The sequence below is a fragment of the Parasteatoda tepidariorum genome, chromosome 12 (genome assembly GCF_982258835.1).
Source record: "Parasteatoda tepidariorum strain Cologne lab strain chromosome 12, Ptep-v5.0, whole genome shotgun sequence".
Classification (NCBI taxonomy): Eukaryota; Metazoa; Arthropoda; class Arachnida; order Araneae; family Theridiidae; genus Parasteatoda; species Parasteatoda tepidariorum.
In genome coordinates this window covers 48,486,809-48,630,987 of record NC_141766.1, presented here as the reverse complement: position 1 = coordinate 48,630,987, position 144,179 = coordinate 48,486,809, and the positions used below count along the sequence as shown (strand labels likewise).

The window sequence follows — 144,179 nt, the reverse complement described above, 5'->3', positions numbered from 1 at the left end:
AAAAGGCTTAGAAAAATGAGAGATATTTTTTTAAAACATGTTCTGCCAAATATTTGACCGATCATTCGATCAACTGAATTTTTGACTAAAGGGCTAAATACTCGTCACATTGCTAATTTAAATGCAATATTATTCAACATGAGAAATTCACAAAGGGGAGGAAAACGTGAATTTTTAAGCTGCTCACTGTTTGTAGTTCAGTTTCAGTTTTTTTTTTTTGCTTAAGTGATCTTTTTCAATAAAAAAAAGAGAAAACGTTTACTATATAAAAAAATAATAATCAATAAAAAGAAATAATAAAGTACTCGGACATTACCAAATAAGTATTGAATTTTATTTTGAACTATAACAGTTTTGTTTTTATTTTAGGCTTTTGTTTAAGACTCATAAGTTATCTTCAATTAAAATATTTAATTTGAATTTATATTACTTAATTATGTACTAAATTTCTTCCATTATTCATTCTGTGAGCATTGCAGTCTTTTTTATTTGAATTTAACTTTAAAATGAATTTTTGTGTGTATTGATTTTGTGCGTGATATGATAAGAAAAAAAAATTCTTTTTTCCAATGTTTATTTATTTACTTATTTTGATAAATCTTTTTTTTTCTTGATATGATATAAATATAAATTTTTTTAAAAAACAGTGTTAGTATTTTTAGTATTAGTTAGCATCTGCATGATAGTCTCACATACCCCCTTGGGTACGTACGATCACTTCAAGTTAAAAATAACAGGTGCCGACTATTATCAGTAACTTTTATATTTGGATTGTAATTAAGCATTTAAATAATGTAAAATTCTATAAAGTACATCTTGCTCAAAATGCATATATAATACCTTTATAAAGATTGAAAATATTAGGAAAACAAGAAGTTTGTTTTATTACAAGAAAATTACCATCGGAATCTTTTAGAATCTGTAAATTTTCAAGCTCTTCACTCTCAAGAAACTTTTGAACTTTTTTAATAGATGCAAGACACTGAAAGGAGTAAAATTTTTTAATGTTTTTTAAAAAGAAAAATATGCAATGTATATAATATGCATTAAGTGCTAAAAACTATGTAAACCATCAAATATCGCGAAAGGTACGCATGGATAAAAAAAAAGGTAAGAGGAAATATTTAAAACATTATATTTCAAAAAAGGTAAAGAAAAAAATTTTCAAAAATGTGTTTAAAGATGCGATCCCCAACTTTGAAATTTTAAGGAGAAACTCCCGTTTTTTCTTTCGTTCTTCTTCTTTTTTTTTTCTTGCAGATTCGGATTTTCCAGAAAAAAGATGACTCCAATTTAATTTTCAAAATATTATAATTTTGTTCAAAGATGGCGCTGTAATCACACAATAAAAATCAGGTACAAATTGTTTGAGATGGAGTTATGTAAAAAATACATTTCGGATCAAAAAATTAAAAGTAGAAGTGATTTATATTTTTAAAAACGTGTCGAGGGAAATCAAATTCGCCTTCTGCCGCACCATTTGGTGCTGGGACGACTGCTAGAGATAAAGGGGACAGTTTGTTATCATTGGATAGTTTTCTAAAAACATCGAACATGTCCTTTTTTATTTTTTCGACTTTGAACTAATTTTTCGAGTCATATTCATTTTAAAAAATCTGTACCCAATTTTTATTTTGTGATTACTGTGCCATATGTGAAACAAAATGCAACAGTTATATTGCAGTTCTTTTTCGTAGAAAATCAAAATATATTAATAAAAACTGGGGTTTCTTTTTAGGATTTTTAAATTACTAATGTCCCCCTCCCTAAGGATGGAGATATGTGGTTGAATTGGGTATCATTGATTTCATGTTTTAAAAATATACCCTTGGTGTATTTTTAGATTTTTAATCCACTGAGTATTTCTCAAATTTCTGACAGTTTCAATGCTTTTGAATATTTTTATGTATATAAAGTAATAGAAAAGAAGTAACATACCTCAACAAAATAAGCGAAAAGATGTAAGAGACTTTGGAAAGGAGATTTTAATAGATAAATTATGAAATAAGAGAGAAATATTGTCTTCACATTAGCATTATCTTCCATCAAAACGTAAGCAGTTATTGTGGCCAGAGACACCTGTAGGTGAAATTCAAAACATTAAATACACATTTTGTATAAATAAAATATAAATTTGTTTGTCGAAACTGTTTGAAATTTAAATGTTTTGAAATATGAAATACACATTTTGTTTTGATAAAATACAAATCCCCTAGTCGAAACTTTGAAATATAATATTTTTTTTCAGCTTTAACACGTTCACGCCGGGTGTTGCGCCTAAAAGCGTGACGGAAAAGAGAAAATACTGGTAGAAGAACTATTTCAATATTAGATAATATTCAGGAGGAGTTAATCTATTCTCAACAATAACAATTCACTGTAAGGAAATTTATCACAGTGAAGAAGCAATTCAATATAAAAATTGCATCTGTTAAAAACAATTGGTAGTTACGGATTTTTATTATTCCCGGAAAAAAACTAAAAAATGAAATTTATTTGTTACCAGCTTTTACTCCGGTGTGCCATCCGATGAGACAATCTAGCGTGACCCACCGGTGGGTCACCTCGGCGTGAACGTGCTAAATTATTTTTTTAGGTAGAAAAAAAAGTATTTTAACCCATTACCCTCCCCCCCCCCATCAAGAAGAATTTTCTCTAAGTCATCATTATTTTTTATTCTAAGAATTTATCTAAGAGGACAATTTCAAGTGGTGTTTTCCACTTTAGTTCCAAAAATATTATAAGCGCATACTTCAAAATCTATAAATGAATTTGTATATTATTAATATATATATTTCAGTTAATACAATTTTTCCCCAGATAAATTTCAGAAAATAAAGTAGTTCAGTTTCAACATGGGATCGCATCTACGTTTTAAAAATAGAATAGTGATAACTTAAGATAATGACTTAATATTTTTTCTTATATTTCAATGAAAGATATATACTAACTACCACGGCATTTTAAATTAAAGTCATAATACTTAGCTTTAAAACTGACACGTTTTCCTTGTTGAAATTACTGGACGAAGTGATTTCCAAAAGATTTTCGGAAAGTGTTTACCTTGATATATGTCAGGGTGCCTCATCGAAAATTTCCGATTCGTTCAAAGTGATCCTGAAAACGATTCTACAGGTATGATTTCTTTCTTAGTGAATTGATAAAGTTATATTTGATCTACAACAACGATTGTTGTGTCCAGATATTGCAGCGACAAAGTTTTGTGCCACAAAATGTGATGCCTATTTGAAAACAGACTTATTTGTTTACTACCGCTATTGGGGCGTATCACGCTAACTTCTACAATTTGTGTTTACGATTTGGATAGCAAATTTCAGTTTCAATAGTGCTTACGTCAACAATTATAGTGGGCGTCTCACGAAAACTTGAAATAAATTAATAGTGTGATTTATGACTACAAAAGCTGATTATTTGTGATTATTTGCAAACATTTGTGCATTCTGAAACTTTTATTTATCCTGGCCACGGCACCAAATAGAGCTTCATAGTGCGAGTTGCACTAAGACAATTTTGTTTTCTTGTCAGCATAAAGTTTATGCTGAACCACAATTTTATTTGCAGGTTATAATTTTTAAGTAAGTGCAGATAAATTTACTTTATAAACTTTATAATTATTTCTGTGCATACAATAACACTATAATGTCTAATACAATCCAAATCAGTGAAAGTGCTGTTCCCAGCTGGGTAATGGACACTATGGATATACTACAGCAACAACTTCAACAACAAACCGAACTCAACAAAACTCTATCTCAGCAAATAAATGACATCAAAACAGTTTTTGAAACTAAGATGACCACACTGCAAGAAAGTATGGATAAGATCCAAGCTGAAAATGATGAATTAAAAAAAGAAAATAGACATCTACAAAAAATCAACAAACTGAATGCAGAGTCAGAAATGATAATCCCAAGCAATCCCACGATATCCATAGCCACTCCAGTAAAGAAAAACAAAAATCGAAGGAAATCATCAACAAAAGCCAATACGAATAACAACCAACAAAAAACAATCAGTGACGAAGGAAAACAACAAGCAGTTACAAAAAGAACCAGATCAACCAGTTCGGAGGAAGATGAACCCACCAACAAAAAATTTCCCAATGCAAAAAATTTTATTCCAATTCAAAAACAACAAGCCAACACCACAGCAGCTCAAGATGGAGCCACCATAGGGCAGACATCAATAGCGACCACCTCTAAGGAATGCCAGCATGGGGAACCGCCCGCTACATCCGAACCTAGGAGAAACCAACTGAACCAGCCTAATGACGTCATTGAAGAAGCAATGGAAGAAACAACAGATTTTCAATACCAGAGAGCAAGCAAACCCAGGATTCCACCGATAATAATAAAAGATAACAGCGTACAATGGCTAAACCTAAAGAAGAAGCTTCAAGACCAGCAAATAACCAGATTTGAAGGTAAACACACAGGAGAATATTTAAAATTACCTTTTTTCGAAATTGATATGAGACGTCGTGCCATAGATATACTAGATGACTTACAGATAAAATACCATACTTTCCAATTAAATGAAGAAAAGCCAATCAGAGTTGTCATTAAAAGTATTCCGGTAGAAATTACAGAAGAACAAGTGAAGCAAAACCTCATATTATATGGATTCACTCCGAAAAAAGTTACGCAGATGACAAAATTTACTGAGCAAGGCAGGACAAAATTACCTCTACATATTATCACATTAGACAAAACGGAACAAAATAAAGATATCTTCGACCTAACCCGATTCATGGATCTTGTTGTCTCAGTAACGAGTTACAAAGGGCGCCGAGGACTCACACAGTGTCATAGATGTCAACAATATAACCACGTCCAGGCCAGCTGCAGACATACACCTAAATGTTTGAAGTGCGGTCAGGAGCACCTAACTCATCTCTGTCAGAAAATCAAAGATACTCCAGCTACATGTGCCAACTGTGGTGGGCCACGTCCGGCCAACTACAAACAGTGCCCAAAATATCCGACTCTCAAGATCAACAGCTTCAACAATCAAAACAACATAATTACTCCTGGCAGCACAAACAGCTATGCAAAAATCGTAAAATCAGCATATCAACCAAATACCAGCAATAATCTACAAACAGACATAACCATCATCAAGGAAGCAAAATCACTACTATCAGAGCTCAAGCTCTTTGTGAACTTTTTACAAAGCAACGAAAGCTTTAACATGTTCAAGAAAATCCAAAAAGCAGTTTACTTAGAAGAACAAGAAGCAATAGATTCAGAATACTAAGATCAACACTGAAACCAACCATCAATATTTATTTTTGGAACGCTAATGGTATAATCGAAAAACAGCATGAACTAAAAAACTTTATAATAGAACACAATCCTGATATATTCATAATAACAGAAACTCATCTAAATGCAACCCAAAATCTTAAAATAGCCAACTATACAATCTACAGATGTGATAGAAGGTACAGAGGGGGCGGCGTAGCACTTCTAGCAAAAACCAACTTATTAACAACAGAATATAACTCAAAAGATGATAATGGATATGAGCAAATTTCTATTTTATTAAGCTACAGAAACAAGAACATCAAAATCACAGGAATTTATAATTCTCCAAAAAATAAATTAACAGATAATGATATGAACCTCCTATTTCCAGCCACCCTAGATACAATAGTAGCAGGTGACTTTAATTCCAAACATCCAATATGGGGCTGCAACAACTTCAATCACAGTGGTTCAAAATTGAAAGATCTTATAAGCAAATATCAATTAACAGTAGTAGCACCAACAACTCAAACTTACATTCCAAATCGGATTAACCATAGTCCGGACATACTAGACTTCGCAATAACAAACATACATGTTCCTATGCTCGCCTGCGCTCATAACCATTTGTCATCAGATCATCTGCCAGTTCAACTGCTCGTTGGGGAAACCATAGAACAATCTGAGAAACCAAATTATAAAACTGACTGGAACCATTTTCAAAATACTCTTACAATCAATGGAACAGACCTACCATCCTTGGAAAATGAAACTGCAATAGAAAACTATATACAGCAAATCCAGAATGAAATAACAGATGCTTTTAAAAACGCTTCCACAGAAACCAAGTATATTGCCCATCATTACAGATTACCACCTGAAATAAAGAATATAATAAGATTAAGGAACTCGCACAGGAAATGGTACCAAAGAACTTACGACCCAGCACACCTGGACGCAATAAAACAACTCAATAACCAGATTAAAAAACACAGTAAAAAATATAAAAAACAACTGTAGCCTCCCTCTGCACTACCGACAACTCTATATGGAAAATGGCCAAGAAACTGAAAACAACTCCTCAAATAGACAGACCAATAAATGGACCATCAGGCACAGCTTACTCAATATCAGAAAAAATCGAAATATTCGCAGATTCACTTCAAAATCAATTTTCACCAAATATCAACTCTGACCAAAATCATCACAATATCATCACAGAAGAAGTTAATAATTTTCAAACTGAACACCTCATCCCAGAAACAATAAATTCAACCAATAATCAAGAAGTTAGCTGCATCATACAAAAACTGAAAAACAATAAAGCTCCAGGTGAGGACGGGATAAAGAATACGATGATAAAACTATTACCAAACAACTACATCTGCAAAATTACGCATATTTTTAATGTCTGCCTTGTTCATAATTACTACCCACAAATCTGGAAAAACGCATCAGTCATTCTATTTCTCAAGAAAAATAAGAACCCAGCTGCTCTGAGAGTTATCGCTTAACATACTTGGAAAAATATACGAAAAAATCATCTACAATAGAATAAAACCACTTCTTACAGCCCTCCCCAACGAACAGTATGGATTCCGACAAAAACTAGATACCACCAAACAGTTACTCCGAATAATAGACTATACTGGCAGAGCAATCATAAATAAAGAAACAATAGCCTTCCTGATGATCGACATATCCAAAGCATTTGATAAAGTATGGCACACTGGTACAATATATAAACTCATACAGCTGAATTTTCCACCCGGCATAATCAAACTCCTATCCTGCTATCTTTGTAATAGAACATTTCAAATCACCATCAAAAACAAAAAATCCACAAAGAGAAACATCACAGCCGGAGTACCACAGGGCAGCATTCTGGGACCGATATTATACATATTATACACTTATGATTTTCCTATAAACAAAGCCGATTATAACAGCATAACAGCCTATTACGCAGACGATACCGGTATTATTATTAAATCCAGAAACCCAAATCATGCTCTTCAAAAACTACAAGACCATATAGACGAAATAGAAGACTGGTGCTCAAAATGGAAAACTGCAGTAAATGCTGGAAAATCACAAATATTAATTATACAAAAAAGAAGAATTAAAATACTTCCACAACTTCAACCAAAAATGTTCAACATACCAATACCAATAGTTAAAAAAGCAAATTATCTTGGCCTTATAATCAATAGCAAACTCACCTGGAATGATCACATCAAAAGCACAATAGATAAAGCAAATGCAGCAATAATAGCCATACAACCATTAATATATAATCAGAATATGTCACTTAAACTGAAGAAGCTACTATATACAGCAATGATCCGCCCAATACTTACCTATGCCTCACCTGCCTGGACAACGATACCTCAACATCTACTGAAGAAATTAAACCAATGCCAAAACAAGATCCTTATAAAAATAACCTGTGCAAGATGGTTCATCCGGAATACCAATATACATGCAGACCTAAAAATACCAACTCTATCACAGCATATATACAAGCTAAACGCAGATTTTTCGATAAAGCCATAAAATGTAAAACAGCAAATTTTAATGAAATCTTTAAATTTGAAAATTATATCAAAGATAAAAACTACAGACCAATAGCTGCACATTTCACCTCCGACGCCTCATATCATAACTATCAAAACAAATAATTTCATCAACCTTTCTGAAAATAACGTTTACTCATGCTGATACAATTCTGAACAACTCCAAAATCAAACAAACACAGTTTAGAGCAAGCTGCTCAATTTATTTTTTATTCCTTTTTAGTTATTCAAGCAAAGAGCTTGAAACATTCATAAAAGCAACTCCATTGCCTGCTTACCTCATTGCTCAACCAAAACTGTTCAAAAATTCCAGATGAATGGGATAGGGGCCGCTTCGCGGCCCAGGTGCCCAGTAAAATCTAAACACTAGGACTAGGACGTTTTCCTTGTAAGGGCAATAAGGCCGCAGACTACCAGTTAGACTACAACGAACGAACGAATACGTTTTCCTTGTTCGATGGATGATATTTTTCCAAATGAGGACAGGATTGCGAGTATATATGCAAAGATCCCAACTTGCTGCAGACAGTAGATAAATATCTCCGTGTGATAGTCTTTCAATGTACGATACTTGGTTTAGTAATTTGTGATCTATAGAATTTTTGCTTTTCACTTTTGAAAAAAATTAAAAAACTTATGAGATACGCCACATTTTTATACCTAAGCCGAATTGAGCCAACGCCTCCTATAACTGAAAGCTTTTCCACACGGTTTCTTACAAGTAGTCCAATCTGACCCCAATGAAAATAAACTATTTAACAAAAGAGAATTAGAAAAGAGAGAATTAGAAAATCTAGTAAAAATAAGAAAGTGGTAGCAAATATATGTCCGAAGATTTGTTTAATTTATGAATATGATTGGTTTGCTTCAATTACTCGACAATCACTACAGATTCTTCAATTCTCAAATGTATATGATAAATTTCTCTGACGTTATTAACTTCCTCACTTCACTTTGATTGATCTGAATTTTACATGGGGAAAAATGGCAGTATTTCTATAAGAATTATCTTTCAAATTAGGCCAACAGTTTTGCCATGTAAAATATTGCAAAACATTTGGCACTAAAAGAAAAATTGCTCACAAGGAGTTGGTATAGAAGTACTTCCATTTACCAACTCTTCTGTTTACTTACCATTGACGTTGAAGAGAGAAAGAGAAACTTAAACGCAAGTCTTAAGCCAGTTGTTTTCCGAAGCTTTCCAATTTCCTCTCTTCGAAGTTTAATGATTTTTTCAAGAAAGAATTCTTCCCAAGCATACATTTTTAGAATCTGAAAGTATATTTTTTCTTTGTAAGAAAAGGAAGTGTATCATTAATTTATTCAAAAAAATTGAAATCTTACTTTCATTCCTCGAATGCATTCGGACAACACTTCAATCATTTCATGTTTTTTATCATTTGCTTTTTTCTGAAACATAAATATGAGAAAAAATTTTTAATTTTTTTAACACTAGGTTTATGGACATTTCTTATATACCTATCTCTACGAACACACGTCAATTTGACGTATGAAAGAATTGTGATTCTTAATTTAATAAATTCAATTTAGCAGATTTTTATCCACCACTATTTCTAAATAATTCGTAGGCCTATATAATTCACCACTTCATATTTTCAAAATTTAATTTGTTGTTATTTACCATTTTTTTAATTATTTTCGCTTGTCTGGAGCAGTTGGCATCTCTGCACAGGGGTGAAAGCGAGACGGAAAAGAGGAAAGGCTGGTAGTAAAACCATTTCAGTTATAGCTAGTTTTGGGGAGGAGTTTACTTATTCTTTTTTTAAATTTTTCAACAATACCTACTTTATCTTGGAAAAGAAGCAGTTTTATATATATGCCAGAATTATAAAAGAAATCTTGATAGTTACAGATATTTCATTTTTTTCGAAAAAAATGCTGGAATGAAATGTTTTACGGACCAGGTTTTTCTCTTTTCCGTCTTGCTATATAAGGGCTTTCACCCATGTCTCTGCACTTAGAAACCAATGTATATATATATTATAAGAAAAAAAATGAAGATATCAGATATATATTTATGATATATTCCAGTATTTTATGTTTCAATACTCGAACTAAGCAACTGAAACCTTCAAAATCTGACACGCTGACATCAATTGACATTCTGCGTTTGTTCTTTCTATTACTGCTTATCGGCAACAGTTGTTTATCACTTGTTTTATTTGAGATAACGAATCGAAGTATTGTCGGTACATTCCTATTTATTATTGATGTGATAATTGCTTGTTTACTTAAACTTTTGTCTAAATTATGATCTCGTCAAATTGACGCATATCCGTGGAAATAGGTATACCACATAGAGAATTTCAATGTCTCAACGCTTTTGAGGTAAATAGCATTTAATATATAATTACTTCGATCAATGGTTAAAAGTCATTACAAGAGATAAAATAAAAATTCAAACGGGTTTTATAATTTTCCTTACAAAAGTCGAAATCCGTCAAAATGACATGTCCCGTAAACCTAGTGTTAAAATTAATCATTAATTTTTTCTTGTCTAATTTAACTGATCATGTATCCATGGGCCGTACAAAGTTTGATGACTTAATACTTTTGTGACCAAAACTGCGTATTCTTTTTTGAAGGTAATAAATCAGTTCGAGAATTCTCTGAGAATCTATGAGGGCAGAGATACCAATTTTTCTGGTTTTGACGAAATATATTAAAGAATTGTAGGGAACTACAAACTAAATTTTACAAACTTTTGGTTATTTTTGCCCACTTTTTATACAAATCTGTACGTCTTAATTGGATAACTGCCAACTTGTACGGCTGTTGAGAATAGTAGCAACACAAGCGTTTTGGCATATTAAATCTTGAAGTTAAAGGTTTAAAGAAAACATTACATGCGGTAGCCATGGAATCTTATGAGAATTTGCAAGAAAATTATCATCATCATAGCTGGCCAGACAGCCCAATGTGGGCAAATGCTTTCCTCTGAAGATTTCCCCATAACGACTTCCGATTTATTTTTGATCTTCAATTAATTTCAAGAAAATCAGATTCCACCTAGTCAGCTCATCTCAACCGCGGCCTTAATATTTCTGTAAAATGTTAATTCAATGAAACCTATGTAAGTTAACCACTAGTTACTTATTCTTTTAGTGCTTGAGTAATAATTTTTTGTCTAGTATTTTTTTTTTTACATTTAGCATCTAATTGATCATTACAAAAACATGCATGAGATTAAAAGCTCAGCTATGTTCCTAATGCCCTTGGAAAAGCAGCTGTGGCTGGTTTTAGACTTTTAACTGAACATGACAGTCTGAAGTCTCGCCTCCTTCGTATTGGCTTAGCCGATTCACGTGACTGCTCTCTTTGTGACCCATAAGATATAGATACCCAAATATTAAATGCATTGGATACGTGATCTATCCCAGAGAGTGGCAATGGAAGAAAGTAAATTTACGTGGCTCGTCCATTAAGTGTTAAGAATAAGAAATATTTTGGGGCAAAATGGTTTCCATTTTGGTTTTTATTCTGCTGTTTGTTTTTCTGCTTGAAATATCAGTCTTATGGTAAGATTTTAAAAATAAGTATAATAAATGTAAACACAGAATATTACCTGATAAATTAAACTACAATGTTCAACAATGATGTTTATGGGTATCAGACAGAAAGCTGTTAAAACACCTATAAAACACGAAGCTCCAACGAAAACCCATAAAATATAGATACCCAATACTAAACGTATTGGAGAGCCCCACAAGTCACTCATAATGAAGATGCCCTGAAAAATGTTATCTGCATCTACTGTAATTAGATTCTTGATCTTTTGAGGCATTTCAGAAACTTTGAGAGCCTGGAAAAATAAAATTAAAGTATTTCGTTACTCAATTATCTACAGGTTTTTTAAATTGCATAAATGAAGGGGGGGAAAACATTGCAGTGGATAATTATTGTACCATTGTTCAAATTTGTCCATTAACTCAAAGTTTGAACTTAAAATAAAAATAGTTATATTGGACTGGGGAACAACATTTTTGCTGCATTTATGCAAGCACTTGATCTTGCATAATTCGGGTACATATGCACATAAAGCTACATCTGCACATATTTCTTAAAATATTATGTTTAAATCAGTCTGAGCGTGCAAGTTTATGAAGAACATATAGTTTTTATAGTTTTATATACACGCGGCGTGCACACACACACACACTTTATATATATATATATATATATATATATATATATATATATATATATATATATATATATATATATATATATATATATATATATATATATATATATATATATATATATATATATATATATATATATATATATATATATATATATATATATATATATATATATATACATACATATATACATATATACATACACATGCATATATATATACTTGTCAGCTCCTTTGAAAATAACACTAAAGAGAAGAAACCTGACTTTAACGCATCATATCATAAAGTGTTATGTATTATTGCCTTCTTCGTAGCACGCCTTGCGTAACAGAGAAGTGAGGACACTTAGTATTCACTCGGGTGAATTTAAAAAAATCCTGTTTAGGACTACATTATTAAACTGCTTTAAAATTGCAACTTTCAGAGCGAAACCAACTGCAGCATTGAAATCAGTGGCGCAAAAGTATCCAAGATTCATTTATAAATTTTATGCAGTTGATAAATCTTTTTTTCCCAGTATTAATTTTAGAGATGTCAATTCGGAAGTTCTTAATACTCTTTAGTATTTTTAGTAGTAGTGAATTAAACGTTAAGCAAATGTTTTTTCCTGAAACTCAGACCAGCAGATGCCTAGTCCTAGTGTTTTATTTTATTGGGCTCCTGGGCCGTGAAGCGACCCCTATCCCATTAATCTGGAATTTTAACACTGTTTTGGCTGAGCATTGAGGTAAGCAGGCAGTGGAGTTGCTTTTATGAATGTTTCAAGCCCTTTGCTTGAATAACTAAAAGGAATCAAGAAATAAAATGAGTAGATTGCTCTAAACTGTGTTTGTTTGATTTTGGAGTTGTTCAGAATTGTTTCAGCATGAGGAAACGTTATTTTCAGAAAGGTTGATGAAATTATTTGTTTTGATAGTTATGATATGAGGCGTCGGAGGTGAAATGCGCAGCTATTGGTCTGTAGTTTTTATCTTTGATATAATTTTCAAATTTAAAGATTTCATTAAAATTTGCTGTTATACATTCTATGGCTTTATCGAAAAAATCTGCGTTGTATATATGCTGTGATAGAGTTGGTATTTTGAGGTCTGCATGTATATTGGTATTCCGGATGAACCATCTTGTACAGGTTATTTTTCTAAGGATCTTGTATTGACATTAGTTTAATTTCTTCAGTAGATGTTGAGGTATCGTTGTCCAGGCAGGTGAGGCATAGATAAGTATTGGGCGGATTATTGCTGTATACAGTAGCTTCTTTAGTTTAAGTGACATATTCTGGTTATATATTAATGGTTGTATGGCTATTATTGCTGCATTTGCTTCGCCTATTGTACTTTTGATATGATCATTCCAGGTGAGTTTGCTATTGATTATAAGGTCAAGATAATTTGCTTTTTTAACTATTGGTATTGGTATATTGCACATTTTTGGCTGAAGTTGTGTAAGTATTTTAATTGATCAGCATATGCAGCCGCTACCAACTTGCTCCACTTTGAAGGAAAAAAAATTCTGTTGGTACCGAAATTTAAGTAATTTTAAGTTCAGTATTTTTCATTTCAAGTCATTTTTCCACCACTGAACATTTTTTTTCCAATTCCCACCTGGAGAAGGACCTACGTCATACAGGCATCTGAAGGGCAGATTTGTTGGCCACTTTTTCAGGGGCACCATATAAGGTGAGCCAACGTTACTCCCATAGTAAGGACAGATAGTACACACAGGAAAGTACATCCATGCCTTGCCCGGGATTCGAACCCAGAACCTTTCTGATGCAAGGGCAGTTCCCTAACACCTACACAGGCCGGTCGGTTACCACTGAACATTAAAAATGCCATATAAAATGCAACTTTCAGCAGTTATCTCTTGGTTACTCTATTAAAGAGTATGCGTAAATATCCTTATTCTACAAGTTTCACTATTTAATTTGCTACCAATTTATTCAAAACTTTTCAAAAAGCGGAACAATTGCCATCCCTGCACCTCATGGTTATCTAAATCTTTTTTTTAAATCAGATCACAAGAAAAAAAATTTCGCATCATATTTAAGAATATCAATTGTCATTAATATTCTGCGTTAAATGCCTTGTTTCGTCAAAATACTTCAAGATGGAACTAACCCACATTTGCGTTACATGGAGAGGAAAACAGCGAAAACCTCCCATGGTTAGCCTCACGCAAAGGTTCCTTACCCAATGAGGATATTTTAGGTTAGTGCAAGCCGGGTGCGGAATTCGAATCCAGCAGTCATCGCTGGGATTCGAACCCGGTTTACCGCAATGGGAGGCGGGCTCCCAATCCCCTAAGTCAACATGGTTCGCTATACAATCATTATACCATATAATTATTTTGAGACCGATAAACTTCTACTAAAGACAAATATTTTGTCCTCAATCTTGTCAACAATACAAATAACAGTCTTTATTAACTGAGTCCTTAAAGTAACTTTTCTTTGTTACCCAAAGTTTCGTTTAGAGAATGGGTTAAGTTACCTCGGAGGGCAAAATTACCCCAGCCGATGGTGCAAAAAACCTACTTAATGCGTAAAGTTTGAAAAAAAATATTTTAGTTTTGTTCTAGAATTTTAGTTTCATATCCATAATTAACAATTAAATATGTATTTCGCTCCTTAGGTGCATTCAGAGTGAAGAATTTGTCACCCAATCTTTCTTTTAAAGAATGGGTAAAGTTACCCCGGTGAGCAAAGTAACCCCAGATGACTGTACAAAAATCTACTTAATGCGCATACAGTAAAGCTTGTTTTTGTGCCGTCCTTTTATATGCGATTTTGTTTTTACAATTTCTTTAGGTCTAATGAATTATTTAATTTAATTGAAAGCATTCTTTCATCTATTTCATAAATCATTGATGTATCTTCTAAGTCCGACTTTTTTTATGCGGTCCCTATCCACCGCATAACAAATTTTTTAGGTAGTACATCGTACAAAGTTGTTTATTATACGTAAGTTTTTATAAAATTTTCGAATATTTTTTTGTACGATTTCGTTCATGCGGTCCCTATCCACCTCACAAAAACAGGTTTTACTGTAGTTTGAAAAAAAATTATTTTAGTTTTGTTTTAGGAACTTTGATTCATATCCATAATTAACACTGAAATATGTATTTTGTTCCTTAGGCCCATTCAGAATTTGTCACCCAATCTTTCTTTTAAAGAATGGGTAAAGTTACTTCGGTGGGTAAAGTAACCCCAGATGACGGTACAAAAACCTACTTTATACGTATAGTTTGAAAAAAAAATTATTTTAGTTTTGTTCTAGAAACTTTGATTCATATCCGCAATTAACTGTAAAATATTATGTTTTTCAGGCTCATTCAGAATTATGAATTTAACTTTAGTTTACTGTGTAACTAAATATTTTCTGGATAACACTACTATAAAATAAATATTTAAAGAAAATGAATTTTTCCATACCTTTGCGAAAACCGCATTTACAACAGTAGTTTTAATTCGCAATGCTCCTGTAAGTCCAAAATATTTTCTTTGAGAATTACTGAGAGAAGAGAATAATATGGCAAGAAAAAGACCTATGGAATATACGTAGTTGTGCCATTTCTTTTCCTTAGAATTTTCATCTAAAATGACACTTTTTTCAAACAAAAAAAAATGCAATTATTAAATAGTTTCACAAATTATACGAATTTTTAAAAAAAAAAATTACCTCAATATAAATACTGGTAGATAATATGTAATAATAAAAATCACTTCCATAATTGATGCGATTATTATATGTTTTTGTGACATTTTTAGTAGGAGGCCAAATAACGATTTTGTATTGAGTTGTTTTATGTTTTCTCCTTGAAATTGGGTTCCTTGCAAGCTGAAAAAAAAATAAAAAATAATAATGAATGTTTCAATATGAACGAAAGTGATAAAGAAACAGTTTGTGAATGACACACGCAAAAAAAATGCATACATGGCTTATTTTTAAATGTAGTTTGATTTGCCTTTCATTAACTGATTAGTGTCTAGTGTTTTTAAAAATGGACAATTTTCAAAACAGAAGAAAATAGTAGCGCAGTTTCAGTATTAGAACTATATTTTGCAGAAACAAGAGAGTTCTGTCAGTTAATAGTACACTAGTAATAAAAATATGTATTAACATTCTGTTTGTAGTAAAATAAAATGGGCTTTTTATATGAAAGAAAGAATTGTACACTTTTTCTCCACTTCGAGGTTTTTCAAATATGACTCTCTTTTGAGGTTTTATTTTTATTATATTTTATTTTATAACAGCCAACCCATAATTTTGGTTGTTGTTGTAGTAGTTCATTTACGTCGCACTAGGCTGCACAGTAGGCTATTGGCGACGGTCTGGGAAGCATCCCTGAGGATAATCCGAAGACATGCCATCACAATTTTAATCCTCTGCAGAGGAGATTGCACCCCCGCTTCGGTAGCCCGACGAACTGCACGTGAAGTCGAGCACTTTACGGTAGAACAGTTTAACGAGGACCAATACCGCACACCCTCGGTCCCTAAGCAGACTGATCCAAGTGGTCACCCGCCCGCACACTGAGCGCAGCCAGTGATGCTTGACTTCGGTAATCTGCTGGGAACCGTGTCTTAACGATCAGTCCACTGCGGGACCCATAATTTTTTCCGTTTACGGCTGCTAATGTTCAACTCCTTAGCCTTGTTTATTTGGACCCAATCCAGAAGACAAGGTAACTCCGGGATCAAGTATTGGGAGAAATGTGATTTCGTGGAGGAGTTTTTGATGGAATGAACCCGCATTTGCGTTGCATGGAGATGAAAACCACGAAAACTTCCCACGGTTAGTCTGGTGACAAGGGGACTCTAATCCATGATCCGTCTACTACTGAGGATATTTTACGTCAGCACTGTAGTCGGTGCGAGCTGGGTGCGGAATTCATGTGGACCACCTATCGCTGTGATTTGAACTTGGTTCACATCATTGGAATGCGAACGCTCGATCTCCCAAGCCAACATGGCTCTTAAAGAAATATAACACTTAAAATGTAATATTTTTTAATTCGATATATTTATATTGAAACTCTTAAAAAACAAAAATGCTGGTACCTTGAGTATGAGCTGTCCATTTTCTTAAACTGCGATGCAACTGATGCACTCTTCTGTTCTGAACATAAGGGTATCAAATGATCTTGGTGTAAAGAGTTTTCTTCGCTTTTTCTTAAAAGGCTGTAAAATATTTGAAGATATATAGAGTTCATATTTTTATACTGAGATTTACTAAATAACTTTTTTTTTTAACGAAATGGAAAATGTTAGGTTTAACTAAAAGTTTTCTTGAAAGTTTTAATGATAGGAGGGTAGCCTTATTAATTTTTTTAAATATTGCGAACATTATAAAGATCTTGTGAGGGCAATGAAAAGAATATTTTTTAATGATTTCTTTAGCAGAGTTATACATACGCTCGTTTGTTGTAATGGAACTGGGAGTCTGAGGCCTTACGGCCCTTTTCTCATTTATCCTGAAATTAGACTAAGAAACATACATGACAAAAATAAAGCTGGTTATATATACGGGCAGGACTGCCAACTTTGAATGCTTTCAGTAAAAATTTATTCTAGTGGTATCTAAGTTAATGTTTTAATGTATTATTTTTCATTTATTTGAATTAATTTTCCACATCACTAGGCATAGATGTTTAAAAAGTTTATACGCAACGTCACATAATTCCAGTTTTTTCTTCTTTTCTTTTTGGAGTGAGGCTTTTAAACTGTTGGCAAAATTATCAAGTCTTTTTCTTTTAAATAACAACCACTCTATGAATTATTTTGCAAAAAGCGTAGTAAGTGGTAGGCCTGCATACTGGACGAGAATTTTTTTTAACAGGTTTTTCACGGTCTGGAAAATTTCTTAAAGTGGTGGCAAAAGTGATATAGATCTAAATGTTTTAAGCGATAAAAAAAATTTTAATTTAAAGAAATTATATAAAGGTTCATAAAAATACATCGGAAATAATTTTATAATTCTCAAATACAAGCGAAACTTAAGCATTTTTCAAAAGTCTTGAAAAATCTTAACTACCACTTATTTATTTTTTCAAAATCGTGAGAACCCTGTTTTATCCTTCCTGGAGCACCAAATTTAGATTAAAACTATAGATAGGCAGCATATTAGCAACTTAGGCCGTAGATCGTGAATTCTAACTAAGGATACATACTTGTACAGGCATCTAATTTTTTACGCTGTTTGGAAAAGTTTCTTTTAGTGGTAGCTAAGTTTATGCTTTAATGTATTATTCCTTCTGTTAAAAATTTGATTTAAAGTTATTTTTCCCACCGCTTCTTGTAAATGATCCTCATGTAACAACACCACAACATCTAATAAAAAAACTAACTCAATGCCAGAACAAGATTCTTAGCGAAATAACTTGTACCAAACGGTTCATTCGGAGTACTAATATCCATGCAGATCTCAAAATTCCAACTCTATCGCAGCACATATACAGGAGAATTTTTCGATAAAGCCATAGAATGCAATACAGCAAATTTTAGCGAAATCTTCAAATTTGAAAACTATATCAAAGATAAAAACTAGAGACCAATAGCTGCATATTTTTCCTACGAAGCCGCATATCATAACTATCAAAACAAATAACTACACCAACCCTTCTGAAAATAACGTTTCCTCATGCTAACACAATTCCGCACATCTTCAACTTAAAACAAATATAGTTTAGAGCAGGCTGTTCATTTCATTTTTAATTCCTCTTTAGTTATCCAATCACAGTGCTTGAAACATTTTAAAAGCAACCCCACTTTGTCGTTAAATAGTTTAGAAGGAATTCTCACGTATAAATACTTTCTTACGCATCGCATAAAACAATTTTTAGTGGTGGTTACACAGAAATTAAATTATCGAAATATTTTAAATTTAAAACACACCATTCTCTATTCTAACTGTTATTGTGCTTGTAGTGTCTACATTGTGAAAAGAAACTTTAATTTATAAACTCATTTAAGTTTAGCTGAAGACAAAAAGTCTTCTTCTTCTTTCAAATCCTCATTTCTAGCCTAGCTCATACCTGCCAACTTTTAATCTCTTCCATTATTATTTTTCCCAGTAGTATTAAAATGGAATTAAAACTTCAATTTTAAGCAAACAAATACGTTGTATTTGAGAAAACTTAAGTTGACAACCATGATAGTAACGCATATTAATATATGTGCTCAATTTTTGTAAGAATAGTGGCGATCATAATCATTTAAAAATTAAGTTTATAAAGGAAAAAAATAGTACATAATTACTACCACTTTAAATATGAAAATAAAATCTTCCGGAAAATCCGGAAGAGTTGGCAGGTATGCTAGCTAGACAAGGTCCATGAGATTGTTCACCTTCACAAAGTCTGAAACAAGTGAGGATCTTTCAATAAGGTCTTGCTTTAAAAGACCGAGGCAGTCCAGTAGATGTTCAGGGGATGCCTGGGCCGAAGAGCACTTGGTACAGAGGGCAAAGCACTTTTCTCCTCCAGAGTACCTCAGTGATTTCAGGTGTCCACAGCGGAGACGTGTGATGGCGGTTTGAGACGGACGGTCTTTGTCAGCTGTCAAACAGCTACCCGGTCTGGTACCCTAGTACCAATTGTGACCGGGTGGAGTGAGCCATGCTGATTTACTTTTGGCTTTAGCAATGGAGAAGAGCTCTGAGGAGGTAAGAGACACTGGAGGCGCAGTGGCCTCAGCTGCACCTGCCTTGGCAAGACTATCTGTCATTTCATTGCCTGATATATCCACGTGTGAGGGTATCCATTGTACATGAATTCGACAATATTTGGAGAGGTGTAAAAGTTTACAAAGGATATTCGTGCTAGTATTGTCCCTCACTCTGTGCCAGCTAGCCAAGTGCTGAACAGCGCTTCTACTGTCGGTAAGGATCCAAATCTCTTTCGTAAATGAAAGAGACAGTATTGAGGCAAGTCCATCATCGATGGCGATAAGCTCGCTCCTAAAAACGGAACAGTGGTCGGGATTCCTTTTCTGGATCTTAATTTCGCTCATCTGAGATTTGATGAAGATCCCACTCCCGGTGTGATTGTCTTCGTCCTTGCCTCCATCCGTATATATTTGAACAGCCTCCGTTGGGATAGTATAGATTCTCTCAAGTGCTGCTTGTCTAAGATCTGCAGGGTGATCATTTTGCTTGTTGACAGCCACCGGGAGATCGGTGTGGAAAAACACCTCCGAAAGACCTTCCATGCTCTGTTTGAGGAAGTGCTGTTCCACGTTTCTAAAAGTTATGTTGGACGAAAAAACTTGGCTGAAAGAGCTGTTTCGCTTGAGTCTTTGACTATGTTGCCACTTGGCTAGTAAATCCGAAGTCCTGTTTTGTGATCCAAAACTATAGAGTTTGCTGTAATATTTTACCATGCATGCCCTTCTTCGGAGGCTCAAAGGTTGCAGGTCAGCCTCAAACAGTACAATATCACCAGGACATGAATTTCGGAGGTCAGTGATGATCCGCGCAGCGCTGAGTTGGATTCTCTCTAGTTTTTGCAAATTTGTATGGGAAGCACAACTGTAGATAGGGAATCCATATTCTAGAATAGGCCGTAAAAGTGTGCTGTAGGTGCTCCTAAGGGTCAAGGCATCAGCATCCCAGTCTCTCCCTGATATATACTTAAGTAAATGAAGACGTTTCCTTGCCTTTAGTACAAGATGGTCGATGTGTTTATTACTTAGGATCTCTGGATCTAAGACAAATCCTAGATATTTCGGTGTCAGACAAAAAGTGAGGATAAACACTCAAAATACGGCAACCATTACATTTTATTTATGTCGTGATATTAATTTCCTTAAATCTATTAATGACTCACGACATTTTTTTATGTATAAAATATTTAAAAAAATCTTTCAAGTTTTAATATTGAGTGCAAATTTAAATATAAATCACTATAATAAAACTTCCAAAAGTATTAAACTTACTCTCGCATTGTCTCGAAAGCATAGCGTAAGCGGAGAAATACACCAAAAGTTTTTAATATTCCGTTCCGGTTTCAGAATCTCGCATTTAGAATTATTTTGCAAAACGTTGCTGGTTTACGCCTAAAGCTGTTTAAGCTTCTCAGCGTATCTCACATTGTTTATTAGATGGAAAATTTGAATTCAGTCCCAATGTTGTGAATAGTTTCATGGAAAAGTTTTCCTTTTACTTTGTGGTTGACTTCTTTCTTGTATCTCAACGTTAACAAAATAAAAATTGTTAGTTTAGTCAAAAGATTGTCTAGTAAGCATTTTTATTGAGAAGCCTTTTTGCTTAGTGGTCAACTTCTTTTTTGTATCTCACATTTTTTACATGATAAAAATTATTAGTTTAGTCAAAAGATTGTCTTGTAAGCATTCTCAATGAGAAGCTTATTTTCTTTGAAGTTGGCTTTTTTCTAGTATCTCGCATAGTTTACAAGATAGAAAAACTGTAGATAATCCTAAGGATATCTGTAAACAATATTATCTAGTAGCTTCCCTTTCGCTTAAGTTAACAGTTCAAGAAGTTCTCAATGACCATAGTGAAGATTCACGCGTACAAATTTTATATCAATTTCACTAAAAAGTAAGAAATTTATTTTTAAAAAAGTATTTTACTCACCCTATGATCCAACTGAAGGATAAACGAGACTGAAGAGGTGAACCTTCCAATGGACAATTATCCTACAATTGAATTAATCATATTGAAAAAATTATTTCTTGTTAGGCTAACTAGCTCATGTCTTACCAAGGGTTATGGAGATAGTTTAAGCGTGCATTTATCTGCGAACTCAAACACAGTAACGGTTTAAAAAATGTGAAAAAAAGACCAATTTTTTTACCTGTGTTTGAATTCTTCCAGTAAAAAAATATTTCAAAATGAAAGAATATATGTTGAAATTGGCCAACTTAATACCTGTAGCTAAAATAAAATTGAATCTATTAAAGCGGATTGAATCCTGATAATAATAATGTAATAATAATATCCTTATTATAATAATTGAATCCCTTAAAGCCTCATGAAAAATTAGCCATCACTGTTTCAACTTTGCCTGGTAGTGGCTACCCTATTTTGTGAGCAAAACTCAGACTCGAACGAGAACTCAAAACTTTCGTCGTTTCTCCATTACGAAGTCGTTATGGAGAAATCCTTACGGGAAGGCATTGGCCCACATTGGGTTGTCTGGCCAACTATGATGAGGATAATGATTCTTCAATTCAAAGAACAATATACCATACTTTGCAATGAGCAAAAGCTTGGTTTTGCAATGACAAAACGTTGTAGGCGTTCGGAAATTCACCTGCCTAGAATGTCCCAAACACGCTCGATTGGGTTCATGTCCGGAGAACAGGCTGGAAAATTCATTCGTATGATTCCTTATTCCAGACAAAAATCATTCACCAAAAGGAAATCATTCAGTTAGCATGATGTGGCCTGCAATTATCATCCATTAACATGAAGTCATCTCCAATTGCTGCAGCGTAAGGCACTACAATAGGTTTCAGGATCTCATCCCTATCTCCGTGTCAATTGATATGGAGATCGATGCGCTCATCAAAGGAGATTCCAGCATAGACCACCACCACTCCCCCACCGTTAAATCTTACCCTTTCGTGCATGAACGCAGGATTGTTTCTAGCGCCCTCCAGATGAAAATACCCTTCACATTCCCTCCAGATGAAAATACATCTATTATCAGGATGAATCGAAAATCGGGACTCGTCAGAGAAAAGAATATTGTGCCATTCATTTTGCCACCTGTTCACATGCTCTGTTGCCACTCCCTGTAGGCGAGATGGTGCCTTGCTATTAACGTAACACACACCATTGGTCTACGAGCATACGGACCTTCAGCGTGAAGGGGGTTTCGGACAGTTTGTGAAGAAACTGTAATGTCAGTAGCCAAGCTAATGTGTTGTTGAAGAGAGGCATTCATATTTCGGTGTCTCCGAGTCGTAAGCATTAAATAAAGGTCTTCATTTGGGTGATGTTGCACATCCACGCCCTTGTTCTGCATTTCCAGTTTCCAAAAAAAAAACGGTTCCAGATCCTAGAAATCACACTTTCTGAAACTCAAATGGCATCTACTACTTTATTGGCTTGCGTTTGGCTCCCCTTTAACCGGCCAACAACTCTCCAAGCTTCTGATTCGATTAAATGACTTCGATGAGACATCGCACTCACCGAAATAGTGCGCTTACTGAAAGCCAATCATTCTTTTCCGATTTGTCTTAAGTTGAAAGCCAATTTTCATACTGCAAAGTATGAAAATTAGAAAAATTTGCACTTGTGACTCTCTTCTGCCATTTTATGCAACAAAAAAAATTGCGTATACCGCATTTTATCCAAGACTTATAATATTCTTTAATTGTTTTGAGCAGTGCATTAAAAAAATAAATAAAAATAGCATTACACCGGTATCAAAGGATTATGTTAGGAAACTTTCAACCATTGTTTGCAAGATTGAAGCTTAATCTATAAAGCTTATCATATTTTCTATCATAAAATTAGCGCATTTTTTTACTTTCTTCGCAATTAAACTACGAGGGCTGTTTTTTTAATTAACGGATGTTTGAAAATAGAAACCAAACAAAAGAGAGTTTTCCTGAAGCAAATTTATTTTCTGATTCTACATACGTTTCCCTTTTTTTTCCTTCAAAATAGTAGCCAAGTTTGCTCTAACACTTATCATACCTTACAACTAGATTTAGAATACCCCCTTCATAGTAACTTGCCACCCGCTCCGATAACCAAGAGGCCGTTTTCACCTCTTCATCATCGTTGTACTGGTTGCCACCACAAAGATATTTGAAGCATTGGAAAAGATGAAAATCACTTAGCTCAAGATCTGGGCTATATTGGGGGTGATCAAAAGCTTCTCGGCGAAAAGAGTCCAATAAGACTCGGGACAGAGCTGTAGAGCGAGTCATTGTCATGGAGTAGCAAAATTTCATGTCAGCATGGCAGTTGAAAGTTTGTAATTTTCACAAATCTGCCGGTGAATGTAAGAATCAGACAGGTTTTTTGCCGACTAAAAATGCATCCCTGATCGTACCTCATATGCGGCGGGTAATTTGTTAAACTTGAGCATTTTAAAGACACAAAACAGACCATATAGGTCACCTTCACAGTTATAACTTAGCACAGTTGTTCCCAAGGAATGCCAAGACACGACGTAAGCACTCGTCCTCTATTAGTGTACACAACGAAACGACCCTTACTTAAAAAACAGCCCTCGTAATACTTTGTGTAACTGAAAAAATAAATAATTACCCTATGTTCTCCTACACGTGGATGAGCTGCTCGATCAGGAATTGTCGATAGAATTAACTGGATTAGAGAAATAGTGAATGATAAACTATCATCGACCAAGCTGACCACAGATGTCCAGATCTCCTAAAAATTTTCATGTATGAAAAATAAGTTTTCCAGCGATAATTTTCATGATTTTTAGAGCTGTTTGTATCCTTAATAAGAGAAAAAAATCTCTTTTTTACGAGATACAAATTGCCCTGGCCCTGTTTACACGGTGGTCCCTGATTGGAAAATTTGAAAAAGTGGTAAAAAAGAGCATGGCAATAAATTGTATTAGTTTATCCATGCATACCAAAAAATATTTTTTTAAATAAATAGGGCTGAAATAATGGAGCTCTTTAAATTATAGTGAAATAAAATTTTTTTAAGAAGACTACTTTATAAAAAAATTTTCATCACTTTTAAAAATTTTACAGAATTTAACCACTTAGTATTGATACAATATAATGATAATAGCAGGGATGCGAACTTGCTCCGGACAGCAAATAAATATTTTCGAGTGGTAGACTTTTAATGGATGTTTTTTGGTTTACTAAATTCAATTTGTAGGGTTTTTACTAACCACTACTTCTAAATAATTTATGTGATACAACACTTTGTTACAGCAGGGCTGCTACGGACAACTAAAAATACAAAAATTACTGACTCATAAAACTCAAAATTTTATTAAAAGAAATTACAATTACAGAGATGTCAACTTGCAAACGAAACGGACCTTAAAAAGTAAAAAAAGTAAACGGACCCCTTGAATAACTTTTGATCTAATTATTGGATCTTTACATTTTAGGACTCGTCTTAATGGTTTGTGGAGATGACTTCAAATATGTTAATTAATTAGTGCGGATGATATTTTAAGTCACAAAACAAGACACAAATATGCACTTCCCTGAATAAACATACCTTTTTTTGACGGATTTGGATTTTTGATCCCTAAAATATAGGATGTTGCCACAATATAGGAAATATGGTTCCGATAGTATGATCAGGAGAGCGGTCTAAAGTTTAAATCCCTTAAGGCAGTGTTTCCCAAAGTGTGGTACGCGTACCCCCAGGGGTACGGGAACAGTTTAGCGGGGATACGCGTTCTTATGCGAAATATCTTGCAACACGCGAAAATTTCAAAATTTTTTATTTAAAAACAAAGCTAGCCATGAAAATTTACGATTACGTATTTTTCTATTGGTTATTTTTTTGCAGAGTTAACAGTTAATAATTAGTGGTGTCAACAGCCAACTGTGATTTTTAACTTTAGTGCAATTTTTTTACAGCAAAAAATATATAATTTTTTTATTAGTGGTACACAGCGTTACAAAAAATTTAGAAAAGGTACACAAAAGTCATCAGTTTGGGAAACACTGCCTTAAGGTAAACTTCACTTTTTGCCTAGTTCGTTTTATCTCGAGAAATTCTTAGGCAGTTCAAAAATTTTTTGCACACAATTATACAATTTATTTATTGAAAGATAATTCCCTGCAAAAAGTATTTTTTAGTAAATTTTTATAATTTTTCATTATTTTATTTACTAATGGTCAAAAAAAATTTTATTGTATGTTATACAATGCATCATTTTAAAAAATTTAATTTTACATGCCAAAATACAAATTTTGAGCTCAATCAAATACACAACTTCTTTAAAATACGACTATTCAACAGATTTTGCTCAAAGTTTGTACTTCGTCATGTGCAAAATTACATTATTTAAAATAATGTACAAAATTCCCTACCTAACATTTAAACATTTTTTTCCGACTATTAAAATATTAAAAAAATGATAAATATTTGACAAAAGTAGTTTTTTGCTTGAAATTGTCTTTGGATAAACTCTTGTTCAGAGAAAATATGTTTTTGTGTCTGATTTCGTAATTTAAAATATCGGCCAGCCTTAATTAATTAGCATATTTGAAGTCACCCCCTAAAACCATTAAGATTGAGTTCTAAATCTCATTATTAGATCAAAAGTTATTCAAGTTGATCCGTTTCTTAATTTGTGCTTTGTGCAACACTCTTCCCACTTTTCTTTCATTAACAATTTATTTAGAAAGTCATTGATTTTTTATATCAAAATTATTTTAAATAAAAAATTTATTTAAATATTAACGTTAAAAAAATTAAGATTATATTATGTTCTAATATTAATTTATAAATGATATTAAAATGTTACTCACGGAATCTAAGACATGTATATCACTATAAATGCTTATTAGAGTTGTGATAGTTGAAATCATCCAAAATGAAGGCAAAGCTAAAGAAACTCGCATCCCTCTGTTTTTACACATCAAAGTAATTATAACAGTTAGCACCTGTATAGGAATTTAAAACATTTTCATAAACTATAATTTTTAAACTAAGTAACATTCACATTTTAATTGTCAATGTTTATAAGTTTTTGAGCTAAAAATAAAACTCTTATTACGAAACAATGATAAATCTAGAAAATGAAGAGAAATATAAAGCATGGAAAATGTGGTAAGAAACTAATGATAATAGTTTTTGGTTTTAGTTTACATAAACATACTCTTCATCTACAAATAAATCAAAAAATATATTTCCGAGTGAAGCAGAGATAGTGTTTTGTAATCCCATTAGAAGGCCTTTTAATTCTAGTTACGCTATTTAAAAATATTCTTCGAGTTAAAATTGATTTATAAAAAGAAATTCAACTTGCTTATTAACTCAATTTAGTTTGATTATTAAGATATTTTTTGTGGGAAGGTGGTTAAGATTTTTAAAAATTTACTTACTGTAAAGAATTAGCCATAAACTTCTAGACGGAGCAACATTGGGCCACCTAATATGGTGCCCCTGAAAGAGGGGCCAACAAATCAGCCCTGTAAATGCCTGAATTGACGAAATGTTAACGCAAGTGGGAAATAAAAAAAAAAGCATATCAGCCCTGTAAATGCCTGAATTGACGAAATGTAAACGCAGGTGGGAAATAATTTTTTTTTCAGTAGGTGAAGTCAGAAATAACTTCCTGTGCAATTTAATAGATCGACACTAGCAAAGTTATAATACGAATGAATTTCATATTCATTAGCTTGAACGTAGTTTAACGTGATAACTGGTGGAAGAGTACTTACAAAATAGGGCACACTTAAGAGCGTACTAGCCCTGGATTTTTGAAGCTAATTTAGGTACTGATTTAAGAAGGGAAGGAGGAAAAACTTTATAAGTAAATGTGATTGATTGATAATAATGATTGAATAATGATTGATAGCAAATCACCATGAAATCTCCGAAAAATTTCCTAACAAAATCATAAAATCATCTTTAATAATCAGTATAGAAGTTAATCAATAATCAGCAAAGAAGTATTCAAATACAGCAATTAATTTGGGATTGAAGGAGTATTAGTTTATTATAAAGCATATTTTTGTGTAAAAATACATATAAGTTCTATGTTTCTAATAATATTTATTTAGTCACATAAATCTATCTCAATTTCAACATGGAGAGTAAATTGTTTATGTTATTAATTTAAGTAGGTATTTTTAATTATTTCATAAATATTCTTCTTTTCTTTCAGATTGAACGAAAGGAAAATTAATGAGAAAAAGAAGAAAATTAAACTAAATGCTTTATTATTTTTTACGAAAAACTATAAATGTGCGAAATCGTAAAGAATTTGAGAGAGAAATGGTAAAAAAAAAGTTCTCTTACTATGGTAATGAAATAGGATGAAGTTCTGATTATGCCATCTAATCCACCTTCAGGGTTATTTATATACAAATAAAGAGCTATAGAGAAGTCCAAAGTGCAAACTAGCAAAAGAGCCACTTTTAGAACCTATTTAAAAAAGAATATTAGTATTATTTTGCATTTTAATTCCTTGCATTCTACATTGTCACAGATAAAAAACTCTTAGTTTTGACGATTCTGCAATCTTCGAGCTATATTTCGTTAGTCTTGATAATTTTTTGCTACGAAATCACGTGCTTTGTGACGAAACGGGAACCGTTAAATACATGACGAAAATGTTTCCTCAACCTGAAACCTCACAGTAGTGCATTAATTTCTTTGCATTCTACATTGTCATTGATGAAACTCTCACTTTTGACAATTCTGCAATCTTCGAGCTATATTTCGGTAATCTTGAGAATTATCTCGTCACGAAATCACGTGATTTGAGACGAAACGGGAACTCTTAAATATATGACAAAAATGCTTCCTCAACGTGAAACCTCAAAGCATTGTTGGAGTTTGTTAATTAGAATGACGAAACTAAGATGGAGACAAGACGATCCGAATTAAAGTGCAATGCAAAGAAATTAATATAGCTCGAAGATTGCAACTAGTGCAAGCCAACTAGTGCAGAAGCCGTGTAATTTATCTCTCAGCTATTTATTATATAGTTACTTTATTTATTATACAGCTATTTATAATATAGTTATTTATCTTTCTCAAATTATTAAGGTGACACTGACCCAGACATATGGTAATTGAGTGAATAACGAAATATTTCTATACTATTGACGAAATAAGTTTTCCCGAAAAAGTGACTATTGTTATTTCACCATTACTTTGTTCAAAATAAAACTATTTAGTAATACTTTGAACTAACATTGATTATATATATGATTAAACTAACAATAATTAAAGTAAAAGCAAAGTAAGTCTGTCAAATTAGCAACGACTACACTTAAGTTACCGTTCTTTATTTAATTACATCCTGATTCTGATTTTGTACGAATGCTTTTCTGAATCACCCGTCCCCAAGGGGTTAATGGTTCGAGGAGGTGACCTTAAATATGCTAATTAATAAGTACAAACAATATTTTTAGTTACGAAATCAGACTCAAAAACTTACTTTCTATGAATAATTTTTTTTTTTTTTTTTTTTTTTTTTTTGACGGATTCGGATTTTTGACCCCAAGATATAAGGACGGGGTAGCAGCAACCTAGAAAGTATGGTCCCGATAGTTCGGTCAGGAGAGCGGTCTAAAGTTTGGACCTTTTAATGTTAATTTGACTTTTTGTGTATTTTGCTATATCTCAAGAGCATTTAAAGCGAATTGAAAGATTTTTACACACAATTATAAAATTTGTTTACACAAAGATAATTGCATACAAAAAATAACTTTTACTAAATATTAATTATTTTTCGTATTTTATTTAATAATGGTCAAAAAATGTTAAAATGTAAGGTGTACAATTTTTTGCATAATTTTAAAGAATATAATTTTAAATGATAAAATACAAAGTTTGAGCAAAATTGGTTGAATAGCTCCTGAGAAATTGAATTTAAAAAAGCAAGATGTTAGGATTTTAAATAAGTTTTTAAAATCATGAAAATACTTACCATCTTGGTTATTGAATGGCATGTCCATGGGGATGGATTAATTCGCGTTTTGCAGATCTTTATAAACTCAAAAGGAGCGACAACCCAAAGAACAGCACAAGAAGCTATAACTAATATCAGATTTTGGAAACATTTGCTGACACTCGGATCTTCTGTGTCCCAGGAAATACTTGAATTCTAAAAATAGATCATTCAATTATCATTCCATCATTTCAAACAATATTGATCATTCCATTGCTTACATCGTAACTTTGATAAAAAGGCATAAAAATAATTAATGCATAGCTACATCATGTATGTCATACACCATACAATGTATTTATAACTATTAAAAGATGCTATATACAAAAATTACCTTGTACTTTCGATACTTTAAATATATTACATTCAACCCCATTTAAAGGAATACCATCGGCTCCAGCCAAATTAATGCAATTAAGCAAGTAATTCGATTAAAAGGGGGTGCAGTATTCAATCTGAAATTCTAAGTTTTTGTGAAATTTTACTTTTTATTAGTATTTAATGGTATTTACAGTTTTTTGATTAAAAACTCAGTTTTATGATCAATAAACAATTATAGTTAAAACTGTCTGAGTTAGTATCATAAAATATAAATGTCATTCAAAGTTACATGAAATTAAACCAATGTTAGTGAAAAGTATAATATAGGTACTAAAATATTATTTGATCCCTTCCAAAAAATATCAATAATTGAAGATTGAAACTGAAGATTGAATTGAAACTGAACGGGAAACCGTTCAGTTTCGTTCATGATTTGCGCATTTCTTTCAAATGCATTCAGAATTTTTTTTTTCGTTTTTACTCTTTTTTTCTTTTCCTTGAAACTTAAGAAATTCCAAAGTAATGAGCTATTTTAGCATGGAATTTTTTGAAATTTATTGTTTCCAAGATTCGTTTTTTTTTTTCACGATTAATTCAAATTATTCCTTTTCGCGCTCAACTTGCAACCAACTCAGAGTTATTCACTAGATTAAGCAGTGATCATTCTATTTAAGAGAAAGACGCACTGTATACTAGTGTGCCAGGTTTTTGAAAGTTTTTCTTATCAAAGCTAATAGAGCCCCAGGAGGGGATTACAAGTCTTGACTGCAAAACAAAACACTCTGTACCTTTTTTTACATTCTAAATGATGTGTGAATGAAGTAAGTCAGAGCAGGGGTGAAAGCGAGACGGAAAAGAGGAAAGGCTGGTAGTAAAACCATTTCAGTTATAGCTAGTTTTGGGCAGGAGTTTACTTATTCTTTTTTTAAATTTTTCAACAATATCTACTTTATCTTGGAAAAGAAGCAGTTTTATATGAAGAATTATGCCAGAATTATAAAAGAAATCTTGATAGTTACAGATATTTCATTTTTTTCGAAAAAAATGCTGGAATGAAATGTTTTACGTACCAGGTTTTTCTCTTTTCCGTCTTGCTATATAAGGGCTTTCACTCATGAGTCAGAGAGGCAAAACCCCCTTCTTTTACTTCTACGTATAAGTGGTATAAGTGGTAGCAAGATTTGATTAAATTTCAGACTTTACCTCAACACCTGTTTAGACCAACTAATGAACAGGAATTCCCTATTAACCCGTTTTGTTCCGAATTTATATATGGAAATGATACAAAAAGTGGTTTAATATATTATCGAAATTAATTAGTTTTTCCACTGTTATGTCATTCAAAAAGTCTTGGATAGATCAAAAAGTATTTGCTCCTTATAATTCTAGATCTAATCAGAAATAACTAAATCATTGTGGTATATGAAAATCTTTTAATTCACCCAGATAAATGAAAATGCTGATAAAAATTTCCCACCACAATGAATGTCTTTGAAAAAAGGAACTGTCCTAAATATATGATGCTGGGCGTTAACCGGTTAAAGTGACCACCTATTGTATCCTTATCTTAACTGAAAAACGGAAATTTCATTTTAGCACGGAAAACATTTCTCAAAAATAATTTCTTTATTTTATTTCAGTACCTCTTCTTTACGCAATTAGGCAGGGACAGAAAGCAATAAATATCTGTTTGAACGGGGAAGTTTAACATTAGTTTCATATAAAATGATTTGATTCCATTTAATTTTATTCGTATAAGAGGGTGAATCAATTATTCGATCTGTAATAAGTGGGAACGACTGTACTTATAAAACAATGCTTATTTTATTATAAGCATTTTTTCATTGTTTTACAATTTTAATTAACGAAAAACAATATGAATCTGTCATTTAAAGTTAAAAATTTATTGAAACATCCCGTCACCAACATCAGGGGGAAAATTTTAGCATAGTATTTTTTCTTCCATAAATAATACAATTGTGTATTGTAGAGTGCTTAGTTACATTAGAGTAGTAGTTACGCTAGATCTTTTTCTTACTCTAGTTTGGTATAGATAGTTTAATATGTGTACCAAATCAATCTATCTTCTAACTAAGATATTTTGGTGTTAACACATTGCTGACCGGCAACTTGCTTGAAAAATATCCCATGTGCCCGGCTATTGTTTTAAAAGCGGATGTGGAAGTAAAACAATGTAAATAAACTTTAAATTTTTTTAATTTTCAATGCCGTATGATAAAGAGTATAACAATCACCTACGTGTAATGGTACACCACAAGTTTTGCAAATATATCAGGTTTCGTAAAGTTATAATAAATTGGTAGAGAATTAAATAGTAAAACTTGAAAAATAAGGAAAATTCAGCCCACCTTTTAAAAAAGTCACCACGAGATCACTGTTAACGAAAACACGAGTTAACTCGTGACCGGTCACCAACGTTTGGCCACGAAAACACGAGTTAACTCGTGACCGGTCAGCAATGTGATAAGGAAGGTTATTGTTTTTTGAACAGAACTTCAGTATGTCAATTTTAGTCTCTTCTTTGACCATCTAGGGATGTCGTCTTTTTGCAGTTAAAGGGGAAAATTTCTTCTAGTGGTAGTTAATTTTATGCTTGAGATTCTTTGTTTTATTAATTTGATTTAAAGCTATTTTAATAAAAATGATTCAAAAGCCCTTTTCTTTTCCGATTTCTTGGGACGAGGCTTTCAAAGTGTTTGCAAAATTACCGAAAATTCTAGAAGATTATTTTTTAACTTTCTAGCACTCTATGAAATATTTTGCATACTTGCTTTCGTTTGCAATTCCTATAAAGGTGGCAGCAAAATATTTTATATTTTTTAAAAATAGATATATTTTTTAATTCTTTCTCAATTTAGCTACCACTTTATACATTAACAAATGAGTAGTGCGTCTTTTATATATTTAAAACTATTTACATACCGTGCTAGCGAGAATTATTTAAATCATATTTGAAAAGGTGAGTGGACGAACGGTGTATGTGATTTCTAATATAGCATTTATATGCAACTTCGAAATTTATTTTCATAAAATCAGGAACACGGTTCACTGATTTTTCTTTCCCACTAGTTAGTAGTAATATTTACCTACTAGACAGAACAGTTTTTTTTATTTTTACCGATGATGCTGTTTCGAAATTAGAGAAATAAAAAAACGTAGATTTCGAGTTTTTTGAAAGTTTGAATGCCTATATCTACTAAAAAAATCAATAACTCATTAAATTGCTGGGTCACAAAGCTTGTTCTTATAGTGAACTTTAATTTTCAGTAAAGAAGTAACTGATGTGTTGTTGTTTAACCACGATTTTCAGAAAAACGCCAAAAACTGAATTTTTCACTAACTTAGACAAAGAAACAATACTGCCTGCTGGAAACGAGTGCATATCCATAACTAAACACTGATATGCTAATAATATAGTAAAACAAAACTTTGGGGTGTTGTTGCTTTCTTTAGACAAGTCTTTTAAAACACACTTATATTTCACTTTTAAATAATTACTTTGAACTTTGAAAGTTCCAACAGAGGAGGGAAATTTTTTTTATATAAGTAATAAAACACATAATAGTAATACGACATATAAGTAATAAAACACATAATAGTAATACGACATATAAGTAATAAGACTCATATAAGTAATTTTTTTAATATATATTGTTTAGTTGAAATATAATGATAAAGACGACCATATTTACATTTAAATAATTTAAATAAACATACAAACGTCCATACAAAATTTTTCTATAAAAGAACTGTTTGCATAGTTAAAAAAATTCTTGTTTGTTGTTGTTTCATCGTTACAACTACAAAGAATTATAACTAGAATTAGTAAATAATGGGAAAATGTGTAAATATATATATAAACACGAATATTTTCAGTTTAGCTGTAAAAGAAGTGAAAGTGAATTAGAGAAAATTATGCTAAATTGCTTTATTGTTTCTTGTTTTAGATATTATTTAATGTTTAACTAGCCAATGTCAGAAGAACATTTTCGAGAAGTTTTCCCCATGGTGCATAAAAACTTTGATTATGAGGCTCACTCAAAATAAGTCTATTATATATAAACATAAACAAAAACAACATTATAACATTAAGTGGAAATTTTCTCAGACATTAGCTTTAAATGAATTAAGTCTGCTTTTAAACACAATATTTCAAACTTTCAAACAATATAAAAATAAATATCAATAAAATTAAGAAACTGAATCCCACAAAGAAAAAGGCTTTTATATAGTTGAAAAACAAATATGTTCATACCCAAAATTGAGTTCTACAAATTTGTTCGAACCCCATGCCTGTTAATCATCGCTTCCAAAGTGAAATAAGGTTCGAATAGTTTTTTTTTATCAGTCAGCAATATTTCTTGTCACGTTGGATAGCTATTCATTAGATAATCAACAGTGATAAATTTAATCATTATCAGGGCATACTGAATCAGATTTAGTTTATTTTTGGTTTTATTTTCGAATTACGTATTAATTGTATGTTAAATAATATGGATTATGCGATTTACTGTTAAAGCCGTGTTTTTAAAAGTTATTATTCTTTTTTTTTATATTCTGTTTATTTTTAGTTTTATTTTCGAATTACGTGTTAATTGTATGTTAAATAATATGGATTATACGATTTTCTATTAAAGCCGTTTTTAAAAGTTATTATTCTTTTTTTTTTATTCTGTTTATTTTTGGTTTTATTTTCGAATTACGTGTTAATTGTATGTTAAATAATATGGATTATACGATTTTCTATTAAAGCCGTTTTTAAAAGTTATTATTCTTTTTTTTTATTCTGTTTATTTTTGGTTTTATTTTCGAATTACGTATTAATTGTATGTTAAATAATATGGATTATACGATTTTCTATGAAAGCCGTGTTATTAAAAGTTATTATTCTTTTTTTATATTCTGTTTATTTTTGGTTTTATTTTCGAATTACGTGTTAATTGTATGTTAAATAATATGGATTATACGATTTTCTATTAAAGCCGTTTTTAAAAGTTATTATTCTTTTTTTTTATTCTGTTTATTTTTGGTTTTATTTTCGAATTACGTGTTAATTGTATGTTAAATAATATGGATTATACGATTTTCTATTAAAGTCGTTTTTAAAAGTTATTATTCTTTTTTTTTATTCTGTTTATTTTTGGTTTTATTTTCGAATTACGTATTAATTGTATGTTAAATAATATGGATTATACGATTTTCTATGAAAGCCGTGTTATTAAAAGTTATTATTCTTTTTTTTTAATATTCTGTTTATTTTTGGTTTTATTTTCGAATTACGTGTTAATTGTATGTTAAATAATATGGATTATACGATTTTCTATTAAAGCCGTGTTTTTAAAAGTTATTATTCTTTTTTTTTATTCTGTTTATTTTTGGTTTTATTTTCGAATTACGTATTAATTGTATGTTAAATAATATGGATTATACGATTTTCTATGAAAGCCGTGTTTTTAAAAGTTATTATTCTTTTTTTTAATTCTGTGAAGTTCTTTTGAACGATAAGTCCTTTTTTTTTTCAAAATTATAATACTGGTGATAAATTATTTCATAAAAGAATTTATTATAGGTGCGCAGCTGCCATCATCAATTTATTTAAATATTTCTAAAATTTATAGTTGGTTCTTATAGGAATTAATTGTTAGATCGTTTTTAAAGTAAATCGGTAGTTACATGTATAGTACACAAAATAAATAAAGCGGAAAACCCTGAATAACTTATGATCTAATTAATAAGATTTTCTTGTACTAGGACTCAATCTTATTGGTTCGAGAGCTTCACGTGATATATTTCATAATAACCCTAAAAATATGCTAATTAATTAGCACAGGCGTTATTTTAAGTTTCGAAATCCGACACAAAAACGCACTAAAAAATTTTTTAAAAAAAACTTTTTTTTTCTAATCTCAAAATATTGGGGGTCATTATCATCGCCATCGGAATTTATCTGGGTGCCTTTTTCCCATCCAATTTAAAAATTCATATTAAAGGTGGCTCTTTCTTGTCATTAGAATGTAAATCGGAGTGAAAAGAAAATTAAATATTTTGTATTTTAAATAAAATTGCGTGACTACAAAAATAAGGTGCCATTAGGCTGAAGTTAATGTTTTCTCTCAAGTTTTCAAAAGTAAAAATTTCCTTAAATCCTTCGTTGTCACAAATATGTGAGCTTTTCAAAAAAATTGCAGTTTAGCTTTGCAATATGATAATCTAAAAAATCTATGTTGAGATCGCGATGCATGTTCTTATTTTGGATAAACCATCTTGCTTGTGTTATTTTTCGGAGTATTTTACTCTGGAATCTTTTGAGTTTCTCTTGGAGTTATGTGGAGATGTTACACCAAGCTGGAGATGCATGAGTTAGAATGGGACTGATCATTGAGATGAAGGGTAAGCGTTTGAGTCTGAATTCCATTTTAGAGTTCTGAAGAAGGATTTGTAAATTGTGGCAGACTGCTTGTGGTTTGTTGATATCTGTTTTTTGACATGATCTTCTAATTAAATTTACTGTTTTTGACCAGAGCAAGATATTTTGCGCTTTTGACAATGGGGATAAAATATTGTGGGTAGCTGCAATTCGGAAAATATGATCCCAGTAGTTGGCTAAGAAGAGTGGTCGACAGTTTGGACCCCATAATGTTAATTTTACTTCCATTATATCATTATATCTTGAGAACTATCATTATTCTATCTATCATTATTATATCTATCATTATTATATCTATCATTATTATATCTATCATTATTATATCTATCATTATTATATCTATCACTATATCTGAGGTCATTATATCATTATATCTAGTAATTCATTATATCTTGAGAACTTTTTAAGCGAATCGAAAACTTCTGCACACAATTATAAAATTTGCTTAATCAAAGATAATTCTATACAAAAAAAAAATATTTTTAATAATTATTAATTATTTTTCATTACTTTACTTAATAATAGTTGAAGGAATTTTAATTAAAAAGGTATAAAAGTTTTACATGGTTTTAGTTAATGTAGTTTTGTATGTTAATTTGGCATAATGCTAATTTTACTTTTTGCGTAATTCATTATATCTTGAGAACTTTTTAAGCGAATTGAAAATTTCTGCTCACAATTATGAAATTTGTTTACTCAAAGATAATTCTATGCAAAAATAATTTTGTAATAATTATTAATTATTTTTTATTACTTTATTTATAGCTGAAAGAATTTTAATTAGAAAGGTGTAAATTTTTTACATGGTTTTAGTTAATGTAGTTTTGTATGGCAAGATACAAAAAGTGGACAAAATCGTTCGAATAATTCCTGAGAAATCAAATTTCAATAAATTCCTATGTTTAAAACTCGTTTCCTTAAGAATTACTCGAACAAAGGTATAAAATTTTTACATGATTTTAGTTAATGTAGTTTTGTATGGCAAAATACAAAAAATGGACAAAATCGGTCGAATAATTCCTGAGAAATCAAATTTTAATAAATTCGTATGTCCAAAACTCGTTTTCCTAAGAATTACTAGAACAAAGGTATAAAATCTTTACAACGGTTTTAGTTAATGTAGTTTTGTATGGCAAAATTCAAAATGTGGACAAAATCGGTCGAATAATTCCTGAGAAATCAAATTTTAATAAATTCGTATCTTTAAAACTCGTTTTCTCGAACCATTTCCTTCAGATTTTGTGTTTTACGATGTAAAATTATATTTAAAATGATGTCAAAATTGGATACCTTACTATTTATGAAGTTGAACATTGGCTACGAAATTGAACAGGTAGTCATAATCTCAAAATTGGGTCGGCTGCTCAACGACGGTTTGGAAAAGTTGATGACTACGGCAATTAATGCTGATTGCATAGCTTTCAAGGGGGGGGGGGATTCAACACATTTCAAACAAAGATTTAGTGTAAGGAATTAAAATTATTTGAGGTGTTTAAACAAAAAAACAAAGAAAATAAGTACAATAAGATCACTAGCAATGTTGAAGGGCATAGAATATTTTGAATAATTTCCAAAAATTCTTAGAAAATTCCCATTTGAAAAAAAAATTGTTAAAAGAGGAACGCTTGATCAAAATTTTTTTTTTTTTTGTCGTTTTAACCTAATAAAAAAATTAATTTTTAAGATAACTATAAAAATTCGGTTATTTTACTAACAATTTATCTTCGGGGGATCACTCCAAATCATCTTGATTATTATAGTTCATTATCGATATAATAAAAATAAAATTTGCTAAATTGATTTTTTTTCTTTTTTTTTTTTGTTGATAAATGTATTCATAAGATTTATGAATTATTTTTCTCCTTTTAGAGAACAAAATCTCTACATTATTTTTGAGCTTAATATACTGTACTTAGTCCCGATTTAAATGGAGTTCTTCTGAGCCGAAGAACTTAGTCTTCTTTTTACTGTTCTATTTTTGAGTTCTCATACTTTTGGAGCGCTTTATCATCATACGACACGACGCCGATCATTTCGGATGACGACGTGACGGAACAATAATTAGATCGTTCTCCAATGGTTCGACAGAAACTTTTTCATTGTCTGTAATCGTTTGCCCGGGAAAATAAAAGTACTACTTCTGACTGAAACGAACTGTGATTTTTTAAAAAAATATTATTATTAAAACTTTATATGAAGAATTCGAGGAAGTGAAAGAAAATAAAATGATTTTCTTAACTATTTTTCAAAGATTTTAAAAACGATTTTTCTAAGCTTGCTGAAAACACAAACCATTGTTTAAAATGGTAAATGAAAGAAGTTTTACTCTGTGGCGAAACTAACACTACAAATATTAAATATACTAATTCCGTAATAGTATATAAAACATGCTAACTTGATTCTAATTTGAGTCCAAATAGATGAAGGTTCATACTAACCTTACTCCTACCCCTCTGACTCAATTTTAATTCGCGTGTGTTGTTCGCTTTTGATTTCTTTTCACTAGCTACCGCATTCATGCTTTAGCATTTATTGCTTTTAATTTCTATCGAATTGGAGCTACAATTTTAACTTTTAACACCTCTTTGTTTTATTTTAATTTTATTGCTCTTATTTCTAACTTTTACTTGAATATATTAAATCAATACAAATCCATTTATGATTGTATTTCCTGGGAATTAGTTTCCTATTTTAAATAACTTTCTTCAAATATTTAAATTATGTAAATTTTGATTTAATTTGATTAGTTTTATGCTTCTTATGATAATGTAGCTAATTCAGCTCAGATAAGAGGTACTGTATTTATACAAGCCACTCCGTATGCTTGTGTTCAAGTTCGTGGAGCACAATATCCGTCTTGGAACAATTCGTTGCGCATATTTCATCGCAACGAAGCAAAGTGAAAAACAGTTTCCTCCAAAGTGAATAGCAGGATCAGCGCCGCTAATAGAACAGAATGCATTGTTTTTTTTTTAAGACTCTTCTTTTCTTTGGGATTTTACGTTTTTGGAAGATTATTTTTAGTGAGACTTTTGCTGTTTTTCGATCTCCGCGCATCATTTCGTAAATATTTTGTCGAGATTTAACAACGTTGATTTAATAGATTATTTTATTTAGGAATCACCGTGCATTATTTCGTTCAAAACTCAATCTGTTCATGAAAAAAATTCATTTTTTTAACATTAGCCATTTTAAGCAGTACAATTTAAAGGATCAATTTTTTATTTAAATAATTTATATTTATATAAAAATTTGCTCTTACTTTTTTTTATTTATTAATTTTTTTAATTCTTTCAATGCAAATAAGTAGAATAATTTGATAGTTTTTATTTTTTAAAAATTAAAACTAAGTTTATATTTATTTTTTGAAAAAATTAAAACTTAGTTTATATTTAGATTTATTTATTGTTTATATTTATTATTCGGTAATTACTCAATCCAACTTTAATGTTTTAAATAAGATTTAATATTTTAAATAAGACTTTAAGATTTTAATTAAGATCGATTTTTCAAATGTCGTTTTTTAAATATTTTATATTATTACATACTTTTTCCAATGTTTAATATTAATTTCAGGTTAATTTAAATGAAAAATATTATATTTAGCATTTTAATTATTAATGGTAATGATATACACCTGTTTCCGTTTATTCGTTAAAAATAAAATCTTCCAAAAATCTTCCATTTCCAAATCATTATTTTTTAAATTTGCAGTTTAGATATAAAAGAAATAATTGTTCATCATTGAATTTTCCTTAGTTTTGTTGAAGGCGACTCATTGGCGTGCCATGATTCTTGCATTTATAATTATTTTGTTTTACATTTTTTTTCCTGTTCTTCGCTTCTTCTCAGACTTTGCGATATGAGATTGTCAAATTTTATTTTTCATGTTTTAAAATAAAATTATGTTTGTTAAACTGCTTTTTAATGGTTTGTTTAAATCACATGCATCGTGTACAAATTTACAAATTATATTATTCATAAATTTTTGAATATGAAGGAAATAATAAAATATAACTGCGTTTTTTTTATTTTATATTTTAGAACAAATATGATTCCGATAACCTAACGGATATTTTTTTTAGTAACTATTAGTCTGATTTTCATAATTAAAAAATACCGAAATGAATTTTTGCTTGTTATTAGAGCGTAAGAAAAAAATATAGAAAAGGGAGACCGATGTCCCATCTGTGTCAAAGGGTTGCATCTTGTCAAGGGGTGTAATTATAACTAAAAAATTTTGTACAAGGGCGCCGCCAGCGGGGTGCAAGAGGGTGCGCTCGCAACACCCTGGCTTTAAAAAAAATAAAAACAGTTATAGAGATACAGAAAAACAATATTGTTATAAAAAAATTTTATTGAAAATATTTTCATTCAAAAACAAATAATTAAGTAATTATTGATACATAACAATTAAAAAATTGTTTAATCAAACAAGAATTGTAATCGTCTTGTTTGCTGTCCAAATCTGTTTATAACTTTTTCAATGAATTCTGAGTCGTCTTTAACTCTTTTCTTATGCACACTGAGCATGCACAAACTTGTCAAATATCTGAGCTTTATTTTTAAATTTCATTTAATAAAATATAAATAACATTATATTTTCTATTAGTTATTTAGTTTAACAAAGGTGTATAACACAAACTGACTTCTCACAACTGTGAAACTTCATCAACACAATAAATATCAATATTAAGCGTGCACAAACACGTTAGTATACGAAACTACTGTTTGTAGTTATTTGTGTTTCAAAGTCAGTAGCTATGCCAGCGCCATCAATACAGTTTATCGTGTCAAAATTTGCAAGCACAAGAAATTCGTACTTTTTTTTTAATATCTTGTTAACAATGAAAAAATGTATCTTAAAAAAATTAACAGATGGAAGTATATGTAATAACAACACAAAATATAATAACAAAATATTTAAAACAAAAACAAAAAATATTTTTTGTTTTTGTTTTAAATATTTTTGTTCGAGGATTGCACCCCCTTTTACATTGTTCTGCCGGCGCCCTTGATTTTCTAACTGAAAATTTTTTAAACTAAGCTTAAGCTTGTTTTTAGAATCCAGTCTTAAGTCAATCCCTTCTCACTGTTTTAATTAAAAGTAATAAGCAATGTTATTGATGTTATAAAAAGCCTTTTTTACAATTTATATTTTTTATATTATATATTTAATTTAGTTTTTTTTTTTTTTTCACTTTATACACATTTAAAATTTCTGATTGTGCAGCTATGATTCAATAGAAACAGTATTCGAGCGTATGTTATATCGCAATATCTGACAAACATATATCACGATATAAAATTTCTTACATATCTCGGTCCTAAGTACAAACAAAACTAAATTTTGATATTTAATTATATAATTTACTCTAATATAGTTACTATGAAAAAACTGTTAGATTATTGTTCTAATAGATAGAATCATTTTAGAACTAAAAGATAAAATCCGAAAAAAAAAATTTTTTTTCTCATTTATATTCAAAACTATAATTTATTTTAAAAATTAGAGAAACTTCAATTATTTATTTCTCATAGATTTAAATAACTGTGGATGCGTGAAAATTTGGACGACTATTGTCTGGGAACAGGCAAATCGTTATCGCCGAAATGTACACTGGGTTAATATGCTGTATTTTATGACCATAAATTATGAAAATGCTAAATATTTTTCTCACTTGTTTTGACCTAATACAAATCAATGAAAAAAGTAAGAAAATATGTTTAATGAAAATTCTGCGCCAAAGGGTTAACAGCTAATGGAATTCTTTTAAAACTATTATTTAAGACATTTAGGAAAAAATAAATAAATCGAGTAACTAATACTGTTTATACAGGGACTGGACAAAATAACGGAAACACTTCGATACTAACACATTTTTTGACATTTCCCAAAAAATACTTGAAAGAAATAGTTTATAAATTTAGATATATTTAGATCGTGCTATTTCTCATATACATCAATGAAGTTTAAAACTTCTTAAGGGGTTTGAGGGACCATCTATAAATTACAAACGGAAAAAAAAATTTTTTTGAACAACCTATGTTAAAAGATGCAGTAATAAATTGTACCCTACAACTGTTATTTTGGTCATTATATTCAATAATTGCCCAAAATTTCGTAAACCTAGCATAAATATTTAAGGACATTTTTATAAAAAACTAATTTTTTTGACCCGGTAAAATTTTTTTTTTTTTTTTTTTTTTGCTTTGACTTCAAAAATATTCAATAAGACTAAACGAAATTTTTGGATGAATTTAAAATTGGTTACAAAATTATTGCTCTAAAATTTGAGAAAAAAATCATTAAAATTGTGCAAGATTTAATAGTTCAACTATACTAGCGTGAGCGGAAAAAATTTAATGATTTTTCTTTCCTAACCTGTTATGAATCGTGTCTGGCAACGTATAAGAAAAGTCAGATTTGAATATCTTAAAAACTAAATAAGTTTTAAGGAATTTTCTAAATAGTTTTTTTTTCTTAATTAAAGAAAGATAAAAATAATTAGGGATTTTTCACAAATATTATTTTGTACTATTAAAGAAGACTTATTAACGAATGATAATATCCTTCTAATGATGATCCGGACAACAAAGTGTGGTATTATTAGAAAATAAAATATGCGAAAGAAAAAAAAAAAACTTTTATGGTGAATGATCCCCAACAATGCCGGTGTCATTTTTGATAAATCTTGTTTAATAGTACAAAATGATATTCGTGGAATACACCTTATTATTTTGAACTTTCTTTTGTAATGGTAAAAAAAAAAAAAAAAAAAAAAAAAAAAAAAAACTTTTTAGAAAATTGCTTGAAATTTTCTAAATTTTTAACATATTCAAATCAGACTTTTATAAGTTGACAAATAGGATTCACTATAAAATTAAAGAATTTTTTTTTTTTTTTTTTTTTTTTTTTTTGATTTTTTTTCCGCGCATGCGCAGTATAGAAGAAGTACTTTAATTACTCATGCGCAGTTTTTAACGATTTTTTCTCAAATTTTAAAGCAATAATTTTGTAATCAATTTTAAATTGATCCAAAAGTTTTGGTTAATTTTATTGATTTTTTTTAGAGTTATAGCGAAAATAATGAGAGACAAAATTATTCGTTTTTTATGAAAAATGTCTTTATCTCCATAAATGTTTGAGCCAGGTTTCCAAAACTTTGTGCAATTATTGAATATAAAAACCAAAATAATAGTTATAAGCTACAAATTCATTATTACATTTTTTGGCACAGCCTGTATGCTTAATAAAAATCATTTTATGTGTTGTGAACAAATTTTTCAAATTATGTTAGGATAATTTTATATTTGCATTTATAAAATATTTGATTAAAACAACCAATATTTTTAAGATCGAAAAAAATTTTCATTCGAGCAGCATTCTTTTTCTTAACAGCCATTAGTTTTAGTTGCTTATCAACAAATGATTTTTGTACTTAATCATGCATTAAATTATTCTTTGATATTTTTTTTATTTATTATTTTGCTTGAAACCTTCTCTCATATAAGGCCATTATCATTTTATTCTTCTTAATTACCTTAAGATAGTAGTTGACTCCGTTCCTGAAATAAATCCTTCTCCAGTTAACCTCCAACCATTTTTTTATTTATTTTTTTTATTTTTCTAAATGCGCAAGGTGCTATGAAACCAAAGCTTCCTGAGTGAAATTTAGTCCTTAATAATGATTACTAGATGGCAGCACTACACTCGAATTGCACCTTTCATTGAGAAAATAGAGAAATGTTCTTAGTTTTACACAGTGCAGGGCTCGAAAAACCACCCGTCTAATACTAGGTTACTATTAGCAACCTAATATTTCTTTTATTACTGTATATTGTAATTCTAGTAATTGTAATCCTAGTAACTACTAATTCATTGTGCAATTTATTTAAATGCTTGTAATAAATAAGAGAAAATTATATTTTTATTTATTTAGAAGCGACGGGTTAGTTTCAAAGGAGGACGGGTACATTGTTGGACAAGCCGTCCTCGGGGACGGGTAAAATTTTTGAGTTTTTTCGAGCCCTGACACAGTGAATATTTTATGATATTAACAACTTAAAAAAAAAAATTTTTTTTCTTTCTGTCTACTACTTTTATTAGGGACAAACTGTTTAGTTTCTACTTAACAACTTTTATTAAAAAAAACCAAAGCCCTTTTTATTTTAAGAATATTAAAATTAGAAATTTCATTAAATATGTATGTATTTTTATAATTATCTAGATGTAAGTTGTTCGAAGTAACTGATATAATTTTTTGTTCCGATTATTTTAAAAAGTTAGTAATTTCAATGTTTTTTTTTAGTTTAGTTTAAACACATTAAAAATCTATACTAAAATACATATATACATATAATCATATATAAGTATTCAGCTCTGAGCTGAAATTATAATAAGCCTCACATTTTTTATCTTAGGAGAAAAAAAGGAGAAAAATTTAAAAATTTGAATCAGAAAAAAGAGACTTAGTTCTGAAAAGAACTGCTTTTGAAGAAACTGAAATAAATAACGACGAAAAAATTTAAACAGAACAAAATAAAAAGCAATGGCTGTGAGCACAGGTGGTGCTCGGGATTAACTTTATTTGCAAGACTACTGCAGGACCTGATTATCGCCTAGGCCCAATAGGCATGGGCCTAAGGCCCTCAACTTCGGGCCTCAAAAATTAGTAAAAAGTCCTCAACATTACTATTTCTTTTAAATACTGAAAAAAAAGTTTTTCTCAAAAAAATACATTTCTTTGTTTCAAATTTTCTTTATTGTATCCTGATACTACCAAACACACGTAAACATTTCACTAATCAAATTCGAAAGTAAGGTGGGCTAGCTTTGTGCTCGTTTAACTAATGAATAATTACATCTTAATAACACAGCAAAATGTGTTAAATGTGTTACATCTAAATAATACAAGACACGAATGAAATAAAAATAAAAATATGACCACCGAAGCCGACGTCTTCAGGGGGTACCGGCCTCGGTAGCCATTAAAAGCAAAACCATTTCTAATTGAGGGAGAAGCAAATGCTTAAAATATCTCCCTCAGTACCCCGATGGTTTTGTAAAGAGGTCCAGGAAAAAGAAGATACATTCAAAATAATTATCAAATTAAGAAAAGAAAATCAATCAAATTCATCAGAAAAATTAAAACTCACTAAGTCACAGGTCAAGCATCAACTTCAAAAGCAAGTAGAGGAAAAGAAAACACTAAAAACTGAAAAAACGTCGCCCCCTATTATAATGCGCAGAAGAAGTTTAAAATGAAATGGAAAAGGTCAGGAGAAAGATCTTTACATTTATTTAGATTATTACATCTAAATAAATGATTATTCAAATGTGTTTTTAATTTTCTATGAGTAGAAATAATTTTGACTTTTGGATACTTTTTACGTGCTGAAATATATTTTTTAATAAAAATTATAATTAATAACCTTCATATTTCAGCACACGTGCTGAACCCATCGTTAAATCTAATGAAAGGTGGGCTAGTTTTGCGTTGGTTTTAAAAAAATTATTACAGCTAAATAAAAAATTATTACAGCTTACAATAAAAAATAATTCAGCTAATCAAAGACTTTAAGCAAAAATCGCTAAAATCAATTGTTTGTGGTCACCAAACTATTTTTATTTTGATATAATATTGTTTTGTTGTTTTATATTTTGATTTAATATATATAGATGGGTAAACTTTATCTTAGAAAAATAATGTTCAGTTGTCTGCTTTTAAAATTTCTTAGAATGTTTTTATTTTATTTTATAACAGTGGTTGAACAGTCGACCCATTTTTTGGGCTTACGACTTCTATAGTTCAACTCCGTAGCCTTGCAATTTTGAACCCAATCCAGAAGACAAGGGAACTCCTGGATCAAATATTGGGAGAAATTTGCCTTCGTGGAGGACTTATTGTTGAAACTAACCCGTTAACATTGGACATGAATTTGAAACTAACATTGTTGAAACTAAAAATGTTGTACGTAAGTAATAATAATGTTTTTAGCGTTAATAGAAAAAAAATTTCAGTTAAATACAAGTATCCAGTTATGATGGAAAAACTTCAAATTAGTATAAAAAATATTAAAAATAAATTTTAAGCATACATTTTAAATCACTTTTATCCAGAATTACAATAATAAAAACATATAATTGTTATTAAACATGTAATTATGTTATTCTTTATCCAAATTTAACTTCATTATGCGATTTGACAATTTTAATGCTCTTATATATTAAAATCTCGAATTTCCACTTACCTTTCCCACAGTATAATACACTGAAAAATGTTCATGTCTGGGGATTTTGATGGCCAACGGAAGTGTCTAAATTCAGAAGAGTGCTCTTGGATCCACTCCCAGACATGAACATTATTGAACATATTTGGGATACCTTGCAACGTGATGTTCAGAAGATATCCCCCCCCCTTTTACTCCCACTGGTTTATGGACAGCCCTGCAGGATTCATGGTGTCAATTATCTCCAGCACTACTTCACACATTGATCGAATTCATGCCACTTCGTGTTGCAGCACTTCTGCTTGCTAGCGGGGCACTACACGATATTAGGCAGGTATACCTTCAGTGTAAATTATATCTGTATAAATTTTATAATTTTTCTTCCACATTAGTAACTCTCTATTTTTATCAACAAAAAAAAAATTTCAAATTTTTAACTTATAAAAAATATTTTTAAACATTGTTACTGAAAGTGTGTAGGAAAAAATAGCCTACAAGTTTTACAAAAGTTTTTAAGTTAAGTTTTTAAGTTAGGTGAGTTTAAGTTTTTACAAAAATTTTCCACATGGGATTGTTGAAATCAATGGTTATTGAACTGAAATGATCTCACTTTTGCTATTCTTGAACCACATCTAGAACATAAAAATAGCTTTCTCTAAGGTGTAAAATCACTTAAGATTTCTTTCAAAGACCCAAAAGTTAAAACAGTGTAAAATAAAAAATTCAAGATTTAGAAAATTGGTCTTTATTTTAACAGTAAAAAAAGTTCCACCAACGTTTATGTACAGGGAATAACCACAATAATGAACTGGAGTTAAATTGATGCAATTGTTCTAATTTACATTTACAAAATACAAGTGTTAAAATTTCCTGAGTTGTTATTGAACTAGAATGATCCCACTTTTGCTATTCTTGAACCAGATCTAGAACATTAATACAGCTTTCTCCAAGGTGTTAAATCACTTAAGATTTCTTTCAAAGAACCTAAAAATTAAAAGAAATAAGTTTTATACTGAAATATGCCTACATTTTCCTAACATATTTCCTAAAATTTTAAAAATCAAATTATTATCTCCTTTAATATTTTTTCAGTAAATAAAAATCATTAATATAATCTGTAATCTTTTTATGCCACAACCTTGAATTGAATGCAGAATAAACTTTAAAGATTCCCTCTATATACCACATTAGAATAGAATTCGAGAACCGTTTATATGATTGCTGATGTTTTGATATCATTAAAATTCTTTAAGTTCTTTATTACTTCTCACGGTTTCTGTTCCGCCAACACATTTGATCCACTTTCCCTATTTCTTAAAAATATTTCAGAACATTTTAAACTTGTTAACACATTATATGGGTGATATGCCCTTGAATTGATTTTTGAAGACGCTTAACTTTTAGAGAAAGCAGTAAAATCCCTTTCCCTTTTTGTTTGTATTTCAAACGAAAAACTTTAACATAACTAAAGGACTTTATCAGTAGCAATTAAGCATAAGAACGCATGTGGTAATGCATGTTTAATATTACTTTCATAATAAATGCAGATATAATTTTATGCTTAAATTTAGCTTTTTTTAGTTGAAAATGTATGTAGCATGATAGTGTAACACTGGATAATGTTTTGCTCTATTCTTGCTTTCCATGCAGATTTCTTTTATGGTTAATATTTGTAAAATAGATACTTTTTTGCAAGATAAAGGTATATTAATTGCTATTTTAATTATCTCTAGTGTTTATGAATTTAAAACCTGTTTTGTCTCTTTTAAGTATTTCAAAAGGTGATTTTCTATTTAACGAATTTTCTATCTAGCGAACTTATTATCGGGATTTAGCGACTTTGTTAAATAGAGGTCCGACTGTATATATATATATATATATATATATATATATATATATATATATATATATATATATATATATATATATATATATATATATATATATATATATATATATATATATATATATCTGGATATATATGTATATATATCCAGATATATCTGGATATATGTGTATATATATGTATATATATCCAGATATATCTGGATATATGTATATATATATATATATATATATATATATATATATATATATATATATATATATATATATATATATATATATATATATATATATATATATATATATATATATACACATATGCAGGATGAGGAAAAGAACTCCTTCTCATCCCTTCCACTGCCGCCATAATTCCAGCGTCACAACTTCCCCGCTCCATCGCCTCTCCTTTTTTTAACCCAAAGACTCACTCTTCGTTTTGTTGCTGAACAATCAACTGCATAGCCCAGACGGGGCTTATGGCCCAATTTCCTGAACATTTCCTAATTTTTTCATAAACTATTCATATCTAATCATATATGTCAAATATATATATATATATATATATATATATATATATATATATATATATATGTCAAATATATATATATATATATATATATATATATATATATATATATATATATATATATATATATATATATATATATATATATATATATATATATATATATATATATATATATATATATATATATATATATATATATATATATATATATATATATATATATATAAGGTATACAGAATATGTAGGAATCGCGAAGTCTTGTGTTCTGATTTATTTTTTAAAAGAAATGCCTTATATAGAATTTTATTTTAGCCACTTTTTACTTATTAAACATACAGAAAAGCGAATTACTTAACAGTGTAAGCATAAAAACATTAAATGATAATTACCTCAAAATACTGAAATTATTCCTTTGAAAGGTATTTGAATTAAATCAAAGACTCAATTAGAGATTTCTTTCTTTCGTCTTAGAAAGAGCTCATTTGTGGCTACACCTTTTAGTAGAAAAAAAAGAAAAACAGAAGATCTAAACAGCAGAAATTGAGCAGGTGGGAATACAGGAAGAGTATTGTCCAGGAACTGAGATTGACATCATTGATTCAACAGCTTTCTTCATGGACGCCATTTCCTAGCTTTCAACAAGAAACAAAAGAAATCGTATTTATTTTATTTTATTCTTTCAATGGATTTCAGAAAGAGCATGATTAATTTATTTCTCTAATTGAGATTCCCTTTTCGGGAAATCACTACTTTTAGGACAAAGCAAAATGTTTAATTTGTAATGAGGATCAAGCTTAATGGAAGAAAAAATAAAAAATGAATATTTTGTGGAAATTAACAGAATTGTTGCCTCAGAAAATGATGCATTAATTATTATTAAATAAATTGTCCCTGGAAACTGGAGCGATAAGACATGACTTGATTAAAAATTTCATTTACTCCTAAAATATAAAAACAGGAGAAAATAGATTTTTAAGAGCACGTATCATCCCATAACTGCCAACTTTTACGCATTTGGCGTAAAATTTTATTTTTATATTTAAAGTGGTAGTAAATATATATTATTTTTTATTTTATAAACTTAATATTTAAGGCATTTTGATCACCACTATTCTTAAAAAAATTAAGCACGTATATATATATATATATATATGCGGTACTGTCGTAGTTCTTCATCAATTATGTTCTTCATTTTTCAAAAATCAATTATTGTACATATCAAATCATGTTATATCTTTATTTTAAATTAAAGTCTACAATCAATATTTCTAATGTTATGTAAAAACGTCAATTTGTCATATTGAATTTTTCATTGTTTTATTATTTCACAAGCGAACGGCTTGATTTTTTTTTATGGCTACCACAATGTATTCGAATGAACTTCAATGTATGTCATAATTAAATATGTGCTAGTTAAAATATAGAAATTTAATAAGTGAAATATGTATCAATTTATGTTAATATTTATTTATGTCAACTTACGTATATATATGTCAAATTATGTTTATATTTATATATGTCAACTTAGATTCGATGAATCAGATATTCAAATGTTATATTTACTCAAGCAAAGTGCTTGTTTTTCTATTAGCTACCACATCGACTGCTAAATTCAAAATGTTATTACTATAAATTTTCTGTAAATTTCTAGATGTATGGGATAGGGGCCGCTAAGAGGCCCAGGTGCCCAATTTTTGTAAATAAAAGTAAAGTAACTGTCGTAGTTCTCAGTTTAAGCTTTTTCAAGTACAACGTATTCTTTTGCGTAAAATTGAAATTTGAATTCCATTTAGATACCACTGGGAAAAATCATAATGGAAGCGATTAAAAGTTGGCAGGTATGTCATCCCGGCAAGCTAGGATTAACACTTTCGCTCCGACTGTCACAAATACGTGCCAGCATAAAACCGTATCAATCAGGGTAAAAAGATAAAACTGGTAATCTAAGTATTTATTTAGCAGTTTACTTGTGAGCGGAGTTATAATTGTTTGATTTATTTAATTCACCATTACTTTGTTCGAAATAAAACTATTTAGTTATACTTTGAATTAATATTGATTATATACATGATTAAACTAACAATAATTAAAGTAAAAGCAAAGTAAGTCTGTCAAATTAGCAACGACTACATTTAAGTTACCGTTTTTTTTTTAATTACAACTTGATTCTGATTTTGTACGAATGCTTTTCTGAATCACCCGTCCCCAAGGGGTTAATCTTCATCTAAACTACAACTAAGTTTTATTTTATAACCGGTGTTGAACAGCTGACCCAATTCTGAGTTCTAACAATGTACAATTCCCAGCGATACCAACTTTCTCTGGACAGCAAATATATATTTTAAAGTGGTAGTTTATCATTTGTGATTCTTGGTTTAATAAATTCAATTTAGTAGATTTTTATCCACCACTATTTCTAAATAATTCGTAGGCTTATAAAAATCACCACTTAATTGTACTTATAGCAGCCTAAGCGTGGAGGTAGCGGGTTCGAATCCCGCCGTAACCCTGGATGTATTCTTTGTGATGTCTTTCTCTGAATTGTTCTATCTGTATTTTCTACTTGACAATGACTTATAAGCCTATATTGAGCACACAAGTCAGCAAATGTATGTAATTTCAATAAAACCAATAAACCAATGTACTTATAGCATGCATAAGTACAATACGTACATGGACCGAGGAGGACGACAACCCCAAGGGGTCGCCCCCAACAAATATGTAGTATGATTAAGACAAGTGTGGTTATTCAACCAGGACGCCTGGGTCACCACCGTAACAGAGCTCACGACATAACTTTCCCTCATTGATTATTTTTCTATTGTATATATCTATTTTATTTTCATCTTATTTTTATTCAATTTGGGTTGATTATCGTGCGTTGTAAAGACATTATATATATATTATATTATATTTAACCCAGACCTCCCTTAATAATATCGATCATCATAATCTTCATGATTATTTTTTTTTAATATTGTTTATGATTATATTGTCATTTAATTATACTCCATGCCACTCAACATTTCGTGATTGTCCATGTCACACGAACCCCCTCTCGATTTTTTTGGTGCTGAGCACCCCCTCTTCCTCCCATCTCCGTTTCTCTTCACTATTCCTCATCATCGACTTATTACTACAGATGAATCGGTTAATGCCGCTTCGCGGCAGCGCACCGAGATTTATGTGATTTTTACCATTCTACCATTCTTGTACTTATGGCATGCTATACCACTTAAAAAGTAAGCAAAAGTAGTAAAATATTTGCAAAATTTACATTGTAGTTATTTACCGCTTTTTAATTATTTCGGCGTGTCCGGAGCAGTTGGCATCTCTAAATTTCGTACCCTTGACAATTTGGAACCAACCTAAAAGGTATGTGAACTCCGGGATCAAGAATTGGGACAAAGAAGCATTCGTGAAAGATTTTTTAGTGTTAACGCATTATCGTTACATGCAGAGGAAAACTTTCCATGTTTAGCCCGATGTCAAGAGGGTTCAAACCCGTAAGCCGTCTACCACGGATGATATTTTAAGTCAACACTGTGATCGGTGTGAATCGGGAGCAAAATTCGCATTAACTAGTCACCGCTGGGATTGAAACCCGGGTCAACTCATAGGTATTTACAATTTTGTAAAGTGTGGGGAAATCAGATTTCCGGTTAGGTACTTTAAAATGCTTAGGCCCAATGAAAAATTGCAGTTAAAAATTAATTGAGAAGATTGTTTTATTAAATTAAATAATCAAAATGGTATTTTGATGAATTTTTGAAGTATCTAATTCTACTACCTGTAATGTTAATTTTCAACATCAGAAAAAAGCATGAAAAGTATTACATGTAATTAAAATTGAAATAATTGCTAGACAAGGCATTAACTGTGTTTTATGCGCTATACCATTAAATTATATATTTACTCACCTATAGGCCTTGGATTTGATAAAAATAGCAATTATTTATATTGGAAATGTAGTAAAAATCTTGTTTTAAGTTTCTTTTACTACTTTTTGCTCCAATAACCTAATTAAGCTCTAAATATTCGAGTAAATAGTTTTGGGATTTGACAAAAATTAATAAAAAAATCTTTTTTTCTTATTATTATACAATTTTATTATACCCTCTATAACTATATAAATGTTGCTATGAATGACCGAAATTGGTGATTGTTGACTTCCATCGATGAATGTTGACAATCACATAGTAGCTTTGGTAAATGTCCGAAATATATACTAGTTGAGTTAAGTGCCAATGCCCAGTATACATTTAACCAGTACTCCGAATATTGATATTTCTCCGAATTTATTCTCATCAGATATTAAAATGTCAAATAAATATAATAATATCAACGAATAAATTAATATCAAATAGGATATAACGAATATATCGAACATTCACCAAAGCGACTATGTGATTGTTGACATTCACCGGTGAAAGTCGACATTCTCTTAATTTCGGTCAACATACATATTATATGCATATATTTATTATACACTGTATAACTATGCATCTGAAATATTCTACACATACCTTCATATCGCATTTTGTTGTGCATTGTTGGACATGTCTTACCCTAAAATAAAACATTTTAAAAGCAGATATAATAACTGTAACATTAGTACTTTGAAAATATTATGAAATAAAATTTAAATTGAACTTTAGATTATTTCGTCGCACCAAAGTTTAAGGTTTAAATTTTTATTTTTAGTTTAATAAAAAATAATTCAAGATAGTTTTCTTTTGACTTCTACGCTATTATAATGAAATGGAATATAGTCTAGAGATGGAACTAATAGAGTAGACAAATGGTACATTTGAGTTATTAATTTCCATAAAATTCCCCGTTAATTCAGGCAGAATGGCAAAATTGTATTACACTTTCATATTTAGTTGCATGATAAAACTCTTGATTGTTAATTAGCAAATTTTTAAAAAATCAAAATAAAACGTTTTTTATGGAAGAAGACTTGAAAGTAGCTTCTTAATTTTTACTTTGAATATGCTACTCAAGATTATTTTTTCTCTTCAAAAAATGGGTAACGGTATCTTTTTTGGGATTACGATCAAAATAAAATAAATAATGACATATTAGGTACCTTACGAACCATTTGAACTTGATAAAACTTTTTAAAAAGTAATTTATTTTCTCGTGAATTTTCAAATAAGAAATAAATGAAAAATTACTAATTTCGTTTATTGTTAAATCTTATTGTTTAATGTGACTTAATTATAAATTGAAGAAGAATTTGTAAGAAATATATTTCATAAAAATCAATAAAAGAAAACTGTACCTCTCTCCTTCGGAAGTCAATATTCGTTCTTACGACCCTTTGATTCAGAGGTAGAGGGGGCCGGAAATTGTTCCCTAAGGGTGCTTTGGGGTTATTTTCGGCTCCTTGCATGAGTTTTCGGAGGATGTAGAGCTGAAAAACAATAAATGGCTAAAGAAAATAACAAAAAGATTCCCAAATCAACTTTGGTGAATAAATTCAGAAAAGTTAAAGGAACTCCGGTTTGGCAGTTTATGGTCCATCCTCAGCACAGGATTAAATCGTGTGCCAATCTATGAAACGAATTTTAAAGGAAGTGAAAACTGAAAATTGAATAATTCTAATCTTGATTGAAATGATATTTTTAATTTATTTAAAAAAATAAGCTTTACTTTTATCGTAACTAAAATATGAAACATAATTCTTTGTTATAAGAATTTTTCAGATGAAGGTATATACTGACTTCATATTTTATATTTTATTTTATAACTGTAGCTGAGCAGCTCACACAAATTTGAGTTTACGATAACAAATATTCAACTCCGGAGCCTTGTAATTTGGAACCCAATACGGGAGACAAGGGAGCATTTTGATCAAGTATTGGGAGAAATTTGCCCTCGTGGAAGATTTTTTGATGGAACTAACCTTCATTTGCGTTACATGTAGAGAAAAACCACGGAAACCTCCCACGGTTAGCCCAACGGCCAGGTTACTGCGACCCATGATCTGTTTACCACTGAGGATATTTTACGTCAGCACTAAAGATCGGTGCGAGCCGAGTGCGGAATTCGCATCGACCAGCCGTCGCTGGTATTCGCACCGGGTAATCCTAATTAGGCGGTGAGCGCTCTATCCTCTGAGCCACAACTTTCAGAGTTTATATTTTATTTCATAACCATCGTTGAATAGCTGACCCGATTTTTGGGTTTACGACTACTAATGTTCAACTGCGTAGTCTTGTTATTTTGAACCCAATCCAGAAGACAAGGGAATTCCTGGATCAAGTGTTGGGAGAAATTTGCTTTCGTGGAGGACTGTTTGATGGAACTAACCCGCATTTGCGTCATATGGAGAGGAAGACCACGAGAAACACCCACGGTTAGCCTGACGGCAATGGGACTCTAACTCATGATCCGTCAACCACTGAGGATATTGCACGTCAGCACTGTGGTCGGTGCAAGCCGTATGCGGAATTCGTATCTACCAGCCATCGCTGGGATTCGAACCCGATTCACCTTCTTGGAAGGCGAACGCTCTATCCCCTGAGCCATCATGGCACTGAGTATATATTTCTAGAGGTATACACCGGTGAATGATTGCTATAACGGATCACTTTGTATAGCGAGTGAAAAAGAAATATGGTTTCCTGCCTAGTGGAATAAAATAATGCCAGAATGATAGAACATTACAATGATTACTCCTAGAAGTGCTTCCGCAAGTGCTAGTGTAATTACAATAGAGTTAAACAGCACTTAAACACACTAACCTATGAAAATCATGAATTTATATGTGTGTAAAATTTCTTTACATATTAAGGTAGTCAATTCAAGAATTAAAATTTTTTTTAAAAAAAGCATAAGTTGTTTTACACATTTATATGCAAAAATTAAAACTATCGTAAAATACATATAAGTTGGCAAGTAGAGTAGTCTAATAGTCTGCTTTTTTATTTATTTCATTTTTATTCCTTTCTTAAAGGGTCCCGCAGTGGACTGATCGTTAAGACACGGTTCTCAGCAGATCACCGAAGTCAAGCATCACTGGCTACGGTCAGTGTGCGGGTGGGTGACCACTTGGATCAGTCTGCGTAGGGACCGAGTGTGTGCGGTATTGGTCCTCGTTAAACTGTGCTACCGTAAAGTGCTCGACTTTGCGCGCAGGTCGTCGGGCTACCGAAGCAGAGGTGCCATCCCCTCCGCAGAGGATCAAAATTGTGATGGCGTGTCTTCGGATCATCCTCCGGGATGTTTCCCAGACCGTCGCCAATAGCCCATTGTGCAGCTCTAGTGCGACGTAAATTAACAACAACAACAATTTCTTAAAGGAATAATAAATCTTCCGATAAGACGTTAAAGGCGTAAATCTGGAAATATAAGTACTAGAATTGTATGGCCAGGAAGCTAACAGTTTAGTGCATTTGCTTCAAATGATGCGACACAATGTCGAATTCGGAAATGGGACACTACAAATGAGCCCAGAAAATCGGGGTTAAAATGTTCGCTTACCAAAGAATCAAACCCAGTTTCGAAACCGAAAATAAAAATGCTAAAAATATATAGCAGTAAAGCTCTGAGGTTCGAGAATTCGTTTAAAAATGAGGCGACCTAGGTCTGAATCTGGAAATAAAGACAACAACAAGCATGTAACCCTAGTCCTTCAATTGCAAACTGTCTCTTTATCGGAATCGACTGTTCTATATCTTTAGAAGGTGATGGAGGTAAGAGATGCTTCTCATCTTTTTTTTTTCGCAGACGGATTAGGGAATCAGAATTTATTTTAAAATTCAAAAGAAAACGAATATAAAATATTACCCTTTTACTAGCAATATGCATTTAAAAACCTATATACAGTATATTATTCACAGCATATTAGCCTATTTCCGGGCATAGTCGGAATTCCGGGCATTTGCTTCTCATTGAGTTAAACCACATTGAAATTCAGGTGATAGCTGGTTGATTTATATTCTGTTTGCAACGAGTTCTTAGGCTTAGCTGTTAACCCAAAGTACCTAACTATCTACAACATTCAAAGGGACTGGGAAATCACAATACAGTAAGCAAATGTTTTCAAAATTCCACGAGCATTTATAACGTGCTTACTCTTTGATATGTAATTGGTTTTTTGGGACAACATACATTTGCTGGCTTGTGTCACCAATCAAAAGGCTTGTAAGCCTCTGTCAAGTAGAAGGACAGATAGAATAAAATAGAGAAAGTAAGTACGGATATACCTCTGGGGTTGCGCCGGGGTACGAGCCCGATACTTTCACTCCACGGAGGGTTTGGCGGACGATACCGCTCAGCGAGCAGGAGTCCACCTTTGATATATAAGTTTTAAATTTATGAAATATGATTCTGGACAAGTAATTTTAAATAATTTAATTAGATCAGCGATGGCTCAGGGGATAGAGCGTTCACCTTCCAATGCTGCAAACCGGGTCCGAATCCCAGTTGATACGAATTCCGCATCCGGCTTGCACCAACCACAGTGCTGACGTGAAGTATCCTCAGTGGTAGACGGATCACGGGTTAGAGTCCCCTTGCCGTCAGGCAATCCGTGGGAGGATCTCGTGGTCTTCCTCTCCATGTAACGCAAATGCGGGTTAGTTCCATCAAAAAGTCCTCCACGGAGGCAAATTTCCCCCTACACTCGATCCAGGAGTTTCCTTGTCTTCTGGATTGGGTTCAAAATTACAAGGCTACGGAGTTGAACATTAGTTGTCGTAAACCCAAAAAATTGGATCGTCTGTTCAACGACGGTTATAAAATAAAATGATTTAATTAGAGCCGTGGTGGCTCAGGGGATAGAGCATTCGCCTCCCTATGAGGTGAACCAGGTTCGAATCCCTGGTCGATACGAGTTCCGAACCCGGCTCACACCGACCGCAGTGCTGTCGTAAAATATCCTCAGTGGTAGACGGAACAAGGATTAAATGGACAAATTGTCTCTATGATTTTTACTAATGAACATGTGTTTCCCCTATAAGTAATAAATAGTAGTAACAAATATTTTATGCCTAAAGCGAGCTAAAAATTAAAATGTTTTATGACCTGTTTTTATTTTTCCGAGTAAGTGTCGATTCAGAAAATTAAAATTTTCTTATTTGAATAGCAATTTTTTCTAAATAATGTGTTTGAAAATAAGTAACACAATACCAATAGTTTTCAGACTTCAAGATTATCTTAGCTCAAGACTAATTTTATTTCATTTTAGATTTATCAAGATGTTCAATATTTATCTTATCTCTTATACTTATTTTTCAAAATTTGGATTGAGTATTTTCATTTTCACAATAAAAATCGCTATAAAATAGTTATTGGAAGAATTCAATGCGTATTTTTAATTAAGTCTTTATGATGCGTGATTCTCTTCTGGACTTCTGCAAGCTGTGTAAAAATATAACCTGTTGGTTTACAAAGTATTAGAAAAAAATCCTGCATTACTTGCTCCATATAATGCTTCAGCTTGAGTAAATGCGAGTATTCATTAATAAATCCATAATATTTAGATAAATCTTGCCTGTTGTTTTGTAATGTAAATGGGCCTATTCATCACTATCCACGTGACAGTTTCCTGACATCCGGGCATTGTTAGAGAACCCTCATAAGTCATAAAAAATCGGGTGTCTGGAAGAAGATTATGAATAGATAAATGTTGAAGTTTGGCTTCCTCCCCTGAAAATCGAATAATTATTAGAATTCTAAGTTATTGAGAAATATAATAAAATTAAGAAGTGAAAAGTCAATGTACAGAGTTTCTCTGTAATTCATCGTTAACTAATTTAGTAATTTAGGTAAAGAAAAATTTGCAAAAAATAATCTAAATCAAAACATTATGCATTACTGTTTTACCATCACGAGAAAAACTACAGGAAGGAGCTTTACCTCGTAACGAGAAAAAACTGGAAGTGAATTTCTTATTTCTAGCTTACTTCAAGGAGGAATGAATTGCAAGTTGCAACCAGGACTTAATAATCGAAATGAAATATATAATAGACTGTTTCTTGCTTGGAGAAATAAGAGTAGATAACATATATTTAGGAAAAATAACAGCTTCATAGTTTTAGCTTCTTCCTGAATTATGAAAAACTATGCCTTTTAAAGATTTAATTTCAAATATCACACCTGGTAACATGTACGGTTGCTGAGATTTTACAAAAGGGTAATAAACCAACACTTAAATTTGGAAATAATTTCTAAAAATTGAACTACCTAAATATTTAATAGCTAAAATAGTTTACAAAAAAAAATCATATGTACTTATTTTTTAATTATTGGTTTGTCGTGGTAGGTTGAAAATTTCTTTTGAAACTTTAAACTGAAGATTTAATACGTCAAAAAGCTCTAATGTTGAAACTTTTCTTCAACGGTCATACAAGTTGACAGCTATGAATGATATATGTTACCTCGGGGGGAGGCGAGGCAGTCTGCCACAAAAACCTCTTCTCTATCTTAACACGTTCACGCCGTGGTGACCCACCGGTGGGTCACGTTAGATTTTCTCATCTTGGCGGCGCACCGGAGTAAAAACTGGTAACAAATAAATTTCATTTTTTAGTTTTTTTCCGAGAACAATAAAAATCCGTAACTACCAATTGTTTTCAACGGATACAATTTTTATATTGAATTGCTTCTTCGCCGTGATAAATTTCCTTACAGTGAATTATTATTGTTGAGAATAGATTAGCTCCTCCCGAATATTATCTAATATTGAAATAGTTCTTCTACCAGTATTTTCTCTTTTCCTGTACCAGTATTTTCACTTTTCCCGGCGTGAACGTGTTAAATTTGCTTGTTTAACCCTTTCGCGCCGACTGTCACAAATACGTGACAGCAAAAAACCGTATCAATCAGGGTAAGAAGATAAAACTGGTAATCAAAGTATTTCTTTAGCAGTTTATTTGTAGGCGGAGTTATAATTTTTTGATTTATTTAATTCACCATTACTTTGTTCAAAATAAAACTATTTAGTTATACTTTGAATTAACATTGATTATATATATGATTAAACTAACAATAATTAAAATAAAAGCAAAGTAAGTCTGTCAAATTAGTAACGACTACATTTAAGTTACCGTTTTTTATTTAATTGCAACTTGATTCTGATTTTGTACGAATGCTTTTCTGAATTCCCCGTCCCCAAGGGGTTAATCCCGCTACTTCATTTTAATTTTCTCTCAGTAAATGTTATTGAGCCCCAACTTTCACCATTCATTTGCGCTTCGGCGACTTATTATTTATTTCCACTCAGATGAATTAGTTAGAGCCCCTGGTGGGGCTGATGCTAAGATAACCACCACATATGAGTGAGTAATGATATATGTTATAACTGTGACAAATGATGGGGATCACAATTACTTTATTCCTTCCAGAATAAACAAGAAATGGAATGCCAATTTTTAGTACTACCAGTTTTATCTCATTTTTAGCTAAAGCTTCCGTCGAAGTTTTTCTCGTGATGTCAAGTCAATACTGATGACTAACGCAATTAGGCCTAAGTGGACTTGAATTGCTTTTCTGTAACATATTTATTAAACTTTTTCATTATAGTTATATATAAAGGGGCTGGTAAGAGAACAAGGTAAGTTCGGATTCATAAATTATTCTTGAGATACAAGTGGAATAAAAAAAAATTGGTCTCTGTAGTCTTTCTCGCTTTTTCCACGGACGAGGATTGAGGTTCCATTTGTGCTAAGTTCTTGCTCTAATTGAAACGCTAACTTGATTGATGTTGTCGTCAGCCATTAAGATAGAGGGGGTGCGATTGTTCTTGTACTCAAGTGGCGCCATCTACGGCCAAGAATTAGACGTCACATCCGTTTATAGGGCGAACCCATTCATATATCCATTCATTCGTCACAGATCGTAATTTTGATCTGATCCAGAGAACGGTCAATCTCCAATTCAGTACTCCCAGAGGTATTGATTTGTTACGAGAACATGAAGAACTTTGTGACCTGACAGGTTTATCGTACACCAGTCACCATTTATTACACGGGGAGTCTTCAACCGACTGGAATCGAATTCCCGTTCTTACAAACGTGAGCCCAGCGCCCTGCAAGCTGGCTATGCCTGCCACTAACTTGATTGATTGTAAATGCAATAGAAAGGCTTCGTGCAAGAACCACTCTAGTTCATGTTTTAATATGGACTTGTATGACTAGGACTAGGGTGATTTTTCCGTTATTATTTTGCTTAAAATTCTTAGATTCTTTTATAAAAAACACAAATGCTTACCCCCATATATTATTCTATGTAACTGACTGGTAAGAATTCTAAGCTCTGGATTTGACAAAGCTCCCACCTATAAAAAATAATTTTAAATTTTAACATTCAGTCACATACTGCATAACTCATGAATTATATATATATATATATATATATATATATATATATATATATATATATATATATATATATATATATATATATATATATATATATATATATATATATATATATATATATATATATATATATATATATAATATATATATATATATATATATATATATATATATATATATATATATATATATATATATATATATATATATATATATATATATATATATATATATATATATATATCAGGAAAAATGTTTTACACAATAGAGTAGAGAAATATATTTCCAGACTCGTTCCTTCAACCTTCATTATAGCTTGGCAATAATTGGAATAGAAAGTGCAAATTAATTAATATAGAAAAAGTCAAATTAGTCAAAAGATAAAAGTAGTTGATAGGCTTAATTCTACTATAAGAATCAATCATATAGAAATGTATTAATACAAGAAAATAACTTTAAAATGATTCACTATTTCATTTTGCTTTAAATGATAAATATAACTAATTTACCGTAATTAGTGTATTTAAATGGATTTTTTTTGGGGAAAATTTTAATGAGTTGAAGGTGAAAGCATGCGTTAAGCAATGCTGCTTTATCAAGAGATTTTTTTCTATGGTGGTTCTAGCGTTGATATATTTTTTATGAGGAAATAAAGCAACACTTTCAAAAATAATACTGCTTTAATATATATTCTCAGAAATAGATTTTAAAATTGATTTTCTGAATTATTTCAACAATAGGAAAAAGTTAGAAAAGGACTTTTATGTATATGTATTTCAGCTAAATAAAATAATCAAAAAGAACATGATTGTATGATTGTCATTATTTTGCTAAAAAATATTCTAAATGACATTTCTTACATCAAATAAATGCGATAAAAGTCTAAAAGCATAAAGTACGCTATGAATTTAAGAACAACTTCTCGTATTAATGATTCACGTAATATATGAATTGAAGAGATATAGTGGAAGAATATAGTACATGAATTTAAATTATAAACGTATGAATTGAAGATACTAGTTGAAAAAGGTATCAAATGACATTCTTAAAAAGCACAGAATTAATGTATAAAATGGTTTACTGTATATATAGAACTTAAAATACTTTCAATTAGGTTTTGTAAAATGTGGCAATTTTTAATAAAAATATATCTTGTAAACAGCTTATTATTTTTTTTTATATAAAGCTAATTTTTCTAAATTAGCTTAAATGTCATTTGGAACCTTCTTCCACTAATTTGCTTTAATTGTAGTTCGACTCACTTGTAGCAGAACAGCTATACCAACAATTCCTTCACTTCTTCGAACAGCAACGGCTTCGGTTATGTTGTTATATAGATCAGAATTGTAACCAAATATCTGCAACTAATAATTTATTTTGATAAGATTTATTAAATTATAAGTGATTGAGAGATGTCAGCTAAAAAATTGCTGTCAGAAAAAAAATCTCCTTTATCAAAAATCGAAATCAAACGGATCACCATCGTAAAGCCTAAAACAAAAATTCATAAAAATTTATTCATAACTGAATGGCGATGAAATGAAGCTCCATTTTTTGATTATATCGCCAAATTGCAGCACTTCAAAATCTACTTCTTTCTAATCAGCCTATATATAATAAGGTTAACCCTTCGTTAATCATGCAATAGGGAAATTAAGAAACGCCACTTGGTTTTAACTTTTTCTCGGTGAAGCCGGACAATTAAAAACTAGAGTTTTCAGAGTTTTTAGTAATGATGCCAATATTTTCTAAGCCTAACCTCGAGGAATCTTTAACAAAGTGGTGTTTCAGATAAACTTTTGAATCATTCATATGTTAAGTTTAAGGTTTTAAAAGTCACCTTAAACTTATGCTGTAACGTAAACTTAAGTTGGCAGCCCTGCATGCAAATGATTCAAAAGTTTACATGAAAAGCCACTTTCTTTCAGAGCTCTCACGGTGAGGCTTTTAAAATGTTGATAAAATTTCCAACAATTCTGAAAGACTTTTTAATTGTTTACCAAACTTTAACATTTTTTTGAAAAAAGCGTAGTAGAATGCAGCTCTAGAATACTAGAGTCTGAAGCTTTCGATTTAAAAGCTTTTCCTTCATCACTTCTAAAGCAAGGCTGAGAATAAGTCATTAACACGTTCACGCCGGGGTGACCCACCAGTGGGTCACGCTATATTGTCTCATCGGGCGGCTCACCGGAGTAAAAACTGGTAACAAATAAATTTAATTTTTTTAGTTTTTTCCGGGAATAATAAGAATCCATAACTACCGATTGTTTTTAACGGATGCAATTTGTATATTGAATTGCTTCTTCGCCGTGATAAATTTCCTTACCGTGAATTGTTATTGCTGAGAATAGATTAACTCCTCCCGAATATTATCTAATATTGAAATAGTTCTTCTACCAGTATTTTCTCTTTTCCGTCCAGCTTTCAGGCGCAACATCCGGCGTGAACGTGTTAAAAAAGCAGGTAGCTAATTCATTTCATAAATAGCTGGTTTTTGTGAGGAGCAAAAATACTCTTATAAATTTTAGCTACAAACAATTCATTCACTACAACAGTCCGTTAAAAAATAGTCTTGCACACATGTTTAAATTGCTCAAAAAAAACCTTGGTACTGGTTTTTGAAAGATTTATAATCGGGCCATTTTCTTTGTATTCAACATGTATGCACGTCATTGCTTGATTTTAATTCTGCACCCTGTGAGGGCTTTCTAAAATTTAATTCCACACTTGAGGCTATTTTTTGAAAGCCCCTTCGTGATATGCAATGATGCTTGTATGAGAATATTATGTAAATTTTTTTCACTGCTGTCAGTTTGCAACTTAGGCTATCTAAAACCAGCTCTCTCTGCGCTTATTTTGAAAATGGTGCAAAACGTTAATATGGAGAAAAGCCACAGTTTTGTGAAAATGAAAAGCATTTGTGGTCGAATTTTTTAATATTTAAAGAACTTACTCCCATGCTGTATTACCTGATCTCATAAAATTTGCAAAAGTTGAAAATACGGTAGTGGTTTTGGAAATTTTTAATTCGATGGAAAAAATGCCCCCAAATTGGCGATTTTTTTAAAAAAAGTTTAATAACTTTTAAAATATTTAAGTTATCTGTCTGTTTTAAAGCCCAGATAATTCCTTATGGCAAGATTATATATGCAATTGAAAATCATCGAATTGCTTCAAGTGCAGGGTACTTATACTATGTTTTTTTCCCTTGGCGACAAAACTTTGAAAAACATTTTAACTGGTTAAATAACTGCACGTTTTCCTTAAGGCAAAAGTTTCTTAAGGTTATTGTCTAGCAGTTTAGATTCGAGAATAAAAATGGAAAGAAAACATATGTGCTTGCTCTTCTGTTTTTGCAAAAGTTCAAAATACTGAAGTTCAAACATATGGGATTCTAAATGTTAATATCCATAGTATATAGTTTGCATTTAAACCAAATAATTAAAATAAACATAGGATATTTTTCCGTAATTATTGATTACTTTCCAAACATCTCTGAAACATTACCTTTTTTTTATAAGAACCCAACTTAAAGTCACTAATTTTAATTCTTAACTAACGAATGTATTAAATAACATCGAATTCCGAATTGAAGAAACAGAGAAATAAATAAATAAAAAAAAATCATTTCACTGAAACTGTGCTCGAACTCATCTTGTTCCTCCTCAATTTGTTGATATACTCACATAGCAACAACTTGTTCATGGTGTTACAATACTCACATAGCAATAACTTGCTCATGGTGTTGCAATACTCACATAGCACCAACTTGTTCATGGTGTTGCAATACTCACACAGAAACAACTTGTTCATGGTGTTGCAAAGTATAATTTTTTTTTATATAAAACATTTTTTTAGGAAGCAATTTAACTTGAAACTTTATTCACACTTTTTTTGCTTCTTAGAAATTAAATGGTTGATTTCTTTAAATTTCTTATAATCCTGATGCCTAAATTTGTTTCAGTTCAATGATTTTTTAAAGTTTTCTAAAACAAAATGGTAATTCATAGCTATTAAAGATTTAATAATACATACATAAAATATATAGCTCTCATATTATCATATGCATTATGCCAGCGAAAGAAAAAAAAGGCAAACTTAAATTTCTCTTTGAATCTTTCCGAAGGAGCCGATTTGATAACAAAGAGAAAAATAAAACAGGTACTTTTTTGCTCTTTGGTTTGTTGCTTAAAGAAAAGAAATAAAAAACACATTTCTTTCAAACTTTACCATTTTTTTTGTTCAATAATGTATTCTAATGAATGTAGACATTTGGCTCAAATGCTGTTGACAGGCGTCGTATGTCATTAGTAAAGCGCCTAATGACTAATTATCCACGTATTATTCATTCCGTTCAGCATATACTTTGAATAAAGACAAAAGTATATATGAAGTAGAAATCAGAAGTAAATATTTGAAAATTATGTAAAAATTTCGAATTTATTTTTTCCTGATATTTAAAAAAAGTAAATCACATTAAAAATGGATAAAGCAATAATCGAGAAAAAAATTGAGCAGAAAAATATGTAAATTTTGATAAAAAGAGCGGTCAAATTTAATCGTATATTTGGCACATATGTTTTAAAGTATATGAAATTTTATACTATATAAACGAAATAAGTTAATTAAATTAAATTTTTGTTGATCACTCAGTTTAATTAGTTGACATATGCATAGATTAGATAGATCGATTAGATAGTGAGATCAGATAGATAGATTAGATTAGATTAGATAGATTAGATAGATTAGATAGATTAGATAGATAGATAAATAGATAGATAGATAGATAGATAGATAGATAGATAGATAGATAGATAGATAGATCGATAGATAGATAGATAGATAGATAGATATTAAATATCTTCTTTCTGATTTTAAAATTAGCTCTGATTTATTTTTAAGGTAGGAACTAACTATAATAAGATATTTCTATAGCCACTAGATGGAAAAGTTTGGTTGTATGACCTTTCATACTGGATCAATTAATTTATTAAGTAAACTTCTAATAAATTTTAGCCATTATAAAATAACTTATATTATTTCATAATGGCTACAATTATAAAATAATATAAGTTTAATTATAAAATAATATATAGTTTTAACTGTCCAGTGTAATAAACAGTTTATTTTATTTATTAGTTTTTTTGTAAATTTGGGAATTTATTTTGTAAATTTATGAACAGTCACCCCCGATGAATGCAGGTAATATGTGTAGACTTTACTGATATGAAAGAATGTATGAATAAAGGATAAAGTCTATACGCGGTTTTCTATGTATGAAGGCTCTGATTTATAAACAGTCACCCTATGAGTGAAGGAAAACCAATAAAATGGCTTATTCTTAATTTAAGTCTGTAATTTAAAATCTACAACGATTAAATATATGAAAGATTTTTTAACAATTTAATTTAATTTTAAATTTATTTTAGGTTTACTTTTTTTTCCTAGTAAGGGTTTTGTTGTTTAAATTTTCCAAATACTTTTATAGTGTTTATTTCATAGCTGGCAGCACTGAAAGGTAGAAAATGTTTCGTATTTTTTCTATCAAACATATTTTTAATAATTATTTTATACGATTTAAGCTATAAAAGGGTTCCTGCCGTCCTTCAAAAGTTTTAGTAGTGGTGGTAAATTGTAGTAAACGCTAGAAAATATTTCTTACTTTAATATACCATTTTATTGTACAATAAATGTACAATAAAAATTAAAAATCACCCAAATAACCCTTATAAATTATAAACTTTTAATTAACCAGTATAATATTATAACCTTGCGCACATCCATTTTCGGGCCAATTCAATGTAACTAAAAAATCAAGCATGTTTCAGTAAGAGCGTTTCATTCAAAAAACAAATCCCTCTATCATTTATTTATGCTTCTATTTTCATATTTTGTAATCTGACAAACTTGTTGCGAAAACATTTTTGAAAGATATCAGTGTAATTTCAATTTAATTCGCTGCTCGCTTTATATATTACAATTTGTATGTTATTCTGTATTTTTCCTGCATTTTATTTTCTATTTTTTGCTGATTATGTTTTATTTTACTTAATTTGTTAAGTTTTCTTTTCAATTTTTTTGGGTGCTCCTCACACTATTGTGTTGATATATTTTGTTTTGGCTGTATTAATGCAATATTAGAAAGCCCTCTTTCTGCAGATATAATCATGTGCGCTGATTTCGAGGTTATATCTTTTCATTATTTTGCTTTCCGCTTTTTTAATTTTTTTAATTATTAATAAATTTTTAAATTTTTTTTAAATTTTTTATTTGAAGTATATATATATACATATATATATATATATATATATATATATATATATATATATATATATATATATATATATATATATATATATATATATATATATATATATATATATATATATATATATATATATATATATATAAAGAGAGAGATATATGAACAATATATGCATATGAACAATATATATGATAGATGAGCTATATGAACAATATATATAAAGAGAGAGATATATGAACAATATATATAAAGAGAGAGATATATGAACAACAATGCAATATATGAACATAACATATTTTTTTTAAATAAGATTAATAAATCGAACTTACTTCCGCTGGGAAAGAATATCCTGCTAGCGTGTGTTCAGATCCTTTATCATCTGTTCTTCCATAATGTAAATGAATTTCTTTAAATCTATATGTATAGGATAACGGTCCTTCAGTTATGTTTACTAAACCATCTGGATCCATAAATTCGGAACGAAAAATTATACTGTGTCCTGTATTCATAATTGTTCCACTTACCTAAGGAATATTTTTAAAAAAAATTTGAGTTAACATTTTTACAGCAATTGAATTCATATAACATCCTAAAGCAACATTTTTACTGATAATGAATATTTGTAATATTCTAAAGCAACATGTTTACTGCAAATGAATATATGTAACATCCTAAAGCAACATTTTTACTGTAAATGAATATATGTAACATCCTAAGGCCACATTTTTAATGAAAATGAATATATGTAACATCTAAAGCAACATTTCTACTGAAAATTAATCTGTGTAACTTCCTAAAGCAGCATTTTTACTGTAAATGAATATATGTAACCTCCTAGCACGACATTTTTACTGCGAATGAATATATGTAATAATGTTTGTAATGAAATATGTAAAAAAAAGAGGGACATATTTATTATACTTTTGAAATATGTGTTTTAATAAGCGGTACATAAGGTAAAATTTTAGACATAAAATATACCAGGTAAAAATGAAACATTTAAAAAATTTAAGTCTAAAATCAATGCTGTTGGTATCTTTGGTATCTTTGCTATAACATCCAGTACTATTTTTATGAGATATTTTTACACTGATAACTAACATAATTTGAAATAACTGGTCACGGTGGTCAAAACCATTTAAGTATCATTCCTTAGGAATTAAATATTAACCCTTTAATGGGCCCTTTATTTCTAGTAAAGGTAAATTAAAGTATTTTTGGAATTGAAATTGTTTTAAGAACAGTAATTGATATTAAAAAAAAACTCATTTAGTTTATAAAAATGCCATTTTTTTTGGTGGTAAATATATTTAACATGACCTATTAGGAGCTTACTGACTTTTATTTTTCTTTATTTATAAAATAAATTCCTTAAATGCTACAAAATTCAAAAGGAATTATGTATTTTATAACTTTTATACATTTTTTAAAAGTGACAAATGGCTACCAATTTTATTCAAACTCACTTTAAGAAAGCTGAAGTTATTGAAAAATGGAAACCTAAATTAAAAGTGGTAAAACTTGGTGGTAAGTATACTTACCACGGCCTTCAAAAGGATTGAAACATGAATAAACTTACAGCTAGAAATTGTTTTTTAAAAGCATATAAGTTAAGTTATCAACTTTAATATCAATCAGTTACAATTTTTAAAACAAAATTTTTAAATGCCACGTTTTTGCCCAAATGTTTTGTAAGTCCATACCGATTTTTTTGTCATAATAAAATAGTTTGTTAAGTTCATTAGAAATCTTTTTGTCAGAAATTAATTTTATATGTATTTAATTTGCGACATTTGACAAAAAAAAATTCATACGTTATCCACAAATTTTCTCAAAGTCTAGGAACACTTAAGTTGTTCTTTAGAGGTTAGTGATACGATGTGAAAGTAATACTTTGAGTTGAGAACAATAAAAAGTTCCAAAAGAAACACTCTTTTTAGTTAGAAGAAGAAAAAACATTTGGCAATGCCAGAGATGGGTTTTATACTCTTTTTCTTTGAAAATCGAATGCGCTTCCTTATTTATTTATTTCTTTTCTCTTTCTGCGCATCGGCGCTTCCCTCTTTTAAGCGTAAAATGATTTTCATCTAAAAACAAAACTTTCTTTTCTTTTCAAGTTTACATGCATCTCTTATTTTACAGATACTTTGCACAATTCCTTTTCAAATTTAAAATGATATTCGCTAAAAAGTTAAGCAAAAGAATAGAACTTAAAGAGTTCAATTGAAAGATTCATAACTCACTGTTTCTCTTTCATTATTTAAATATGAAGTAAATATCAATTGACTTTCTAATTGGTTTCTTTGTAAATATACTTAAATTTAATGTTTAAATGCAAATATGCTGGATATATTTTAGGGAAAATGCATGTTTAACTGTTTTTAATAAGACTCCTTTAAGAAACGGTTCTTTTTTCCAAAAAAAAAAAAAGTGGTAGCAAAAGTTATTCAATTAATACTATCTTTTTAGCAGGAGCAAGAGGATTCTGTCTGTCATAATTTTTTTTTAAAAAAGTGGTACCTACCAAAAAGCAGTAACTAATGAAACTTGCTCATCTAAGATTTAAGTTTATCACTAAAAAGAAATGCTAAGAAGACTTTTGATTTAAATAAGTACCCTTCATAACGTTAATGTATGGTGGCAGTTACAATTGTGCCATTTTTTAAACTGTTTTGGCCTACGTATCATCACTGATAATCTTTTTATAATAAAAAGTTTGCCGCCATCACTGTTTTTGAAATTTTTCGTGGATTGTGCTCTTTACTCTCATAAATCAAACACTATTTAATTTTATAACAGTCGTTGAACAGTTGACGCAAATTTAGATTTAAGTCAACTAATGTTCAACACTGTAGCCTTGTAATTTTGATCTCAATCCAGAAGACAAGGGAACTCCTATACCGAGAATTGGGAGAAACTAGCTTTCGTGGAGGACTTCTTGATGAAACTAATCTGCATTTGCGTTATATAGAGATAAAAACAACGAAAACCTCCCACGGTTAGCCTAACGGCAAAGGGACGCTAACCCATGATCCGTTCACTACTGAGGATATTTTATATCTGCACTGTGGTCTTTGCAAGCTGGATACAAATTCCGTATCGACCAGCCATCTCTGGGATTCGAACTCGGTTTACCTCATCGGAAGGCGGAAGCTCTATCCCCTGATTCATCACGGCTCATCAAACACTATTTGATGAAATAATATGAATTTTTTTGCATTTCTAGAGAAATATTTCATTTTGATTTTTATTCGGCTTTGAATCGCCGACTATGAATGTTCAAATCCGAAGTCTTGTAATTTGGAACCCAGCCCAGAAGTCAAGGGAACTCCTGGATCAAGCATCGAGACAAATTAGCCTTCGTGGAGGACTTTTTAAGGGAACTAACGGTCTTTTGCGTTACATGGAGATTAAAACCACGAATGTCTCTCCCGGCTATCCCGATGGTGAGGGGATCCTAGCCCACTAATAATATTTTAAGTTAGAATCACTTAGAAAAAATTTTTAAAAAAAGTCTCATATCATAATGCCATTAATGTTCTTATCATTTTTCGAGTCATTTAGGTCAAAATTAATATTTTTTTTTTTTGGTGCACATAATCCTATTTTGTGAAAACCCTTAGCAGGACAACTATGATTTTTTTGCAGACAGGTACTGTCATGTCCCAGTCTCTTTGATTAAATTTTTAAATAGTTTTGGACTAATTAAATGGTTTGTAATAATGATTTTACAGATTTTATAAGGCAAAGAATCGAAGCAAAATCATTGAGATTTAAATTTTTAAAAATATATGATATTTAGAATTTTCTGTCAGGTAGAATTTGTTAATCTCTATGCACTTAAAGCTGGTTAAAAGCAAAAGGGGCTATTTAATTTTTAAAAATTTACAAATTTAGTTTCGATTCCATTTTGGATTTCCGACAACAATTTTTTTTATTTTGAATTTAAGTGCTTTTAATTTCTTTTCCTTTAGGCTACATTTAAAAATTTCAGCTCATTTAGCGCTCTAGAAAAACTAAAAGAATAAATAAATGAAAAGAAATAAAGAAATGCTTCTTTTAATTTTAGTTTCCATATTGGTCTTCTAAACATGCGTAATTATAATTTTATTTTAAACTTCTTAACCTTTTCCGGTGCAGTGCAGCTAATCTGACTACACTAATTCAACAGATATTACAGACCACCAGAAATACCGACTTAATTGCTTCAAACTTATAGCAAATTCTTTAAACAACAAAGAGCTAAAGTATAACACCTTGCTTAAAATGTATAGTCTCAGGTAGTACTTGCTAATATCCTGCAAGGCCGGCCTGGTGGCCGAGCGGTTAGCGTGCTTGACAGCGGAGACAGTGGCAGCGGGTTCGAATCCCGGTTTGGGCATGGATGTTTCTTTCTCTCTCTTTGTCTCTATGTCCTTTCTCCTTTGTGTGAGTGGGACCCGCCCTATAAAAGGGTTGTGTGACGTGGACGACGCTGCTCCACCACCGTGGCTTCGCCACAGGTGCCCACTGGGTAACGAGAAGAGGGTAGCAGTTCTGGCACTTTCTAAGAACAATAGTTCCAAGTGTCCGCCATTTTAAAAAAAAGTATCGTGCCAGTCTAAAATTTTTAATCGAAATTTGCTGCTCCATGAAAGGTTAAAATAATTATGTTATTTTATTTTAGGATAGGTGAGATGAGCGAGCGAAGTCATTTGGAAATAACTGCATCCTCTAACATAATTTGATAATATGTTAGTCTCCGGATGTATTCCGTAATATAATTTGACTGGATAACTTTAATTTTTCAGTAATTTTTTTAGGTTAGGTATATATATATATATATATATATATATATATATATATATATATATATATATATATATATATATATATATATATATATATATATAATAGCGGGGTGAAATATTGCTATTTCAAATTTTCGTAAAATTTTAACAATTACAGTGTAATAAAACTTGTTATATCCTAAATAACTTTTTTTATGTGTTTCGTTTAGGTATTTATATATTAACAAAGAAATTTAGCACAAAACCTTGATATCAAATAATTTTTTAAAGATTTTGTGATTCTTTAAAGAAAAATGCTATTTTTTTAAAATGGTTCTTAAGTTACTCGTTAAAATGTGTTATGTTGGATAAACACATGGCTGCTACAACCTGGACAAAAATGTGGTAATTGTCTTTTTCAAATCTACTGAAAAATATTTACATTTTACTTTTACTTATGCGTTACAAAAGTGTTTCATACCCATACATCATACCACTTTTTTTTTAATTTCATTCTATACCCACATATATTCAGAAGGATAAAGTAAATTTTGTGCCCGGTAAGCTAAAGTGATAAGCATCTTAAATGAAGCACAAATAAAGTACAAGAATGGACATACTATTACTTCGGTTCTTTAAGCAAGAGCCTTGTTCAGTATCTAAACACCAAATGGCATAAGAAAAGTAAGGTGATAAACACCTGCACAGTGCTTTAACCATTCAGGACAGAGGAGCAGGTTTGAGCAAGAAAATAAAAGAAAGGTCGATGAGAAAGTTTGGCTGAAACTCCAGGTAGTTAAAAATTAAAATTATAATAGATTTCCAAACATTGGGAAAGGGAGGAATACTAGATAAATCATTAACTAATTTCTTTTCAAACTATGGATTGATTCCCAGAAATCAAGTTTGGTGAATGAAGAGTAGTATTGTATAATTTTAGCAGAAGAAAACCCAAAGCTGCAATTAAAATTCCAACTATGTAAGATGATAGAAGATCGTTTAATATCTTTCATGTTCTTTAAGTAAGTCGAAGTTCTAAGTTTGTCCAATATAATGACCAAATTTCATACTTCTATTTTTAAATATTGAAAATTTCTATTTTTAAACTTGTTATATTAATCACGTGTGGTTCTTTCAGCAATAGCACTCTTTCTTTTCACCGAGCAAATATTACTAGCAGCTTTTCGGCCTTAGAAACGCATATAATGAAAATGCTTATTTGTTTCAACCTGACATTCCAATGTTCCATTTTAATGATCGAAAAATTAATATGACACGACCAAAAAATACATAGATTTCGATGGAACAAAACGTTATTTTTCAAATGATCTAAAACACCATTCCAAAATCATTTAACGACATGCACAATGTTAAAATTTAAAAAAACCGAAGGAAACTTATTTGCCATCCTAATAACACCAACTAATTTCCTTTTCACTGATTTAAAATAAAGAGATAGATTTTCTTTCATAGTCAAACAAAACAACCATTTCAAATATGTTAGCATAATTCGCCATTTACTTAATAAAACAACAAAACACTGACGAAAAACTCGCAGTAGAAACTCCCAAAATACGTTTTGTCTAACAAAAATTGTCATAAAATATTCATTTGCAGAATAAAATGCTGTATTTTCATAATATCTCTAAATTAAAGATAGTCAACCCTTAATAGTTTTCCGTGATTACAAGTGAACTACTGCAAATAAATGGTGGTAGTTTTATGCAAGTTGTCCCTCCCAGCCTTTAGACAATCGGGGTCTAATTGACGGGTGGACAAAATTGAGGGCGTCCATAGTTATAGAGTCACGTCATTTTTTCTTAATAATATCCATTGCATGTGTTATTGAGTCTACTCACGTATAGATATTTTACACCTATCTCTACGAAAACCGGAAATTTAATGGGACTCAAGTGGCAGGTTCGAACCTTTTTATACATCAATACCAGGAAATCCATTTAAAACAGCTTTTTCTTTTCAATGAAACGTTAAAAGACAAATTTTGCTTCTTTTTTTACATTTTGTAGTAATTTTCGTGATTCAGATAAGCTAACGCGATTGTAAGGTAATTTTTCTCTGTAGCCTTACATTATTCATGCAAAAGTTTTTTTTAAAAAAAATGAAAATGGAATTGTTATTAATAGCCCTACCCTCCAGCATTTGATGTTTTCGCGAAATATATTTTGAATAGTATTAAATTATATTAGAAGTTTTTAATACGCATAGAATTTCTATAAAACTTCTGTCAAGCACGACAATTTGTGTTTTATTATACAGGGTGTTTATAAAGTCCCGGACCCATTTTGATGTTTAAAAACTCATTGAATAATGAAGATAGATTAAAATTAATAACATAAATGGTTAGATAGACTCAAAAAATTTCATGACCCTTGTCAATGAACTTCCACGTGTACCCCCTTCGTCGCACGGAGAATATCAAGTCGAAAGTCAATTTTACGCCAGGTAGCGGCAAGCATGTCGGCATACACAGAGGCTATTGCGGTTGTAATTCTGGCTTTTAGGTCATCAATGTTCGACACGATCCTCCTGTCCTTTATAAATCCCCAAAGAAAAAAGTCCAGCGGCGTTATATCAGGTGATCTGGGTGGCTAAGAAATTGGACCTCCTCGCCCAATCCATCTTCCTGGAAAATGGTCATTCAAGGAACTACAAACGATGATACCCACATATCCCTTCGTATTCGATGATACCTTCGTATTTCCACAACTAGAAGAGCTTCAGCCACATGTCGTTTTGCAACAAGAGGGTGCACCACTTCCTTGGGGTATCATCATTCGTAGTTCTTTGAATGACCATTTTCCAGGAAGATGGACTGGGCGAGGAGGTCCAATTCCTTGGCCACCCAGATTACCTGGTATAACGCCGCTGGACTTTTTTCTTTGGGGATTTATAAAGGACAGGAGGATCGTGTCGAACATTGATGACCTAAAAGCCAGAATTACATCCGCAATAGCCTCTGTGGATGCCGACATGCTTGTCGCTACCTGGCGTGAAATTGACTATCGACTTGATATTCTCCGTGCGACGAAGGGGGCACACGTGGAAGTTCATTGACAAGGGTCATGAAACTTTTTGAGTCTATTTAACCCTTTATGTTATTAATTTTTATCTATCTTTATTATTTTATGAGTTAGTAACATCAAAATTGTTACGGGACTTTATAAACACCCTGTATTTACTTAAATTATTTTTATGTAATAGTAGAAAATATTCCTATAATTCTAATGCGTGAGATACATTACCTTTGATACAGTTACTTTTAATGCATAACCTATTCTACCACTTCCTGCGTTACATTACCCGTTACATTACCTATGATGATGATACATTACCTCATTTTTGCACATTGTTTGACAAAAAGATCGGATTTTTGTAACATCTTGAGAAACCTACTTACCAATATATTAGCCATGCATTACCTTTGATTCCACTACTTCTGATACATTACCTATGATAATGATACATTCCTTTTGATGCCCCTACTTCTGATACATTACTTATGATAAGGATACATTACCTTTGATACCACTACTTCCTATACATTACCTATGATAATGATAGATTGCCATAGTGTGATACAACTCGAACAAATAGCTTTCAAAACTAAAGAAATTTAGTACTAGTATTTGGAAGGTAAACATAACGTTGATTTTTGTACATTGCTTGACAAAAAGATGAAATTTTCGTTGCATTTTGAAAAAACTACTTATCCATCAATAAACGGGTTGCATTTCTATTCAATAACATTCACAAAATTCTTACATTTTGCAGTAATTTTGTGATTTATATAAATCATGAAGACTGATCATAAAGTCTCGGTTCCCTGTAGAACATCGAAGTCAAGCATCACTGGCTGCGGTCAGTAAGCGGGTGATTGACCACTTTGATCACCCAGCGTAGGGACCGAGAGTACGTGGTATCGTTCCTCGTTAAACTGTTCTGCCGTAAAGGGCTCGACTTCACGCTCAGATCGTCGAATTACCAAAGTAGGGGAGCCATCCTCCCTGTAGAGGATCAAAATTGCGATGGCATGTGTTCGAATAATCCTCAGGGATGTTTCCCACACCGTCGCCAATAGCACATTGTGCAGATCTAATACGACGTAAATAAAGTATCTACATACCTACCTTTTCGAAGATAAATTTGAAATATAATTGTTTCTCCACAGTCACAGATATTTTGGTAATAATATTATAAACAAGGACACAAAATATTTGCCAAAACAGGTTCTGCGGAATGTCTTTAATAAAAAAAATAAGTATTATTCAATTAATTCTTAATTGAATCCAATTACGCCATAATTACATTCTATCACGCTTTAATTTTCCATGAAAGCTCACTAAATAGTTACATTTAAGAAATAAATCAGATTCATAAAATTGGCTTTTTCCTCGCACACTGTACCTAAGGCGAAACAGCAATAGCAAGATTTAGCACGTTTATGAACCAAGCATCTCCGGCTATGTGGCCGAGCAGTCAGCGTGACTGACTACGAAGCCAGTGGTTGCGACTTCGAATCCCACGCTGGGCATGGATGTTTCTCTTTGTGTGTTGCGTGAATGTATAGCACTCTATGGTCTGTTTTTTGTGGCAGTGTGGCATGGATAACGTTGCTCGCCTCCATGTTTTAATTTTACAAATACCTACAGGGTAACTAATATACAATCCAGCGGCTTTTAACAACTTGCTTAGATTTTAGAGATTTTTCTCTTGGTTGCAGTTGGTTACAATTATAATGCAAGTGTTTATTTCTATTGAAATTTATTAGTGAAATAAAAACAAAGTCAAAAATCAATTTATTTTTTCTTTAAGAAAAGGCTAAACCAAAGAGTCGTTCAAAAATCGCCACCAGGCAATGTTTAATTAGCAACACTTTCGACAGCTTCCGAAGCAAAGAGAAGTTTAGTGTCTATCGTTAGAGGAAAAAAAATCAAGCACCCCGTTCATTCACGTGCTTCACAGGACAATTACTAAGAAATGGTCTCAGTTTTCTAAGGAGCTTATGAAGTACATAATACATATGTGGGGTGCAAATTCTCTCTAAAGAATATGTACTGTTGAAATTTTAGGAAAATTTCGTTTTTAAAATTTTTTATCTCCTGTTTCAAAAACTCGTTTTCGCTACTGAATAAAACTTATTTTCTCTAAATGACAATAAAGATTAGTTTACATTATTGTAAATTTTTAGAGTGTTTACTTTACGTATGATTTAGAGCTAAAGTGAATGATCAATAAAATTATTAATATTTTACAAATTTTATGTCATAAATTAGAAAATCAAGCAGCACATCCTTTGTCTATGCGGAATATAAACGATGCAATAGCTTTTTCCGCTTAGTAACGAACACTTGAAAGAAAGCAAAAAAAATAATAATAATAATAATAAATAAAAAAAACATAAATAGATCTAATGATAAATCTTACCCTGTATTTATCAACTTTCAAACTCTTAAGATGAGGATCATATAAAAGAACTGCTGGATCAAGATCTATAGGTGACTGACGACGACCTTTCGTACAAAATCCCCATTCTGGATTCAGCAAACCCCAAAAATCAGGACCTGTTAATTGAAAGAAAAATTATCTTCGTAATTGCTTAACTTTTTGATGCAGAATTTAACATTATTAATTAAATAATGCGTTTAATTTCATATAATTATTTGAAATTAAACACCTTTTTCATACTCTTTTCATTTTTTTTAATTAGTTTTGTCAGAAATAAGTGAAAAATACTATATTCAGGCCTGGCAACTACTACATTTTTTGCAAAATATTTCATAGGGTAGACATTTAAAAACCAAAACTTTCGGAATTTTTGGCAATATGACCAATTTTTCAAAAGCTCAAAATGAAAGAGATGGATAAAAATAGCTTTACATATGAACTTTCAAATCATTTATGTATAGTGATCAGGAAAATAAGTTTAAATGAACAAAAAATAATACATTTAAACATACACATAGCTATCAATAGAATAAACTTTAACAAAAAGCGTAGAAGTTGGCAGCCCTGTATATTTAGCATTTTAACAATTTATGGTCATTAAATACAGCATAAAAATAGAGTCTCTATTTTTATATTTTATTTTCCAAACACGGCTCACTTCCAAACAACAATTTTTCAAATTTGCATTTATTTGCAGCTACTAAGATCTAAAAGAAGCAGTTATTCATCACTGAAATTTCTTTAATTTATAAAATCAATTATTGATTAATTTTTGAATACGAATAAAAAAAATTGTTCAAACTACTTTTCTTTGGGGATATTATATTTTAGTGCAAATATCATTTTAACAATTTATGGTCATGAAGTGCAATATGAAAAACCGGTCTCTATTTTTATGTTTATCTTCAAATAAATTTTTATTGTTAATTGATTAATTTTTGAATATGCATAAAAAAAAAGGTTCAAACTACTTTTTTTCTGATTTTTATATTTTAGTACAAGTATAATTCCGATAAACTAAGGGAGCTTTTTAGTAACCATTAGACTGTTTTTCATATATAAAAAATACCGAAGTATAGTCTTGCATGCACAGTAGAACCTCGATTATCCGAGCTAATTGGGACCTCTTGTACCTCGGATATCGAAAATCTCGGTTAATAGATTTTCGAATAAAAACTCGTCTTGATCACAAATTTAACATCTTTTGAAATAAAAAACAACAGAATGTTTTTCAAATTATATAAATAAACTTATGTAAAATTATGTTTCACAACTCAACAAATTTAAAAAGGAATAGTAGTAATCCTTTATATAAATCTGTAACAATGGTAACAAATGTAATAAAATGATATCATATGAAGAGCTTAGTAGATGGAGCTGGTAAGTGTTATTTTCAGCTGCTATTAGATCCGATAGTCCTGATCCTGATGATAATCCTGAAACTGAGCACCTGAAACAGCCTGCTTTAAAAAATATCTGTAGTTATCCTTGTAGTGATTCTTTGAGAAACTCTACAACAGTGGTAACAAATGTATTAGAATATTATCATAAGAAGAGCTTAGATAGGATGGAGCTGGTAAGTGTAATTTTCAGCTGCTATTAGATCTGATAGTCCTGATCCTGATGATAATCCTGAAACTGAGCACCTGGGACAGCCTGCTTTAAAAAAAATCATTAATTATCCTTGTTGTGATTCCTTAACAAAATCTACAACCGTGGTAACAAATGCATTAGAATATTATCATATGAAGAGCTTAGTGGATGGAACTGGTAAGTGTTATTTTCAGTGCAATTTTAAATAAGGGAAAATAACATCTTAAATGTTTAATGTAACATAATTGTTTTCGCTATCCCTTTATTTTTAACATAACTAATCCACAATAGTTTTGAATAAGGTTGCGTGATTTTGATTTCTAATTAGGTAGTGCTGCTTAATATAAGGCAAAGAATTAAAAGCCGCACCTTCTGATAAATTTTTATTTTTATAATCATCATTGATCAGCCGAACCGACTTTGAGTTTACGACTACCAGTGCTCCACCCCGCAGCCTAGTAACTTTGAACCCAATCCATAAGGCAAGGAAACCCCTGGAACAAGTATTGGGAGAAATGTGCTTTTGTGGAGGACTTTTATATGGAACTACTCGCATTTACGTTTACATGGAGAGGAAAACCACAAAAACCTTCCATGGTTAGCCATACGGCAAGGGGACTCTAAACCATGATTCATCTTCCACTGAGGATATCTTGCGCCAGCACTGAAGTCGGCGCGAGCCGGAATGGAATGCGTATCTCCCAGTCATCGCTGGGCTTCGAATCCAGACCACCTCATTGGGAGGCGAGTGCTGTATCTCTGAGCAACCGCAACTCTAATAAAAAAATTTTCATAATATAGTTGGAAAATTAGTTTTTTCTTCTTACTTTGATTGTTGCCTCTCTGAAAATGTCGCATATCCGCTTCAATCATTCCGCGATTTAAGATTGTAATTTTCAATACTATTTTTAAAAACTATTTTCCGTGGTAACCCTATTTAAATTTGTAAAAAAAATTTACATGCTATCTTTGGAATCTTATGATTTATAAATAAATTTATTTGCCTCATCAAAATTGTTACACACCTGGTAAAAATTAAAAGCTTTCCTCGATTTTGTTATTAAGAAGTTGAAAACTTTTTATCATTAGTTTTCGCTTTAGAATTAAAGTTTTAAATCCACAGATTTTGGATCTAAATGTATTTACAGTGAGTTAATAAAATATTAAGACAGTTGAGAATGTATTTTAAATTGTAATTTTTTTCTATTAATAGTACTAATACTTTTTAAATGTTTTCAGGTGGCTAACGAACACAGTCAATTATTAAATATATTACACTAAAAATATTGCGAGCTAAAATGTCTCATTTTCATTTAAGAGATTTTTCTCATAATAACATGGGTAAACTTAATTAGGAAAACTGAACTTTTTTTTAGAAAATCACAGTGATATTCCCTCTTAAGGTGCTCTACATATTTCCAAATTAATAAATGTGATATTCTATGATATGAATCTTAATACATAACATGTAAAAGGGGAGGAGAATTTTTTGATGAGAATATTGCGTGTGAAACTCAACAATCAATACACATTTTTTTTTCTTTTGTTTTTTCTCACGTCTTTAAATTGTTACTCTTTTCTTTGATCTAATCGATTGAAGCAATTCGATTTTTTATACACTTTCAAAAACTTGATTTAAAGTTGGAGCAAGATTCTTTCCCGAAAAAAGTTTGAAAAGAAATAGAGAAGTGAAAGTTTTATCACTTGAAAATAAAATTCCTCGATGAAATTGAGCATAGTTAGTCCTGTTTATGTTTTATCGATGAACATTTAATTTTGGACAAAGCTCAAAATACACGCTTAAGAAATTGACATAACATGAAATGTGTGTTTAAAAAATTTATTTAGACCAAAATCGAGTATAAGAAAATGAACTCAGCTTGATATGCTTGTTTAAATTATATATAAAGCTCTAAATGCGTGTTGGAGAAAAGTTTAATTTTTCTTTTGTTTTTTCTTAAGTCTTTAAACTGTAACTTTTTTTTCTGATTTAATCAATTGAAGCAATTCTAATTTATAAACACTTTCAAGAACTTGTTTTAAAGTTGGAGCAAATAACTTTTTCAAAAAAAAGTTTGAAATGAAAAAGAGAAGAGTAACTTTTACGATTTGAAAATAAAAATGATTGCAGAAACTAATCATAATTTTCTATTTATGTGTTGTCGGTGAACTCTTTATTTTGGACTAAGCTTAAAAAGCGCATTTGAAAGTTAACATAGCCGAAATCGGCGCTTGAAATATTGCTCAAAAAGCGAGTTTAAAAAAATTAACACAGCTTGATATGATAGTAACTTAGAAAATTTGAAAATAAAAATTATTGTCGAAAGTAATCAGAATTATTTTCTGTTTATGTATTGTCGATGAACTCTTTATTTTGGACTAGGCTTAAAAGGCACATTTGAAAGTTAACATAACCAAAATAGGCGTTTAAAAAACTTTTCAAAAATATCTCAAAAATCGAGTTTAAGAAAATAAACATAGCCTAATAATATTCTTTAGAAAATGAATATAACTTAAAATCTGGGTTTGAGAAACATTAAGATGCATTTTTGTTACTTCACACATCTTCAAACTGTTACTCTTTTTCTTGCATATAATTGAAACTCTTTCCAACAATATCGTATCCCATCGTGAAAAATTAATATATGAAGCTAACATATAAGGACTTCGCTGGCCATATAATAAAATTATATGATATCTTTGGAATCTTATGATTTATAAATAAATTTGTTTGCCTCATCAATAAACTGAGGGTTTGCGAACATAGAAAAAAAATAAAAATACAAAATAATGAATGAGAAAATGAATAAGAAACAATAACTAAAATCCTTTTAACCACTCTCAACACATGTAGTGGGAATTGTATAAAACCGGGCCTCGGCATTTTTAAGTTGACTACTGATTGCCATTTATCAGAAATAACTTAAAACTAGTTAGATGTAATCTCCATGTTACTTAAAGAAGAAAGAATGGTTAGGTAAATTATTTATTGGTCAATGTCAATGGTTTGAAAAACTTATTTCAATTTAAGTGAGCCATTTTTAATGGCTTGAAGATTTAGAAAAGTTCAACATCTGATTATGTCTTATTTTACCTATTATTATGAATTGTTTGAACAATATTTAAATAAAATAAGTCTTTTTTTTATGCTAAATGACATTGTTGAACAAAACCAGAATTCACCAGTACTCTAGGTCAAAATCCAAGGAGTATTGAATGCAAAGTATCAACAGTACAGGAGGGCATTTGAAGTAAGCCTATATTCTTAGCCTGTAGCATCGCAAAAGAACATAATCAAAATTTTATGCGTAATTTCTGTTCTTAAATCTAATCAATTAACTCAATTTACGTTAAGTTACAAATATATTCCTTGAGTAGCGGTGGCTCAGGGAATAGTTATTGTTGTAGTTTATTTACGTCGCACTAGACCTGCACAATGGGCTATTCGTGACGGTCTGGGAAACATCCCTGAGGATGATCCGAAGGCATGCCATCACAATTTTGATCCTCTGCAGAGGGGATGGCACCCCCGCTTTGGTAGCCAGACGACCTGCACGCGAAGTCGAGCACTTTACGGTGGAACAGATTGACGAGGACCAATATCTCATATCCTCGGTCCCTACTCAGAATGATCTAAGTGGTCACCCACCCGCACACTGACCACAGCCAGTTATGCTTGACTTTGGTGATCTGCTGGGAACTGTGTCTTAACGATCAGTCCACTACGGGACGCTCAGGGAATAGAGCATTCACCTTTCAATGAGGTGAAGTGGGTTCGAATCTCAGCGACGGCTGGTCGATACGAGTTCGGCATCCGGCTCTCAGCTTCCACAGTGCTGACGAAAAACACCCTCAGTGGTAGACGAATCATGGGTTACAGTCCCCTTGCCATCAGGCTAACCATGGGAAGTTTACGTCTTTTTCCTCTCCATGTAACACAAATGCGGGTGAGTTCCATCAAAAAGTCCTCCATGAAGGTACATTTCTCACAATAATTGATCCAGGAGTTCTCTTGTCTTTTAGATTGGGTTCAAAATTACAAGACTACGGAGGTGAAAATTTGTAGTCGTAAACCCAAAACTTGGGTTTGCTGTTCAACGAAGGCTATAAAATAAAATAAAATATGCATTCCTTGTGAACCTTAATTTTTAAGCCCCTGTAAGTCTCTAAGTTTACGAGGGTCGTAATATTTATATATATTGACTATGTATTTATTCGCGACTCTAAAAATATTTCAGTAGGAGAAAAAGCATTTTTTTCTTTATTCCTTATATATTAAGTTTTATTTCAACAACTTGGAGAAAACATGGTTCTTGCATACTCCCAGAAAATAATAAATTTCTCTCTAAAATATACCTATATACCCAGTTTCATCCGACCGCTTTGAAAAAAACCTGGTTTTAGCATACTTCCATAAAAAATTAAGTTTTCTCTCTCAAATATACTTATATACCCAGTTTTATCTGACCAGTTAGGAAAAAACTTAGTTTTAGTCTACTTCCAGAAAATATGTTTTTTATTACGTTAAATAATTTTCACTTTTTTTTTCAACTAACGTTAGTTTATCACTCAAATAAAAATTTAAATAATTTTGTTCGCAAAGTTGCTTATCAAAGCGAAAAGAAGAAAATAAAAAGAAATGAATAAGAAAAGATAAAAAAAAAGAATCATAAAGGACCCGATTTAATCGTGATTTCTCTTAAAAAGTTATCTAAAAATTCCATTTATTTTCTAACAACCAAAAATGTAGTTCGTCAAATGAAAGTAACTATTTGAAAATAAAAGATTTGATGAGAACATGTTCTCTCAACATTGTCGATTCGTGTTCTGTAATTAATATTTCATTGGATATCTTGTTTGACATGGCAAGTCAAGATGTCATTAACTGCTATAGCACTTCATTACTTTTCTAATAGATTTTACTTTCTTTAAAAGAAAACTTTTCTCCTTAAACGAATATTTTTAGGAAGATATGAGCATGAAAAAATTTTGTAGAAAAAAGAAAGTCTACCGAATGACCTTTCCTAAATTTTTATTCAATGGTCGATTTCAAATCTTCCACAATCCCGTCCTTACATTTATAAATATTAGTCTTTTTTATTCATATTAAATGTAAAATTCAAGATTGCAAAACAAAACATCATTACAATTTCAAAAGCCAAAATTACGCGAAGTAAAATATTATAAGAATTGAATTTCAAATTGCTGATTGGTTAACTAATTGAAAATCGTTTAAGTTATTTAAAATCGTTTGACTTATAAAAGCAAATTTTTTTAAATCAATTGACAAAGTGAAGGTACAACCCCATGCATGTATACAAAGTTGATAGGCTTTGTGGGATTATTTTTCTATAGGTATCAAAATTTTATATTTTAATGTATGATTCTTTGCTCAGTAAATTTGATTTAGAGTTATTTTCATTTTTCTCACCACTACATGTGAATGCTACAGCAGGGTTTCATATGAACTACAGCTCAGCTAGCAGTTCATATGAATCCCTACTTTGTTCTATTACTATTATAGCAAAGCTGCCAACCATTACGCATTGTCCGTAATATAATCTGATCAGACCACTATGAAGGTATACCAGCTTACGAAAGAGTCATTTAACAGAAAATCTATTAAATGTTAGAGAGCGGTAGCAAATATATGTCTAAAAATTTGTTTTGTGTATGAATATGATTAGTTAGTCTTATTTACTTGTCAATCACTACAGATCCAATTTTCAAATAAATATGATAAATTTCTCTCAAGTACTTTTAAAATGGAACTTGGATTCATGCGCACAACTGGTTCACTTTTTAAATAGCTTGATCAAACTACTTATAAAAAACCGTGTGGAGGCTTTCTAATTTAGGAGGTGATGCCCAGTCCCGAAATTTACAGATAGCCAAATATATGCAGGGATATCAAGGATGATTAAAAATGGAAAAAGTGGTGGACCGATTAAAAAAAAACAAAAATGTATTAAAAAGGATTAAAATTAACAATTTTTTCTGCCATATTTCTTTCAGTTAACTCGCGAAGGTGTTTGTTAAAAATATTTTTGCTTTAAATAAGAATAATTTACACTAAGTCATGAAGGTAGTTACGATTGAATTATTAAATAAGTAAAAATAATGAGATCTAACATTTTTAGTCCCCTGTAGCATATTTGTATATGCATCAAATAGGTATTTTATGTGTTTAGCAACGGGTTAGCCTTAGTAACAGTTCTTTTTTTTTTTGAGCATGTCCCATTTTCAAAACGTTAAAGACCTATAACTCAATTATTTTATTGTTAACGTTTATCTCAAAAAAGCAAGATATTCAACAAAAATCCAATGTGTAAGCGTTCCTAACATTTTGTGACATGTTTAATTCTATTAGTTTTTCATTCGCAAAATGATGTTTGAGAACGACGCCTTCACGTGATTGTATTGGCAGGATTGCAACTCGTGACAGATAAAACACTCAAATTTACTAAATGGCCCTTGCATGTGACACGCATTATCTCCTAAATACCAAAAAGAAATTAAAAAACTGATTTGAAGACGATTAATGCTTATGTATAAAAAATATAAAACGCTCCTAATATAAACGACTATGGTCAAGTTTTGCTCAGTATTTCATTCCTACGGATTTCGTAGCTTCAGACAGTATTTTCTTAGTAGTAAAGCTAATGTATTAATATTTTATTTCTACGTATAAATAATTTACACAAATGTTGACTACTACATTTTACTACTACTACATATTTACTACTAAAATTTACATTAATGTTTATAAATATTTTAAACAGAAATATCAAATTCATAAATTCTAATAAAAGTTTTTGAAAATCTCTGTTCCTTTTAAAAAAATTCTGCTTTTGTTAACGACTATTATTAAAAACACATTGTAAAATCCTTAGATTTAGGAGAGCATGTATAATACATTCCCACTTCTGATTTCTTTAACGGAAGGATTTTTCTTGGATATGCAGGTGCAAGTATTGCTATTTTAAGAAGGTATATTATCTCATCAGTTATTGAAGTTGAATACTTAAACACTTTCGCTGCCGATCTTGCATTAAAATAGACGAAATTTTTCCTAATAGTTTGTGTAGATAAAACAAGTCAAATAGTAACAAGATGCAAATTATCATCCAACTATTTTTGCAAAAAAATATTTTCTTCCGACAATAACATATTGTTTATTGAAATAAACATATTTTGAATCTTAAATACTAAAATAATTGCCAAAAAAAGAAAATTTAACTTTGATTTTATCTTTATAGATTGCCCCTTTTCAGAGAAAGATAAAGAATATCTACTTGTACTCAGTCACTGTGAATTTTCAAAACTAAAATTGTTGCTAAAATAAGAAAATTTAGCTTTGGTTTTATCTGTATAGATTACTACTTTTCATTTATGGATATGGCATATTCACTTGTACTCAGTTGGCAGTAAACGTGTTATGCTAGATAAAGTGAAAAAAAAAGTTGATAAAACAAAAACGTAATTGTAGCAATTCTTCTTAGAAAAATAATTAATTCTTGTACTAATTTACTTCGTTTTTGTTATTTCATTCTTGTAATGTACGAAATAAAAAGTAAAATTTTAAAAAAAATGTACATGCTAATTTATTACGAAATAAATGAGCAGTTCTAAATTTGCAAAAAGGGGGAAGGAAATTTTCACAAAATGCCTATGAAGGTAAAAGGGGGACTTTCTTTTAGCAATTTTTGTCAAGAAGACTTTTCATTGGGACGATTTCTTTTTTCCAAAACAGAAAAAAAGGGATTGTACCATACAAGGTTCATTACTAGTATTTATTTTGCAAAATAAGATAATTCCACCCACCACAGAATATTATTAATGTAAGTATTTTTAATTAGATCGAAAGCCAATGCATAGTGCTTTTTAAAGGCTTAATTAGAGAGTAAAAGAGCAAAGCATCCTCTTGGTGTAAACAGATATGAACTATAGTTTGTCTATAAAAAGATCTCCCCTTGCCACAAAGTCTGAAACCGTCTGCTGCTATGAAATAAGAAATAGCACATTTCAAGGAGGAAAGCTTCTTTCTCCCTATAGGCCTGTTGCCAACCCAAGCCAAAACCTGCTTTAAATAATAGCCCAATAATAATGACTTGAATTAGTTAAACCTCGTAACTAGAGCCCCCACTATTGCTCCAGATACATAGTTAGGGGAGTTCTTTACATATACAAACCATACTATTTTTCATATTAATGCTTTAATATAGACTACTTTTTGGCGTCATTCATTGACGGGTAAAACTGTGCTTAACCCACTGACGGTTCTGCACGTAAAATGACGTATTTTAATCTGCAGACTTCTCTGCATAATAAAAAAGGTTTTTTCATGTTATTAGGTAGAAAAATAGTATGTATAGAGAGAAAACATTTTCCTAATTTTCCCTTCTTGCTAAACCACCAGTGGATTAAAGATGTACTCCATTTAAGAACCATTTTTTTATGGTCACCTCAATTTCATTAAATAAAGATCCAACTTCATACATGTTTTTTTGTAGTAAGTTCTTTTTACACTCAATTTTACCATTTATAACCGAGAAAAAAAAAGTGATAATCATACATCTAAAAAGAGATAGAATTGAAATATTCCTTTTAAGCTTTTTAAGATAAGTGGTAGACCTGTGGCAGCAAGCAGCTCCAGGTGCCCAGTTGAAAGGTTGGTTTACAAGTTGAAAACATTAAGGAATTTTTCGATTCACTTATATTCGCCAGTTTGTAAAAGTTTGCCAGTTTCCAAATACGTTTTCAAATCTAACAAGCTCTAAACAAATTGTATAAAGAAACCCTTCAAAACTAAATACCTGAAATTCCGTCGTAAGTCCACCATTCTTCCCAGCTTCCGGCTGCACCTATGAATAATTCAGAAATTTTGCATTAGAAAAATAATATACACTTAACTATTCTTATGTGTTACTATATATATATATATATATATATATATATATATATATATATATATATATATATATATATATATATATATATATATATATATATATATATATATATATATATATATATATATATATATATATATATATATATATATATATATATATATATATATATGCCTTTAATGGCTAGATAATTCAAGAGACTAAGGCTGATTCATACAAATAGAAATTTTATTAATTCATGTTAAGTTATTTAAAACAATGTTCGTTGGATTTTTGCATGGATTACATTGGTGGGATTTCCATGGCAGGGATGTTGGGATTTGGCGAAGATTTATCTAGCCATGAAAAAATGAAAAAGCCACGAATTTTTGCTGCTCCTGATATTTAAACGGGGATTCTGAAAGGGAATTGGTTGCAAGAATGTCCTTATTTTAATGAAACGTCAAACGTCATTCAAATAGGAAAATTCAGAGATTTTGATTTGCTAAAAGGAAGGCGCCATTCTGAAGCTGGGGAATTTTCGGAACTATCTTAATGCGTATTTCATCTACGAATTATTGCCTCTTAACTTCAGAAAATAGTCTTTTAATTGCCCTTTTGACTTTTTATTGCTCTTTGTGAGAGAACGATTTCTATATCTTAAAATTGATAAGAGACATCTGTTTTAACCTTATCATTTAATATAGAAAGGCTCGTATGAGGCATTCTATATTACATATATCTTTTATATATACATTTCTCTTATTTCTTATTTTTTTCCTTTTTGTCTTTGATGTGCTATACATATATATATAAGTAAATAAATAAAAAATATATGTATATATATATATATGTATATATATATATATATATATATATATATATATATATATATATATATATATATATATATATATATATATAGGTAGTACTTTTACTTACGTCCCACTAAAGCAGCACTGGGGGGTCTATCTAGCGACGGTCTGGGAAATATGTCCCTGAGGATGATTTAAAGGCATGCATCACAATTTTGATCTTCTGCAGTAGGGATCTTATTTGTGAGGCTACTTCCTTAATATAGTCATAGGAGAAGAAAATTTTCTCCAATTCTCTGTACGCATGGTACTGCTCAGTGATCAACTGCAGAACTTTTGTTTCCACAGATTTTAAAAGTACGTATGTACTCGATGGGTCTTAGCTGGAACATAAGGATCGGTGTCTGATTCTCTAGCTAGAATCAGACTTCGAGAAAAATTATACATACATGTGAAATCATGAAAACTTAAAAAATATCCAACAATCTCATTAAAAATTTGTGATCACTTCGTAAATTTTCATGATTGAGGCCATCTTGTACATGGTCGACAATTTTCTAAGCTTTTTGGAAAAATTTCTTCGAATAGAAGCTAATTTTATTTTTTAATTTTTTATTCTTTGTTTTGCAAACTTGATTTAAAATTATTTTCCTGATGTCTGAAAGAAAATTATTCAAATATCTTACAGAGATGCCCACTGCTCCGGACAGTTCAAAATTATTAAAAAAGTGGTAAATAACTACAAGTAAATTTTGCGAATATTTAACTTCTTTTGCTTCCTTCTTAAAGGGTATAGCATGACATATGTACATACCTGCCAACTTTTACGCATTTGGCGTAAAATTTTATTTTTATATTTAAAGTCTTAGTAAGTATATACTATTTTTTCTTCTATGAACTAAATTTTTAAATGATTTTCATCACCACTATTCTTAAGAAAACTAAGCATATATATTAATATGTGTTACTATCATGGTAGGCAGCTTAAGCTTTTTAAAATACAACGTATTTTTTGCATAAAATTGAAATTTTTATTCCATTTTAATACCACTGGGAAAAATCATAATGGAAGGGATTAAAAGTTGGCAGGTATGTATGTATCATAAAGTGGTGAATTATATAAGCCTACGAATTATTTAGAAATAGTGGTGGGTAAAAATTTACTAAATTGAATTTATTGAACCAAGAATCACAATTGATAAACTACCACTTTAAAATATATATTTGCGGTCCGGAGCAAATTGGCATCTCTGATCTTATGAAACGCCACTTTGTACCAGCTTTGCGTTGTTACTGTTTCTTATGCCACATGTCAATATCAGCAAGTCTGCTTAGTGAAACCAAGCAAATTTTTAGATAGAGAGTGCGTTTTTGGGTTTTAGTGGCGCCATCTATGGTCAAAAATACGACTTCAGTCACACATACCTTATAATCCATTTTATAGAGCGGGCCCATTCATGTATCCATTCATGTGTCCACTGATCGTAATTTAGACCTAAACCAGAGAACGATCAATATCCAATTCAGTACCACAAGAGGTATAATTTATTATGAGAACATAGCGGAATTTGTGACCTGACCGATTTAGCAGGCACCAGTCACCATTTATAACACGAGGAGTCTTCGGCAGGTGGGAATAGAACTTACTACCTCTACCATCTCTTTGTTTGTGAGGCTTTTAAAATGTTGGCAAAATTACCGAATACTCCGAAAGTTTCAGCTTTAAATTCTCGGCCACTCTGAAAAAAAGCGTAGTAGTTGGCATCCTTGGTCTGTACTTAAAATTTAATAGAATTGGTTTGCTGCAACACCTTTATAGCCCCTCTCAAATCACAAAAATATTACTAGCAGCAACTATGGATTTTCGACACTTAATATGACATTCTATTTGCCAGGATGGCAATTGCTCTGATGTATGCTGCAAAGTATGTTAAAATAGTACAGAATTAAACGAAAACGTATTCGAACTCAAACAGAAATATTAATAAAAATCTTTGGTATTTAGAGAGAAAAGATAATTTTTTAGAATGTCAAAAATCGTCATGAAATGAAAAAATAATTGTGCAATATTTTTCATTTTTTTGTGTTTGGTTTTAAGAGAAAAGTGACTTTTTGTACTCCAGATAGCAAGAAAGTGAATTAATTCCCCCTTCACCTCCTCTGCAATTCTCTTTTATTTTAACGTCTATAGTAACCGATTAAAAATTGCGCAATTTTACAAGAAATAAAGAAAGACAGTGAAATTATTTCCCAACTTTTGCTATTTTAAAGTGCATGGGAATTTTTTTTCGGTATTAGTTTTTCAATAAATTCACTATTTAATATTGCATTTAATTTATATTTGTAAGGTAAAGAACATATTTTAATTTGAAATTAAGAACTGCTTTTTGCATTTTTATGATTTTCTTTATAACATTTAAGAATTTTTTATAATCTCTGAAAGTTTTGTACAATTCCCTCTAGTAACTTGCTACTAAACTCTATGTGTGACTTTCAATCAGAAAAATATATATATATTTAAATATTTTTCCAACCAGTACAAGTAAACAATTCAATATTTCATATAAAATACTTAAATTATCGATTAGTATTCGCATGCTACTGGAAATGCAAAAAGTACAGACTAATAATATTCAAAATTACATCAAAAGAAATTAAAATTATCAAATTTTTCTAGCTAATTGTTTTTTCACTCTACAGTTGATAATAAATGTAAAAAGTGTTTTTGTTTTAAATAAGAATAATTTGAAATGTAAGTCAGAGTGGTAGTTAAGATTGAATAATTAAAAGGATTATGAATAAATAAAAGTGAAAGGAGTTTCAACAACTCGCCTGTAACAATATATCGGTTGTCAACTTTCTACACTTTTTGGAAAAGTAAGTAAGATATTATTGTTTATTTTGAATATAATTTAAAGTTATTTTCTAGACGTTTAAAAAGTTTATATGAAACGCCATTTTTTCCAGCCCTCTCGTGATGCTTTTGAAATGTTGGCAAAATTACCAAACATTCTGAAATCTCTAGTCTTTGATTGCTTACTTTCCGAAGAAATATTTTACGAAACGCGTACTAATTGGCAATTCTCAGTACTCAATTTTATTTAGGTGAAAAAATTCATATTTAGATGAAAAAGTTTATATGAGACGCCATTTTTTTCCGACTTATTTCTGGTGAAGCTTTAGAAATGATAGCAAAATTATCAAAAAACTGGTTCTGCTTGGTTTTTGATTGTCTACCTAGCTAAAAAATATTTTGCAAAACGCGTTGTAGTTCGAAATTCCGAGTACCCAATTTTATTTTGGTGAGAGAATTTTTGGTAAAATCAATCGAAATTCTGTAAGCTTTTTTTTTGATTCACTACCACTTCATAAAATCTTTTGACTAAAATGAAGTAAATAGAATCCTTATAATTCCTGAAATATAAATTTTTAATTAAATAAGAGAAAAAAATTCAATCGCTTATATGTAACAGAAAATGGGGGTTTTGAAAACCTGTTTTACCCATGACCAAACTTAAAAATTTCTATTTAAAGCTCTCAGTTTCATAAATTAATAATAACTTTCTAATTTTTCACTTACTCTTGAGAAATTTGTACTCTAATAAAGCATTCAGCAAATTGATAGTTTTATAAATTTTTTCTAACTTTAAATCATTTATGTTTACTTATGTTCCATTATTTTTTAATTTATGAACTTGCGCCATCATATATTTCTACCTTAATTAGAATCATTGCGTGTACTTTTGGTTATGAGCCAAATGAGGTTTAAACTATACTTATCTCGTATTCACATTGTCAGTCAACAATATCTTTTTCAGTATTGCGTGTGCGCGAATTATTTTTCTTAACCAGAATCTTTAATTAAAAGTAGTTATTCCTAGAAAAGAATATTTTTAGAATTTTTGTAAGTTTAATGTGATTTATTACCGAACCCCTACAATCTAAAATTACGAAATCACTTACAATTACACAAGAACATTAACAGGTACGAGCTACATCACAAATATTTAGATATATTAAGGGGAAAACCATAGTAATTACCGGGCTTTCAGTGATCCAATAAAATAATTAAATATGAAATCTACAGGGATTTCATAACCGTCGTTGAACAGCCAATCCAATTTTTAGGTTTACGACTACAAATGTTCAACTCCGTAGTCTTATAATTTTGAACCCAATGCAGAAGATAAGGGAACTACTGGGTCAAATATTGGAAGGAGTTTTGCCTTCGTGGAGGACTTTTTTAATTTGCGTTACATGGAGAGGAGGACCACGAGAACCTCCCACTGTTAGCCTGACGGCAACGGTACTCTAACCCATGATCTGTCTACCACTGAGGATATTTCTCATCAGCACTGTGGTTGGTGCAAGCCGGATGCGGATTCGTATCGACCAATCATTGGAGGGATTTGAAACCGGTTCACCTCTTTTGAAGGAGAACTCTCTATCACCTGAGCCATCGCGGCGCAATTTGCAGGTATAGAACAAAACCATACTAGTTGTATGTAAACTCAGTATTGTTTTTAGCAACAGATTAATTCAAAAATTTTACATGACAGAACTGTTGGCGCAATTTTAAAGAATAAGCTTGAAGTTTTTTAAAAATTTGATCCTTATTACTCATGCAAAATTTGCAACCTACAAAATGAGCGTAGGAAGTTAAAAGTTTTTTTCCTTCCTTTTTTCAATACCTCTCTGATTAAAAAAAGTATTTTACTACAAATATTTCCATCATAAGAAGTTATTTCGAAAATTGCTGGCGTTAAAGCTAGATATAAGTTGTTGACTTACTCTCCTCATTTGGGTGGATTCAAAGTTTGCATGGAAAAAAAATGACGTGATTTCCAATGCTCTCAATTTTCTACGCTATTTGTAAACATTTATTCTAGTGGTACCTTTGTTAAAATATTGACGTATTATTTTCTATTGATTTGAATTTATTATTCAAACCACTACGTATAAATGTTTTAAAAACTCATCTACAGCGCCACTTTGCTACAGCTCTCTTGGTGAGGCTATTAAAATGTTAGCAAAATTACCAAAAATACTGGCCAACCAACTACTACTACGCTTTTTGTAAAATATTTTATGGAGTGGTAGATGTTCAAAAACCGAAGCTTTCAGAATTTTTGCTAATTTTGCCAACATTTTAAATGCCTTTCCACGATAGAACTGAAACAGAGTAGCGTTGCACATAAACTTTTGATTCATTTTTATGTGGAAAATAAGTTTAAACGAATAAAAAATAAAACATTGTAATGCATGCTTAGCTACCTCTAAGAAAAATGTTTACTGAAAAAGTAGAAAGTTCGCAGCCCTGAAAATATTGAAAAGTTTTGGCTTTTAAATGTTTACCACTCTGAAATATTTTGCAAAAGGCGCAATAGTTGGTAAGCCTGGATTTCTAAAAGCTTCAAAATGATTTTCAAATTGTGCCCAGTTTTGCCTTTTAAAATTTTCCACAACATTTGTTGATAAAAGAACGATTGTTTACATAGAGTTAGTATAGAAGAGATTTCATACTTTTTTTACAACCCCTTCAGTACCGTGTAATTGAAAAAACAAAGTATTTCTAGATAGATTCCAAGAAAAGTAGCTTGACGACTTTTTTCTTTTTATTGCGCTATGAACACTAAAATAGTACTTCAGGAAACTAATAGAGCAAAATTTATTTTTGAAAAAATAAAGAGATTTCTTATGCAGGAGATGTTTGGAGGGTATTATCATTGTTTTGCTCGTAAACAGCTTTCTTAGCATTAACAATTAACGATATAAAACATTACCATTAACAAAATACTGAAGATTTTTTTTCTTATTTATTTTCTGATACATGAGATTTTCTAACATTTTTCATACTTTTGTTTCGTTGATTTCAAATCTGCAATTGGTTTTATTACTCCAAGCAACAGTTATTTAAAACAAATTTTTAGATTTTTTTTGCCAAAATATACAAGTTTAAAGACGTTATACATATCAGGGGGTTGTATAAAAGTTGTAGGGTAGGAACAGATTAGTTGGCAGAACGCTGGACTTTCGTTTGTGACAACGGGAGATCAAATCCCGCCGGCCGTAGACCCCTCGTACAGTAAATGGTGACTGGGGCACGTTAAATCAGTCAGATCACAAAGTCCTTTATGTTTCCATTCCGTCAGGTCACAAAGTCCTTCATGTTTCCATAACGAATTATACCTCGGGGGGTACTGAATTGAAGATTGATTGTTCGCTGGTTAAGGTCAAAATTACTATCTGTGGATGAAACAATAGACGTATAAATGGGTACACCTTATAAACGGATGTAACGTATGGGTGTGGCCGAATTCAAATTCTTGGCCATAGATGGCGCCACTGGAAAACAAAAATAATCGCACCTTTTGCCTTTAAAGTCTACAACAACATATAAATGTTACGACAAACTTCTAGAGTAGTTACGACACACCATCAGGATTAAAATTGCATAGGGACCCTGCCAGGAAATGTCATCATACTGCTAGGGCGCTTCTTTATCATGAACTTCTTCTTCGTGTGATTCTGAGTAAATCATAATACGGAAGCTCCCGTAACCACGCACGATGACTTTTCTAGGATCCTGATTCATTTTTAATCCTGACGATATGCCATAATTCCTCTAGAAATTCGTCATAACATTATGCAACCCTCTGTTTTATAAACTTGTATATTTTGTCAAAAAAATATGCTAGAAATGTCGTTTAAAGAAATCTTTAGCTTTACTAACAGATTTAGAATCTCCAAACCCGAATTAGGCCAGATCAAGTATTTTGTGTAAAATTTGTTTTCCAGTGTAATTATTGTAATTAACAATGGTCCTCCAGAGTGATTAACAGGCTCTTTTTCAAAATAAATAAATGTAAAGAAAGAAAAAAAATATTAAATTCTTAAATTTTTTCACAAATTAAACAGCCTAATACTTCTTTAGGAATAACGATATAACTTAAAAGGAAATTTTCGGTGAACTGCTTATTTTAACGGTAGACAACACAAGAAAAATATAATGAAAAACAACGACACCTGCATTCTTTTAAGAATAAAAACTTGAAAAATCCTTTCTATGAAATTCCTTAAAAGCAACATTTTTTTTATAGAAAATAACGAGAACAAAACTTTCATGGATATTCTTAAAGGCTTGCATCTTTTATGGAGAACAACCAACAAAATTTTATCTATTTGACATTTTTTGAGAAACGCATTTTTTTATGAAGGATGATCAGAAAAATCAATTTAAAGACTTTTCTTAGGGAGTTAATACCATTCTATTATTTACTAGCCTTCTTAAAAAAACTAAATTTTCTAATATTTAAAATTAAATTTTTCAAAAATTTTTATTTTGAAAATTAAAGTTTCAGGGTGAATAACGAGATAAATATTTATGAAACATTTCGAAATATATATTTCGCTCTAGTTTAATGTTTTGCTATTTAAAATTACATTTTTTTTAAATGATGTAAAAAATTGCATACCTTCCAATTGAATTTCTTTTTTACTATTATCAAAATAAAATAATAATAAATATTTACTGGAACCTGTATTTTGTATGGAATTACCTTTGAATAAACAAATGTAATAATTGAGTGTAAAAATGTTTAAATTCTCACAAAAAGTTATAAAGTCAAAATTCGAGATATGGTGAAATCCCAAAAAGTAAAATTCACATTAAGGGTTGAAAACTTTAAATCGCTTTCCTGACTAAACTATAGGGACCCTATTTCCCAGATTGAGGCAACCCCCTATAACTTAGGGGTCAGAAATCCGAATCCATCTATGAAAAGTCATGTTAATTCAGGGAAAGAACTTTTTTGTGCTTGATTTCATAGCTTAAAATATCGTTTGCACTAATTAATTAACATATTTGAGATTAGCCCCTCGAACCATTGAGTCCTTGAAAGGAAAGATCCAACCATTAGATCAAAAGTTAATTAGGGTGGTATGCTTATTTCTTTGCACGCTGTACAACTCCTAAAGAATGAAAATAACAGTAATTGAGTTATTTGCGTTTGCGAAGAAGAAATTTATTTATTGTGTATTTAAAAATTAACCATGGCAGTTTTACGAATGGACAATGTCAAATCATACAATCTTGCACGGAATATTCAGGGTTCCAGTAAACTTCATCGAAAACTTTTTTTAGAACTGGGAAAACTTTTTTAGTTCATTTTCTAAAAAAAAAGTGGAACGCTAAATCAATTTTATTCGTAACTAAAAAATGAAATTTTGTACCTATTTAAAATATAAATATATAATCTCTTTTTTCTCAATCATTGAAAAAGGAAATTTAAAAAGATTTCAATTTCTTTTTAAATTTTATTATTTTACATAAAAAATAATTTAACATAAAATAAATAACATAAAATTTTTTTCATAAAAAATAATTAATTTAAACTCATATTAATAAAACCACAAAATAACAAGAGAAAACTTTACGGTAATAGGTATGAAGAAAATAAAATTAGGGGAATACACTGTTTTTTTTCTAATTTGAAAAATTCAAAACAAATAAATTTTGTTATTTTTTTATCTTTTATGAGAAAATAACATTAATTTATTTGTTACAAAACACCATACTTATCATCAATTTAAAATATAAAAAACATAAAAAACCAATCAAGTAAATTAATTCAATTTAATTCAAGTAATTAATTCTAGTATTTAATTCAAGGAAATTAATATTTAATTTTAAATTTTATGTTAAATCAAATAATCACGTGAAAGAGAGTTTTTAACCTGTTTTAAAGAATGATATAATAAAGAATTGAATTAATTTGTTTCAATACGTCACACTTTACATCAACTTAAAATATGTACTTTAAATTAAAGACGAATTGTTAAAAAGGGTCAAAGGAATTAAATTAAACAAAAAAGTAAATTTTCGTTGAGTTTCAACACTTTACGAACTAGTATAACCAAACTATTATGTGATAGAATAAGTATTTTAACTGATAATTTGCTGATACGGAATATTATTTGTTCCACAATTTCCTACTTACCAGCAATTTAAAAGTTAAACTTAACAGCAATAAAAGAAATAAAGTATAGAGAAAATTCAACAAAAAGAAAGTAAATTGCTAGCTTAGATAAAACATTAATAGCAGTTAATCATATAATGAAATAAAAGTAATAGTATTATTTTTTACTGTTCTATTATAGGCTAATAAATAAGTAAATTTATTTATTTCACAATTTCATACTTATTATCATTTTAAAATATGAATTTGATATTTAAACCCAATCATAAAAGAAGGAAAGAAATTTAACAAAAAAAGTAAGGTACCGATGAAGCTCGATTATTATACTAACGAACCAAATAATGAAATTAAAGTAAATGCTTTTTGCTGTTTTATAGGTTTATTAGAGTGTGAATTTATTTGTTTAAAAATTTTACACGTATCAACGATTTCAAATAATAATTTAAAATTTAATAAACAGTAAAAAGCGACTTAAAATGGAAGAAATTAAAAGAAAATTGTCTCTTAATTTAATTATTATTTTAACTTATTAAATAATTGTGCGAAAGTAAGATTTATATCTGCTCTATATTTTGATTAAAAAAACGAAATATGTTTGTTCCAAATGCCCACACAAATTATGAATTTAAAATATTTGCTTTATATTTAAATATTAAAAATGAAGGAAAGTACTGAAAAAAATTCAGCCGGGAAAGTAAGTTGCAAGATATTCTTAAATATTGCATTAACTACTAAATACTAATTTTTATGATTGCGTTTGTTAATTTTAGAAAATTAATTACAGGTAAGAAAAGATAATTCATTTCAAATATAACATTTATCATCAATTATAATATGAAATTAAAATTTTAGCATAATATTAAAAAAATGTAAGAAAACGAAATAAATTCGAAGTAAATTGTATTTTATTGCAAATATTTCTTTAACTAACTCAATAACTATTTGAAAATTAATATTTCAACTATTATTTTAGTTAATTAGGACGATAGTTATTTGTTTTTAATATTAAATTTATAATCAACTTAAATATAAACTTAAATATGTTCAAATATTGTATTCACCCTTTGCACTCCGAGTACTTTTAAATGCTGTTTGATCTAATGTCAGCACTATAGCATTTAAAATACATAATAAAGTATTATTATACAATTTTAAAATTCTTATAATAATGTTGTAACAAATGACCAAGGTGTAAAATTTCTTAATTTTAAAGTGGTGACTGTTTATGGTGCCTTAGTAGAGCATCGCAGGGCAAAGTTCAACCCAAAATTCAAGAGAAATTGAGTTTTTTTCACTGTTCTATATGATGAGAAAAAAGAGAATTTATTTATTATAAGTATCAAATTTATCATCATTTTAAATTGTGAATTTGAAATTTTTAGATAATTATAAAAAACCCAAATGAAGGAATGATAAGACCAAATAATTTATTAAATAACCCAACAATTATGCGAAAGTGAGTTTTTTACTGTTCTATTTGTTGAAGAAAAAAAACAAAATTTATTTGCTTTAAACATGAAACTTATCATCAATTTAAGATGGGAATTTAAAATTAAGACATATAATAATAAAAGAAACCAAATAAAGGATTGCTAAATCCAAATATTATATTAACTAACTCAACAATTATGTAAAAGTGAATTTTTCAACTATTCAATATGTAGAAAAAAAAAGAACTTAGTTGTTTTCAATATCACACTTACCATCCAAATTTAAATTAAAATTTAAATATAATACTAAAAAATATCAAAAGAGGAATCGTAAATAGAGTCCAAATATTATATTAACTAACGCAACAATTATACAAAAGTAAATTTTTCAACTAATCAATATGTAGAAAAAGAAAAGAACTTAGTTGTTTTCAATATCACACTTACCATCCAAATATGAATTTAAATTTAAATATAATACTAAAAAAGATCAAAAGAGGAATCGTAAATAGAGTCCAAATATTATATTAACTAACGCAACAATTATACAAAAGTAAATTTTTCAACTAATCAATAAGTAGAAAAAGAAAAGAACTTAGTTGTTTTCAATATCACACTTACCATCCAAATATGAATTTAAATTTAAATATAATACTAAAAAAGATCAAAAGAGGAATCGTAAATAGAGTCCAAATATTATATTAACTAACGCAACAATTATACAAAAGTAAATTTTTCAACTAATCAATAAGTAGAAAAAGAAAAGAACTTAGTTGTTTTCAATATCACACTTACCATCCAAATATGAATTTAAATTTAAATATAATACTAAAAAAGATCAAAAGAGGAATCGTAAATAGAGTCCAAATATTATATTAACTAACGCAACAATTATACAAAAGTAAATTTTTCAACTAATCAATATGTAGAAAAAGAAAAGAACTTAGTTGTTTTCAATATCACACTTACCATCCAAATATGAATTTAAATTTAAATATAATACTAAAAAAGATCAAAAGAGGAATCGTAAATAGAGTCCAAATATTATATTAACTAACGCAACAATTATACAAAAGTAAATTTTTCAACTAATCAATATGTAGAAAAAGAAAAGAACTTAGTTGTTTTCAATATCACACTTACCATCCAAATATGAATTTAAATTTAAATATAATACTAAAAAAGATCAAAAGAGGAATCGTAAATAGAGTCCAAATATTATATTAACTAACGCAACAATTATATGAAAGTGAGCTTTTTAACTGTTCTGATAAAGAAGAGAAAAGTAATCAATAGAAAAGCAAGGCTGTTATTGGTTTTCTGTTGTTATGTTATCTCATTTTCATGCGTAATAAATGGTATGGTCTTCATCAAGACGTAATTGCATAGATCTCTAAAGGTAAGAATGCGAACAAGGCTAATGGACTAGACTTCAGACGACCAACGAATGGCCCCACACTATTCCAATGCCGTAACGAGTCTTGTTGGAAAGTTTTCTTCTTTTACATTATGCAACGCCATAACTAAATTCGAACAATTGATTTTTTTTCCTCGCATTTTATTATTTTTCTTCTTTTGTTTTATAATGACTTTACTTTGTTATTTGCATACTAAACTGTTTGGAAGTTTTGTTCCCCGTTAAATTGTCGCATACTCTAGCAAACATATTTTTCTTCTATTTTTACGGAGAAAATTATGATGGTATTTCAATTTTTTCTCTTAATTTCGGGTTTTACTTTTTATGTATGGAATATAGTCTGTTTTTTGTGTGAGTTGGTTTTGAATTGCATAATTTGGTAATAAAGTGTTGATCTTGCACTGAATTATTTCAATTTTTCAAAAATGTGAAATTTGTTTTCAGATTTTCAAAAAAGGAAAGAAAGAAAAGAAACAAGGAAAAACGAAAAAAAAAAGAGAGAAAAGAAAGAAAAATTACTAAAAAAAAATCAAAACGCAAATTCAAAATGATATGATAGAAATGATGAATAAAATAATTCAAAAGTTAACTAAATTCAAACAATTGATTTCTTTTTCCTTGTATTTTATTTTCTTCTTTTGTTTTATAATGATTTTACTTTTTCCTTGCATACTAAATTGTTTGGAATTTTTGTTCTCCATTAAATTACCACTCACTCTACCAAACTTGTTTTGTTTTGTTTTTTCAATTTTTATGAATATAGTTATCACGATATTTAATTTTTTTTTCTCTTAATTTTCAATTTTACTCTTTATGTATCGATTAAAGTCTGTTTTTTGTTTTTTCTATAAATTAGTTTTGAACTGTCTAATTCGATAATAAAGTACCGCTGTAGCACTGAATTATTTCGATTTTTCAAAAGCTTGTTAATTTTTTTTCTTCATATTTTTCAAAAAAGAAAGAAAGTAAAGAAGAAAACAAGAGGAAAGAAAAAAAAGAAAAATTACTGAAAAAAATCGAAATAAAAATATGCTGTTTGAAAGCTTTTCTCAGTGTTAAATTGTCACACACTCTAACAAACTTGATTTTTTTGAATTTTTATGGATAAAGTTATCATGATATTTCAATTTTTTTCTCGTAATTTCTAACTTTACACTTTATATATGTTTCGTTTTTTGTATGAATTAATATTGAATTGTCTAATTCGGTAATAAAGAACCACTGTAGCACTGAATTATTTCAATTTTTTCAAAAAATAGTCACTATATATATATATATATATATATATATATATATATATATATATATATATATATATATATATATATATATATATAAATAAATAAATACAAGAAAACACTAAGAAAGTTAAGAAAAACAATAAGTAACATTTATTGCGCTTAAGCTGCAAGTAAACAGCACTCATTAGATAAGTTCAAAATGAAGAATAAAACAAAGAAAAATTATAGACATATGAAAAAAAGGGGTGGGAAATAATAAGTAAAAAAAAAAAAATAAATAACAAACAATATTTTATTTAAAAAAAAAAAAAAAAAAAAAAAAAAAAGTGAAATGTTAATTAAAAAACCGGAAAAAAAAAAGATATAATCTTTTCTTCAGCCCACACGATTATATCCGCAAAACAGAGTGCTTTCTGATATTGTATCAATAAAGCCAAAGCAAAATATATTAATACAATAGTGTGAGGAGCACTCAAAAAAATTTTTTTTATAAAATAACTACGTAAAAATAGATCATAAAAAGTAAATATAACATGTAAAAACAGATAATAAAATAAAAGAAAAAGAAAAAATAAAATTAAAATAAAAAACATTAAAAAGGGGGGACTATAAAGCGAGTAGCAAAATCATAACAACCTACTTGGACAGTTATTTTTCAAGAATGATTTAAAAATGTTTTCGCAGAAAGATTGCCAGATTACAAAATATGAAAACAAAAGATGAAAACAAAAGCGCAAATTGAGTGTAACAAAAGGGTTCTAAAGTGTCGTTCTTACTGCACTGCTAAAGTGATTTGTTATTCTGAGTTTTGATTTGTTAGTTACCAAGGATGGTAACTAACATCCTTGGTAACTAACAAATCAAAACTCAGAATAACAAATCACTTTAGCAGTGCAGTAAGAACGACACTTTAGAACCCTTTTGTTACACTCAATTTGCGCTTTTGTTTTCATCTTTTGTTTTCATATTTTGTAATCTGGCAATCTTTCTGCGAAAACATTTTTAAATCATTCTTGAAAAATAACTGTCCAAGTAGGTTGTTATGATTTTGCTACTCGCTTTATAGTCCCCCCTTTTTAATGTTTTTTATTTTAATTTTATTTTTTCTTTTTATTTTATTTTATTATCTGTTTTTACATGTTATATTTACTTTTTATGATCTATTTTTACGTAGTTATTTTATAAAAAAAATTTTTTTGAGTGCTCCTCACACTATTGTATTAATATATTTTGCTTTGGCTTTATTGATACAATATCAGAAAGCACTCTGTTTTGCGGATATAATCGTGTGGGCTGAAGAAAAGATTATATCTTTTTTTTTCCGGTTTTTTAATTAACATTTCACTTTTTTTTTTTTTTTTTTTTTTAAATAAAATATTGTTTGTTATTTTTTTTTTACTTATTATTTCCCACCCCTTTTTTTCATATGTCTATAATTTTTCTTTGTTTTATTCTTCATTTTGAACTTATATATATATATATATATATATAATAACAGTGCTACACCTCTGTTATCATTGGCGTATTCATACTAAGAAATGCAGTCAAAACCATAATAAGTTATCAAAAGGTTTATTAAAAGATATGCTGGTGGTTATAACAGTTCACATCCGCCCTCCCCAAGGGAAGGGGTGTGGACGTAACTCCGGATGGTTCCGACAGATGTTTTGTGGAACACGTTATTCAGCAAGAGACGTGAGAAAACAATCGCTCTCACACTAAATACTACAGATATTGGTGTACTTAGGTCCCAGTCGCACATGCCTTTGTAACTCTACGCACTATGGAAAATCATTTAATGCTTCCTAATATGGAAGTGAAAGAGGGGCAAGATTCTAAAAATAACTCCTCCTTTCAAATATAAATCTAATTATTATTCAATGGTATGTTTTCAGCCTTGAATTCCCTAAATAGAATAGCTCTACCCTTACTCTTTAACAAAGGCATTTTATATATATATATATATATATATATATATATATATATATATATATATATATATATATATATATATATATATATATATATATATATATATATATATATATATACAATATATATATATATATATATATATATATATATATATATATATATATATATATATATATATATATACAATATATATATATATATATATATATATATATATATATATATATATATATATATATATATATATATATATATATATATATATAGATATATATATAGTCAGACCTCGATATAAGGTCACCCTAAGGGACATCGCAATCGCAAAAGTGACCTTATAAACGGGGTGACCTTTTGACCGATTCATTAGCAGTTCGTAACTAAGCACGTAAATAGTACACCTTAAGACTTATTAAAAATTTTAATACAAACGAAAACGATCAGCCATAAATTAAATGTTTAAGTCAATAAATTTGAACAGAATTAGTAAAGAATTAAAGAAAGTTAGATTTTAAAAAAAAATTTAATTTACAATAAAGCTGTTTACAAATTTTCACAAAGTGCACATACATACATTATATCTTACCTTATTTAAAATAATCATTTATGTAGGTTCGTCTCGTTTTTGGTTTCATTTTTTGAACAATATTTTCTAGATTTTGTAACTTCTCAAAATGCTACTCAGCTCCCTCATGATTTGTAAAAAAATTTCGTATCACATTTATTGCATTGGAGGCTTCCACATGAGTTACAGCTACAGTCTCAGGATCACTGTCATTGTCCACAACTTGTGAAATAATTTCAGAAATTGTAGCTCGTTTGTTGGCTGCAACATTTTCCAAGAACTCGAGAGGGGTAATTGCCTTGTAAGGAAGTTAAATAGGCTTTTATTAGAAAAGAGCTTCCCTCGCCTCAGATTAAAATGATCTTATAAGCGATAACGATTTTTAAAACTTGACCATATATCCGATATTTTGTAACAAAGAATTCCTATTCAGTGAGCCGAGACTTTGGAAAAGTGACCTTATATGCGGGGTGACCTTATATGCGGATGACCTTATATCGAGGTCTGACTGTATATATATTATACAGAGCAACCGATTTTCTAAGTGTAATATATTTGTAAAATGCATTTGTAAAAACTTATTCCAGTGGTAGCCAAGCTGAAGTTTTAATTTTTTATTCATCGAAACTTCTTTTCCACACCACTATATATAAATGATTTAAAAGTTCATATACAACGCCACGTTGATCCAGCTGTTTCAACAAAGGACCGTAAGGCCTCAGACGCCCAGTTCCACTACAACGAACGAACCAGCTGTTTCATGGTGAGACTTATAAAATGTTGAAAAATTATCGAAAATTCTGAAAGCTTTGTTCCTAAAAAAGCTGAATTCTGAAAGCTTTGTTCCTTTCTTTGTTCCTCACTATTTTGTTCCTAAAAACTGGTTAACTAGGTATAGGGTTAAATTTGTAGATGAGGTTCGCTTCATTGCAGCGTTACCAATAGGTAATTAAAAATGTTTCATACACTGGCAGGCAACGTTGCATAGCAACCTATCCTCATTCCTCACTATTCTGTTCCTAAAAACTGGTTAACTAGACATAGGGTTAAATTTGTAGATGAGGTTCGCTTCATTGCAGCGTTACCAATAGGTAATTAAAAATGTTTCTTACACTGGCAGGCAACGTTGCATAGCAACCTATCCTCATTCCTCACTATTCTGTTCCTAAAAACTGGTTAACTAGGCATAGGGTTAAATTTGTAGATGAGGTTCGCTTCATTGCAGCGTTACCAATAGGTAATTAAAAATATTTCATACACTGGCAGACAACGCTGCATAGCAACCTATCCTCATTCCTCACTATTCTGTTCCTAAAAACTGGTTAACTAGGCATAGGGTTAAATTTGTAGATGAGGTTCGCTTCATTGCAGCGTTACCAATAGGTAATTAAAAATGTCCGTACACTGGCAGACAACGCTGCATAGCAACCTATCCTCATTCCTCACTATTCTGTTCCTAAAAACTGGTTAACTAGGCATAGGGTTAAATTTGTAGATGAGGTTCGCTTCATTGCAGCGTTACCAATAGGTAATTAAAAATGTCCGTACACTGGCAGACAACGCTGCATAGCAACCTATCCTCATTCCTCACTATTCTGTTCCTAAAAACTGGTTAACTAGGCATAGGGTTAAATTTGTAGATGAGGTTCGCTTCATTGCAGCGTTACCAATAGGTAATTAAAAATGTCCGTACACTGGCAGACAACGCTGCATAGCAACACGTAGCTATGCAGCGTTAGTTTCTGTAAGTTCTTTTAGTTTAATTATTTAAGTTTCTTTAGTTTAATTATTTTTATAATTTAAAAAAATGCTTCATACACTGGCAGACAACTCTGAATAGCAACACATAGCGTTTGTGTTATGCGTTAAGCCATTCTCACATATTAATGCTTTTAGTTTAATTATTTAAGTTCTTTTGGTTTAATTATTTAAGTTCTTTTAGATTAATTATTTTTATATTTAAAAAATGTTTCATACACTAGCAAACAACTCTGAATAGTTTATACATAGCAACACATAGCGTTTGTGTTATGCGTTAAGCCAATCTCACATATTAATGCTTTTAGTTTAAAATTATTTTTGTTTAATAATTTTTGTTTAATTATTTTTGTTTAATTATTTTTTTAAATATTAAAATTTTTTAGATTTAATTATTTTTATATTTAAAAAAAATGTTTCGTACCCTAGCAAACAACTCTGAATAGTAACACATAGCGTTTGTGTTATGCGTTAAGCCAATCTCACATATTAATGCTTTTAGTTTAAAATTATTTTTGTTTAATCATTTTTGTTTAATTATTTTTGTTTAATTATTTTTTTAAATATTAAAATTTTTTTGGTTTAATTATTTTTATATTTAAAAAAATATTCCCTACACTGGCAGACAACGTTGCATAGCAACAAGTAGCGTTTGTATTATGCGTTAAGCCAATCTGACACACTAATGCTTTTAGTTTAATTATTTTTTAATGGAATTTTACTTATTAAACCTATATATTCTAAATCTGAAAACAATGGCGAAATTAAATTATTTTTTACTACTATCATTATATAGGATCATATTAAGGCATTTATAAGCACATCTATTCTAGTATTCTATTCAATTAATTAGAATGTTCTTATCGTATGGGTTGTGTTTGAGTTACTAAGTATGTATGCGTGTAAAGTAATAGCGTGAATAGTTCGGATCAATTCTTCACGTGGAGACAGACGGAGAAAAAAGAATTTTATGAAAGCATGAAAGATACGAAATCTCAAATTTTATTTTCGAAAAAGAATCAACATTTATTACCAAAAAAAATTAATTCGAAGAAACATTGGTATTTTGTTCGTCTCATTGCGGAAAATGAAACACCTAAATAACTTTTGGTCTATGGATAGTGTGATTATATTCTAACCTACGGTTTTAGTGGTTCAGAAATTTAATTTTAAATATGCTTATTAATGAGTGTACATGAAATAAAAATTGAATACAAATACGAACTTTAAGGAATCACTCTCAGGATTACCACCTTTAAGAAATGTTAAAGATTGACAAAAAAAAAAAAATCGAGGACAGAAAATGCTTCAACTAACTACCATCGACCAGAAATATTTGTAAATTAAATATCTAGATCCGTGGTGGCTCAGGGGAGAGAGCTCCTGCTTTTCAATGAAGGGACCCGGGTCGGAATCCCAACGATGGCTGGTCTATATAAATTATGCACCCGGCTCACACCCACCACTGTGCTGACATAAATATTCTCAGTGGTAGATGAATCATGGGCTAGAGTCCCCTTGCCGTCAGGCTAACCGTGGAAGATTTTCGCGGTTTTTTTCTTCGTGTAACGCAAATGTGGGTTAGCAGAAAGTCCTCTGCGAAAGTACAATTTCTCTCAATGCTGGATCCAGGAGTAGCCTTGACTTTTAGATTAGGTCAAAAATTAGAAGGCTACGGAGTTCAACATTGGTAGTCGTAAACTCAAAATTGAAGTGGCTATTCAACAACGGTGATGTGTGTATATATATATATATATATATATATATATATATATATATATATATATATATATATATATATATATATATATATTATCTCCACAATTTTTTCTCCTTTTTAATTTTGAATTATAAACTTTAAAGAATAAGCTATTTTGGAAGTAGTGATTTTTTACTGCAAATAACAAAAATATCTGTAAAATTCAAAATTACTTGCTGTTAATGTTTTATCACCTTTTAAGAAGTATCTTTATGGAACATTTACAGCAAACTTTGATATTCCCGATTTGTTTTATTTATTTATTTATTCTTTTTTTGAATAAATAGCTTATATTTTTTCTACAAAAAGTTTCATAGCAAAATACATCACAGTTTGATGTCTTAACTTTTTTAATATTTTTTTCGATACGATCTTCTGTTTTATACTTTTTTTTTCATCCTAAAATTGGGATTGATATCCTTTGTTTATTCAACTATAATTTCCTACGAGCAAACAAAAGAGAGAGAAAATTTTAAAGAAAGGAATAAGCTTAGAACTTCGCTTTTTAAATTTAATTTTGTGTTCCAATTTACGTCGAAGTCAGTGAAGTCCTTTTCTAATGAAGTCTGAGTACTATCTGAACAAATATCAAATCAAACCAAAATGCATTTAATTACAGTTTTCCTGTTTCGATATCAAAAATAGATAAATAAATAAAGCAGAAAAATTTTTGCTGATCTTATAGAAATTGAAATAAATAAACTAGTGAACAGCTGACCAAAGAAAAATATAAATAGCATCAAACATTCTTTGAAATTATAGGTAGTTGAGCTTAAATGTTTCTATGTTTTTAAAAATATATTTGTGCGTCGATGCAAAAACTTCTGATATAAATATTCATTTCTCTTACTCGTTTCTATAGTAATTATATGAGTTTTTTTTATTCTTTCTAAATTTCGTAATAGTAAAGAATAAATTTTAATTTTACAAAAATAAAATGCATATTTTTTTCTAATTAATTTTTAAAGATTTATTTTTCCATAAAGTGGACGAGTTGTGAATTTTAAATGAATAATTCCACGAAACTAAAGTGCAAATATGTACTTTTCAACGCTCATAGAGTTTCATTAGAGTTAAAAAATCAGCTCTTTTTAGTATTTATTAACCCTAGAGCATTATTTTTTTTTACCTATATCCACTTATAAGAAAAATCAACAATTTAATTTTTCTGAAGAGAAATGTCAGAAGAAAAGAAATATTAGTTTATTGGTACATTTTAATTAGTTGTTGGATTATAATAATAACTTTTCCGAAGAAATAATTAAGAGTAAAAAAAAAAAGAGCTAGTGTCTAATTGCGTGAAATCAGCGTGAAATTTATGGAAAATAAATTAAAGAACCGAAAATTTTCAGATTTTTTCAAATATAATGATAATAAAAAAAAATGATAACAATAATGCTTAGAAAGCCTTTTCTCGTCGCTTAGCTAACGTTGCAGTTAAATGCATAAAAATAAAATGTTTAAAAGTGTTTTGAAAAAAGTTTTTAAAAAGGTATACGGTACCATTTTTTCATCATTTCGTTTAAATCATGAGGGAGTTTACAATTATCGCGTGCAAGATATAAATATGCAAGATTGCAAGACAATGTAAGATTAATTAAAATATAGAAGACTATTATAATTAAATAATTGCATTAATAACGTAGACAGTTTTGCCACATCATATTTTATTTTAAAGAAAAGTTTGAATTGAGCAATATGTAAACTATTTCAAAAATGTTGAGCTCACCAAGAAAAAAGAACTGACCACGCTGAATAACTTTTAATCTAATGATTGGATTTTGACATTCTAGGACTCAATTTTAATGGCTCCAGTAGGTGACTTCAAATATACTAAATAATAAGGCCCGGATTTTGATGACATTTGCATTTTTTTGCATTTTTTGCATTTTTGGATATTTTTTGTCTTTTAGAGCATTTTTTTAGATTTATAGGGCATTTTTCTTTAAATTTTTGGGCCTATTTTGCATTTTAATGCATTTTTTTAATTTTTTTGTTAATTTTTCCTATTTTTATTATTTTTTATCAATTTTCATTATTACACTGGCTTCCAAACAATGAAGAAAATCTATAGGATATTAACAGGTGAAGCAAAATCTTTTCAAATTGAAGAAGAATTGTCAGTAAGTGAGACCGTCTTTTTCAAGTACACACCTATAACATCAGTAGACGTTGAAAGAAGCTTCTGCAGGAATGAAAATTTACTTTCAGACAAGAGACGCTCGTTTACATTTCAAATTATCAAAAAACATTTAATAATCCAATGTAATTCTGATATTTAGTAATATTATGAGATGGAAGTTGTTATATCCATTAAAGTTTCTATACGAAATAAAAATATTTTGGTGTCAATATATTTTCCTTTTTTTGTTATTTTAGGATATAAAACATATTTTTCAAACTTTAATGAACGTAGAACAAGTATTGCATTGTTTTATATTTTTTAAATGACTCATAATAATTTTAAAGAGCAAAACATTTGTTTAATTCAATATTTTTACTTTATTTAAGGCATTCTTTGCGCAATTTTTGCATTTTTAAGGGCATTTTTTGCCCTTTTTAAGGGCATTTTTTGCACTTTTTAAGGGCATTAGTTGAGATTTTTTAGGTCATCAGAATCCGGGCTCTACTAATTAATAAGTGCAGACGATATTTTAGGTTACGAAATCCTACACAAAAATGTACTTTCTCTGAATAAACATACCTTTTTTTGACGGATTCGGATTTCTGCCCCCCAAAAAATAGGGGATAGCCGCTTTCTTGGAAATATGATATTAAAAGTTTGGTCAGGAGAGATGCCCAAAATTTGGATACCTTAATGTTAATTTTACACGAATGTTTCACGTATCTCGAGAACATTCTAAGCGAATGAAAATATTTTATCACGATTATAAAATTCGTTTATACTAAGATAATTCCATGCAAAAAGTTATTTTTTCGCAACTATTTATTTTTCATTATTTCATTTAAGAATGGTGGAAAAAATTTTGAATTGCAAGGTATACAATTTTTAACTCCATTTTAGAGAATCTAATTTTAAATGTCAAGAAACAAAATTTGACCCAAATCGGTAGCATAGTTTCTGAGAAATCGAATTTGAAGTATCTGACTCTTTTGAAATAAAATAATAATGATTGAAATAAAACAAAATAATAATGAATAAATTAATAAAAATAATAAATATAAACAAAAAGTTATTTTTTGCTTAGTTTCAAAGTTAGTTCAAACTTAGAAGCGCTTTCCTGGCCAAACTATATCGATCATACTTCCTAGATTGCGGCTACCCCTTATATTTTGGGGTCAGAAATCCAAATCCATTGGAATAAAAGGTACGTTTATTCAGAGAAAGTAAATCTTTTTGTCTGATTTCATAACTTGAAATATCATCTGCACTTATTAATTTACATATTTGAGGTCATCCCTCCAGCCATTAAGATTGAGTCCTAGAATGTGAAAATCCAATTGTTAGGGATCAAAAAATATTCAGGACTGTCAATTCTTTTTCGTTTTGCGCACTACAGTTAAAGATATCATTTCGAAGGAAAATCGGGTTTTTTTTTCTCTCTTTTAAATATATATATTTTTTAAACCCCGTAACGCATTTACCCGTGTCTGAAATGGGCCAAAGTTAAAGACAAATTTTCTCATGCCCGTGTCTTACACAGGCAATCTTGTATTTCGCGTTATTTAATTTCTAATGCCAGTTTGAGATTTGATCTAGTAAAAATGGATAATAGGATGATCTAGTAAAAATGGATAACAGGATGATCTAGTAAAAATGGATAATAGGATGATCTAGTAAAAATGGATAATAGGATGATCTAGTAAAAATGGATAATAGGATGATCTAGTAAAAATGGATAATAGAATGATCTAGTAAAAATGGATAATAGGATGATCTAGTAAAAATGGATAATAGGATGATCTAGTAAAAATGGATAATAGGATGATCTAGTAAAAATGGATTTACCATAGATGACATCACTATGCAGCACTTTTCGTGTGTAAACCACTTGGTGCATTTTGATGATCAGCTATTTGTTATATTAATGTATTTGCCATTTGATATATTAATTAATTTATTGATCATTAATTTATTATTAATTGATATATTGATTTAATTTGATTTTGATTTTTCGAAATTCGAAATAAACATGCAATCAAATTGCTTAATTTTTGTTTGCACAGTAATTTTTTAAGAACTTTTACACCAACCTGCTCCCAAGTAAACCTCCCTCCAACTGAAATCGCAAAAAATAACTTACACTTTATCTATATATTAATTTTCCTGTCAAAAAAAACTTGATCATTTTTTACTAGCTTTTCCGAACGAAACTCTTGCTTTAAGGGGTTAAAATAAGACTTTTTTGAAAATTTACTTTTATGTTAACACTTTCACAACTAAGAGAAACACTTTTCATAAACGTCCTTATAAAAGAAAGTTCTTAACTCAAAGAGAAAAATGTAGCACCATTTTTAATTATTAAATTTATTTTGCTGAAACCAGATAGTTCTATCTATTATAATATATTATTTATATAGATATTTGCATATGGATTTGAAGACTGACATAGTGTCTCGTGTGGTAGCTAACAGAAATAAATATCCATTTAGCATAAACAAATACGTATTACCACTTTTTCAGGTGGGTACTTATTTGGCTTTATAAAACAAATTTCTTAACTCAGAGATGAAAATGTAGCGCATTTTTTAGTTATTAAATTTATTTCGCCGAAATCAGATAGTTCTATCTATAATAATATATTTATTACATAGATATTTATATATGAATTTGAAGTCTGACATAGTGTCTCATTAGCATAAACAAACATGTATTATCAATATTTTTCAGGTATGTATTTTTCATTTTTTTTGTCGGTCAATAATAGGTTAATATAAACATTTAACAATTGTTAAACACGAAATTACCTGCATGATTATTTGGTCTGACTAACTCAAAATTTATTAATAGTATTATAAAAAAGAGTAATGTTAATTCAAAAATTACTCGTTTTTTTAAGCTAATACGCTATTTAAAATTTTAAAAAAGAATCGAATATGAAACAAACGAAATGATTTGAGAGATAAAAATTTTAAAAAAAGAGAAAATCAGAAATCTTTATATAATCTCTTAAAAATAATTGTCTAATCTTTTATAAAATTTTTAACTTCAAAATTTAAACACATTAAACATATACTTATTTCTTATTTTTAGGAAAAAAACCTTAAAAATGAGTATGTTAAATGAGAACTTGTTAATTTCTGTGCCAAAAAACAACAAAAAGTTCTTTCTGACATTACTCACTTTCGACAATTTTACTCGCTTAAAATTAAAAAGAAAAAAACATTTGGGGACGGGAAATTTAAGAAAGAAATTTAAAACGTACATAAATAAAAAAATTAAAAATAAAATTTTAAAATCTATAAAAAATTTACAAAGAATTGCATCAATTTTTTTATTATTATTTTGTGAAAAACCTTTCAAATGAGTAAGGTATGACGTTTGTTCTTTTTTACTCAAAAACAATACAGGTTAATTCCAAAATAGCTCAATCTTCTAAATTTAATAATTCAAAATTAAAAAAGAGAAAAAATTATGGCGAGGAATATATATTTCTCATTCTTCAATTCCCATTCCTCATTTAATAGAATTTTTTACTACCTAGCATATAGATTTCAAATTAATATGTCTTTTTTTATTTATGCTATAAATCTTTCAAATGTAAGTGTTGTGATTATTCATTGAAATTTTCTTAAGAGTTTCTTTAAAATACAAGGTCTAGTATTATTCAAACACTTATATATTTTGCATTCAGTCAAAAAGGAGATTACATCGCAAATTAAAGTTCAAGTTTGCTGATTGAAATATGATGAATCACTATAGAAGAAGACGCGTTTAAAAATGTTAAAACCAGTTTGGTTGCCGGATGAAACTTTTAGAAGACTATAATAATATCCTTTTAAGTTCTCGTTGTTTCTTCCGCAAAAAATCTCATTTTGATAATTTTAATGCCGCTTTTAGAAATATTTCGTCAGAGTTTGAAAACTTTTTTTATTTTTATTCGCTTAATAATTCCAAGTACCGCTTTTTTTGCTTAATTTTACGTAAGGATTCTAAAATCTATATTATGAACGGGAATTACGAAACACAATGCATAAAAAAATTACTAAAGAAATTAAAGAAAAATAAGCATCTGGGTATGTTGAGATGCGTACTCATTTTTTACTCCATCTCAAGGAAATTAATTAATTTAAAAATATATTCTGAAACGCAATGCCAAAAAAGTTATAAAAAACGAATACTTAGATATAAGAAACGAATACTTAAAAACGAATACTTCTCCATGTTACGAATACTTGTACTTACCTTGAAGAAGTAAGAAGAACGTGGGCCACATGGTCTTTGCGAACTCTTCTTTTACAATCATTTCAACAAAGGAACGAAAACGCCGACAGCGCCACTCGACAAACTTTTGCGCACCTTTTCACCTTTTTCATTTTATGCACACACAAAAAAATCTCTGGAATCGTTTCACACTGAATAAAAGATAAACGCTCATTTAGAAAGAATAAAGAAAATCATCCGTAAATTCTTTATTTTGGAACAAAGTTTAAAATGTTGCGCGTTATAGAAAATGAACATTCAGAGATGGTTTAGTTGCTCCACTATTGGGGGTGGAGGGTGGAAATTAAGAAAGAAACGGGGAAAAGCTGATAGCAAAACCATTCCATTTATAACTGACTTTTGTGAAAACCAACTACTAACCTTTTTGCGAAATATTTGACAGAGTAGTGAACAATTAAAGACTAAAATTTTAGAATTGTTTGTAATTAGCCAACATTTTAAGCCTTTTTTGCGCAGTGATTCCAGTTTGCATTCTTTTAAAGATGATTCGGAATAAAATGTCAGAGATAAATTTTAAATAAAATCGATTGTGTAATTTTCACATTCGTGCAAATATTGTATTAATAAAAAGTATTTAACTATTTAGTAATTTTATTTTTTCATATTTAATTTATGAAACAAATTTTATTGATGCGACAGTCTGCAAGAGGATTTATATATGTTATACAGCCGTGGTAGCTCAGGGGATAGAGTGCTTGCCTTCCAACGAACCGGGATCGAATCCCAACGATGACTGGTCGATACGAATCCCGCACCCGGCTCGCACCGACCACAGTGCTGGCGTAAAAATGTCCTCGGTGGTAGACGGATCATGGGTAAGAGTCCTATTGTCGTCAGGCTAACCGTGGACGGTTTCCGTGGTTATCCTCTCCATGCTACGCAAATGCTCTGAGTTCCATCAAAAAGTCTTTCACGAAGGCAAAATTTCTTTCAATAGTAGATCCAGGAGTTCTCATGTGTTTTAGATTAGGTTCAAAATTAGAAGGTTACAGAGTTGAAAGGTAGTAGTAACCTCATAATTGGATCGGATATTCAACAACAGTTATATATATATATATATATATATATATATATATAGAGAGAGAGAGAGAGAGAGAGAGGGAGAGAGAGAGAGAGAGAGAGAGCACAATAAAGATAAAAATTATTAAAAGAAAATTTTAATTACATTTTTTGAGTGCTCCGCACACTATTGTAATGATATATTTTGCTTTGGCTATATTAATACAATACTAGAAAGCACTCCTTTTTGCGAATATAATCGTGTAAGCTGATGAAGAGATTATATATTTTCATTTTTTTGCTTTCCGACTTATTAATATATATATATATATATATATATATATATATATATATATATATATATATATATATATATATATATATATATGTGTGTGTGTGTGTGTGTGTGTGTATATATATATACACCCTTGTGCAAATTAATTGAAACAAACTCAATAAATTCAGAAAACTAAGAGAAAATGCTATTTTATTTAAATTTATACAAACTCAAAAATTTTTAGTACATAATATAATCTCCACGACACTTTATTAACATTTGGACATGGACATTTGGACACTTTATTAACATTTGGACTTTATTAACGATTCGGCATGGATTCCACTAATTTTTTACAGTCTTTTATAATATTTGTGTCCTTATACCACACATGAATTAACGCCGTGATTAGCTTCTCCATAGTTGTACAGTCCATATTTAATAGGCGATTCTTGCATATGGCCCAGAGATTCTCAATTGGGTTGATATCTGGAGAGTTCCCTGGCCATTCCAATGTCTCAATTTGATTCTCAGACATGAATTTCTTGACAATTTTGGACGTATGGCAAGGAGCTAAATCCTGTTGAAAAATCCCTGTTCCATCAGGGTATCGTTTCTTCAACTCTGGAACAACTTTTTTACCCAGAATAGTAATGTACTGCTCAGAATAGTAATATACCCGAAAACATCTTCTTTAAGAAACACGAAAAAAAAAGTTTGTTTCAATTAATTTGCACAAGGGTGTATATATATATATAATGTTAAAACAATTATTTATTAAATATAATCCAATAAATAGAGCATTTATCTAACGCGCAAACGTTTAAAAACCTTTCTCACAAGAAAGTAATAATATTGATCTAATTATCTCAAAAAATGTGATGATGTGGCTTTAGTAGCTTGGGAAATTGATCAGTCCCACGCTACTGAGACCTATTAACATTTAAATATATTGTCCAGAAAGATATAAAAACCCTCTTTCCAAGGTCAAATGTGCTATTCTCTACCTATCCACCAGCATGTAAGGTTGTCATTCTGGGGCTCTGGCCCTTACTTTAATAAAATTATATTATGATTCCCGTATTTTCCTGTATCTTTTTCAAGAAGCACCGGCCACACTACGAACTTACAATGTTTAGGCTTTAAAAGCATATATATATATATATATATATATATATATATATATATATATATATATATATATATATATATATATATATATATATATATTCATTATATTTTAACTTATATATATATTGCCATCAGGCTAACCGTGGGAGGTTTTCGTGGTTATAATCTCCATGTAACGCAAATGCGGATTAGTTTTTCCTGTCATGCCACCAACACGTCATGGTGACATAATGAACAAACATGTAAGTATAGAGGTAGTTTTCTTTTACCGCAAGAAGTGTGTGTTTAGCCTTGGAGAAAGCAAGGCGTTCAATCTGTAGGAGTCTGGGACTCCGAAGTGTTAAGTCAAAATTATTTCTTCTTTATATATGAATATTCATAGTCATAGTTATAGTCATGAAAATAAAATAAAGTAGTATTTCATATTTTGCTGAAATTATTGGTCGCAGCAGGCTCTCTCGAGCGAGCCAGAGCATAAATCAAGGTGTGACATTTGTTATATTTTGTCTATAAAGTATGAAGAATATTTTAAGTGTTGAATTATGAGAAGTATTAAATTCTTGAAGAGAGCTAAATAGCTGTGATTTAAAGAAATTAAAATTGTATTGAGAAACGAAACAAACAGAACAATTATGTTTAACATAAAGGGAATGAAAAAAGATTTGGTACTAGCTGCCGAAGAATTATGTTCAGAAGTAAAAAAATGTTTTGATAGAAAAAAGTGATCAATTTAAAAAAGACTCAAAAAATCTTTAGTTACTACAGTTTCCGAACTTATTGAACGAGAGAATAAAGGAGGAGAACTATTAAGTGCACAAAAGAATCAAAACAAAACAACAGAAGTAGCGTTAGAACTTGTAGAAACTAGGCTTAAAGCACAACTAGAATTAGCTAGAATTCAGGTAGAGATTAATAGTTCTAACTTAAACATAGGAAATGTTTTTACTTGAAAATTGTAATTTAGAAATATTAATCAAAAGCGTTAAAACTTTAAACTGTTATTTTCATAGTAAAATCCAAATATTGGAATTTATTTTTTACTTCTCTTGAAAAAGAATTTTTAATAAAAAATGTGCTGGACGAAATCAAAAGTCAAAATATTAATCTGTTAGGTAAACGAGCGGCATATTTGGTAGTTTATGCAAATGCTAAAGGAATAAAAGATTATCATAAAGTTAATGTTTTAATTTTAAAAGAATTTGAACCTTCCTTAGAAAAGCGCCAAAAGATCAAAAAATGAGAAACATATGCAATCTGCTAGTAGACTCAGAGGGATTTTTATTGCGAACTTAGAAATGCGAAGGATTTTAGATGCTGATGAATTAATAGTTAGCAATAGATTATTAAGTGCAATAGACAACGAAGCACGACGTTATGTTAGAATAAAACAATTAGATACTTGGCTTAAACCAAGGCAGAACACTGAATTGTGCTATAATTGGTTTACCTCTAAAAGTAGAAATTTTTCTGAATTGTATGGTAATTTGATCAACAACCGCAATTCGAATAAAAACACTAAGTACGTTCCACCACCTTTGAGAAAGACCCCACGTAATAGAGAAAAAAATATTTTATCCCAACGAGCGAATGTTTTATCTATTCTAGTAACTCACACATGGGTAAGTTGTAGTTCATTTAAATCGCACTAGAGCTGCACAATGGGCTATTGGCGACGGTCTGGGAAACATCCCTGAAAATGAACCGAGGACATGCCATCACAATTTTGATCCTCTGCAGAGGGAATGGCACCCCCGCTTCGGTAGCCCAACGACCTGCACGCGAAGTCGAGCACTTTACGGTAGCACAGTTTAGCGAGGACCAATACCGCACACCCTCGGTACCTACGCAGACTGATCCAAGTGGTTAGCCACTCGCACACTGACCGCAGCCAGTGATGCTTGACTTCGGTGATCTGCTGAGAACCGTATCTTAACGATCTCAGCAGATCACCGAATGTAAATTTTGCGCATTTGCAGAGTTTAAAACTTTAAATGAAATTAATTTGTACCAGATACAAAAAGTTTCTATTTCTGTTGCAAGTAGACAAATAGACGCGATCATTTATAGCGGAGCTGAGATTTCTATTTTGAATATGTCCCTACTTTCGTATTTAGAAATCGAAGCTAAAAAAAAATAATTTTACAATCTGCAAGTCTACACGAAATTAGCAATATTGCCAGTTTATTATAAAAACCCTGGAGATTGTCTATTTTATAGTTCAAATATTTTGTTTGCTTTAACAGATAATTTAAACATCCCTTGTTTAATTACTCCGGATGCTTATAGCTCTTTGATTTATCAAACTGATGGATGATTCAGCCAAAATCGATAAGGCAATTTCAGAAAGCAACTCGTCAGTAGCGTGGATAAAAATTCATCAAGAGCAGATGATTCATTTTCTCAATCGGAAGAAAGTGAAACAGGCTGCGGTGTTTATTTAATATCGGATACTAATAAATTATGCTGTAATAGCGATGAATATTCGGAAGCGAATAAATTTCGAGAAAGGCAGAAAAATTGTTTAACATTAAAAAATTCTTTTAAAGACGCTAGAATAAAAAAGAATAGTTTCTTTTCGCGGAATGATTTATTGTTTCATAAAGATAAAATTTGTGGCGATACCAATATATCAATTAGTATTACCTGAAATTTATAGGAATAAAGTTCTTCTATTAGCTCATAATGAAAATCATTTAGGAATGGGAAAAACTAGGGAGCTCATAAAATTATCTTTTTATTGGCTCAATGTTTCAAAAGATGTTGGAAATTATTATAAAACAGGGGAAAATTGTCAATTAAAGAGCCCGGAGCGAATATCATTCCAAAAACTAAAGAAAAAGTTGAGTGAATCTCCCTCGCTCTATATTCCGATCCCTAAAAAACCGTATGTTATACAGTGCAATGCAAGTTCCTATGGTGTTGGTACTTGTTTATCCCGAAGAGATAACAGTCAGCTTTGCCATATCAGTTTTGCTAACCAAAATCTGAACTAAGTGCAGCAAAACTGGATTGCAATTGAACGTGAAGAGTATGCTGTAGTATGTTGTCGATTACAAAGTTTGAAAATTTCGCGTTTGATGCGAATATTGAATTTATAACTAATCATAATCCTCTAATATTTTTGCAGCAATTAGCATCCCAATCTGCTAAGTTGCAACGGTGGGCTCTTCAAAGGTACAATATGCATATTTCACACTGCGAGATGCTCAATTAAAAGAGGCTGAGGATCAATCAAGACTAGTAAATGATTCAATGTTTTTCTGTGCTTATAAAAAACAAACATAAATGATAACCCGTTTATAACAAGACTTCTTTTCGTTTGTAGTTATTGAAACGAGTATTATTGAAATTTAATTTATATTGCAGTATATTGGTATCAAAGATTCTTTTCATCTGTAGTTATATATCTATACAAGTTTTATAAAAAATTTTATTTGTGTGTTGTAATCGTATATATCATGTGTTATAACCAGGAAACTATACATCTGTCATCCTGCTACTATTTTCATCTGTATTCTTTAGGGATATTCTACGTGTTAGTAATTGTAATAAGTCATCTGTTCACCTGTTTTATTTGCAATGAACTGTTAAATATATTTTTGTACGTAATATCCTATTGTTTGGGTCAGATTTCTCATTACTAGGTGTCGGGGAGGAGGTGTCATGCCACCAACACGTCATGGTTCGTAATGCACAATTATGTAAGTATTGAGGTAGTTTTCTTTTATCGCAAGAAGTGTGTGTTTAGCCTAGGAGAAGGCAAGACTTTTATTTTGTAGGAGTCTGGAACTCCTAGGTATTAAGTTAAAATTATTTCTTTTTCATATGTAAATAGTCATAGTTATAGTCATACGAATGTAATAAAATAGTATTTCATATTTTGCTAGAATTATTGGAATTTGGACAGCACGACATTACAGTTCCACTAAAAAGTTCTCCTAATACTTGATCCAGGAGTTCCCTTGCCTTCTGCATTGGGTTCAAAATTGCAAGGCTGTGGAGTTTAACGTTAGTCGTAAACCTGAACTTGGATCTGCCGTTCAACGATGGTCATAATTATATACATATCAACTTTTTATTCATTTTTAAAACTGGCATATCACAGTAAAAGTTATTAACAAATGAAAGCTTAATTTATAAGTGCTCAAATAGTTTATCATGACTTTTAAAATAGGTAGTAAGTATACTAACCACTGCCTGAAGAAAGGTTAAAGAAATGGGAGCGTGCTATTGAACTCTGGATGTAGCTCATAAGGGGACTTTTTAAAAGTTGTTATTGTTGTAGTTAATTTACGTCGCACTAGAGCTGCACGATGGGCTATTGGCGACGGTCTGGAAAACGCCCCTGAGGATGATCCGAAGACATGCCATCACAAGTTTGACCCTCTGCAGAAGGGGTGGCACCCCCGCTTCGGTAGCCCGGCGACCTGCACGTGAAGTCGAGCACTTTACAGTAGAACAGTGCCATCCCCTCCGCAGAGGATCAAAATTGTGATGGCATGTCTTCGGATCATCCTCCAGGATGCTCAGTTCCCTCTCGCCTGCGCATTGTCCGAATCTCAGTCAAATTGACGGGGGATACGGATATGAGCAGACATAAGTAAACGCTCTAGTTATGTTTAAGATGATTTAATTGTATTGTACGCATTTAACTTGATTTCTTCTTAATAAATATTTTTATCTATTAATCCCCATCATTTCTTCCTATTCGAATCAAAAGAACCCTACAGTTTGGTGTCAGAAGTGGGGTATCATGGCATTTCTTGCAAAAGCCCGGAAAGCTGAATTGATAGAACTATGCGAAGAAATTGGTGTAGATGCGGACTTATCTATGAAAGTTGTGGAAATCAAAAACGCAATTCAAAGTAGTACAACGTATAAAGAAGATGAAGTTAAGATTATAGTGGATAGAATTCTGGAAGATAAAATCAAGATAGAACAAGAACGAATTCGACGAGAAGAGCAAGAGAGAGAAGAAAAAATTAGACGAGAAGAAAAAATAAGAGAAGAGGAAAGAAAAGAAAGAATGATTCGTGAAGCTCATCAGTGCGAATTAGAAATTAAAAAATAAGAAATGTCTAAAGAAAATCTCAATCATGAAAACGAAACGGAAACCAGAGTTGAAGTAAGTCATAAAATTCAACTAACTCAAATAACGCCTAAATTTGATGACAAAAATGACGAAATGGGATTATATTTAATAAATTTTGAAGGAAGAGCAGAGATGGCTCAGGTACCTAAAAAGGATTGGGTAGCATACCTTATAAGCTTTTTTACCGGCAGAACTGTCAAACATGCTAGCAAGAGAAGAAGCTAAGGATGCTAATAATTATGAATTTGTTAAAAGTCTTATCCTAAAACGATATAAGTTAAATAGTGAAAAGCTTAAACCAGGGATGGGCAAACTACGGCCCGCGGGCCAGCTGTGGCCCGCCGGAAAAGTTTATCCGGCCCACGGACAGAATTTTAACTTGCCGATCGTGGCGAATATAAACAATATACATTATACATCCATTTTCTTGTCTACTTTGATTAAATCTATTTTTGTTCTTTCTATTTTAACAAAGTACTGATGACCTTTTTACTTTCTCTATTTTTGGTCTACAAAACATAAATTGATGGAAATAGTTAGCACAGACAGCTTCAATTGGTGAAATGTTGAAAGCAGAAGTTCTATACAGAATAGCCGTAGATTAGCTCCAACAAGTGTTTGTCTTTCTCGAGGAGCTGACATATGGAATCTAATATAGGTGAATTGTACTTCACATGAGGCAGACTACTCATTTTTAAGTTCCAAAGAGCGGATTTTTCTGCCGGAGCGAGTTCTAACATTATTAACAGCGTATAGAAATATTGCACACATACGACGTCATTGTAAATAATGGTGAAATTATTCAATGTATAAAATGGCTACTGCTTTTTTGAGTTATTTGCAAAATTTTTTAACCCCAAAATGGCAACTGAGAAACGCAAAGTTGATGTAGAGCCCCATGCGTTCAATGATGAATTGACTTCATTTTATTTCAGAAGTTAGAATTTTTTTTAGAAGTTTTTACTAGACCCACCAAACTTTTTTTCTAGTTTTTTGGCCCACGACCAAAAAAGTTTGCCCATCCCTGGCTTAAACAGTGCTTTTACAGACATCACAAGTCAAATGATAAATCTTGGAGAAATTATGCTCAAGAACTCATTAGTTATTTAACCGAATGGATCAAAGAATTGAAAATAGAGACATTCCAACAACTCAAAGATTTAATTGTGACGGAACAACTGAAATTTAGAGTGCCTGCTGAAACAAGAGATCACTATTTAGAAGGTTGACTGAAGTTTACGACGCCATACGAACTAGCTGAAAAACTAGATGATTACGAAAGTATTAAAGAAAGTTTCAAAAGAGCGAACATTTCTCAGGCCGAAATCGAAAATAGAAAAGAAAAAACGCCTTTTTGGAAAAAGAATACGAATTCTGACGGAAATAAATATAACACGCCGATCAAGGCCAAACCGCAGTGGAATATGAAAAATATAAACAAAATATCGTCTGCAGTTAAATTAAAAGAACTCAAAAATTAAAAGAACTCAACAGATGTTTCGTTTGTTATGAATTAAATTGTCGTAGGAATTGTAATCTATGCTGTAACATTTGCAACTCTCCCTTTCATGGAACACTCTTACATGTTAATTTTAAACAAAAGAAAGAAAATGATGCCCCGAACGACATTTTAACCGCTCGTGTCAAATTTCTGAATGGTCAAGAAAACTATAAAGGAAATAATTATGTTGACGCACTGCCTATAATAAAATTAAAAATAGACTCCAACATCTTGAACGCTGTAGCTCAGAGATCGCCAAAGTGGTCTATATCAGTGGTTCTTAACCTTTTTAAGCCGCGACCCAAATTTGAGAAATATGTTCATGTCGCGACCCAAAAAAAAAGTCAAAATTAGGCTGAGTAAGCCACAATGACTTCTTCTAGGAGGTGTTGGTATTACTTATTATTTGGTTTATTACAAACTTTTTTGGTTCGACTCAGCGCGACCCAAGAAATATGCTTCGCGACCCAATTTTGGGTCGCGACCCATAGGTTAAGAACCGCTGGTCTATATAGACCCCCATGGGTCTATTTAACAAATGCGGGGGTCGATCTGAGACAGGGGGGCGAATGGGGGTCGATCCGAATCGGAAGGGTCGATTGTGGGTCGGAAAAAAAAAACAGTTCTCAATACGCAAATCACACATACCTAATGTTGAGGATTTATGATAACAGATGGCGCTGAGCGCAAACAATTTTCTTATTATTTTTTCTTCTCTTCTTAAGTTTCAGTTTGGATTTAACCACTGAACCACAATGAAATAAAATCCTTTTTATTATTACAATTTGTGTAATTATTGTAGAATTCGAAACATGGTGCATCGGCCGGGAATAGGTCACCTGCATGAAATGTAAGTTAACATTTGTTTTGTTTTGGTCTCCCTTAAGTTGGTAATTTATTTTGATATTTTATTGCATTAATTGTATTGTATTTATTATAGTAACGTGCGAGCTGTTTATAATGGATGATTTTGAAAAATTAAAGTCCAAAAGAGCAGTAATCAGACAGCTGATTACAAAATTAATAAATAAAATTGATAAATCGTTATTAGAAACACTTCCTGATTATCCTGATTTGTATGATTATCTAAATCAGTTAAATGAAAAAAACGAAACTTTAAAGGCTCTTGATTTAAAAATTGAAAATTATTTTGATAAGAGCGAGGAATTAGAGAGTGAAATCATACAAAGTCAAGAGTATCAAGATCGAGTAGTGGCTTATAAAGGCAAAATTGAAAGATATTTACTGAAATGCCAGACTACAAGACAGGAAGTAACGCTTAATAGTGGTAACAATAATTTACAAGAAAATATAACTTATAGAAATATCTCGCACGTTGCTAACGTTAAATTACCTAAATTGGAGATAAACAAATTTTTTGGTGATGCTTGTGAGTGGCACAGTTTTTGGAATAGCTATAACATAGCTATACATAGTAATGAGAGTCTTAAAAAAATTGATAAATTTAATTATCTTAAGATGTATTTAGGGGGAGTTGCTTTGAGTGCAATTTCTGGATTCTCATTAACTGAAAGTAATTATGATTCTTCTATTAAGTTGCTTACCGAAAGATTTGGTAGGCAAGATTTAATTATTAGTAGTCATATGAATAAACTTTTATCAATTAATTCTGTAAGAAATTCATATGATATTAAAGCTCTACGTAAGTTCTATGACGAATGTGAAATCCACATTCGCAGTTTGCAATCAATGAATGTAACAAAAGGTAGTTATGGTAATTTACTCTGTCCTGTTATTTTGCAAAAGCTACCAGAGGATTTAAATTTAGATTATAATAAAAATAGAAAATCAAGTGTAGATTTTGACATTGATGAATTAATTTCATTTATTAGAAAAGAGGTAGAATGTAGAGAAGCCTCACATGTGTTGTCTAATAGTTCTAAAAAACAAAGTGTTCATTTTGAAACACAGCAACGGTCGGAGAGCCATAGTAAACATAATTATAATCGAAAGTTCTCATCTTCCTCAGCATTAGTTTCGGCATCTAACAACATATTTTGTTTGTTTTGTAATTCCAAAAATCACGAATCGAAAGATTGTTCTCTGACCATCGAAGAAAAAAAACAAACGCTGAAAGATCAATTTCGCTGTTTCCGGTGCTTAAAGAAATATCACACATCCAAAAAATGTTGGAATAAATGTATTTGCACATTATGTAAGAAACCGCATAGCGAATTAATTTGTGATAAATCAGCAATAAATAATGAGTCGAAAGAGAAAAACGATACTTTGGCATCCGTTACCGCTTCATGTGTTTCGAAACGAAAACAAAATGAAATGATCTATTTACAGACTTCTTTAGCGTATTTGATTTGTGGTAATGTAAAGAAGTTGGTTAGAATTTTATTTGACTCTGGTAGCCATCGCAGTTTTTTGAAACGGGATATTTGTAATGAGTTGAACCTCAGGACCATTAAAACTGAACGGTTGCATGTTTTCGGTTTTGGAGAAAAAATTTCCAAGGGGTGTTCTTATGATTTAGTGAAAGTGAATCTTCAGAACAAAAACGATAAAAAATTAAATGTGTGCATTGAAGCATTTGTAGTAGAAAAAATAACGTGTGGGAAAATAGCCGCACCCCATGAGAGAATTAAACAATTAGCAAGGAAAAATAATATTTTTCTTTCGGATACCGGAGAAATAGCTGATATAGACATTTTGATCGGCGCCGATTTCCTACATGACGTAATCTTTGATACGTCTTTGAGGCTGGGAAAAGGGCTCGTTGCAACCGATAGTTTATTTGGTTTTGTGGTTCAAGGGAGATTCATGAATAATTGCCAATTAAGTAGGATTGTAAACAATACTATAATATCGGATGTTGATTATTCTTTGTTTTGGAACCTTGAAGGATTAGGAATAAATACTATGAACGAAGAAAATGTTGATAATAAAAGTGAATTGTTAAAAGATTTTAATTCTGATTTACATTTTGAAAATAATAGGTATAGTGTACGACTTCTCTGGAGACCAAATACAAAACATTTGTTAAATGATAACTTTGAGCTGGCTTCAGAGAGGTTTGACAAATTAAAGAGAAGATTTAAAAATGATAAATCCTTATTTGAAGAATATAAAAAAGTTATAAAAACTTACGAAAATGAAGGGATAATTGAGAAAGTTAAAAACACTGATCCCCAAAATTATAAACAATGTTATTTACCTCATAGGGCGGTTATAAGAAACGATAAACTAACTAGCAAATTAAGGATTGTATTTGACGGTTCCGCGCATAAGAAAAATGAATTGTCTCTTAACGATTGTTTGTATATTGGGCCAAATTTATACCCAGATATATATGAACTTATGCTAGCGTTTCGGGAAAACAAGATTGCTTTTATAGGGGACGTTCAGCAAGCTTTCTTACAAATAGGGATTAATGTAGAAGATCGAGATGTCACAAGATTTCTTTGGTCAGATGACCCCGATAATGATTCGTCTACAGTAATTTATAGATTTTGCCGCGTACTATTTGGTATCAACTGTAGCCCTTTTCTCTTAGCGGCTACTATTAAAGATCATATTAAAAAGTTTGCAAAATCAAAGCCTCTTGCGTATGAATTACTAAATAAAAGGGTATATGTCGACGACGTCATAGGGGGAAGTGACAGTACAGATACAGCATTTCAAATAAGTTCTGATTGTGTTGAAATATTTCGGGATGCGGGCATGGTATTGAGAAAGTTTCAAACAAATGATAAAAAATTACGCGAATTATGGAAGAATGCAGGTATAGATGTTCAGAATGAAAAGGAATCGTTAGGTCAATCAGGTTTTCCATTTAAAGTTTTGGGAGTTTGTTGGGATCCTGAAAGAGATGTATTTTACTTTGAGTCCAAATATCTGTTAAAAATGATAGACACAGGACAAATAACGAAACGATTTATTTTGAAAATCATTGGGCGTATTTTTGATCCAGTAGGATTTTTGGGACCCTTTACAATGCTTCTAAAATCTCTAGTTCAAAGCATTTGGAAAAGCGGATTGGAGTGGGATCAAGAGCTACCCTCAGATATGGAAAATCAGTGGCGCGATATATGTAAACAATTCGGTGAACTTAATGATTTGAAAATACCGCGTTATTATTTTTTTGAAGCAGGTAACAAAGAAATTATAAGTTCACAATTACATATCTTCTCTGACGCCAGCTTAAAGGGTTATGGTACAGTAGCATATATCAGATCAGAAACTAGTGATGGGCATATTTCTACATGTTTTGTTTCAGCTAAAAGTAGAATTGCGCCCCTCAAAATGATTACATTACCACGACTTGAGCTACTAGGTGCCCTCCTCTCTGCTAGATTATTTCGAACTATTACTAGAGCCATAAAAATTCCGTGTGACAGTTTCTTTTGGTGCGATTCCTCTATTGTGTGTTGTTGGATAAAAACTCCCGCCATTCGTTTTAAACAATTTGTGCGTAACCGATTGGAAGAAATTCAAGAGATTACTCAACCTAAGGACTGGTTCCACTGCCCCGGAATTGACAATCCTGCCGATCTTATTAGTAGAGGTGCTTCCATGAGTATATTGAAAAATTCCGACATTTGGTGGAAGGGGCCACCTTGGTTGTCGCTTCCGACCGAAATGTGGCCAGAATTGAAACTCTTCAAAGAAAATGATGAACAAATTGAGTATCGTAAAGATGAAATCACCGTTATGAAATGTGTAGATGGTGAAGAACTTGAGTTGATAAATATCGCTAACTTTAGCAGCCTCGAAAAAGTTGTTAGAATCGTAGCGTGGGTAGAGCGATATTTGAACTGTTTAAAGAAAGTTAAGCCGAATATGGACACTTTGACTGCAGAAGAGCTCCGAAATTCTGAAGATATACTAGTAAAGCTTACTCAAGCAAAATTCTTTGAAAGTGAGATACGAGCTCTCCAATCTAGTTTGCCTATTCCAGCTTCTTCTACTATTTTCAATTTAGCTCCTTATCTTGATGAAAAAGGTATCCTGAGAATCACAGGAAGATTGGACGAAGGAGATTATTCTTTTGATGAGAAAAAGCCTATAATCATACCAAGACAGTCTAAATTTGCAGAGTTGCTTGTCAAGCGAGAACACGAAAATGTATTTCATTCTGGAGTAGAGAGGACTCTAGTTCAAATTCGGAGAAGATTTTGGGTGCCTAAAGGAAGACAATTAGTAAAAAAGGTTGTCTCGAAGTGTTTGATTTGTCGCAGATACACAGCCAAGCCTTCTACCCAAATGACTGGACAGCTTCCAAAAGATCGAATTAGTGAAACTCCTGCTTTTACCGTATGCGGAATTGATTTTGCCGGACCAATCTACATCAAGGGTGAAAATGGAATAAAGAAATCATATATAGCCTTGTTCACATGTGCAGTCACGAGAGCAATACATCTTGAATTAGTCACAGACATGTCTACTTCGACTTTTCTGCTGGCATTCAGAAGATTTCTCTGTAGAAGAGGTGGTTGTCATACAATCTACTCCGACAACGCCAAGACTTTTAAATGTACCGATAAAGAGCTTCAAAGATTATTTGATATTTTGGAAAATTCCGAGTTCAAAAACTTTCTTGCTGCTAAAAGAATATCCTGGAAATTCATCGTCCAACTTGCCCCTTGGTGGGGAGGATTTTATGAAAGATTGGTAAAAAGTGTCAAAGAGCCTTTAAAGAAAATACTTCGAAAAGCTCTCTTAAATTTTGAAGAGATGACCACTATATTGACTGAAATCGAAACCATCGTTAATCTTCGACCCTTGTCCTACGTCACTAACGAAATTGGTGAACCGGAAATTCTTACCCCATCAAAATTTTTAACCCCTGGTAAAGAAAAGGCAGAGTATCCAGCTCATTTCATAGAAACCATCCATAGAGAATCCACCAGAAAGATTCTTATAAAAAGAAAAGAATACCAAGCTACATTATTGGCTAATTTATGGAAGCGCTGGAAGGAGAGCTATTTGTTTAATTTGAGATCTGCACACAACTTCACTTTTCCTAACCAAACAAAATGTTTGAAAGTGGGAGATGTGGTTATGATGGAGGGCACCACAAAATCAAAACTATTATGGGACATAGGTATTATAACAAAAGTATTTCAAGGGCGTGATGGACGTGTAAGATCTTGCCTTATTCGCAAATCCAACGGCGAATATAAACGCCCAGTACAACTTATTTATCCTTTAGAACTCAATGACTGAAATGAACAATGATAATGTTTTTATTTTAATTTTCTTATTAGATTATGTTTTTTTTTTATTTTCTTTCAAGTGAATATTTGCATCTCATTTCAAATTTATTTGCATTTAAATGTTATTTTTTTAATATGTTTATGTTATTTTTGTCTAATTTTTATGTTTAAAATTTAAGTGAACTCGGAGGAGTTCAAGTGGGGAGTGTTGAGGATTTATGATAACAGATGGCGCTGAGCGCAAACAATTTTCTTATTATTTTTTCTTCTCTTCTTAAGTTTCAGTTTGGATTTAACCACTGAACCACAATGAAATAAAATCCTTTTTATTATTACAATTTGTGTAATTATTGTAGAATTCGAAACACCTAATTAAGAATGTAAAATTTGTGAATTTTTTTTATAATTGACTCAATATCAGTTTCTTTATAAAACATAAATTAATAAACGTATATTTATTGGAGTGAAACAAGTATTTACGTACCACCGCGTAGTGGTACGAACACAGCGCAGTTAATAAGTCATATGCATAAGTGCGTTTGTCCAAATGTCACGTGTGACGAGCATTGACGTTACAAATGCAAATATCATACGCAGTTTCAGATATCTTTGCAAACTGTGTTGAATATTTGCAGTGTCATTATTAAAACTTTTATAGTTTTGGATGATTATTGTTTCGATAAAACCATTCGTTTGGTTTAGATATAAATTTTAATTATCAATGCCCAAAAAAGAAGGTAAGCATTAATAATATGGATTAGTACAGCCCGCGACAAAACTATAGCGCACTTTGTATTTTTTTACGAAAATTACAAAATTGACCAATTTTGACGAAAATTAAAATTGACCAATTTTGAACCCAATATAGCGAACCTTGCAAAAAAAAACACCAGGCACACCCGTCTCATTGATCAAGAAGCAGTAAATCTTTAGTTACTTTACTTATTATATCTACTTATGCATAATTACTTATTATTTAATAATAGGTTATTTAAATTTCAATATTAATATATTTTTCATAAAACTATTGTTACACAATGTACTATTACTTTAATAAATGTTTAAAATCATAAAATAAATGTACAAACACAGTATCTAATAGAGTGTTACTTTAATTAACAGAAAAATACTTTTGTGGGGGTCGATGGAGATTTCGAAAAATTATGTAGGGGTCGATGATCAAAAAAGTTTGGCGACCCCTGCTGTAGCTGATACAGGTTCACAAATATTCGTTATCAAGAGCTGTTTGGTTCCGTAAAAATACAAGACACCGCCTGGAAGTGTAGTATTAACATGTACTTTCGGACAAACTTTAAAAGCGTCATTAATAAACTTGCCAGTAACTAAATGTGAAGAAGATTTAAATTTGAAGGACCAATTTACATTACTTGTGCAATGGTACCTAATTTGTCAAGCGATTTATTATTATCCGTAAGTGCTCTAAATGAATTAAATTGTAATATTGAGACTAAATTTAATAGAAGGCGCAACCAAAAATAAAAAATTGGAATGTAATACGCTAAATGGTGAATTGTCGTGCAGCAAAACGATAGATGATGATATCGATCTAAGCATGTCATACGATATTCAAAATGATAATTGGGAAATCCAGAATATGGTTAAAGATACAGTTGAAGAAACTATAAAATGTTGTGCAAGCATGACTGCAGAAGCTGAAGTAAACGATATGGCTAACCAGAACAAAATATAGAACTCTGAAAAATTTCGTAATGAACAGAGAAAGGACAGCAGTTTAAATTCTTGTTGGCAAGATGCTAAAAAGGGAATTAATAGATTCCGAGTAATTGATAATTACTTGTATCACCGAGATGAGATACTATTTTAGGTGAACATGTAGATCAACTAGTTGTTCCAATATCACGAAGGAAGCAACTTTTAGAACTAGCTCATTCAAGCTTATGGGGAGGACATCTACGTAAAAAGAAGACTGCTGAACGGTTGAAATACCCCTTTTATTGGCCTCGCATGAAGGACATCGACGAATTTTGCAGCACATGTGTTGCCTGCCAGTTACAAGCCAAAAAGCAACCGTTAGACGAAGTACCAATTACGCCAGTTATGCGCCCCGATTAACCATTTCAAGCTATACATGTGAATTTTATAGGTCACAAATACGTCTTATGTGCTGTGGATCTATGTACTAGATGGCCAGAAGCCTTTCCACTGAAAACATTAACAGCGAAATCAACATGTGATGCATTACTTCAGATATTTTCACGTACGGGGATACCCAAACTTGTTGCTACCGATCAGAGGAGTAATTTCACCTCTACTCTGACGAAGGAGTTCTTAAGTAGACTTGCTTCATCACCCAGATTTTCAACTCCTGGTCATCCAAGTTCAAATGGCCTGGTGGAACGCTTTAACGCTGTTTTGAAAGGAATGATTCACCATACTATGAGAGAATATTCGAAAGATTGGACAAGGATATTCCATTCCTGCTGTGGACTTACCGGGAGGTTCCGAACGCTACGACCGGCGTCAGTCCTTTCCAAATGCCTTACGGACGACGTCCGACCGGACCATTGTCCATATTGAAGTCAACGTGGACCGATGAAACATTGATCCCAATTGGTCAATTAAAATCTGTCACTGATTATCTGAATGACTTGAAAATAAAGTTAGAAAATGCAGCGGAACTTGCTGGCTTGACTGCTGCTGGGAAACAAGCAGCGTATGCCAGTTATCGAAATCGAAGAACTCGACATAAGGAATTTAATGAAGGAGACCTTGTTGTTGTTTTAATTCCAGATAGTGATAACAAAGTTTATGCCAGATGGAAAGGTCCTGCAACTATAATTGAAAGAAAATCTACGTATAGCTACTTAGTGCAACTTTCCGACGGCAACATCAAACATGTTCACGCTAATAAAATAAGAGAATTCAAAGCATCAACAAATAACGTAGGAGTTATTTAAGACACTGATATAGACTTTGGTGACATAGAAAACGTCCCGAGGATTAGGGAAACAACTCCGTTATTTTGATAGTGCTTTTAATTTACATTTGTAGAAATAATAAGCCGATAGACTTTAACAGGCTTAATTTACTGGAGTATGGCGTAAACAGAAGTCTCACCCACTCTCCCAGTTGGAGGGGGGTGGACTAATATCTAGACAGTAGTGGCGAAGGTTATGTTGGCAACATCGTACAGCAAAAGGCACGCAAAAACAATTGCTCCTGCATTATATACTCATGGACAAAAAGGCGAAAAGGCTCAAATCGTACATACTTTGTAACTCTACGCATCATCGATAATCATTTAATGCTTCCTAATATGGAAGTGAAAGAGGGACAAGGTTCTAAAATAACTCCTCCTTTGAAATATAAATCTAATTATAATTCAATGGTATGTTTTCATCCTTGAAGTCCCAAAATAGAATTTCTACACCTATTCTTTACCAAAGACATTTTATAAAAACGAAAGAGTTTTAATGTTGTTATTAATACAAAAGTATTTACAATTTTTTGTATTACATATATATATATATATATATATATGACATTCCTGGAAATCCTGAAGAATTAGCAATTCTGGAAATATGTTAACTAGAATATGTAAGTCCAACACTAAATAGCTCGAAAATCGAACATAAAAGTTTTCCCCGTTTCGTTTTCTTAAAGGAAGTATTAAAAACAAACGGAAATAAAAGTCTGGTGTATTATAATATCAATTTTCTCTGGCTTCACCTCAGTTGAAATCGGTTTTGCGGAACGCAGATAAAACCATTTCTTGTTTAGTAAAAGTGGAGAATTTTTTTATGTGTCTTTAGAATACCAAAAAAGATTTCGCTTACTCTTATATATATAAATCATTTATAAAATGTTTTATTAACATCTAAAAAGTACATATAAAAGGAAAATAATATCTTGAATAGCTTTTGATCTATAAAATGCAGTTTTCTGCACAAATATTTTAGCTAAGTACTTCGTTATTTTATATACATTTTATTTTTATAATCTTCGTTGAATAGCGCACCTAATTTTGAGTTTACGACTACCAATGTTTGAACCCAGTTCAAAAGACAAGAAAATTCTTCGATCAAGAATTGGAAGAAATTTTGCCCTCGGGTAGGATTTTTGATGCAACTAAACTGCATTTGCATTACATGGAGAAGAAAACCTCCCTCGGTTTACCCGACGCACAGTGGTCCAGCATCCAAAGTTTCGATGCCAAAATTAGTGTTTCGATAAAATTTGCTTCAAAATTTGAGGCTTTTTATTTAGAGGTTTCTTTGTGCAGGTAAATTGAATTTATAGTTGAAATTTTGAAATACGCTAAAAATTCCCAAGATATCTAAATGGCCGCAGAAATATGGCGAGCAAAAATAAAAAAAATTATATAGTACGTTTAAATAATTAAATATAGCAATGAAAATTTTCATTTTATCTTAAAAATGAAAAGTAAATTATATTTCCGAAGTAATCTTACAAAATAACGCGAAAACATGAAGAAAAAAAACATAATTTTTGTTTTTCTGTATATTTAGTCCACCTTTGCAATACTGGTAAAATGGGGTAGGTTTTTTCGAAAGAAGAAACGTCAAGGAAGACAACAACAAAAAAGTTTAGCTAATTACCTCGTGGAACTTTTTGGAACTAAGTTTCGAAAGTCATTCGAGCATTGTAAAATGTTAAATGATAAGATATAAATATTATGTTTGTCAAGAGTATTAACTAATCGAACAAATTGAAAAATTGTACTATAATTTCAGACTAATTACTCTGATAAAAATATAACAGTAAGGTGAATTTCCTATATATATTTCTGAAATAAAAATTTAAAATTTAAATTTAAAAAAAAAATTGTAACATATTTTTCACTACATTGTACTCTTGTCGGTCCAAAAAGTAAATTATAATGCTTGGAATGATTATGAATACTTAATTTGGGCTACAATAAAACTGCCTACACATATTTCAGTTGAAAAGTTAATTTTTGACTTTTGGCCAAAGATTATGGCCTTCTGGCTCACATGCGACGGCAAGGGGACTCTAACGCATGATCCGTCTACCACAGAAGATATGTTAAATCAGCGCTGTGGTTGATGCGAGCCGGGTGCGGAATTTGTATTGACCAACCATTGCTGATATTCGAGACAGGGCCACCTCATTGGAAGGCGAGATCTCTATCTCCTGAGCCACGACGGCTCACAATGTGCTATTGGTGACGGTCTTGGAAACATACCTGAGGATGATCCGAAAACATGTCATCGCAATTTTGATACTTTACAGAGGGGATAACTTCTCCGCTTCGATTTTTCAAATGCATAACAAAGAAAGATGTTGATTTATGTCCACATCTCAGAGTTCTTAAATAATGTAAAAAGTGTCCAATAGAAAAAGAACGTGACAGAGAAGGTCTTTAGAGAAGATTTGTGCGTCAAAACTGTAAAAAAAACCTCAATGCTTATAAGCAGTTAGCATACAAGTGAAAAACAAAAGTAGGCTAGACTTAATGGTATTAATGGTGTATCAAACCATGTAGTAGTGGTATAATCAAATTTATGGGGGTCTCCTTGGCCGAGCCCCTTTATATACATTCTATTTTTATTTTATAACCGTCGTTGAACAGCCGATCCAATTTTTTGGTTTACGACTACTAATGTGCAACAACGTAGCCTTGTAATTTTGAACCCAATCCAGAAGACAAGGAAACTCTTGGATCAAGTATTGGGAGAAATTTGCCTTCGTTGAGGACTTCTTTTGGTGAAACAAACCCGCATTTGCATTTCCTGCAGAGGAAGACCACGAGAACCTCTCTCGGTTAGCCTGACGGCAAGGGGACTCCAACCCATGATCCGTCTACCACTGAAGATATTTCATGTCAGAATTGTTGTCGTTGCAAGCCCGATGCGGAATTCATATTGACCAGCCATCACCGGGATCGAACCCGGTTCACCTCATTGGAAGGCGAACGCTCTATCCCCTGAGCCATTGCGACTCCATTCTGCAAGATTCCTACAGTCCTTAAAAAATATTAAAATGCGTTAATATTGCTAATCTCTTCAGATGTGATATATTTTAACTAAGCTTGGCCTGAAAACCGTTAAAGTTGTAGCCAAATTTTGAAATGTTGGCATACTTTGAAATATTTATATCTGTCAAAAATATTTTCATTTCGTTTATCGCGGTGTGAAAACTTCCAAACTAATTTTATAAAACTAAATTGCAAGTTATCCTAATGAAATGTTAAGCTTCCTTAAGAAAAATTCGGCACCACTTTTTTTTCACTTTTTCAGGTTATTGGTGCCCTGTATTTGGTGAAGGGCACTAATATGTACTTTGGGTCTGAAGAGGTTAAAGAGCTTCTGTGGCTTGTCGGCTTGCAAAAAGGTGACGAATCCCAGCAATAACTTGTGGTGGTTGGTTGTGTCCAGGAGATGAATAGATTGAATTTATATTTTTATTAGTATTTATTTTGCATTTAAGTATTAAGTATAAAAAGGGAAAATATGAAACAAGAGCAGCGCGTCGTTCTACAATGGTGGTTAGGATTCTTCTGGTGAATGACAGAGACAGTTACTGATCGTAACTCTCGCGGCTACGATTAAGCTAAGTTCAGTCGCCGCTCACTCCCCCGCCATCATTTGGAGCCATCATTTGGAGTTGGAATGAAGAAATCACCTGGTAAGCGTAAATGTTCGCCATAGACTAGTTCAGTTGGAGTCATAGAGAGTTCATCGATACTCTCTTTAACTGTGGAACGCAAACCGAGGAGAACCACTGGTAGAACATCTGTTCAGTCTGTTGTCGCATGGCACTTCAAAGCGGCTTTGAGTGGCCGATGAAAATTTTCTATCAGGCCATTGCTTTGAGGGTGAAACTTTTTGTTCGGCAACGTTCAATTCCAAGCAATTTCGTCAGGCTGAGGAACAATGAGGATTCAAAATTTGTTCCTCTATCAGTCGTGATGTAGGTTGGTGTGCCAAAACGGACAATCCAGCCGGTGAAAAACGCTGATGCTATTGTGGTTGCTGGCATGTCTGTTACCAGGATAACTTCTGGCCAACATGTATAACGGTCACTGCACGTGAGACAATATTGAAATCCTTGAGATTGCGGAAGCGGTCCGATGAGATCCAAGCGTACATGATCGAATCTTTTTGAAGGAATGGGTATTGACTTAACCCGACTTCCAGCTTGTCTGTTAATTTTAGATCGCTGACAGGCAAGACACTCTCGAGTCCACTTCACACAGTCTTTGTGATGGAAGGCCACACAAATTTGGAACGGATCAGTTTTGATGTAGCTTGAGTTCCAGGGTGTGACAATTTGTGAAAAGTATTGAAAATGATACGAAGATGCGACTGTGAAATATATGGGCGAAGAATTTGAGAATTTGTGTCACAAAAAAGTTTCTTGGAGGAGCCGGGAATTACATCTTCTTGTAGTTCTAGTGACGAGTTTGTACTCAAAATTAATTTCAGTTCAGGACCATCAAGTTGCGAATCGGCTATTTCGTCATAGTCCACTGCAGTAGGAGTACGAATTGTTTCAACTCCAGATAACATATCAGTAGATATATTTTCTGCGCCTTTAATAAAACGGATGTCGGTGCTGAACTGACTGGTGAAATCAAGGTGACGGTGTTGAAGTGGCGAATATTTGTCCCATTTCTGTCGGAAGGCATACCTTAAGGGTTTATGATCAGTGTATATAGTGAATAAACGTGCTTCAAGCATATGTCTAAAATGTTTAATTGACAAATATACCGCGAGCAATTCCCTATCATAAGCGCTGTAACGCGTTTCCCTAGGAGTAAGTTTTTTGAAAAAAATCTGAGAGGTTGCGAATCGTTACCTATCAGTTGGTGCAATGCCCCACCAACGGCGAAATAAGAAGCATCGACGTGAAAGACGAGGACGAGGGGGGGGGGGAAAGAAGCATTGAATTTCGAAGTAACACTTTACAGCTATCGAAAGCTTCCGTAGCGGTTGAGGTCCATTCAATGATTTTGTTTCGAGCTGGACTATCTTTTAACAGATCATATAAGGGTTTTTGAATTGCTGCCGCGTTAGGTAGCTGCCTGCGATAAAAATTTAATAAGCCTAAAAATCGCTTAAACTCTTTGATCGTATTTGGCTTTTGAAAGGTACCCCAAGTATGCATTTTGAAATATTTAATGCGAGACTGTAATTTCGGAGTCTTTTAAAAACTTCTGTAAGATGCTGAATATGCTCTTGTTCTGAATTGCTAAAGACTAAAATATCATCTAAGTACCAATAGCAGAAAGGTAGATCTCGAAATATTTCATCCATAAAACGTTGAAATGCCTGGGCAGCATTACAAAGTCCGAAATTCAGAAAAGGAAACTCGAATAAGCCGAAAGGGGTGGCTATCGCGGTTTTAGGAATATCAGCTTCATTAACTGGGATATGATAGTATGCTCGGACGATATCTAATTTTGAAAATTTTGATTTTCCGTAGAGAGCATGTGCAAAATCATGCAAATAGGGAATGGCATATCTATCTGGGGCGGTTTTTGAATTTAAGAGTCGATAATCTCCAACTGGTCTTAAATTCGAATTTTTAATAACAACGTGTAACGGAGAAGACCAGGGACTTTTTGAAGGACGACATATATCTTTTTCGCACATTATTGAAAATTCGCGCTTAACTGCTTCGAAAACTTTCGGATGTAAGTGACGTGGCTTACAATGTACAGGTGAACCTGTTGTTTCAATGCGATGAACGGTAGAATGTTTAATAGATTTTCTTTCTTGCGAGGGATTAGTAATATCCGAGAATTCTTGTAATACATTTTGAAAAGGCATATTATTAGATATAGTTTTAACTGAGCACTGAGAAGAATTAGCAAAATAGCCGCTCGACTTTAAAGAAGTGTTTGAATCAATGAGACGTTTATTCTTCAGATCAACAAGTAATGCATAATGCGTTTAAAAATCAGCACTAATTATTGGCGAGGCGAGAATGAAATCCCAGCCAAATGAACGACGGAGATTAAATGATAATTTTATATGTTTCGTTCCGTAAGTTTTAATTGGTGAATTATTCGCGGCATTATGCTGCTGCTAGGCGTATATTTATATTTACTGTTAGAAATAGGCAGAACGCAGCATGCGCTTCCCGAATCTATAAGAAAATTTGAGTTTTTATTTTTATCATATATGAATAATCTGTTGCCTAATTTATTAGTCACGGAATCTGCAGGCAAAACAGATGACGTGGCACTTATTCGTTTCCCGAATTAAAAGAACAAGGCTGTTTACATTTTACCGCTTTTTTTCCAGACCGAAAATGATAAAAACAAAATGAACGTTCTTCTGATTTATTTCTTGTCCTTGAGTTTGAACAGCCACGAGAATTTGATCGGCGCCGGTATTGTTGCCGCCGGCATTTTTGCTACTTGTAAGCTGAGCTCTGAAATTTGATTTTGAAGAGCAACAAATGAATTATTTTTTAGATCGGTTTCAGTTTCATTTTGTTTAATGGAATTTGCTGGATGGGGGAAATTTCAAGTATTTTATCAGCTAGTAAAGTCAATTTAACCGACGTTTGATGAGTTACAATTGATAAAATAGATTGTACATCGGGGGGGTAAACGTTGTAGCCATATTTTTTTTAAGAAAATCCTCAGTTACTGAATCGGTAGCAACTTCTCGCATTTGTCGTAGGAGAAGAGAGGGTTTTGGGTCACCTAATTGAAGTTCTGAAAGTAGTTTTCGAATGCGTTTATTTTCAGAATCCAAAAATTCGGTGATGAGACGTTCTTTTAAAGTATCATATTTATTAGTCGCAGGGGTTGAAAATAACAAATCTGATATATGAGATAGCGTTTCTGCATCGATATGTGCAATAAGACTTGCGTATTTAGTTTTATCCCGTGTTATGTTAGATAAAGTAAATGCACTTTCAACTTATAAAAACCAAAGTTTAATATTTGTACGCCAAAAGGGAGGTAATTTAAGTGCAACCTTATCTGCGTGAGTATTTTCAGCGTCATTTGACTGCATATTAAAATGTAATTATGTATATATATATATATATATATATATATAATGAAATTAAATTAATATACAGTATACACTTCGACATAAATTAAGAAAAAAAAATTGAAAAGCCACGGTGGCGTTTTTATGAAACTTCCGATATCCAAAGCGAAACTTGTTATTCCATTTGAAACATGTCCGGCAGTGGACTGATCGTTAAGACAGGGTTCCCAGCAGATCACCGAAGTCAAGCATCACTGGCTACGGTCAGTGTTCGGGTGGGTGACCACTTGGATCAGTCTGCGTAGGGACCAAGGGTGTGCGGTATTGGTCCTCGTTAAACTGTGCTACCGAAGTGCTCGACTTCGCGTGCAGGTCGTTGGGCTACCGAAGCGGGGGTGCCATCCCCTCTGCAGAGGATCTAAATTGTGATGGCATGTCTTCGGATCATCCTCAGGGATGTTTGCCAGACAGTCGCCAATAGCCCATTGTGCAGCTCTAGTGCGACGTAAATGAACTACAAATACAACAACCATTTGAAACATAATCTCCTTAACCCTCTTGGTGGCGCTTGCTTGAAATAGTTTTACTCTTAAAACGTCAAGCATATTTACCAGAAATGTACCTTAAAAGGGCGAGGGTCAGACAAAGGGAATGCCTACCTTTTTTTCTGTTTGCTGTTAAGAGAATTTTTCACACTCTATGTGGTAAGTCTGGGTATTGACAGTTTGATTGATGAAACCCATTAAGTAGTTCACTCTTCAACTACCTTTTTTGAATACTTATGGAAAGCAATGCTTGTTTACAGAATGATTTTACCTTTTTACAACTTATATTTAAATAATAACTGCGTTTCGTTCTCACCTTCCTCACTTATTAAGATTATTAAAACAATATCATTCAAGTTTTTCTTACAGAAAAAAAACCTAGTAATAAATAAAATAAAAAAAAATTAAATTTGAAGACAATATTGTGAAGTTTATGTTTCTTTATTTTTTATTATCAAATTTTTATTCATTTAGTGATTATTATCACTACACATACATAGCGTATATAATTGCTATTAAAATCGTTTAATTCAATATAGTTTTCAATCTTGCACATTGGCAATCTTTTTTCTTTTATTTAATATTTGAACGTCCGGCTGTCACTACTGTGGTGGTTGGTTGTGTACAGGAGATGAATAGATTGAATTTACATTTTAATTAGTATTTATTTTACATTTAAGTATTAAGTATAAAAAGGGAAAATATGAAACAAGAACAGCGCGTCATTCTACAATGGTGGTTAGGATTCTTCTGGCGAATGACAGAGACAGTTACGGATCGTAACTGTCGCGGTTACGATTAAGCTAAGTTCAGTCGCCGCAAGCTAATAAACACAACTTCTTCTTCTGACTCGCTCCAACCACAGTGCTGACGTAAAATATTTACAGTGGTTGATGAATCCTTGGCTAAAATAGCCTTGCCTTCAGACTAACTCTGACAAATTTTCGAAATTTTTTTGGTGCATGTAACGTAAATGTGGGTTAGTTTCATCAAAATGTAGTTTATCCCAATCCTTAATCTAGAAGTTCCGTTGTCTTCTGGGTTGAATTCAAATTTAGATGGATGCGGAGTTGCAAATTGTTAGTAGTAAACCCATAAATGGGTGAGCTATTCTATACCGGTTATTATATAATATAATGCTGTGTAAAGTTCGCAGCTCTTTTTATTACCATTCACTTTTTAAATAAATAATTTAAAACTTGAGACTCGATATGCTTATTTGGAAGTTTTAAAATATTGTTAGATTGCAATCGTTATAAAATGCAATCTTCTTTGTTTTGTAAATACTTTTCATTATTTAAATAAACCGTATGAATCCTTTTTTTTTAAATAATTGTTTTTAGATAATAATAGAATTAAGAAGATCTTTTTAGTTTTGCTTAAGTGTTTCAATTACCTATTATAGCGTTTAACTCATCTCGAATTACTGTTACGAAAAGGCAGCAATTTGTAGGAAAGAAAAAAGTGCCTTTATTAAAATAGTTGAACTCAAAAATACTTATATATAAAGTATATACAGGGAATATATACAAGTTGATTCTACAATCATGGGACAAACTTGGAAGAGACTAAAACATGTATATTTTGCCCAGGAATGTATGGGTTTAAAGAGACATGTTAAGACACAAACGCAAAAAACAACGTGTAACGGAAAAAGTGTTTATTTACAAAATCAATGCAAAACTCTGTCTACCAATAAGTATTTGGACACCTATGCAAATGACTATATCTGCGGTCCTGAGATACGTCACGCCCTCCTCCGGTTTATATCGTGTAGGGAACAACATCGGCATTAGTCAGGCGTAAATCTTACTAGTACTTTAAATTGGAACTCCCATATTGATAATATTCTTAGCAAAGCGCAAGGAGCCTATATAGCTCTGAAACCGATATTAAACTATAACTCAGAACTTGCACTCAAAACAAAACGAACGCTATACCTCTAATGCATTAGACCTATCATCAGCTACGCAGCCCCTGCATGGAGCACAACCACTGCAACCAGAGCCGGATTATACCTTTCGTAGGCCCTAGGCACAGAGCCGGATTATACCTTTCGTGGGCCCTAGGCATAGCCGTTTTTGGGCTTTCCCTTCCTTTCCTCTTTTCAAAATATATGCTAAAATTTTCTTGCATATTTTTTTAACATTTTTATTAATATGGATTTTAATTTACAAATTTGTTTATCGAACTTCATCTGCAATACCGACATACTGCCGATATTGCAGTTGATATCGATAATACCATTATGATTAGTTCGATCGTTAGTACTTATCCTAACGTTCACATTGCATTAAGAATATATTTGTCGATTCTTGGATCAAATGCAGAAGGAGAAAAATCTTTCTCCTGATTAAAATTGATAAAAAATTATTTGCGTTCAACAATGAATCAAGATCGTTTGGCATCGCTCGCACTTATGTCTATTGAATACGACATTTTGCGTAGTTTGGAATTCGACAGCATAATACAAGATTTCGTTGAATCCAAAAAAGTAATATATTATACCATAAGATTCTGCAAAATAATTTATTACCGAAAAATATTATATTTTTATTTGTATCTTCATAATTTTGTGCAAAATACACTTGTTGTTTTTAAAGCTAAATTATTTTTGTCAGCAAATTTTTTTCTCCCAAGTTTTTCGTAGGCCCCTGAATTTCGTAGGCCCTAGGCACGTGCCTAGTGTGCCTATAGGTTAATCCGGCCCTGACTGCAACTCAAAAGAAGAAACTGGAGAGTTCTCAAAATAAATTTCTCAAACACATCACTGGAGCCCCCAGATCCATGAGAACGAAAGATCTAAGAAGAGATTTAAAAATCAACAAAATAGATGAACACACATAGCTGAACTATGTGCAAGTTTCTTCAGAGATGCACTCTCTTGTCATACTTGCAACTACTTTAAAAGCTTGGACTTTGAGCTCATCAACGACAACATAAAATATAGCCCGGCAACCGCCTTCTTCCTATCCGATGGAGTTTTGTCCCGTAAATTTTGTAAATAGTTGTAAATACTTGTATATATTTTTGCGCATTTATTATCATGTGTTTTTCCTATTTCTCTGAGGCTATGTGGCTACTGTGCACCTGAGAAGCTCGGGGGTAATACCTCGGGGGGAGGTGAGGCAGTCTGCCACAAAAACATTTTCTCTCTCTTAAATTTGTTTGTTTAATCCCGCTACTTTATTTTAATTTTCTCTCAGTAAATGTTACTGAACCCCAACTTTCACCTTTAAGTTGCGCTTCGGCGATTTATTATTTATTCCCACTCAGATTAATTAGTTAGAGCCCCTAGCGGGGCTGATGCTAAGATAACCACCACATATGAGCATGAGTATCGGCATTAGTTCCGTGCAAGATGCCTACTGCACTATTTCGGATGCCTACGTTGTGTCAGTTTTACGGGGTGGACCCCTATTACTTCCAGGACAACAATGCCAGTTGTCATGTTGCGAGGGTCACCAAGGCTTGGTATGGTGGCAATGGGACAAGGCAATGGGGTTAATCGAATGGACTGGCCTGCCCAGAGCCCATGCCTGAACCCTATCGAGAACTTCTGGGACGAGTTGAATAGCCGAATTAAGGGGTGTACTACCCGTACCAAATAGGTGAAGGAACTTACAAGTCTTCTCCTAGCCGAGTGGAAGAAAATGTACCACTAACTGACACACACAAGGACTTGTGGAAAGTATGTCCCGGAGGGATCACGCTGTAATTGCCTCTCGTGGAGGCTCTACCAACTATTGTTTATGAATAAAGTTTGTTTTCTTTTCAACCACACGTGTCCAAATACTTATTGGTAGATAGTGTATGATCTAACAAGGGTTTATAAGTCAGCTTTGTACTGAACCTGGTTATAT

At 31.0% G+C, this 144,179-nt stretch overlaps 4 protein-coding genes across 6 annotated transcripts in view; 1 reads left to right on the top strand and 3 right to left on the bottom strand.

Annotated features, from left to right (window-relative positions):
- Positions 1-34,329, bottom strand: part of LOC107442091 (multidrug resistance-associated protein 1) — a 70,084-nt gene extending 35,755 nt beyond the window's left edge. For both annotated transcript variants that reach the window (XM_087155935.1, XM_087155936.1), the window contains exons 1-14: positions 34,214-34,329; positions 29,596-29,772; positions 27,957-28,082; positions 26,462-26,596; positions 24,255-24,377; positions 21,603-21,664; positions 17,069-17,188; positions 15,687-15,845; positions 15,440-15,611; positions 11,430-11,666; positions 9,188-9,253; positions 8,978-9,115; positions 1,939-2,079; positions 901-982 (exon numbers count right to left, since the gene is read on the bottom strand). In XM_087155935.1, coding sequence (XP_087012061.1) covers positions 901-982; positions 1,939-2,079; positions 8,978-9,115; positions 9,188-9,253; positions 11,430-11,666; positions 15,440-15,611; positions 15,687-15,845; positions 17,069-17,188; positions 21,603-21,664; positions 24,255-24,377; positions 26,462-26,596; positions 27,957-28,082; positions 29,596-29,772; positions 34,214-34,249 — 1,774 coding nt within the window. In that variant the 5' untranslated portion in view covers positions 34,250-34,329. The remainder of the gene's footprint in view (positions 1-900; positions 983-1,938; positions 2,080-8,977; positions 9,116-9,187; positions 9,254-11,429; positions 11,667-15,439; positions 15,612-15,686; positions 15,846-17,068; positions 17,189-21,602; positions 21,665-24,254; positions 24,378-26,461; positions 26,597-27,956; positions 28,083-29,595; positions 29,773-34,213) is intronic.
- Positions 34,330-47,347: 13,018 nt separating this feature from the next.
- On the bottom strand, positions 47,348-114,671 carry LOC107442099 (carbonic anhydrase-related protein 10). Of its 2 annotated transcripts, none has more exons than XM_087155639.1 (11): positions 114,571-114,671; positions 88,234-88,281; positions 77,804-77,940; positions 67,919-68,113; positions 62,587-62,688; positions 61,215-61,281; positions 58,498-58,652; positions 54,280-54,411; positions 53,519-53,561; positions 49,382-49,624; positions 47,348-47,602 (listed from the first exon to the last, which is right to left on the bottom strand). In XM_087155639.1, the coding sequence occupies exons 1-10, from the start codon at positions 114,629-114,631 to the stop codon at positions 49,605-49,607; spliced, it is 960 nt and encodes a 319-aa protein (XP_087011765.1). In that variant the 5' UTR covers positions 114,632-114,671; the 3' UTR covers positions 47,348-47,602; positions 49,382-49,604. The 2 variants fall into 2 exon arrangements, with proteins under 2 accessions (XP_087011765.1, XP_087011764.1); XM_087155638.1 differs by having other exon boundaries at positions 49,382-49,620.
- A 12,265-nt stretch (positions 114,672-126,936) lies between these two features.
- On the top strand, positions 126,937-131,888 carry LOC147801089 (uncharacterized). The gene is made up of 3 exons (XM_087155745.1): positions 126,937-127,669; positions 127,727-129,682; positions 131,641-131,888. The coding sequence occupies exons 1-3, from the start codon at positions 126,937-126,939 to the stop codon at positions 131,886-131,888; spliced, it is 2,937 nt and encodes a 978-aa protein (XP_087011871.1).
- Positions 131,889-136,616: 4,728 nt separating this feature from the next.
- LOC139427276 (uncharacterized) lies at positions 136,617-138,415 on the bottom strand. The gene is made up of 3 exons (XM_071188336.2): positions 138,039-138,415; positions 137,230-137,450; positions 136,617-137,125 (listed from the first exon to the last, which is right to left on the bottom strand). Exons 1-3 carry the CDS (start codon positions 138,413-138,415, stop codon positions 136,617-136,619), a joined length of 1,107 nt encoding a protein of 368 aa, XP_071044437.2.
- Between the last annotated feature and the right edge of the window lie 5,764 nt (positions 138,416-144,179).

What these genes read in the sequence shown, in the direction of transcription:
- LOC107442099 (XM_087155638.1), bottom strand. Translation starts at nt 114,631, where the DNA reads ATGATTGTAAAAGAAGAGTTCGCAAAGACCATGTGGCCCACGTTCTTC. An exon ending in TGAAAGTTGATAAATACAGG is followed by an intron (nt 68,114 to 77,803) that starts GTAAGATTTATC and finishes AATATTCCTTAG; the next exon opens with GTAAGTGGAACAATTATGAA. An exon ending in TTTACATTACAAAACAACAG is followed by an intron (nt 54,412 to 58,497) that starts GCAAGATTTATC and finishes ATTGTTTTTCAG; the next exon opens with CTCTACATCCTCCGAAAACT.
- LOC147801089 (XM_087155745.1), top strand. Translation starts at nt 126,937, where the DNA reads ATGCTAGCGTTTCGGGAAAACAAGATTGCTTTTATAGGGGACGTTCAG. An exon ending in AAATCAGTGGCGCGATATAT is followed by an intron (nt 127,670 to 127,726) that starts GTAAACAATTCG and finishes ATTTTTTTGAAG; the next exon opens with CAGGTAACAAAGAAATTATA. An exon ending in AAAACTATTATGGGACATAG is followed by an intron (nt 129,683 to 131,640) that starts GTATTATAACAA and finishes ATACTATTTTAG; the next exon opens with GTGAACATGTAGATCAACTA.
- LOC139427276 (XM_071188336.2), bottom strand. Translation starts at nt 138,415, where the DNA reads ATGTGCGAAAAAGATATATGTCGTCCTTCAAAAAGTCCCTGGTCTTCT. An exon ending in GATCTACCTTTCTGCTATTG is followed by an intron (nt 137,451 to 138,038) that starts GTACTTAGATGA and finishes TAAACCCTTAAG; the next exon opens with GTATGCCTTCCGACAGAAAT. An exon ending in TGAACTGAAATTAATTTTGA is followed by an intron (nt 137,126 to 137,229) that starts GTACAAACTCGT and finishes TATATTTCACAG; the next exon opens with TCGCATCTTCGTATCATTTT.